This window comes from Schistocerca cancellata, chromosome 4 (assembly GCF_023864275.1).
Source record: "Schistocerca cancellata isolate TAMUIC-IGC-003103 chromosome 4, iqSchCanc2.1, whole genome shotgun sequence".
Classification (NCBI taxonomy): Eukaryota; Metazoa; Arthropoda; class Insecta; order Orthoptera; family Acrididae; genus Schistocerca; species Schistocerca cancellata.
Genome location: NC_064629.1, coordinates 345342873 through 345474718, shown reverse-complemented (window position 1 = coordinate 345474718; position 131846 = coordinate 345342873). Strand labels below are relative to the sequence as shown.

Here is a 131846-nt window from a genome sequence, read left to right as displayed (position 1 = left end):
CGAACGCTGTTGCAGAGGCAACGGAAAAAGCATGCGAAGTTCAGAAGAACGCGAAATCCCGAAGATTGGATAAAATTTACAGACGCGCGAAGTTTGGCACGGACTTCAATGCGAGGTGGCTTTAATAGGTTCCACAACGAAACATTGTCTCGAAATTTGGTAGAAAATCGGAAGAAATTATGGTCGTATGTAAAGTACACAAGCGGCAAGATGCACTCAATACCTTCGCTGTGCAGTGCCGTTGGTACTGTTACAGACGATTGTGCCGCTAAAGCGGAGTTATTGAACCCAGTTTTCCGAAATTCCCTCACCAGGGAAGACGAATGGAATATTCCAGAATTTGAAACACGAACAGCTGCTAGCATGAGTTTCTTAGAAGTAGATACCTTAGGGGTTGCGAAGCAACTCAAATCGCTTGATACGGGGAAGTCTTCAGGTCCAGATTGTATACCAATTAGGTTCCTTTCAGATTACGCTGATACAATAGCTCCCTACTTAGCAATCATATATAACCGCTCGCTCACCGATAGATCTGTACCTACAGACTGGAAAATTGTGCAGGTCGCACCAGTGTTTAAGAAGGGTAGTAGGAGTAATCCATCGAACTACAGACCTATATCATTGACGTCGGTTTGCAGTAGGGTTTTGGAGCATATGCTGTATTCAAACATAATGAATCACCTCGAGGGGAACGATCTATTGATACGTAATCAGCATGGTTTCAGGAAACATCGTTCTTGTGCAACGCAGCTAGCTCTTTATTCACACGAAGTAATGGCCGCTATCGACAGGGGATCACAAGTTGATTCCGTATTTCTAGATTTCCGGAAAGCTTTTGACACCGTTCCTCACAAGCGACTTCTAATCAAGCTGTGGGCCTATGGGGTATCGTCTCAGTTGTGCGACTGGATTCGTGATTTCCTGTCAGGAAGGTCGCAGTTCGTAGTAATAGATGGCAAATCATCGAGTAAAACTGAAGTGATATCAGGTGTTCCCCAGGGAAGCGTCCTGGGACCTCTGCTGTTCCTGATCTATATAAATGACCTGGGTGACAATCTCAGCAGTTCTCTTAGGTTGTTGGCAGATGATGCTGTAATTTACCGTCTAGTAAGGTCATCCGAAGACCAGTATCAGTTGCAAAGCGATTTAGAAAAGATTGCTGTATGGTGTGGCAGGTGGCAGTTGACGCTAAATAACGATAAGTGTGAGGTGATCCACATGAGTTCCAAAAGAAATCCGTTGGAATTCGATTATTCGATAAATAGTACAATTCTCAACGCTGTCAATTCAACTAAGTACCTGGGTGTAAAAATTACGAACAACTTCAGTTGGAAAGACCACATAGATAATATTGTGAGGAAGGCGAGCAAAAAGTTGCGTCTCATTGGCAGGACACTGAGAAGATGCAACAAGTCCACTAAAGAGACGGCTTACACTACACTCGTTCGTCCTCTGTTAGAATATTGCTGCGTGGTGTGGGATCCTTACCAGGTGGGATTGACCGAGGACATCGAAAGGGTGCAAAAAAGGGCAGCTCGTTTTGTATTATCGCGTAATAGGGGAGAGAGTGTGGCAGATATGATACGCGAGTTGGGATGGAAGTCATTAAAGCAAAGACGTTTTTCGTCGCGACGAGACCTATTTACGAAATTTCAGTCACCAACTTTCTCTTCCGAATGCGAAAATATTTTGTTGAGCACAACCTACATAGGTAGGAATGATCATCGAAATAAAATAAGAGAAATCAGAGCTCGAACAGAAAGGTTTAGGTGTTCGTTTTTCCCACGCGCTGTTTGGGAGTGGAATGGTACGGAAATAGTATGATTGTGGTTCGATGAACCCTCTGCCAAGCACTTAAATGTGAATTGCAGAGTAATCATGTAGATGTAGATGTAGATGAGTACAGAAATACCATTATTTTGGTCAAACTTGTACAACCATCACACATGTATTTAAAATAAGATACATGACTTTTCTGATACGCATAAAATAAAATAATAAATGTTTCAAATAAATTGGTTCATAAAGAAAGGGCTTCAGTCCATTTTAGCTCCCTGTTGAGAAATATAGAAAAACTATCTGCACTTTATACTATCACAAAAGAAATTTAAAAATTGTTACCATCAAATAGAGAATGTACATTAGGATTCCTCCAAACATCTTTTATGAATTTATGGTCAGTAGTTGAATTATACAGATTGTTTAAATTTAGTAGCCTGATGAACTTCCTTCGTGAATGAGTTAACAACTGCATAGCTGTAGTGATCTACCCACACAAAGTTTCTATACAGCCTTTATTTGTTAGAATATTGTAACATAACAAACCTGATAGTCACAGGGTGATGAGCAGCTACTGAAATGAGGTGAAATCTTCCGTTTCCTCCTCTAATAATCATCGTCATTCTGACCTCCTCCTGTCACGGTAGGCCAAGAAGTCAGCTCCATGAACCACTAATGATACTCATCAGGTATATACTCAACCAATTTCTTCAAATCATCAATTTTCCTCTTCTTAATAGGTACTTTTCCTGCTAGGTATGCAGGGTTTATTGGCAAACATGATGACACTTGACTAGGGCTACCTAGTATGAAAACGTTTATGGTCAAGCCATCAATGACTGTCCTAGCAATGAAAACACTCTTCAATTCAGAATTATAAGACGAATGTGAAAACGACTGAAAGTTAAAATGAATTTTGTCTTTCTTCTGGAACATTCTACCTCTAGTCTCCTTTCAAACTGCAATCTTGGAATAAAACGGAGGCCACCAGCAATTGAAATCTGGTGTGTTAGGAGTTTCAAAACACTTCACAATCAACTTGATGAATTTATTTGAGCTGTGAATAATTCTCTGCATTATAGCCCTCATTGGGTACAAATGAACTACTCTTTTCAGTGACCTCTTAATGATACTGAAATCTCGATCATATGGAATGGAGCTGTGCCCTCTCTTAGGGAAAAGTGTTCATTTTTAAAAAAATCTTTCTGTTCCTGTCAGTGCACAAAGATATTTGGAGAGGGCATGATTCTTATTTTATCCCCTGCAATTATCGGAATAAACACACAATGTTCACATAATCTATGAGAAATGAACATACTTCATTGGGACCCTTTTTTGCATCCCCTTGATGATACAGATATATTTGGCAGTAATACATTTGATGTTATGTATGGCAAAATCATTGTCATTAATTTGACACAAGTAGTTTGTCATCGGAGAGGGAATTACTGGTACAGTTAAATTTTGCATATAACCTAGGCAAATGACATACATCTTGTTTTCATTTTCATTCCTTTGAGTCGCCTGCTTTAATTTGTTATAAAATTTCTTTTCTCTCCGCTGGTGTACTATCATCTTACCAGAAGCAGTTATTTTCGCTGCATCGCTCAAATGCGAGCTCTTTACTTTGATTTTCAGAGCCTCGCATGTACAGCAGCAATCAAGTAGAGGCTGACGGAATTTCAGGTTGAATTCTATAAGGGGCGTTCAAAAAGAAACAAACTGGAGGGATAATTACAGAGTACCTGCATGTTAGAAGTATTGACCCTGGCTGTTGAGACACTTGTCCCACTGTGACACAAGGCCGTGAATGACTGTCTCATAAAATTCCCAGGACTGCAATGTTAACCAGTTCGGCATGTACAGCTGGACGTCATCGTCCGAGGTGAATCGTTTGCCCCTCAGAGATGGCGTTCTTCTTCGACCAAGATGGCCTCCTCCTGATTAACTTTTTGCTGCATGGGAGAACAGTGAATGAACACCGCTATTCGCAAACCTTGACCAAGCTTCGCCTCGCGATCAAATCATGACGATCAAGCAATCTCACCCGTGGGGTCATTCTGCTCCACGACAATGCAAAGCCTCATACTCCTGGAGAAAAATCAAATGGGAGGTTCTCGGCCACACTCCATAAAGTTTGGACCTCTCTCCCTGTGATTACGCCATTTTTGGTCCTGTTACAAAGGCTCTGAGGGGCAAACGATTCACCTCCGACGACGACGTCCAGCTGTATATGCGGAACTGGTTAACATTGCAGCCCCAGCAATTTGATGAGACAGCTATTCATGCCTTGTGTCACAGTGGGCCAAGTGTCTCAACAGCCAGGCTCAATAATTCTAACATACAGGTGGCTTCTGATATTACGACACTAGCTCGTTTCTCTTTGAACGCCTCTTATATTTTGAAGTACTGACAGTGAGATGTGAAGCCTATTTTAACATCTGGGTGTTTAAGTTCAAACATACTATGTAATTCTTTAATGTTACGCCTTTCATCAAAATATTTAATAACAGACCCAGAATAATGGATTTCGTGCACTGAGAATCTCTCAACATGTTGTTTAACAAGCAGTAACCTTTCTGGAGGTAAAGCAAACTGTTTGGGGTTCTTTCCTTGTAAGTCTTTTGGAATTCGACCAAGTAGTAGAGGTCTCCAAAGTCTTCTCACTCATTTCAGACCGACACCATACAATGAACAGAACGCTTTCAAGCTTATCTCTATTCGTTTTTCACCCACCATAACATGGTATTTGAATGTGCTGGCAACAGGATTAAAATCAACCCTTTAAGTACATTTGTCTATATTTCCAAACTAAAATTATTAATCAATTGCCCACCTATCAATGAGACTTTGTAAGAATGCGTCTTGTTGATCCTTGCTGTCTGTGTTAGAAACCCGCCAATAAATTGATAATATATCACCAGAAGGCAGTCTCTGCATACATTTATTCTTGCACCTAGGATGGAGCAGAAACAAAATAACTTCATGTAGCTAATAACTTAATGTCGCTCCCCAATCTCACTACCAAGCTGAGATGGATATACTGTATTCTAGACTGGGTAAATTACGTTTTAGTATAGTCTACCTGCAGGCTCAACAGGGTTTTTTTGGTATATTCGTCCCATTGGTCCGACGTTGTTTTCTCACATTCTGCCTACAGAGTGATGGATCAGCCTTTCGTCTTCCTTTTGATTCATGGAGTTCAGCATAATCGACATTCGTTACTGTCACATTGTAGATGTCAGACATGATAAAACACATTTTTATAGGTTCTGTACAACACAAAATAATAAAATACTCAAGTATACAATAACTATGCAGTTACGCAGTCAGTCACCTCAAAATAACGCACAAAAAACAAGAGAGTAGTGCACTGATGATCGACAAACTTCTAGTGTCCCTATGTGTGTTTCATAAAGGTGGGACTTCGGTCTGGACTGATGTCCTTCCTTTACAAAATGCTAACGTTCCAGTCACAATACCTCAATGAAGGAGAGGTTGGTCTGATCTCCTTTCTTTATAAAACGATATGGTGAACATTCAAAATGTGCAATTCAATGTTAACTCAAATTCTAAAAAATGTGACTTATAACCTTTCTTTATCAACCAATTCCAATATAGTCTCTTCATAAATAGATAAAAGATGGCTCCCTAGTTTTGGACTAGCAGATGTCAGTAGAAATTGTCTAAGATACTACTCCAGGTGGCTGTAAAATTAATATGCGCAACGGCAAATGATAAACGATAAAATAATGATTTGGCCCTGTCTGACTACCCCCTGAAGCAGATCTTAGGATCTCTTTATTCTCTTTTTATTTATGTATGATGAATGCAACTAATACTACTAAATGATAAACGTTGTTGTTCAATATATATTTATTATAGATTAAAATCAACCCTTTAAGTACAGTTGTCTATATTTCCAAACTAAAATTATTAATCAATTGCCCAACTCTGCCCTTTACTATGACTGCGCGATCTAATATCAATAGCGCGAAATGACTGACATTATCTACGTACAAAACACTAGAAGACACTACTTTCAAAGATGATCTATGGTGGTGTGGAACATCAGTGGAAATAAACTAACGCGATAACAGCTGTTTAGCTTTATAGCCCTAATAAGCAGAAGCAATTTGCGATATCACCGTATGTACTGCATCCGCTGCGTTGAAGTGATGGTTCTCGCACTCGTCTCCAACGATGGAAGAACTCCAGCCACAAATAAAATCTTTCAAACAATAGGACGGCAGAAGGCGGTCCTTTGACTAATATACTTCAATACCGTCTTCTCCTCTCTGCGTTCTACAGACGGAAAACACGAACTCCCAGCCACAAGGATGGAGCGTGAGTATAGACAGAAGAAGTGCTCTCAATTACTGGATGCTGTGTACTTAACGACGACTTCTAACCCAGAGGTGAAGTCCAGAATCGTATATGTTCGCAACACTACAGTGCCTAACTGTTCTAACTATAAATTCTCCTGAGAGCAAAGTCTGTACCAACAAAGCTGATACCGAGTGACCATCACACACGGGTGCTCAAAACAGAAGACCTCATCTCTCCACCACTGGCTTCCCAGCAAGGCTCAGCTCCCCACCCTTGTAACTCAAAAAATGCATCATATTCCCGAAACCACAGAATATTCTCCCTCTCTACAGATTCTTCCGAACGCCAACCAACCCTATTTTAGTCTTTTGTCGTCCAGTGCGTATAGTTTGCGAGGAAAAACCTATACTTGCACAACGGTACGCTTCTGAGTAAAGATCCTTGGAAATAACCCCACCTGTATGGTTTCTGAGGTGCCGTTTCTTTGTTCCTCTCACCTGTGTCCAAGATTTGCAGAGTTCCCAGTTATCCTTCCAGTCCTGCTACAATAGCAGCCGGCCGTCATCCTATTGTACTCCAGAGCTCTAGTGCCACGATGTCTGTCTAGCTACTTCCTGTTTTTAAGCAGGACCAACACCTGTGTGGGCCTTCCACCCAGAGCTTGAGTTCTGCCTGCCGTTTCATCTCCACTGGCATTCCAACCTCTACTAGTATAGGCAAGCATTCATTACGCCGTTCTGGTAATAAAGACACTATATCACCTTTCATGCAATAAGCGTTAACAATTATTTACAAGGCTTACGTGACAATGACAGTCTCCTTTATACAGTCATGTATATGATGTACAACCTATTACGTGATACCTAATTGTGTTTGTAGATCACGGCAAAGTATGTAGATGAGTGTTTGTAAGGTGCGAAATTATAGTCACCTTACAATTGATGGACCTTGGATTGCTCATGTTTTGTGTTCAGGTGAAGCCGAACTTTATGATATCTAATTCATAACACTGTATATGTAGCCACTGTGAAGTGACTGTTGTACCAAGTCATGTTGTGTCGCAAGTTAACATATCGTCTGATGAGTGATGAAGTGGTTTCTGGGCCAACACAGTGAGGTTCATCAGAGACAAGAGTAGTGTCAGGAATGCTGCAGGGAAGTACGATAGGACCACTGTTGTCTCTATATACACTATCTGATCAAAAGTATCCGGACACCTGGCTGAAAATAACTTAAAAGTTCGTGGTGCCCTCCATCGGTAATGCTGGAATTAAATACAGAGTTGGTCCACCCTTAGCCTTGATGACAGCTTCCACTCTCGCACGCATACGTTCAGTCAGGTGCTGGAAGGTTTCTTGGGGAATGGCAGCCCATCCTTCACAGAGTGCTGCACTGGGGAAAGGTATCGATGTCGGTCGGTGGTGCCTGGCACGAAGTCGGCGTTCCAAAACATCCCAAAGGTGTTCTATAGGATTCAGGTCAGGTCTGTGTGCAGGCCAGTCCATTACAGGGATGTTATTGTCGTCTACCCACTCCGCTACAGGCCTTGCATTATGAACAGGAGCTCGATCGTGTTGAAAGACGCAATCGTCATCCCCAAATTGCCCTTCAACATTGGGAAGTAAGAAGGTGCTTGAAACATCAATGTAGAGGTGTGCTGTGGTAGTGCCACGAGAAACAACAACTGGTGCCAGCCCCCTCCATGAAAAACACGACCACACCAGAACATCACCGCTTCCGAAATTTACTATTGGCACTTCACACGCTGGCAGATGCTGTTCGCCAGGCATTCGCCATACCCACACCCTCCCATCGAATCGCCGCAAATTTTCGTCACCCCACACAACGTTTTTCCACTGTTCAGTAGTCCTATGTTTACGCACCTTACACCAAGCAAGGCGTCGTTTGGCATTTTCCGGCGGGATGTATAGCTTACGAGCAGCCGCTCATAATAAACGTCTGCCTATTACACATTACGATCCTCTTCAACTGTCGGCAGTCTCTATCAGTCAACACACAAGGTCAGCCTATACGCTTTTGTGCTGTATGTGTCCCTTCACGTTACCACTTCGCTATCACAACCAGCCGGAGTGGCCGTGCGGTTCTAGGCGCCACAGTCTGGAACCGAGCGACCGTTACGGTCGCAGGTTCGAATCCTGCCTCGGGCATGGAAGTGTGTGATGTCCTTAGGTTAGTTAGGTTTAATTAGTTCTAAGTTCTAGGCGACTGATGACCTCAGAAGTTAAGTCGCATAGTACTCAGAGCCATTTGAACCAAGCCATTCACTATCACATTGGAAACAGTGGAGCTAGGGATGTTTAGTAGTGTGGAAATTTCGCGCACAGACGTATGACAAAAGTGACACCTGACTACGTTCGAAGTCCGTGTGTTCTGGGGAGGGCCTCATCCTGATCCCTCACGATGTGTAATGACTATTGAGGTCGCTGATATGGAGTACCTGGCAGTAGGTGGCCGCACAATGCACCTAATACGAAAAACGTATTTTTTTGGGATGTCTGGATGTTTTTGATCACATAGTGTACCTCAGGGAAGGGCAAGGGGTCATTTCTGTTCAAAAGTTTCAGTTAAACCGTGCTTTGAAACTGACTTCCACTTTATCTGAATTACTTTAAAATAGTCATTTTTTTTTGTAAAACCACTATTATTTATTTCAGGAAAATCTGGTACTGCCTCCACTACAAGGAAAGGCCCCGAAAACCATCTAAGCTAGGATCCCAGGTATAATATCACATCCTTCAAAGCAACATCTCATGATCTTGAACAGTTTGCATCTCCAAGCTGGGTTTATTTGGAACTTAAGCCTCACCATGCAGTCCTGTTTTCCTGACATCTTTCTGTGTTCATTTTGATCTAGTCCTGACCTCTTTTTTCAACACACTCCTCCACACATTTCGGCCATCTAATCCTGGTCTTCCTCTTGTTCATTCTGTTCACATCTCCATTTCATGTATCTTCTTGGGAATCTGTTGTTTTCCATTCTCTTAAATGTCCATACCACCTTAGTGTTGATGTTTATATTCTACTCTGCAAGGTTTCCTGTCTCATTGTTCCCCTTACCCTTTAATTTTTCATCCTATCTTTCCTTCTTACTCCTATTCTATTTTTGATGAACTTTATTTCACATGTTTGTTTACATCACATTTCTTCATTCCCCTTGTTTCAGATGCATAGGTGAGTTTGGGATGTAGTAGCTTATAGATATTACTTCTTTAGCTTCTTATGGGATATATTTGTTCCAACCCATACTCCTAGCACTTTGCAGGAATGTTTCTGCCTTTTTGCCACATTCACTGATCTCAAGTGATTCAGGGAAATCATGGAAGTTTTAAATTTAGTTTGCCAGATGGAGATTTAAACCACTGTTCAGGTGTATGAATAGCATCACATATCAATTTTTATGTGTATTTATACAAATGACAGTCATAATCATTTTTGTTAAATTAATGGTGATTGTGTGGTGTGATACCTGGCACCATAACCTATATAAGTGTGTAGGATGTTTCTGAAAGTCGATCCCATGCCTGAGGACCACCTTTTGTTAGTTGTAACTATACAGTCTACATAGAATGTAATCTACTTTGCGCCTTTTTTTTCAATTATCTTTCACGTAGGCCAAGATCTACTAGGAGAATCCAGTTGGATAACTTCGAAGGGACGTCGTGAAACTACCAATGAAAGTGCAGAAGATTGCTAGTAGTCTGCAGATTTTTCTCCCAATAGTAGAGAAAAGGATCAAGGAGACTTGGGCTATTAAATCTCTGAATAATATTCTGTAGTCCACTGGATTCACACGGTAAAATATGCAGAACAAGAGGTCTTTGTTGTTGGAGTGTGGAGACAGTATTGATAGGTAGTCGCTTTCACTATAGACATGAAACCTTAGGGTATCAGCTACAGAAATATTCTATTTCTCTGAAACTTGAATAGATAGTAATATGATTGTTGGGAAATGTTGATGGAAGGAGGATGTTGTCAGTGTTATGGAATAGTGAAACTACTCTACACATGTTATTGGTAGTGTTGAATCAAGGAAGGGGCTTGTCAGGGAGGCCCGGCTGAAATTCTGGGCTGAATCTACAAAAGGCGACTAATACAGTTAGACACATTAAAGAAATTGAAAATTGATTTGTGATTATGATTCTCTAGATAGTCCTCAAAAAACAGTTATTGTGATCTACAACAATCCATGCCAAAATGGATAGGTGGAGAAAGCAATCACACAATATTTTACCAAAGAGAGGGTGTTACAGTGGCTGCAAAAGAGGTGTGCGACCTGTAATGAGAGCATGAGGAAGCAAGCTATATTCCTTTCATTCAAGAACATAGACCTGCTAAAAAATCATCCATGCTCAACGAAATGGCTAAAGAGAAATGCAACACGTTTGTTTGTCTGCTGTCCTTTAGCTAAGATTTAAGTGAGGTGGAGCAGGCATGGGCAAAAATGAAAAGATTCTTTACCGAATGTAGCTTTTCAGGGGACATATCCAATGACAGTCTCTTTAAGATTGCCAGTGAATCCCTACTGTTTGCAATTGCTGATGACTGGGAACAGTACTGCAGGGAGGTCCACTACCTAGAAGAAGATTATTCGAGGCATGATGGTGTTGTCAAAGGAACATTGTTAATTAATGTTCAAAATGTTACTCATCATTCTTATTGCCACACTAAGGTTTGCTACTGGCTCTTCTTATTTTCTACTCATGTGTGAGAACTGATATTTAGCAGTTGACCATTGGTACAGGGGCCAGTAGATGGGAGTATTAACGCTGCTTGGAAAAAACTGATATATGAATGTAGGTGCAGTGCCAGTAGTTCGTGACATAGTGACAAGCATTATCATTCAACATGAAACTGTCAGTTTCAATCTCAGTAATCCTGTAAGCTTCTGTTATCACCTGTCTCAGTTTTTAGTTTCACAGCCGGGTAATATGTGACAGTAGATGGCTGATATATACATATATATATTACTGGTACATAACTTCGAGAAATCAGTTTTTTGGCTGTCAGATGGACATGGATATGCATCTTCTTATAAGATTTTAACAGTTTGTTGTGTTTTTTTTCGTGCGCGAGGCGAATGCTTCTTTTTTTAGCTTTTGAATATGTAAAGCACCATCAGGAACAATTTGCTCCATTCCGTACACAAATTCAAGCAAGGCTTCAAATATTTTGAAATTTCTGCCTTGGTAGTACTCTTTTTTGTGCCTCCACAAACGAAATTACTCCTCATACGGTTCGATAAAGTATACTATTGTTGTTAACGATAATTGTTTTTGACACTGAATGAGACACACTGGGCGAAATAGCAACACGAAAGCCAATATGCCATGATTGTTCTTCCAAATTCAGTGACGACATGGCAGTCGATTGACGCTAATCGGCTATGGGAAAAGAAAAGTTGTGTAACAAAGTTGAAACTACTTTAATTTCTGGGGCTTTGTTGAAAGTAGCGTTACTCCAGCGCCACCACACGAATTAGGCTGCTTCCACAAGTAGCGTCGGTGACGCCACTCGAAAGGCGACCAAGTGGCGTTAATTTTCTTGCGCGTGGAACCTGGTTTTACATGTGCAAGTTCCTAATTCATATGGAGGCTAGACAAAAATAATATCTTTGTGGGTATGATCTTTGTGTGGGTTTGAAAAGTGTGGTGTTTGAACTTGTGATTGTTGGCGGTTGGTGACGTTACAGAAATACGGAAAAATGGGTTTGTGGAAGAGTATAATAAATCGCATGTGGAATGTGTATTCTGTGTGGTTTGTGTTTAGCGTGTTCACAGTGTTCATATTTGAGAGATTGCACAAAGTGCATCCTATCCCACTTGTTGATGAGGTGTTTCACATACCCCAAGCTCGTAATTACTGTGATGGCAATTTCCTGCAGGTATTAGACAATTTTTATCATATATTTTCTAATAATTGTTCTTGACATAATGTATTTTATTTAAGTGACGCTCTAGTTAAACGCTCATTCTTGTTGTTGCCGGTTACTAACGGCTCCACGAATCAAATACGTTTCGCTTTACTGCTGATAAACAGTCTAATGTAGATCATAGGTACATTCACGAGGCCAAATTATACTGTAAACTTTGTTCAAATGACTTTCATATTTAGGTTCCGGCGGTTTATAAACCTTATCAAAATCTTCGAAGATCGTGGTCTTCATATTTTTTAATTTCCTCCACGAATGTGGGAAAGCAATATGACATGCAATATTTTTAATCAGAATCCACTTCTTTGATAGGACATCAGCGAATATGTATCGTAAGACTTTAAACCTTCATATCCATCGTATTGTTTGTCGGTATCTTGAGTTAATAATGGGGTTTACATAAGTATACCGCCTTAAGACTGGTCATATTTTACTTTTGGTGTGGCGTCAAAAAGTGTTTGGATGCCAGTTGGCATTATTTGATAAGCTAGTCAACTTCCTATTCTCTGCTAGTGTAATCTAACCATGTAGCTGACAAGGCATTATACTTAACCTTCCAACATCACGATTAATTGAATTTTGAAGGATAACTAGTACAAGTGTAAGGTCTGCGATTACATTGTTTCCCTGTATGTGTTGGAGCACATATATAACAGGCTGCACAAGACAGGTCCAAACACATACTCATCAATTAGTCCCAGGAAGTGTGTTGGGGGGGGGGGGGGGATTCATGTCCTCATGGAACTATATTGTAGTGTGAGAGTACAGATCAGTGTCACAGATCATCATATTGCCTATGACCTGATTGCCAGTTTCCAAATTGGTGTCCATAGACTGCACAACACCATTACTCTATGGGGGGGGGGGGTAAATTTGATAGTTATTGTTATTTGTTGCTTAGAAATGATTACATGTGTTTAGCATTTTTAAGGAACTTCCTAATTTCGTATTTTAAGTAGTCTCCTTTAGAGGCAAGTTGTTCATTGTGTGAAGGTCTTTATGACAAATGGTGGTATTACTTCACATAGTTGTTGCTCAGTTATTCCAAATATTACATTTGACATTTTTGTAGTGTGTTCATATTGTCATTAAGTGGACTCCTGTGCTTCATTTATGTTGGCTTAGAATTTTAATTATTGCATTATTTTATTTTTGTGGCATAAGTTTTAGTTGTGGAATGTGTTGTTAGGGTCAAATGAACCTACTTATGTCAGCTTTGTCTCGTAACACAATGATAATGTTGCATGTGCCATTGTAGATGTGTAAAGAGAGAATAGAACCCTAAGAATATTTTTTTTTTGTCTGTATCAGTTTTTGGACTATAAGTTAGGTTATTGTCAAGGACTGATCTGCTGTGTAACCTGAGATTGGTTGGAAGGTGACAGCTTTGGTGAGAGTTGTCTAACCAGAATTGAATGTTCCATTAATCCAGTCTTGCTCCGTAATATGTGTGGTTGTAGTTTTTATTATTAAATGCATAACTGATTGTAAGTGGAGGAGATGCAACAGATGAGGTAAGTGTGAAGCATATTCAAAAGCAACACACAAGCTGGCTGGTGTGAAATGTGTGGAGGTGGTTCTGCTGGGAATTACTGAATGTGTAGATGTATGTTAGTCCGGGATTTAGTTTGGAGATTTTCTGATTCCTTCCATCAAATGACTGTATAGTGTAGGTTACACAGATAGTGGTTTGTGAAATCATTTCCATAACTTATTGCATCTTTCTTGGAGCCAGGCATTGTTTCTAATCCAAATGCTTATAGGACTGCTATGATTTGCGTTTGTAGATTCATTATACCATCAGAAGTGGTGCTCAGTGTCATGATTGCACTAATAGGTCTGATAGAAAAATATCTGTGGGGTGTGCATGGGGTCCCGGGTTCGATTCCCGGTGGGGTCAGGGATTTTCACCTGCCTCGAGATGACTGGGTGTTTGTGTTGTCCTCATCCTTTCATCGTCATCCAGGAAAGTGGCGAAATTGGACTGAGCAAAGGTTGGGTAATTGTACGGGCGCTGATAACCTCGCAGTTGAGCGCCCCACAAACCAATCATCATCATCATCTGTGGGGTGCACAAGTGCTGTTCTTACATCTATTACTTGGCAGAGACATGTGTAGCACAACTATATTAATTGCAGAGGAATAAGCACCCTTTCTAGTCAGGAGAGAAACTGTAAACATGGTTGTGGTGAATGGATTGACATTCAGGCTAGGCCCCAAAATTACTCTTATCAATGGTAGCAATATCCTCAAACTCAGTCAAAAATAAGTTTCAGCAAGAGTTTTAAGCCTTCATCATTGTAATGATTATTGGGAGGTACACAAATTCTAGAGTATTATAGGACTCAATTTATGTAAGTATGTGATGTGCAAGATAGATGTGAAGGACTCATAAAGTTCACTAGCAAACTTAAGAGGCATGCTGCTAGATCTGGTACCAGTAGGTTTGATTAACATTTGAGTATTAAGGAAATGCTGTATGTGAACTCATGTGGGAAATCTTGGAACAGAAACGTTATATTCTCAGAACAGTTCTGAGTATGTTTAGAGAACTGCATTTGTGGCACACTGCAGAATGAACCCACTGCCTCCAACATGCATCTTGCCTTAGGACTGTGAAGACAGTATAGAAATCAAGGCTTGCATGGAAGCATCTGGGCAGTTTTCCCTCTCTCTACCTATTAGTGGAACATGAAATGGAACATCTAGCAATAATACAGGACATCCTCTATCATGCACTGTATTGTGGCTTGCGAAGTACGCGTGTAGATGTAGAATTAGGAGTACGTGGTTTGAGATGTTGGAATTTAATTATTTTATATTTTGTTTAGGGTGGAGTGTACAGTTTGCATGTAATGAAGTCTGTGGTCACTTGGTTTTTTTCTGGTTGGGAGGTTTGTAGTTCTGTAGGCCTAATTAGTAATGGAGGCAGAATTGAGAGGACTGTTTTTCAATAGTGTTGTGGAAACCTCTGTTCGGTAAGGTCAAATGGGATAGGAGTAGTATTAATTGTGATGGGTAGGCCACTTCCAGGTGGTTGGAGAGTTTAAATTAACATTTTGTTAATCATTGAGCGGAGTTTAAGAATTTTTAAAACTTGGGCATGCACAAATACTATAGATGGTTATTGGTCTGCTATTACGAGATATGTTAAGAGGGTATGCGTTGCAGACTACTTCACAAATGTATTTGGATTGGTATGTGTCGCACAAGTTGGTCTGTGAGTGACTGCGTTCTCAAATCATTTCTGAATGCTGACTGGAAGGTCTATAATTTTTTTGCTGCCTTGTTTCTTCTAAAGCCAGTCATCATGCCCATTTGAACATCAGATAAGTTGCTTTGTTTGTACATTACAATGACGACTGCAGTGTTCCCCCTCTCTCCTCCTCCTCCAGACATGCTTTGTATAACCCCCCCCCCCCCCCTCCCCACTGCTAGTGCTGGCACCGGTGAGTGGCTATTGTACGTTGACGTCGAATGTAAGTGGTGCTCATATTAATGCGACTGGACAGTGTGTGTTGTCTGTGTAAATACAGTAAATGTTGCAGAGACTTCTTTACATTTGTGCTCAAAACAATGGGTGGAGATTACTGCAGAAAATTATGTTAGGAATAGTGTTGTAAATCAGTACCCAGACAGGTATGTAGTCAGGTGTCATCCTACTTGAAGGACATCTATAGACAATGAGGAAATAAGTTTTGTTGATTCTTAACTTCCTGCTAGACATGTTCAAAGTGATGGAGAGATAGACAGAAATCCACCACGAAGTTTTGTAAGAATGGTCAAACACTAAAAACAAACTTGTAATTATTCTATGAAATGTTAATCATTGTAAAGTTATTTGTAATTAAAGTGTGTACCCATTCCTCCAGAAAAGAAATTGTAACCATGGTAGAAAGTGTGAAATATAATAACATAAATGTTTTTCTCTTCCAGGAAATGTTTTGTTCATTGTTATAAAATATAATTGTGTAATTCTTTTCTTTCTCATTGTAAAGTATTTGTATATGTCTTTTGAGTATTATTGTAAATCGATGTATATTTTTCCAATTAACTGAATAAGACTGGTGAAAAACTTGGGTAAAAATTTGTAGTTACTAAGGGGTCATTCTGTGTCAAATCACCCAGGTCATGTCATCATCCATTTCAGATTTTAATGAAATTTTGTACATTTGGTTGGACTTACAACATAAGAACTTTAGCAATTTTCCCCCCTCAAGCTAAATACATTTTCAATGTAGTGGTGTTCAGACAATTTGGCTATGTGGGTGTGTTGAGACAAAGAGGTATGTACCTACAGAAATACTCATAACTCTGGTTTTTATGAAACTTTAGGTTTGGATTTTTTTTCCAGTAGTTAAGAGGCATATAGTAAACAAATGCAGCCATTTAAGTGGTAAATTTACAAAGAAAATTACAAAATAATATTAATGAATTTCACATTCCAGTTTCTGGAAAAATTACAAGGGCATTGGAAATGCTTGTAACACATTTTCCAACATGCTGGAAATCTGGTTTTAGTATTAAATAGGTCCCATGATTGTAGGCTTTGTAAGAAAATAAAAATATTAATGGGTTTTCTACAACTGGACATACAGTTAAATCTGAAATAAAAAAAAATTTGTCTCTAATAAGAAGTCATTCCAAGTAAGTTCATTCAGCCTGACACCCACTGACTCAGATTTTCATGAAACTTTCTTTGCTTGTTACTTTTGCCATGGTAAAAGCAAGTGTAAAAATTCTTCCACATGTTTTGTATAGTTTTTGGGAGAAAATGGTAAAGTTTCCAAAAGCATACATAAATGCCTTGGCTGGAGCTTGCACTTGAATGCAGTACTTTAGGGATTTCATGGGAAAAGGGTATTTAATAACTCTGCTTGACTTAAGAATATAGAAAACCAGCTTGAATTGTTATGACCCAAGCAATGATTTATTAAATATGTGAAATGATTTCAGGCAGTTATCACACCACTCAGTTTTCAGATACTCAGATATGATTGAAAACAAAAAACAGCATTGATTTTGACAGGCATGGGATTTTCGCTTATACTCCAATAACACCAAAGAAATGTAATTAACAAGCAGATACAGTGACAGAACCACTGATGTCACACGGATGTCAAGACCACCAGATGTAACCAGATGGTGGCAATTCAGCCTACATAGGCCTACTCTAAAAATAAATGCAATCAAATGTAGCAGCATACTTGGAATTATAATTACACAATGCCCTTAAGACATTGAATACAGCATGCCCAGAAGAACATAAATTATTTAAAAATAATTATGCTAGGCAGACAAATGTTTTGAATTTAAAATGTATATGTTCAGCAGTGAAGATTCATGGAGTTCCCAATGAAAGTTTTTCATAGAGACTCTGTTTTTAAGTCACTGTAACATATTAGATTCTGATAACTTCATATAATTTTTATGAAAGTAATACATGCTTGCTAATGTGTTTGATTCAGGTACATCAACAGTACATAATGTTTTCCAAAGGCACAAAATGAGTGTCTTCTCTCCCATACCAAAGGAATGACACTGCTGGTTAGGTGGGTCGAATACACAGCTTCATCACATACATTCTTCAGAAAGGCAAAGTAGCACCTTCATCACCTACAGCTGCCACAAAAAGATTTTTGTCAAGGATGGGTATGTGTCCATTGCAGGGCATTTTCAATTGAATGAGATAATCAAGAAAACTTTTCAAAACAACTTACCCTTCTAATTTCTGATGCATCACAGGGAAGCGGTTTGTAATTGTGGTTTGTAATACCTGGTACCAGGTATTGTGCAGGTTGTCAGAAATCTCTTCCAGAGGTTCTCGCATAGGAAATCCTTCACTTTGGTCTAAGAAGTGAATGGGGAAAAATTGTCAGTATTAGCCTTGCAGAAATTGTACACATCAAATGCAGTTATTTTTACACCATGCTCTAGTTGAAGACTAGCTTTTCTCAATAAATGTTTTACCAGTACTCCCAGTCTGTCACAATTTACTTTCGTAGTAGCAAAAAAGGAATGTTTAGTGTCAATAGAAAAACCATTTTTGTATTCACACAAGTTTTTCAAGCTTAGTCTCTTTTTATATTGAGCAGTACATCCATCAGTGAAATAATGCAGTTTCATGATTTGTGGTTAGTGATCAGCCAGCTGCTTGACCATTTCTTTCTGAGCAGCATTTACAAATCTTACATTGTGCTCCATATCAGCACTTATAAAGCAGTGATTTACTACACTCAATTTATTTTCATTTTCACATAAACCCAAATAAGATAGATTGTACAGCTGCTGCTTGTCCAGTGCTAACTCTAGATTTCATTCTGAATTACAAAAATGTATTTTCAGCTAAGCCCATTAACAGAATTTCTTTCCTGGGGGTTAGATTTCCTTTCATATTCTCCAGGAAGCTTGCCTGACTGTTAGATATAAATAGTGCAGTTTAAGTGCCTGTAATTTTGTTACCAATAAGTCAGTGTATTTGTCAACAGCTTTACCATTTCTGTCCAACGATCTCTGTTAATCCACTGGCTGTACTCAGTTTTGTCATCAGCATCTTTGTAAGCTAATTTGTCTTTCAATAATTCTGACAATTGGTCATCATCAGGACAGTTATGACACTCATCAACCATGCAGTCAGACTACTGAACCACATAGAAGAAATTTTATAAGTTCTTTAGTGTGTTCTGCATCCAAAAGCAGTTTTACATTTTGATGGTTACTGCAGACCCACACCAAATGAGTGCCTACTGTGCCAGCTAAAATACATCACTTTGGTGTTAGTGAACAATATTTTAGAGAACCAATGTTAATGTTTGGGTTCTGCCATTTAAAACAAGAATCTAGTTCCTTTAGGTTGCAGAGCATGTCGTGGTTTTTTTTCCGTTGTATTCTAAATGATTTTCTCACAATACATAAATTCATACTTTCCATTTTATTTAACTGAGCACTATTTCATTTAAAAACCAGCTTTATTACAAATGGAATGGTCAATGACTGCACAGCAAACAAATATGACCTGTCTCACAGAAAGACAAAGAGCAACCGAGGCCAAATGGACTGATTGTTGGATATCAGTGGCTCCGAATATTGGATGTCATTGAGTGTTGCATGACTGTGGAGGTTCAAAGCATGCTATTGCATGAACACAGAACACTTTCCTACCAATGTGAGCAGGTGATTAGTTGCAAAGATACTAAGATACATTGTAGACTATCAAAAATTTCTGAGTTAATAACATAAAATAAATTTTCACACTTAATTTTCGGTCCAGAATAATTTACATTTAAATATGCTACATTGATATCCCCATATGTGAGGCAATTGCTGTCAGGCATGAATGAATTTACTTGGAATTTTGCTTTTTTCATCATAACAAAAAATATTTTTACTTTAGATTTGTGTGTCCATTCACAGAAAACTCATTAATACTTTTATTTCATTATAAAGCCTACAGTGTTGGGAATTATTTAAGACCAAAACTAGATTCACAGCAGGTTGGAGAAATGTGTTAAATGCATTTTTAAATGCCCTTATAATTTTTCCAGAGATTGGAAAGTGATGTATATTAAGATTTTTGTAATTTTCTTTTTAACTTTGATGCTTTAATGCATTTCTGTTAGCTATATGGCTCTCTTAACTTCTAAAAAAATATTGCAAATCAAAAGCTTAATGAAGACCAGAGTCACGAGTATTTCTGGAGATAAGTACTATTTTTCATGGATTTTCTCAGAGCACACTCTCACTCACTCACTCACTCACTCACTCACTCACTCACTCACTCACTTCCTGTCTCGAGATACAGGCCTCCAAAGATGACACTGCGAACACTATTTTGAAGATACGAATATTGGAAAAATTTTTAAAATGCTGTATCTGTGTAACAGTTATAGATACTTCGGTAGTTTTTTTATTTGAAAGATAATTGCCTCATGATTAAAAGAAATCCTCCGTATGGACATATCTGTTCAAGTTCTTTAACTGTCTCCTTTTGAATTTTTTTATAATTTACAGAAAAAAAACTCTTTTCAGAAGTGCCAAGCCAGAAAAGTTAATTTTTTTTCTGTTGATTAGTACCATTTACTACTACATTCTTTGTAAAGGGGAACTTCCACTTTTAAGTTGGACAGGTTTTATTTTAAAATACCTTTTTTTTTAACTTTCAAGGCTATTGTGCTTTCACTGGAGTTGTTTCTTACTAATTTCTTTGTTACAATGTTTATTTCTATTTGATGCAGTTATTTCTTAAACTTTGTTGTAGTTTCTTGTCAGTTTCTTTGTCGTGGTTGTTCATTGCAGGTTTCTGTATTGTAGTTGTTCAGTGCTAATTTGTTTACTGAAGAGGCTTCTATGAAATCTGAGACCATCCAATGAGTTCTGTGTTTTTGTGTGAAATTTGCCAGTTGACACAGTTGCAGTGTGTTTTGTGAAAAGGATGGTTTGAAATGTCTTCTGACTTGGGCCACAGGAGAGTGAAGTGTGCTGACTATTTGCATATCCATAAAAGAGTGGTATATAAGACAAACAAAGAAACAGACTTAGTTCAGATTGGGAATAAGTGTTCTCATTTGAAGACTGTGTTTCAAAGTAAAGATGTTTGTAGTGACGACTTTTTGTGTTCTAAATGTTTTGACATAATAACAACAATGATATTATCTGAAAGAGGTGAAGCCTCCCATGGTGCAGATGATGCGATTTGGCATCAGTAGAGGAAGAATTAAATACCCTGAATCAGTCAACTACGGCGGTAGGTGTTACTCCTGTTGAGAAACTGTAGCCAGTGAAGTCAAGTCATAAGCTCTATGCATCAAGAAAGCACAGAGAAATTACTAAAGTCATGGATGAATACACTACAGCAAAAATGACCATACTCTTCATAGTAGAAATTCCATCTTCCGAAGAGAATGAACCAAAGCACTCTTGCACCTCTTGTCTGGGATTTTTCACAAATATCAATTCAGCTGTTGAATATTGTAAATCCTACAGTGAAAAGGTGCAAGTTTTAACTATTATTCCAGAGACATTTTCATTTTCAAAAAACTATTTTGAACCACATTCCATCAGTATCAAAGTACATAGTAGACAAATCAAGAAATGTGAGGTCTGTAAAAAGAGTCTTTGGAAGACCAGATCCCTATTATGGCCATCCTGTGGAAGCAGCTCAAGTTCAAATAGTGCAGTCATTGTCTGGAAGATAAATGGTACTGTTCTCGACAGAGTGCAACAAAGACACTACAACTGTAGCAGTTGAAGGTCAAAAAGTTGTGAAAGTGAAGAGGTACATGACTCGTAGTGTTAAAGAAATTTTTGCAATTTATAAGAGCAACTATACAACCTCACATATTGGAAGATCAAAATTTTATGCACTACGACCTAAGTGGATAGTTTCACATCCATTTAGAGACGTCTGTTTATGTGTGTACTGTGTGAATTTTTAACTTCGTGTGGTAACTTTGAGAAAATTACTGGAGCACATGACATACGACACTTTGTTTGGGCGTGTGAAGTCATTGGTAGTCTATGACGTAAAGTGAGAGACTTGTTTGTTATAAGAATGTGAAGACTGCCCTGGAAAGGGAGGACTGTCTTCAGACACCTGGCCTTGACGATGTAGCAGATAACTCTGCAGAAATTTCGTATGCTACATGGGAGGAAAATAAACGAATCGAGAAAACTGTTGCCTTTGACAGTTTCGTTGATGAACTTGGTAAATGATCAGTGAAAGCAGTAACACAAGAGCATCAGAAGGAATTGCAACAACACATTGCAGAAGTGAAAGGTTGTGTACAGGCTGAAGAACTATGTTTAGTGCTGAATTGTGATTTTGCTGAGAACTGGGCTGTAATTCTCCCACAAGAAGTACAAGGGTATCATTGGAGTAATGACCAGGTTTCAATTTTGATATAGTGATTAACAGGGTGTTACAAAAAGGTACGGTCAAATTTTCAGGAAACATACCTCCCCCACAAATAAAGAAAAGATGTTATGTGGACATGTGTCCGGAAATGCTTAATTTCGATGTTAGAGCTCATTTTAGTTCCGTCAGTATGTACTGTACTTCCTCGATTCAGCGCCATGATTTCATACGGGATACTCTATCTGTGCTGCTAGAACATGTGCCTTTACAAGTACGACACAACATGTGGTTCATGCACGATGGAGCTCATGCACATTTCAGTCGAAGTGTTCGTACATTTCTCAACAAAAGATTCGGTGACCAATGGATTGGTAGAGGCGGACCAATTCCATGGCCTCCGCGCTCTCCTGACTTCAACCCTCTTGACTTTCATTTATGGGGGCATTTGAAAGCTCTTGTCTGTGTAACCCCGGTACCAAATGTAGAGACTCTTCGTGCTCGTATTGTGGACAGCTGTGATACAATACGCCATTCTCCAGGGCTGCATCAGCGCATCAGGGATTCCATGCGACGGAGGGCGGATGCATGTATCCTCGCTAACAGAGGACATTTTGAACATTTCCTGTAACAAAGTGTTTGAAGTCACGCTGGTACGTTCTGTTGCTGTGTGTTTCCATTACATGATTAATATGATTTGAAGAGAAGTAATAAAATCAGCTCTAACATGGAAAGTAAGCGTTTCCGGACACATGTCCACATAACATATTTTCTTTCTTTGTGTGTGAGGAATGTTTCCTGAGTGTTTGGCCATACCTTTTTGTAACACTCTGTATTTTCAAAAGAAGACCACCAGTGTTGCAGTGACGACACAGGACATGACTCGGCACACTCTTTGCTAGCAATGCGCAAAATTCTTCAACTGCAAACAGGGACAGAGAAGATCATTATTATTTCTGATGGTGCTCCTGGTCATTTTAAAGATAGTTATCAACTGTTTGAATTAAGTCGCTTGTGCCAACTGACTGGGTATACAGTGCTACTGGTGACAGGAAGGAGCCTTGTGATGGTGTAGGAGGCCTGCTGAAGTACCATGCTACAAAACATAATTATTACAGACCAAATACAGCTGCAATTTAGAATGCTGGGGATTTTACTAGAGTGTGAAATCTTACACATCCACAGCTCTCACCCTTTTGTCCAAAGAGAAAATCTAAGAATTCCATGAACAGAGAAAAGAATGGTCCATACAAACTACTCCTATGAAAGGAATTCAGAAGACACATTTCTGGACTGAAAGTGATGGGCAAACTCATATCCCATACACTTTAAAGAGCAAGAAAGATGAAATTTCATTTGTTCAGCCAACACCTCAAAAACAGCAGGATAATATTCAGATTCACAACTTGAGAAGAGTGTGTATGAGTTAAATGAAATTGTAGAGAACTTTCTGCTACCACATGGACTAGCTGCTGGATATAGGTTTCCAGCTGAAGGACAGCAACAACACCATCAGTGCTCACTTCCTGTTCACAATGTTTTGATGAATGTAAGTGCTCCAGATCCTATTGGATGAAAAGGAAGGCATCACTCTATATCAAAGGAAGATAGGCCCTACTGAAGAAGTGGAATACATTTTTTCATTGACTGGCCAATTTCAGTACAAAACAGAGTGCACAGGAGTTGTATAAATTGAAACCCTTAAGTCTTTGGACCATTCACATATCTTTTGGAACCATTTAAAATGCTTGAAAAATGAGTCTCTTACTCATCTTCCAAAACTAAAATTGTTACATAAGGCTAGGTTTTGATTTTTATGAGCCTGCTATATGATAATGTTAGGTAACTAATGAAGTGAAGTGGCAGTGAATTGAAATTAATGCACAACTTGACTGGTATCAACTTACAGGATACACCTTGAGGTATCAAGGAATCATAAGTTTGGTAATGGAAGGTAGTGCGAGGAGTACAAATTGTAGAGGGAGACCAAGGCTTGACTGAGCTAGTTCAAATGTATTCGAGTTTTAATATACTTACCACCACCACCACCACCACCACCACCACCAACAGAATTACTACATAAACCATTGTTGTTGTGGTGGTCTTCAGTTAAGACTAGTGCGATGGAACTATCTGTGCTAGTGTATTCTATGGAAGTTTGTTGATCTCTGTACAACTACTGCAACCTACATCAATTTGAACCCTACAGAAACCTTATGGCTCTGTGACACACTTCAGACTTATCTCATAACAAAATAATTTAATACATTCTGAGTAAAGAGATTTTTTCATGTAATATGTGATAACACAAGACATTATTATTATTATTATTATTATTATTATTATTAATAATATTATTATTATTATCTGCAACTTATATGAAGGCTTGGGCTGTGTTAAAGTAGTCAGCTTGCAATAGAACTCAAACATCAGCTAATTGGATCTATAGATTGAAAGGGACTAGACTTAAGCAAATGTTGTGCCCTAGGTAATGACTGAGTGTCCATCATGAGTCACAAAGACAGTAGTGTGCAGACAAAACAAAAATAGCACTTCTTGTACATCCATCCATTGTGCGTGTTGCAATTTAAATGTAGCCCATAATGGTGTTGCAGAACCTAATTAAAAATGTGACATGTTTCTTGACAAATTTCAGAAGATCTAAAAAAATTTTGGCCATAGAAAGCCACGGGGGTAGGATTTAAAAACTTACTTGGTGAATACTTCCAACGCAAAACTAAAACCACTTAACCTTGTATGTTAGGCTGGGAGGTACAATGCCATATATGGAGTTTAAGAAATATGTTGATTATCAGAAAAGTCTGACAAACACAATTCTTACAAATTATTCATGTAATGAGCAGAGGCTACCAATAGTTCTCTAAAAAGAGAATGGGAACTTTGTTACTCATTTAGTAATTTAGTGCAAAGTACCATAAAAGGTCAGTATGGGATCTCAAATGTTGCAATCTAAGAGTATGGATGTTGCAGTTGCTCATGATGTCTTATAAATGACATTACAAGTAGTTAGCACCAAACGATCACTCGACAAACTTCTTGATGAAGCTCTCAGCATCTTTGAAAGATTGGGTGTCAACTGTAAACTTGGTAACAAAAGAAGAAAGGCAATAAAGAAGCAGTTCACTGAGACATAAATGGCTAATGGAGCTAATAATGAAATTTAAATAATTTTTTATCCAATGACTGACACTATTTATCTGCTACTAAATCAGTAGTTTAAAAGACTAAAGATAGCTATAAATGTGTACAGAGAAATGCAACCTTTGCCCATGTCTGTTGCCTGTAACAAAGATCTTAAAAATGAAGCACCTAAATTTACTACAATGTTTCTCAATTTCGATCATTTATTTTTCTAAAATAATATACCACTTTCAGAAGAAAAATAGAGAGCAAAATTATTTAAGCAAGACAAAACTTTAGGTTACTGACAACATAAGTTCAGTTACCAGTATTTATTTTGACATGGATTTTCATTGACACATACTTCTTTCATATTGATGTTTAGTTTCTTTTTGTCTTGCAGTGTTGCTTTATTTTATGAAGAAAAGTGTGTGGACCATATTTTATTTAACTAAGTCCTTTTGCCTGAATTAGGCAGTCATCAGATTTAAAACTAAAGCTGTTTTAAACCTGAAAGACTGCCCAATTCAACTGAAACTGGTTATAACATTTTATTTAACTGTGATCAAGACTGTTTTGTTCACAGAACAATAAAACATCACTATCTTCACTTGCAATATGATGCTGCCTTTCTGTAGCACTGTATTTAAAAAAAATGTTTATTTTCGTCATTCGTCTGTGATGTGTGTGCAGGTTTTTCATAAATGGTATTTTTAAATTTTATTTAAATTTTCTTCAGGTAATAAGGAAAGTTGAGGTTTAATGTCCCATAGACAATGAGGACATTAAAGGTTAGCAGGAAGTCAGGTGAGGTAAGAGTGTGGAAGGAAATCCTCACCAAAGGAACCTTACTGATATTTGCCTTAAGTTATTTAGTGAAACTGTGGAAACTTCAATCTAGAGTGCTGAGCCAAGTTGTCCCGAATAAAAGTCCTGTGTCTCACTCAGTGGTGCATCACTGTTACTTTCGTTTGGTGTGTAGTATTTCTTATGCGAAATGTTGTAGGGACAAAAATTGTTTCAGGTGTTGAAATATCAGAATAAATATCATTAAAATGATTCGGTTTACTCAAGTATTAAAAATAACACATTTTGAAAAAGTTTAACCTTTTTTAATTTAGGTACTTGCTTTGGGTCCCTAATGATTGTGGTTTCAACCCTACTTGGACTGCTATTGTTAATAATACCACAAGATTATGGTTTGTGGTTTACCCATTTCAGACTTGCTTTGGCTTCCAATGTTTTCATTGTTCGGTTGTCATTTCAAAGATTGTTTAGGCATTCCAACAACTCTCTTGAAAGTCTGTCTTGATATTGTTCTTTCTTAGTTACTTAAATTGAGACTTTTGTTTTACCCCTGTTTTAGTCAAGATGGGCCCCCAAATTGGTCGTATGTCCACTTCACAGGGTGCCTCTGCCTTCGCCTCTCTCTCTCTCTCTCTCTCTCTCTCTCTCTCTCTCTCTCAGGTTCTTTCCTTGCTTCCTGTGCCGAGACCCCCCCCCCCCCCCTGCCCCCAAGCCGCACTGTATGATGTCTGCCATGTACCGTAGTGAATGTATTCACTAACCTACTACAAGCTAATGTCACATGTAATTAGTTTTCTACCAACTTAAACTACTGTTGATATTCGCAAGCAGTTTGCACTTTGTACCATCACAGTGTTCGTGAAGTTTAATAATTTGGAGGTATCGCCAGCCATATGTGCGTTATGATTTGAAGATGCGGTTTCTGCAGTTTCCACCGACACTAATATGTGTTAATTATTTTGTTGTGTTCTGTACTTTTGTTTAAATTACATTAAAATTTTTACTCTTGGATTGTTTTATACAAGAGAAATGACAATTGATTATGTCTTTCCATTTCAGTGGGATCCTAAAATAACAACACTCCCAGGACTGTACGTGTTTTCTGTCATTTACCTCAAGATTGCTGGATTGTTTATGGGGCAAGATTTTTGTGACGTACATGGTCTTCGCGTCTTTAATGTTTTCCTCTGTCTTGCTAACTTTATCCTGATTTACAGACTACAACGACAGATAAGCACCTTGGTAAGCTACATGACAGCAAAGTTTATCGTAAAATGTATTTATGTTAATGATTTGTGAGAAATGTTTAATTACTGTTAACTGGAAAGTTCTGTAAGGTGTAACTGCTTGTTCCAGTTACATGTCCACATACAGAAACTAGTCACTCATAGGGAGAATCCTTTTTTTACAAATCACAGGTGACTGTCAGAGAAAATTAAAATCTTCAATATATAAATGTGGTTAGTTACCAAAGTGTCAGTTACAAAGAAATGTGTAAATGATAATATTTTTTTATATAAGCTATGTAATTTCATTGTTGCTGTTTGAGCTTCTAACAAGGGAACCTCCCCATCGCACCCCCCCTCAGATTTAGTTATAAGTTGGCACAGTGGATAGGCCTTGAAAAACTGAACACAGGTCAGTTGAGAAAACAGGAAGTAGTTGTGTGGAACTACGAAAAAAATAAGCAAAATATACAAACTGAGTAGTCCATGCGCAAGATGGGCAACATCAGGGATAGTGTGAGCTCAGGAGCGCCGTGGTCCCATGGTTAGCGTGAGCAGCTGCGGAACGAGAGGTCTTTGGTTCAAGTCTTCCCTCGAGTGAAAAGTTTAATTTTTTATTTTCAGGCAATTATTATCTGTACGTCCGATCCGAGGTAACTGCGTCGTAGTATGGGGACGCTACACCTAAACAAACATCGAAACACACAATGTCAGTTGACTATAGTGCACGGAAGAGAGGGTATTTCTGCTAATGAGGCTCCCTGGCTGGCAGTTGACTGTTAGCTACTTTGGATGAGAGTGGATTAAATACACGAGATGTATTCCGTGGGCAATGTGAATCCAGCAAATATAGCTCGCGACTTCAATAACAAAGTCAATGAATATTTTCCGAACTGTAAGAAATCGGAAAGTTCCTTAAGGGATCGAATGATCGTCGAACATTTGTATGATTATTTCCTACATTTGTTGATTAAAAGTATGTGTGGTGATGACGACGATACATTGCTGATTGCTGCGGGGTTGTATGTACTAGATGATGGGATTGTTGATGATCCGTACGAAGAACACGAAGAGGAAATACTGTGACTTCAATCTGATGGTATTTCTTTGGGTTACATGAAGGAAATGCTCCAATACAGGTTACTGTCCAAACCAATTAAGACGCAAATACACATTATGGCGTGAAGTAACAAATTTAAGAAATTTAAAGAGATGGAGGAAAAAAGCACAATTAAATATTGCAAAGAAGTCGTGGAACGAGGTGGAACCCGAAGACAGAAGTTCAGTGAACTAGAAAACCATGTATACTGACAATTTATTAAAGCCAGAAATGAATTAAGTGCAGTGCATGTTACAGACCTACAGATTTGGGGATTGCATTACGCTAAACAAATTGGCCTGGACTTCAAGGCTTCATCGCATTGGCTTGTCACGTTCAAAAGAAACTACAAAAGTACGAGCAGGAAGATTATGAAATATGTAAGCAAGAACTACATGAATAAACTGGAAGAACTTTGTGTTCCAAGACGTTTGCTACAGAAACTAAAGTCAGATTCCAACAGTATGAAGATGCATATATTATCAACACAGATCAGTCTGGTTTCAACTATGAAATGAAATCGACCCACACATTATCGTTAGTTGGAGAAGGCGACACGGAATGTACTGTAGACCAGCTGCATGCCACTTCACATAGTTACACCATACAATATGCTCTGAGCAAAGCAGGATTTCTTTTACCTACATTTTATTTATGTTTGCAGGGAAAAATGGTGTATTTGGATCGCAAGTTCAGCAACAGGTGAATAGGGTACTTGCGCAAATGCCGAATGTTATTGTGAATTGCAGTGCATCAGGAAAAGTGGAGAAAAGACTAGTGAAAGACTTTAATGAACGTGTGGTTTCTCCTTACGCGGACAAAGATTTTGCCTTACTCCTTGACAGCTATACAGGACAGAAGGATCAGGATTTGTACAATTTTAGTGTGGGAATAGGCGTGATTACCATTCCTCCAGGTTGTACACCTCTTGTGAAACCGTTAGATGTGTTTGGTTTTTGGCAAGTGAATTACTTTGTGAAAAGATTCTATGATTTTGCAAAGCTGCACAGGTACACAGAGCAGTATTGTTTATGTGATCGTGTGTCAATTATCGAAGTTCAGGCACCCACACATAATCAACTTCCCTCTCCAAAATTCCAGGACATGTTCAGATTTGCTTGGAAGCATGCAGGATTTGATGGTCTACACACGGAAAATTTTGAAAACATTAAAAACATATGTTTTGACAGAGCACAGGGAAAACTGTGCGACTGTGGAACTGTTGCATTCATTTGTTGCAGTTTATATGACACTCTTATGTTTTCATCACTTTTTTGGGAGTGATTATCACATCCACAAGAAAACCTAAATCGGGCAAGGTAGAAGAATCTTTTTACCCATTCGCCAAGTGTACTAGTTAGGTGGGTCGACAACGTCACCAGTGTCGTATAGAATATATCAGACATGTTTTCCTGTGGAGGAATCGGTTGACCTATGACCTTGCGATCAGATGTTTTCGGTTCCCATTGGAAAGGCACATACTTTCGTCTACTAATTGCACGGTTTTTCGGCGCGGTCGCGAAACACAGACACTAAACTTATTACAGTGAACAGAGACGTCAATGAACGAATGGACAGATTGGCAGATCATAACTTTGCGAAAATAAAGAAAGTAAACTTTTCACTCGAGGGAAGACTTCAAGCAAGGACCTCTCGTTCCGCAGCTGCTCATGCTAACCACGGGACCAGGGTGCTCCTCAGCTCACACTGTCCTTGATGTTGCCTATCTTGCGCATGGACTACTCAGTTTGTATATTTTGCTTATTTTTTTTCATAGTTCCACACAACTTCTTCCTGTTTTCTCGATTGATCTGTGTTCAGTTTTTCAAGGCCTATCCACTGTGCCAACTTATGACTAAACCTGAAGGGGGTGCGATGGGGAGGTTCCCTTGTAAGAAGCAACATCTTTTACACCACTGGAACTGAAATTATGGCTTCCAAAAAGTGACTGCTGAATTGCCTGCTTCGTGTCTCTCCATATGAACAATGGTTGGTATTCCAGCAACCCTGGTACTGTCCTTCCATCACTTTGATATTGTGATGCACTGTGTGCTTCAAAGAGATAAGAGAGGAAATACAAGTCAATGGGCACTTAATTGCTTTGTAATACGGAGGTGTTTTCCTTTTTAGATTTCAGTAAAAACTGTTAGTACTGAAAAATGAAAACACTTTTCATTCTAACGACATGTTTTTCAGTTTCTCTAGTTTATAATGAAGTAGCACTCTGAATAAGTTTGACATAATAGCGGATTTGTATTCAGTGCCCTAACAAAAAGGAATGAAAGGTATTTTTGTGGACCTATGTAATCGTTTATAATGTAGTCATTTTATTGTTTTGCGCTTTTAAATGAAATGCAAATGTTTGGCTTGCTATCACATCACAGATGATCCTCTTAATCTAAATTGAATAGTATGCTTGGGATAAACACTTGTTTGTTTGTTTGTTAACTGTTTTTGAGGGGAGATGGCGTGATAGCAGGAAATGTTTGGCAGATGAGTGCAAATGAGAAGGGATCTTGCCACAGCTTTGAGTATCTCATTGTTTCCTGTTCTACACCACTTTGCATTTTTTTTTAAACTACACTGAAGAGTTATTAAGCATCTAAGCTTCAGTTTGGCTGTTGTAGTTGAAGCCAACTGAAAGACTTCGTTTTGTGATTCATGGAGAGTAAAACAATAATACAAAAGTTTAACCCTCCTCCATCCAGATGCATGACTGCTTTCAAAACTAAGATTTCTATTTATAATTGTAAATGTGAATTCTCTCTTCTGTTGTCTCATGCCTATTAATAAGCTACATGTAACTAATAACCATGGTCTTTGTGAACATTATAAGTTAAAAAAAAATTGATGTTATATAGAAGCAGCTAATGGCACAATTGTCTGTTCAAATGTGGAAAAACAATAATATGGAAAAGATACACTGCTACTCACCATGTAGAGGAGGCATTGACTTGCAGACAGGCACAATGGAAGGGGTGCTAGAAATATATAAGCTTTCGAAGTCCTTTCTCTGAAGTAGAAATCTCACTCATTCATTCAACAACTCTCACTCACATGGCTACTGTCTGTGCTTGCTAGGGCCTGACTGCATCTAATGCTAGCAGATTGCTCTATTATTTTTGTTTTTAGCCTTCCATAAAATGTGTTAGTTTTGAAAAATGAAAGCACTTTTCGTTACAGTCACATGTTTTTCAGTTCTCTAGTTTATTTTTAGTCACACTAGGAATAAACTTGTTGTAATAGCAGGCAAGGTCAGATATGAATTCAGTGGCCTAACAAAAAGAATAATGAAAAATATTATTGTGGACCTATGTAATCTTTTGTAATGTAGTTATTTCATTGTTTTGCACCTGAATAAAATGTACATCTAAGGCTTAATATCACATCTCAGGTGGCCCTCCTGATCTAATGTGAATAGTATGCTTGTAGTAAATGCTTGTGGTAGTTTATTTGTTAATTTTTTTCAGGGGAGGTGGTGTGATGGCAGGAAATGTTTGGCAGATGAGTGCAAATGGAGGGATCTGGCCACAGCTTTGAATATGTCCCTGTTTCCTGTTCTCTACTACTTTGCATTCTTTTACTACACTGAGCAGTTATCAACTTTTACTGTGTTACTGACATATTCATTGTCTCTTACTGAATATACCAAAGAATCTGCCATAATGGGTAAGTTTATTTCTGAATAATGGCTTTTTGTACATGTCTGTCAAATGCCTTACCAATGTTGATTGTTGTTGTTGTCACCTACCTGCTAGTAATGTCAGTCTGTATCAGAAAATCTTTCTGTAAATAGTGTATTATGAAAGCAAGTAAGCAGCCTATGTGAGCTCCAGTTAATCATCGGATGCTTTACAGCCCTCCCCCCCCCACCCTCCCCCAATACCACCATAGTATTTTTAGAGTCATTCAAAGAAAGTTGACACTCAGTAGCACAAAAATACCCAGATTGTGCAGTATTAGTTGGAGTTGTGATTAAGATACAGAGTAGAGACTGGGTCACCTATGGATGCATTGCAGATGCTACAGTCTTGTGAAGTAGTTCTGAACCCATTTTCTCAAAATTGTCATAAGCGGCTAGTTTGACAAGCCAAACACAATAAACATATTGTAGACCTTGTAGCTGCAAACAAGCTTGACCTTCTTGACAGTGTCAGACCAGTATTTGTAATGTCATTGTAGTGACAGTGGTTACGAAAGTTTAAAAAATCCATCAAGAATGCTAGTAGAGTATTTTTACTGGAAAAAGGTTAGGTAAGCAGTTGTTGGATCCTACTTAGACAATGAACGGACATCATTTAGTTAAAATATAATGGACATAGAGCATTTATGGGCAAAGTTTAACTAACTGTAAATTGTGCTGTGGAAAAGTATGTACCAAGTATGTGGGTTAAGGACAGAAAAAGTCCCACTGTGGTTGAATAACAAAATGCTAAGGATGCGGATATGGTTGCACCCTTGGAGGGGGGGGGGGGGGGGGGGAGATAGAACAGAGAGAACAGACGTGTTGACAGGCAAAAGTTATTAGATAGAATGGTCTTGCTGAGAACCTGAGAAAATAATTGTCCTACATAAAATCATGAAGCTGGTCAAAGGCTTCTGTACAGTCAGTCATCAGCCAATCTGGCGTGATATGCAGTGACTCCCTGAGTGGATTGCAAGCATTCGACCAGTGTTCTTCTCGGGACCCTTTGGTGCGCGGTATTCAAGATGCTGTTTTTGCTCTTGCCGAGTGTGGTCGTTCAGCGATGTTTGTGTGGACTCCGGGCCACATCGGCATTCCAGGAAACGAACATGTCGATCGGTGCGCCAAGCAGGCCACCCCTGGAGCTTGGTCTTGTGGAAAGAGACCTCCGGTCAGCCCTACATTGCAAGGTCCGCGATGCCTGGAGCTCTGAATGGTCTGTCTTGAACGCACCAAATAAGCTCCTCATGGTCTAGTCGTCCATGGCTGTATGGAACTCATCCTTGAGGGGCAAGTGTAGGGACTCAGTTGTTCTCTGCCGTCTCCGAATTGGACATACACGGTTCACCCACAGCTATCTCCTTTGTGGTGAGAACCCGCCCAAGTGTCGCTGTGATGCAGGGCTGACAGTGGTCCGTCTTCTGATGGACTGCCCCCTTTTAGCCCCCTTGCGGCAGTCCTTTAATTTACCAGCTGCACTTCCTTTAATTTTAGGTGACGATGCCTCTATAGCTGACTCAGTTTTATGTTTTATCTGTGCAGCTGGGTTTTATCACTCGCTCTAGTGTGGGCGCTCTCGCATGATTTCTCAGGCTACACCCACTCCAGAGACTTTTAATTGTGATGTGGATACCAAAATAGTGTCTTTTATGGTAACAAGTTGTGTTGGTACCTCTATCAATGCTTTCCAGCTGGAGGCTCCTCGTTTGTAGTTGACCCTTTACCTGATCCATCAACCACTGTAGTGTTTTACTCTAGTGAACTATTTGCAGTGCTCCTTTTAAGTATCCTCTATTTTGTGTTGTGTTGTTGTGTTGTGTGTGATAGGAAAGATTAGGGCTCGTACAGAGGCATATAGGCAGTCATTTTTCCCTTGAACAGGGGACTGATGACCTCGATGTTTAGCCCCATCAAACCCCAAAACCAACCAACCAATCTGGCATGGCAATAGAAGGCAGCAAAAAGAGAGCTGAAATTTCAAATTTCACATTTATAAATTCACACAGGAGAATTGTAAAGAGATACTATTAGTCGACTGCCACACACTCCTGTATAGAGGACAAGGAAATAGGCTTCCCTGGCATTGAGAAGCAAGTAAATGAGTTAAAAGCAAATAAGTTGCCATGTCCAGATAGAATCCCAATTTGGTTTTACAAAGATTTCTCTTTGGCAGTGGCCCCCTACTTGTTTTTATCCTGAACTAGCTGTAGTGCCTGGCATTTCCTGGGATGTTTAATATCTGCAACACAAAGTGATTGGCCCTGTGCCTTGTTGATATAGCGAATGCAAGCCACATGGGAAACTGCAGTTGCATTGTCAGCAGTCATAATTGAATCACTGGGTGTCAATTGAATGCAATGAATGAATACATCTTCACCTGCACATTCATAAAAATCAGGTTGTAGGCTTCCGGTTCTGACTTCTGCAAATATTCATCAATTTAAAAACCAAAAGTTTTGTAATAATAATTACATCACAAATTATGCTTTGATTTCTTTTTAAATTACAAATTAAAGTAGTATATCTGGCAAATTAAAGTAGTATATCTGTCATGCATAATGTGCTTGTCAGAATGGTTCGTGACACTGTTTCTTCCCAAATGTTCATTATGGGATCACATAGAAATTTGAGGTAAATTGGCCAAGAACTTTCATAGATTTTTTCCTAACAACCTTTCCACTTTGTTTCAAGTTAGATAACAAAATCTTATGTAGATAGTGATCTTCCTCTTGTCTTGAAGGTAAAGTGTGCAATATTTAATCAGGATTGGAGTGGAATTCTAGATTTGTATGAATTACTAGCAAACAAACAGGCACCCTTCTTTATATATAGATCACTTGCCCAGTGCAATGTTCCAAGCAAATAAGAAAAAAACACTAGTAACTCTCATATACGAGAAAGGTAAAAGAAATGGCCCATCAAACTACATAACAGTATCCTTAACATTGGTTTACATCAGAAGTCTTGAGTAAGTTCTAGGTTTGAATATAATAAATCTCTTTGACAGAGCAGCAAGAATTAGAAAGCATTGTTTGTGCGAAACTCCACTTGGCCTTTTCTCACACAATATCCTGTGAACCATGGATGAAGGGCAACAGGCAGATACCATATTTCTAGATTTCTGGAAATCATTTGTCACAGTGCTCCACTGCAGACTGTTAACGAAGGTCCAAGCATATGGAATTGATTCCCAGATACGTGAGTGGCTCGAAGACTTCTTAAGTAATAGAACCCAGTATGTTGTCCTTAAGGGTGAGTGTTCATCACAGAAGGATATCATCATGAGTGCCCCATAGGACCACTGTTTCTTTTTGTGTAGATAAATGATCTAACAGGTAGGTTGAGTGGCAGTTGGTAACTGTTTGCTGATGTTGCTGTAGTGTAGAGGGAAGTGTCGTCATTGAGTGACAATAGGAGGATACTGGATGGAATTTCTGCTCGATTTGATGAATGACAGCTATCCCTAAATGTAGAAAGATGTAAGTTAATGTTGATAAGTAGGATAAACAATCCTCTTATGTTCAAATGCAGTACGAGGTATGGTCAAAAAGTTACAGGAATTTTTGTTTCTCAAAGTATCTTAATTTGTTCATCAACAACAGCATTGTCCCCTTCAAAGTAATTTCCCTTATATATAGTACACTTATGCCAGTGCTTTTTCCAATCTTGAAAGCTCTTCTAGAACTCGCTTTTCGTTATGGTGTTTAGCTCCTTCAGTGATTCTGTTCAGTGGTGGCAAAACAACGTTCTTTATGGTTCTCTTCAACACCCGGAACAGAGAGAAGTCCAGGGGGGCATGCCTGGTGAATACAGTGGCTGAGACAACATATTGGTTTTGTTTATTGCCAAAAAATAAAAAAGAAGCATTGAAATGTGAGCGGGAGCATTATCTTGATGCAATTTCCATGAGTGGTTTTTCCGCAGTGCTGGTCGTTTTCTTCGGATTGCTTTACTCAAATAGTGCATAACTTCCAGATAGTATTCCTTAATGACCGTATGAGTGAAAGGCAGGAACTCATGATTCACTATGCCATTGTATTGAAGAAAACGAGAAGAACCTTCACATAAGATCAAACTTTTTTCATGTCTCTGCAGGCAGTTTCCATAGGAACGATTGCAGCTTGTTGAGACATCATGCCCATATATACGTGTTTCATCACCTGTTATAATCTTCTTTAGAAGTTCTGGATCGCTATCTACTTCATTTAGCAATTGCTGAGTGATGTCTACAATAGTGGCAGAGTAAGCCAATCAGAGGCCTGAGGTGGTGAAACTAAATGAAGCCCTCAGTCTGCTTGGAAACTGATATACACTGCTTGACAGTTGCAAAGGAACAGAGGCATTGTGGGACAGAAATAATACCGGGAAGTAGTAAATGACTTGAAACGCAGTGCGTACATAATAGAGGTGGAGTGATATATTTATAATGAAAAATGATACAGATTTCGCCACGTAAGAAAGCAGGTTAACAGACATAAATAATGTTCATGTTTGACACAGATCAGAATCCCAACATAAAGGTTGATATCGGACTCTCAGTAAGGAATATGCCCTCCTCACACAGTAATGAACATTGTGCACCTGTTGTTCATGCTGGCTACCATATTGCCGAGGAGTCCTTGGTGGATATTGCCAGACACCTCTCTGAAGGTGGGTTTCAGTTGCACGATTCAGGGATAGAGTGTTCATTGACAAACATACCTGCCAAGAGCATCTCAGGTATATCCTATAGGGTTTAGGTCTGGGGAACATGCAGGCTGTTCCATAAGTTCAGTATCTTCACTTTCCAACATCTCAGTGGTCGTTTGTGGATGGGCATTGTCACTCATAAACAGGAAGTCAGGACCAGCTTTATCCCTAAACAGATGGACATGATCCAGAATAATCTTGTTGCAGCACCACTGTGCTTTAACAGTACCTTACCCATAGATATGCAGCAGTATTCAGACATTCTGCAGAATTCCTGCCCACACCATAATGGCTAGGCCATACCGATGATGTTTAAGAAGATTCTATGGTGAGTAATGTGTTACCCTCTCTCCACACAACTGCTAGTCAGAATCACTTGCCGCAGTGAAGTGGGATTCGGCAGACCGCTGTTGCTGACCCCCAACCAGCATGCTCCCTCCACCAACACTCTTTCTTGACAATGGCTTGGTTGAAGTGGGCTGCATTTAACTGGCTTCTGAGCTTACAAACCAGCCTGATTTAATTGCCACGAAATAGTTTTGGCAGAGACATGTACAGGTAGTGGTTGCAAGGTGTGCAGCAATCTGCCGAGGAGTGAGATGTCTGTTCCTTTTTGCCACTAGGACTATGTATCAGTTCCTTGTTGTGTGGTGGTCCGTCCACATCCACAGACGTGCTTTCTCGTAGCATTTCCATGTTCAATGGCCTTCTTTAAATGCAAGATGGTACTTCTGAACACCCTGTGGCCACAGCAGTGACACTTTGACCGACTTCAAGCCATCCAGCTGTTCATCTGTGATTGTAAGTACTCAGATAATGTCTTCCAGACATGTTGCTGTACCACACAGAATGGCACACTACTTGGCACCACAGCACCTTTGTAAAACGCCATACTGCATGAACTGTCGAATGCATATAGAGCATTGTGCACAGGTTTTGCTGCAGTTAACACATCCTGTCCTCTACATTTCCTTTTATTATCATTGCTCAGGTGTTTCATAGCATTTGGCAGCTTTTCTGTAGCAATTGGCATGTTTTTAAGCAAGTGTCAGTTGTTCTTTAGCAGTTGTCAAGTGGTGTATTTGTATTTACATTTTGTAAAAATTAAATAGTGTAGATGTAACAGCTGAAAAAACTATCAAGTATTTATAATGTGTGTACTCTACACTGTAGTAATTGTAACATAACTACTGGAAAAAATGCTACACCCTCAAGTGCTGTTCAGTTGAATCAGGGTGTAATACGTGCATACTGCACGATTGTAGTGTTAGTGATCCATTTGTCAGTCATCAGAAATCAGATGGTGTGCATGTGGCCTCTCTCTGCATCCTCTGCTTTTGCTCTGCAGGTGGTAAGTATGCTGAGTTTGGAGGTGAACAGTTTTTGCATCATTTATTCTAGGCTGCTACAATGCCTCACCAATGGCTATTTACTCATTCTGAACAGTTTCAGCTATTTGAAGGGGATTGCATTGTGGGACCTGCGGGAAGCTGGATGAACCTATCAACAGACTGCGCTACATATTGGGCACAATGTATTGGTGATGTGCCAGTGCTGTCAACATTGTTCTGTGGAACCTTCCCATAACTAGACAAGGTTTTGAACATTGGTGTAGTACAGATGCATGTCAAGATTGATGCATTGTGCTAGCAATGGTGACTGACTGCCATGGTCCATCATCAAACAGGAAATATGTTGCACCAGTTGTGTCATCAGGGACCATTGGAAATTGTCTGCTTGAAGCAGGATTAAGGTCAGGTGTGCCTGCCTATAGGCAGGCTACCAATGACACCATGGCACAGCCAAGCATGGCTACTCTGGTGTTGTAAAATAGTTGACAGGAGAGTGGAATGGTGCTGTGTTGTCTTCAGTGATGAGTAGGTTCTGCCTGTATGCAAGTGATGGATGTGCACATTTGTGGTGTAGACATGGTGAGCTGCCTATTCCAGAGTGCATGCGCTCAAGAGACGTGTCCCATTACTGGTTGTATGATGTGGGAGGCCCTCAGTTACAACCTGTGATCACATTTAGTGTTTCTGCAGAGTAAAGTAACCAATGCCCACTACATTGCACAGGCTGTTATCATGGTGCAGGACAATGCTGCTGTGATAAAGTGTGCTCTTTGTGTTGTAAACAACTGCCCTGCCCAGCAGGATCATGAGTGGTCCACCAATTGAATATGTATGGGAAGGAGCAGGTACGTGATCACTTTCCAGAGCCTGCAAGAACCATTGCCAAATTGCACCAAAAGGCACAAGATGCATGGGACAACATATCGCAGGTTGCCGTTCGGCATCTTTAACATTGTTTACATGTGAGAATACACACTTGTGTTGCTGCCACAGGAGAATACCAGAATATTGATGCTACTGTCTGGGCACCCTTTGCTGTGACGTGTGTTTCATTTGGCCTGAATTCATCATCATATTGATGAGCTACGTGTCACCTCGCATGTCAATAAAGTGAACTTGTGGGTGTTGCATTTTTTTGGGACAGGGTTTGCATACTTCAGTATATAGGTGAAGAACTTGGAATAGGAACCAGCATTGAGCATAGCAACCATCAGGTAGAGTGCAAAGAATTAATAAAGAATAGACTAAGAAAATTACATTTTACCATTATTGCATTGAAATTTTTAATAATATCGTTGAAATCTGTGTCATTAGGAATTTTTCTTTCAGTTGATAAAATAGACTGATTGGCTTTTTCTTCCTGATCCATTGTAAAAGTGAAGATTATTTTTATTAGTTTCACGTTAGAAAAACTTGTCTTACATGATTTGATTGGGATACAATTGGTCAAGAAGTATTAGGTTGTAAGTGATGTATAGGATGATGTCTCACTGAAGTCCCATTTAATTATAAATTGAAGAATTTCTTAGCATGTCCATCTAGCAACAACATTCACACTCATAGTGGTTGCACACGGATGCCTGTGATACCATTTCATTTCTTGCAGCACCAGCTCCTTTTCAAATTGATTGTAAAATTCTACCAGATTCTCCAGTGCTACTAACAGAGCACCATCAGAAGCTTCAAGCATAAATTTTGTTTCAACAATTTGGAAAATTTTGGTGATTTTACTCATGGCTGTGTACCATGATGATTCTTGTATACTTTGATCTGTGAATTCAAACATTTATTAATGAACTACTTCTTGAATCAATAAACCAGCATCGTGAGCTAATTCACCTGGTGGTGTTTTATTTAGCCTCCTCCTTCCTTGTTGGTCAATGTTAATGTCCATATCACATCATTTTTTTAGTGCCAAAAGTAACAATGTGTAGAACTGTTGTTCTTTCCAGCTCTGAAACCTCATTCAGGGTTTTTGATTTGGCGAGTTCTTTATCCAAAGTCATTTTTAGAGACTGTAGATACTGTTGGACTGGACTAATTTTACTTCCTCCAGTATCGTGTCAAAAGTTGATGTAGGCTGAAGAGGTAAAAATCGCATACAACTGGAAGGAGCAAGCTTGCTGCAGATACAGCATCAAGGTTTGCCTTTGATGGATCTTGCATATCTTTCAAAGTGCCCATAATTGTTTTCATGTTTGCTTGTAGACTTTAGCAGAATTGTAATCAGCATTCTAGTGAGTATCATACAAATGTTTCAGATTTTCCTCCTTTTTTTTCCTTAAAGTAATTCACCATCTTTAGGGAGACGACAAAAATGAATAAATATAACTTCTCTACAGTTCCAAAACACATGACACTAGAGGGAACACAATTATTCAACTCCACAAAGATTTAAGGAATGATTAGCTCAGGGACTGAACAGAGGTTTTGGACTGACTTCTTGATTTTTCTTTGTACTCCTCCATGTATAGCTTACATTGATGCAGCATTGTCATAACTTTGAGGCCTGCACAACATAATGTCCAGCCTATTGTTTTCTAACTACTGTTGAATATTATTTGACATATCCTCTGCAGTGTTTCCCATTTATTTTGCATATGTATGGGTCCTGGAACTTTAAATTGCCTCTTATTTACTGTACATGTTACAACATTGTTTGGGATTTAATTAAAAATTGTCTGGTTCTGGGGGCCTCCAAATTTCAAGGTCCATGAAGTTTTGGAGGCCTTCCAGGACCAGAGGCCTGACAGGCCACTCCCACTTAGTCTACCACTGGTCTGCGAGACATCGTTTTTGGTTGAAATTCAACAGTTTTGGAAGACACTGCTGCTACGTGTTTCATTCCTAAAACATAGAAAAAAAATTGTTTAGCATGAGCCAAACAATATGCTAACATCATCAGCAACGTCTCTGATGATGATCAGTGTTTTTCCAGAACCATTTTCTTTCCTTCATGCTCATTGTCATCCGTAATTGATGTGGTAGGGCATCCAAGGCAGTCGTAGTCTTGAAGATCTTCTCAACCCTCTTTGAAAAGTTCATATCACTGGTAAACTCTAGCTAGCCTTACTCATAATAGAAACGACAAAAGCCACAGTAAACATTTCAAATGCAATGTTGCACTTTATTCCATTTAAATATCCAATACGGCTGGAAATGCAAACATACATGAACATGTTTGCCAAGAAGAGAAAAAGAATTTTGAAAATCAGATCTATAAAGCTCGTGAAATTAGAAACTTTTTGTTAATTGTTGATCACACCTGGTAATAGCGGGGTGCTGCTTGACACGGTCACTGGTGATTAAATATTTAGGTATAACATTGCAAAACGATATGAAACAAAATGAGCACGGAAAGTCGGTTGTAGAAGACAAATTGTCGACTTTGGCTTATTGGGTAGGAAATGTAGCTCATCTGTAAAGGAGACTGCTTATAGAACACTATTGAAACCCATTCTGGAGTACTTCTCAGGTGTCTGAGGTCCCCACCAGTCCAAGTTATAGCAAGACATCAAGGAAATTCACAGGCATGCTGCTAAACTTGTTACTGGTAGGTTCAATCAGCACACAAGTATTATGTAAATGGTCTGGGAGTGCAAACGGGAATCCTTGGAGGGATGACAACGATCTTATTGTGAAATACTATTGAGAAAATTTTGAGAATAGGCATTTGCAGCTGACTGCAGAATGATTCTACTGCCACCAATGTAGGTTTTGCATAATGGGTGTGAAGAGAAGATGAGGGAATTTCAGTCTTGTGTGTTCAGAGTGGATTTATCTGTGTGTCAGTATTTAACCCATCTGTACAGTTCCCTCTTAAAATTTTAGCATTTTATAAATTCTTTCATACTTTTAATGCAGCAGTAAATTGTTAAAAAATTTTCAGTTATGTATAGTGACAATGTTTAACAACAGAGCTAAATTTTCACTGTACCTACTATTCTCAGTAAAGAAGCCTTATTGAATTACCACATCAGGAAACTATTTTTGAGTTATCATATCAATGGAAGATTGTGTCAGAGTTCCATATGGCTTATTTGTGTAATTCTAGAGAAGCTTTGTCAAGCAAGTACAAGATAAATAGGCTGGTAGTTGGAAGAGAGAACCACTTGAGGGTAAGCGATTCACAAGCATTTTTGAAGCCTCTTGAAAGCAAAGTCACTCTGTGAGAAGATATCAGACTTACAGCATGAAAAAAAGTAAAAAGAACCAGTGGTATTGTTGCAAAACATTGTGAGTGCAGGCTTCTTGTGTCCTGTGATTGCAGAGCCAGAAGAATTTCCAGGTAGTAGTACAGTATAAATGCTATAGGAAAGTTCTGGTGGAATGTAAATAATTTTGGATTAAAGGAGACCACTTACTGAAAAGCAGAAGCATTGTCAACAGGCACACACAAAACAAAGAAAACTTGTTGTCATTCAGTCATATTCTTCTTCAAGCTGGAGTAAACCACAGGCGCATGCATCTGCCCCCTACAGGGTACTTGCTGGACGATCAGTGCCACTGCCGCATTTCAGCCATTGAGCTAGGTGGTGATGGAGGTGATGTCGAGAGGGGTGCGTAGAGGTAGGGAGAATGGGACTGGATGCAGGGGGTGGGATTGGTGTGGGTGGGTGGCAGTTCAGAGGGAGGCAGCTGGGAATTTGGGAGTAAAGGGTGTCAGTTACATGGGCTAGGCTTTTCACCTTCGTAACCCTCTACCCGCCCCATGCAGCACTATCCCCACTACAACCTAGTCTACATGCCAAAATGCAGCACTGACAGTACTTGTCCAGCTGGCACCATTTGGGGTGTAGGCATTTATAGGCATGTGTGTGTGGATGCATGTGCATGGTTTTGTAATTAACCTTGAAAAATGTAGTGCAGTATAATAGTTGAAATCAGAAAAGTAATATTTATTGATTATGTCTTTTGACTTGATTGTACTCTGCTCAGAAATGGTCACTGCAAAATGCTGTATGTTCCAGAGGATTGTACTGTAAAGGCTGGTTCATACTAGGCTTGTAATTTAGTAGCTCTTCTAAATGAGGAAATGGTATGTGGGCAGCTGTGTGCTGATATATCTTTAAATTGGTGGGAAACTATCAATTGCTGCAGAGTAAGCACTGCAGGGAGATTCTGACAGTCATGGAGAATCAACCAATACATATTGTGGCAAAGATTATCGTGGAGGAGGCCAATATAGAGATTAAACATCTATAGAAGCAAAAATAGCCACAAAAGTGGAATGTTTGAAGATATTTCTGTGGGGTGTCCAATGTGCTGCTTAAAGAACCTACAGCTGAAAACTCAGAACAAAACTTTTCCAGCTTCAGTGGTTCACAGGTGTCTCATCACATAATGTTATGGAAGCTGCACAATATTTTAATGAGACATCTGCTCATCGTCTTCAGGTGCTTACTAAGGGTTGCTGCACTGGCTTGCCAGCATAAATGCTGACTTGCTAGAAAATTGCAGGCACCAAGGAGTGAGGCTATAAAGTCATCGTAGGCGAATATAGAGCACTAAGACATCGAGTGACCCCAGCTGGAGAAACAGGGCACACAGTTGAAATCCCGTGTCTCTATTAATCAGGTCATTACCTATATGTATTTTGACTGCTTTTTAATCATGGAGTCCCAGTATGTGGAAGTGGTCAAAAGGCTCTTTGTCTCTCCGTAATTCATTTGTGTCCCATGTCAAGACAGTGTTCAGCCACAGCAGACTTTCGTGGCTGACCCAATCTGGTGTGACATTTATGTTCAATGCATCTATCCTCAACAATGTGACGTGTGGCCAATGTAAGTTTCCCACACTGGCACAGTATTTTATATATCCCCAGTCTCCTTAGACCTCGATTGTCTTTGACAGAACCCAGCATATATTGCACTAATCACAAAGTTTATTTGCCAGTCCTTATTTCCCAATCTTGCTGGTCCATGTGCCAATCTTGAGACATGTCACCAACATCAGTAGGAAAACCATCAGAGCAAAGATGGCTAAGCTCTGCTGATAAGCTCTCTGCACCTGAGATCTCTAGCTCTATGATAGATATGATAGAGAGCCTGTAATATGCCACAGCATTGAGATGGATGATGGCAGCTCATAACTTATACACATAGGTCAGTGTGTGTTGCGTTATGGAACTCACTATGATCCAAGAAACCGTTGTCTTTTCTGTTTACCAAGACATCTAAGAATGGGAGATCTCCATTTTTCTCCACTTCCGTGATGAAGCAAATGCCCGGGTGGGGTTTGTTATGGTGTTCCAGAAATGTAGGAAGTGTTGTTGCTCCATTCAGCACAACTACAAAGGTGTTGTCCACATATCTCCAGAAACATTTACGTTTCAACACTGCTGACTAAAGTGCTTTTTCTCTGAAGTCTTTCATAAGAAAGGTTAGCTATTATGGGATGGAGAGCTTTCCTTTCTTCATTGGTGATGCTCTGCGTGGGTACGGGCATCCTCCTTAAGAGAAGACACAGAAATAGAGATTTTACTTGCTGATATTCTACTGATCTTTTGCCTGCAACATCTTACTTTGCAAAATGACGGTTTACTGCAGGACTGCTTATCGTCTCCAGAAGGATCAAACTGACGCACTGCAGTGGAAGATGTCTGCTCAGCTCAAAGCTAGACGGTTTCCTGAACATCTTGAAAAAAGCATAACAACACAAGTGCCAGTCTCACCACAACTTCATGGGTTGCCTAGATGTGTAAGGAAGAGGTTCCACTTCACCCCATTGTGAGCAATATAGGAGCCCCAACATATTACCTAGCAAAACATCTGGCTTCACTTCTGAGCCCTTTGGTAGGAAAATGTGAACATCACATTCGAAACTCAGAGGATTTTATACAGCAACTGAGCACATTGTCTTGAATGAGCTGCTGTTTTAGTGAATTTCAATGTCTCTTTGTTCATACGAGTACCTCTCATGGAGTCATTACAACTTACAGAAATTAAGTTGTAAGAGGACATCTTTCATCTATTCAAAAACGTGCTTACCTTGACTTTTTATTTAATGAATAACATTTGGACCAAACTGGCAGTATTATGGGTAGCCCTTTGTCTATCATAATAGCTAACCTTTGTGTGGAAGACTTTGAGGAAAAAGCACTTCAGTCAGTGGTGTTGAAACCTAAATATTTGTGGAGACATGTGGACGACACCTTTGTAGTTTGGCCACATGGAGCAGCAACATTTCCTGCATTTCTGGAACACCTTAACTCACTCCCATCTGAGCATTTGCTTCATCATGGAAGTGGACAAAAATGGAGCTTTCCATGTTTAGATGTTTTGGTCCACAGAAGAGACGATAGTTCCTTGAGTTGCTGTGTGTTGGGTAAACCAACTTACTGACCTATATCTAAGAGCTATGAGCTGCCATCACCCATCTATATGCTGTGGCATAGTTGGTTGGTTGGGTGATTAATATGGTGGCGGGGACCAAACAGCGAGGTCATCGGTTCCATCAGGTGAGGGCAGGATGGAGAAGGAAATCGCTCGTGCCTTTTCAAAGGAACCATCCTGGGATTTGCGTGAAGCGGTTTACAGAATTCACTGAAAACCTAAAGCAGGATGGCCAGACATGGGTTTCAATTGTTGTCCATCCGAATGCGAGTCCAGTGTGCTAACCACTGCTCCACCTCACTCGGTGTGGCATAGTAAAGACTCGCAATCGTAGAGCTAGGTTTCTCAGATGCAGGGAGCTTATCGGCAGAGCTTAGTGATCTTCTCTCTGTATGTGTATGAAACAGGTGCTCTCTGATAAACGGAACCATAATGCATTTCAACTTGCACACACAAAAGTTCACAAACATTCAGAAGAAATGTAAAACTCCACAAGGATGGTTTTTATAAACTGTGTTGGTGGCATGTTCTTTAAATTAGCAGGACGTTCAAGAAACATCGTCTTCCTCCCTCCAGCACGAGTGCAAACTATCTTGGGTTCTGTTAAAGACAACCTAGGTCTAAGGAGACCAGGGATATATAAAATCCCATGCCGTGTGGGAAAACATACATTGACCATGTGTGTCGCTCTGGTAAGGATTGAAGTGCTGAACATAGACGCCACACCAGATTGGGTCAGCCAGAAAAGGCTGCTGTGGCTGAACAGTCTTTACATGGGGGTACAGGTGACCTACGGAGAGAGAAACAGCCTTTCGTTTGCTTCCATGTACTGGGACTCCATCATTGCAGAAGCAGTAGAAAAATGTATAAGTAATGACCTGATCAGTTGAGACTCAGTATTTCAGCTCAGCAATGCATTGCCACCAGAATAGACGGTATTACGGCATCGTCCGCCACAGACGAGTCTGAGTCAACTCAGATGGGGAATCAGAGTCTGCACAATTAAACTGGGTGCCAACACTGCCTGCGTGCATGCTCAGCCGTGATTTGTGCTTTCCCTTGTTGTACATGTGAAGACGGTGGCCCGTTTCTCTGGCAGGGGGCTCTGGACATCACTGTGCTCTGTGTTTCGTTTACAGTGATGTTGTAACCCCACCCCTTGGCACCTGCGCTTTTCCTAGTGAGTTGGCATATATATTGACGAGCCAGTTCAGCAACACCTCAGTAAGCACCTGAAGATGACTGGCAGCTGTCTCACTGAAATACTGTGAAGCTCGCACATTATCATCCGATGCGACACCCGTGATCCACTGAAACAGTTATTATCTCAGGAAATTCTGAAACAGCAATACTTTTCTTTGTGAGAATGACTGAAAGTTGTGTTTAATGTTGTATTAGAAATAACATGATTTAAATCCACTGTACTGATGCTCATTTAAGAGACTCCACACCTGCAACATCAAAATTTCACGGATTGTTCTATCTTCTTGCTACTGGGTGTCTCTTTTGACTAAGCGAGTCCACTGTTACTGTGTTCAGGACTTGATGCTGCTAAAATTTGTGTTTTTATTTATTTATCTGTTTTATTTTTTACTGAAATCCCTGGTATTCACAGGTTTTCTGTCATTTCCCTAAATCGTTACAGGCAAATGCCAGGATAGTTCCTTTGAAAGGGCACGGCCAACTTCCTTCCCCGTCCTTCCCTAATCCAATGAGACCGATGACCTCACAGTTTGGTCTCTTCCCCCAAAACAATCCAATCCTAGTGTTGACAATACCTTTCCCAACTTAGTGGTTATAGCTGCTAATTTAGTACAGTGGACATTTGAAACCCTTCCATCTATGTAAACCTTAAAAACTTGAATGTTGTGTTGTCACTAATCGGTGTTCCCGAATCACAAGAAATGGGTGACTGAAAAGAAATGAAACATAGATGGGTTTACTTATGGTTCAACTACAGACTGTTGGCAAGGGGAAAGCCACTTAGCCAGTTGCAGTCTATTTAAAATTACCTTAGGATTGACAGCTACAAAGGAACTAGTGAGAGATGAGGCCCAGGAGGAAGGCATAGCACAAAGCCAGTCAATTCCATGAGACATGTAGTGACAACTGCTACCCTAGTTGCCTTACCTTTACCCCCACTGCAACACTTGTTCACTATGCTTTAGCTTCAGGCATCTTGTGGCGGTTATCTATTCATTGTGTGATGCTGAACAATGTTTGAAACAAGTTTGTCATCATGGAATAAGCATAGCAAAAGGAAGCTATTTTGAAAAAGTTTCAGAAATGATCTCAGCATTAAATAACAGCGCTGACAGTGTCACTTACAGCATTTGTGATAGCAATGAGAATAATGTCAATAGAGATTTTTCATTGTCATCACAAAAAAGATGCATAGGCAGATTTAGATGAAGGATTGGCATGTGCAGTTTAAGTATTTCCATAGGAAACTTATATTTTTAGAAGTTTTGACTGTTAATAAGATGGCTGTTACCAGAAACTGAGTCTGAATGAAGTTCATCTCAGGAAGGGAGTTTTATTGACCAAAAGTAATCCCCCTCACTTTCTGTAATATAGCGGTCGCAATACTGTTCTACAGTATTGTTCTTTATTCCAAACCAATGTTTCCTCATGTCGATTAACAGGCATATTCTTTTTTGTTATGTTACAAGTAAACAGTTTGTTCACAAAATGTATCAACAGGTTAATTACAAATGTAGTGCTTCTTTTCTCGCAGTGAAACAAAAACGGCAACAGCTAAGTGTAGTACATGCAGCTGTAGCATCATGTGTCACAGTAAACGCAAACTACCTTGTGTTGAATATCTCTGAAAGAGTTCAGATTTGGAACAAATGACAGTCTCGTGTTACTTTAAAGTTTTGTTTGCGTTAGGTGTTCATCTAAATTCTGTAAGAAAAAAGTTTCCTGCATGTCAAAAATTCAGTAATGTCATAAGGAAATCATTTTTTAAATCCCGGAATTCCTAAACTGGAGTGTGTGCTGATATGAAACTTTCTGCAGATTAAAACTATGTGCCAGACTGAGACTTGAACTCGGGACCTTTGCTTTCGCAGGAGAACTTCTGTGACGTTTGGAAGGTAGGAGTTGAGGTACTGGCAGAAGTAAATCTGTGAGGATGGGTTGTGAGTTATGCTTGAGTAATTCAGTTGGTAGAGCAGTTATCCACGAAAGGCAAAGGTCCAGAGTTTGAGTATCAGTCCAGTGCGTAGTTTTAATCTGCCGGGAAGTTTAATATTTTCAATTTTCTGTATGTCAACTTAAATTTTGTTGCCGCAGATATAACTGATGAAAAAATGGTGCAGCAGTTCCAGAAGTCACTGATGTTAGTTTCATATTCGTTCATCTACCAGATATAAGATTTACTGTGTGTTGTGTGCAAGTCGTGACAACTCTGCTTAGTACCTCCATGTGTTCCTTTTGAAGTGTCAATCCTAAAGTAATTTTGACAGACTATACCATAAATTTCCTTGATCAGACATATTTAAAATATGGTATATACTGTAGAGGAATGTTTGACCAGGATGGGCTGTCAGGATGCACCCTATTAAAACTCGTCAGTTTCCCAAGTGATTTATTATTTCCAGCTACAGTGCCCCCATTCCATTCGGTCTGCATCACTGGGTCCCGCAATGCTGAGGACTCCACTTCGCTGTGTGCAAAACAGCTTGGCACGGAATGGCTGCCTCAGCGACCCGTGCAGCGCACTGCTGTGTGTCGGCCTTGCACGGCTGCGGAATTGTGACGACGTCAGGATGCGCCGGTAGTCTAAGTCTTCGCCCCTGCCGCCTCAGCGCCGCCCACTGGGAGCTGCAAGGCAGCCCGTGGCGTGCTTCCTCGCCAGTGTGGCTAAGATCGCGGCGACAACAAGTGCCCGTGATCCAGTGTCTGAATCTGCTCCCCTCGCCTCGGGATGCCTCCGGCGTGTATTTGGGGCCAACAAGACTGCACGTAGTAGCGAACTGTGGTGTGGCACCCCGCTGGCTGGCTGCGGACACTGCGTTTGCCTCGGAGGGTCGAACCAGTGACCTGCCGAGGACTGGAACACTAGTGCCCCATCTGCTGCTGCATGTAGCTGGTGGTGTGACACGCCCCACAATCCAGGAGAGTTGTCAAACTTGAATACCTTGTTAGTGAACCCCATTTATATGTGGCTGTGCGCCTCTGTTTTGCTAACGCGCCACTCTGACGAGTCATGTACGCATAACACCTGGGTTGGGCCAGTGGGCCCCTTCTGCCTGTAACTTGTGCCATCCAAACCGCTGCATTTACTCTTTTCAGCAGGTCTATGACCCTATGGCCTCCATTCTACTTCGCAACCGCCTGGTAACATAACTTACTGTCAACAGGCCCGCGCCTGGCTGTAATTTGTGCGCTCCAAAATATTGCACTGAAACTAAGATTTTCCCATCTTAAACAGTGGGGCTGCTACATTATTCCCCCCTTCAGAAAGACCTGGTCCCAGGGTTGACCTCTACATCTACATCCATACTCCGCAAGCCACCTGACGGTGTGTGGCGGAGGGTACCTTCAGTACCTCTATCGGTTCTCCCTTCTATTCCAGTCTCGTCTTGTTCGTGGAAAGAAGGATTGTCGGTATGCCTCTGTGTGGGCTCTAATTTCTCTGATTTTATCCTCATGGTCTCTTCGCGAGATATACGTAGGAGGGAGCAATATACTGCTTGACTCTTCGGTGAAGGTATGTTCTCGAAACTTCAATAAAAGCCCGTACCGAGCTACTGAGCGTCTCTCCTGCAGAGTCTTCCACTGGAGTTTATCTATCATCTCCGTAACGCTTTCGCGATTACTAAATGATCCTGTAACGAAGCCCGCTGCTCTCCGTTGGATCTTCTCTATCTCTTCTATCAACCCTATCTGGTACGGATCCCACACTGCTGAGCAGTATTCAAGCAGTGGGCGAACAAGCGTACTGTAACCTACTTCCTTTGTTTTCGGATTGCATTTCCTTAGGATTCTTCCAATGAATCTCAGTCTGGCATCTGCTTTACCGACAATCAACATTATATGATCATTCCATTTTAAATCACTCCTAATGCGTACTCCCAGATAATTTATGGTATTAACTGCTTCCAGTTGCTGACCTGCTATTTTGTAGCTAAATGATAAAGGATCTATCTTTCTGTATATTCGCAGCACATTACACTTGTCTACATTGAGATTCAATTGCCATTCCCTGCACCATGCGTCAATTCGCTGCAGATCCTCCTGCATTTCAGTACAATTTTCCATTGTTACAACCTCTCGGTACACCACAGCATCATCTGCAAAAAGCCTCAGTGAACTTCCGATGTCATCCACCAGGTCATTTATGTAAATTGTGAATAGCAACGGTCCTATGACACTCCCCTGCGGCACACCTGAAATCACTCTTACTTCGGAAGACTTCTCTCCATTGAGAATAACATGCTGCGTCCTGTTATCTAGGAACTCCTCAATCCAATCACACAATTGGTCTGATAGTCCATATGCTCTTACTTTGTTCATTAAACGACTGTGGGGAACTGTATCGAACGCCTTGCGGAAGTCAAGAAACACGGCATCTACCTGTGAACCCGTGTCTATGGCCCTCTGAGTCTCGTGGACGAATAGCGCGAGCTGGGTTTCACATGACCGTCTTTTTCGAAACCCATGCTGATTCCTACAGAGTAGATTTCTAGTCTCCAGAAAAGACATTATACTCGAACACAATACGTGTTCCAAAATTCTACAACTGATCGACGTTAGAGATATAGGTCTATAGTTCTGCACATCTGTTCGACGTCCCTTCTTGAAAACGGGGATGACCTGTGCCCCTTTCCAATCCTTTGGAACGCTACGCTCTTCTAGAGACCTACGGTACACCGCTGCAAGAAGGGGGGCAAGTTCCTTCGCGTACTCTGTGTAAAATTGAACTGGTATCCCATCAGGTCCAGAGGCCTTTCCTCTTTCGAGCGATTTTAATTGTTTCTCTATCCCTCTGTCGTCTATTTCGATATCTACCATTTTGTCATCTGTGCGACAATCTAGAGAAGGAACTACAGTGCAATCTTCCTCTGTGAAACAACTTTGGAAAAAGACATTTAGTATTTCGGCCTTTAGTCTGTCATCCTCTGTTTCAGTACCATTTTGGTCACCGAGTGTCTGGACATTTTGTTTTGATCCACCTACCGCTTTGACATAAGACCAAAATTTCTTAGGATTTTCTGCCAAGTCAGTACATAGAACTTTACTTTCGAATTCATTGAACACCTCTCGCATAGCCCTCCTCACACTACATTTCGCTTCGCGTAATTTTTGTTTGTCTGCAAGGCTTTGGCTATATTTATGTTTGCTGTGAAGTTCCCTTTGCTTCCGCAGCAGTTTTCTAACTCGGTTGTTGTACCACTGTGGCTCTTTTCCATCTCTTACGATCTTGCTTGGCACATACTCATCTAACGCATAATGTACGACGGTTTTGAACTTCGTCCACTGATCCTCAACACTATCTGTACTTGAGACAAAACTTTTGTGTTGAGCCAACAGGTACTCTGAAATCTGCTTTTTGTCACTTTTTCTAAACAGAAAAATCTTCCTACCCTCTTTAATATTCCTATTTACGGCTGAAATCATCGATGCCGTAACCGCTTTATGATCGCTGATTCCCTGTTCTGCGTTAACTTTTTCAAATAGTTCGGGTCTCTCTCGGGACCTCTAACTACTCTTAAACTTGCTTGGGTCGGCACGTACTAATGACATATTTACTACTACTATTAGAAAACTTAGATGTGGTCTAGTCCTCTTAAAACATATGACATGGAACAAAAAGTAAAAATTCCTTACTGGATGACCACTCCACTTAACGCTCAATCAACACGCAACAAAGTTAAGGCTGCGATGGCACTTGGCACAGAGGTGCTCAAGATGATCATTACTTGTTGTTGCCTTTCCCTATATTGAGTGATATGCTGCACAAGTTGTTCAGCTGATATGCGCCCCTCTTGATCTGAAATGAACTGGTTTATGGATCTCAACAGATCTGACTCCAGTGTTTGATTTGACAAGGTCAGGGTCTGCCTTGGCAAAAACTTTTGAAGTTGCTTCTAGCCACTACAGCTGTGGCTGTGTAACATTCAGTTGCGTGCTCCTGAAATTGACGCTGGCAGACGGAAGGTTGGTCCTATTATGTTACATGCAGTTCCATTGATTAAAATTCTGCTCCCCTCGAGCTCTATACGTTTTGCTTCTGCAAATACTCCCTGCTCAAAACAACTTGCTACTACTATCAAATTTCGTAGGTGGAGAAGATCCATTGCATCCTGACCTGTTGCAAGCTCAATTTTGGCTCCACAATGTCCCTTTGATAATCTCTTTCTTTCCTCCTGGCTGAAAATAACTGCACTGTGCACATGTCCAGATTGGTGCTTATCACCCTGGCTGGACATACCGTTACCTTCCCTCTGTGGCAGCTCTGTAATTCCTCCCTTGTCATCCTGGCGTACCGACTGTTAACTGCCGAGTTCAGCTTGGTCAACGCTCACCTTTTCGGTGACCTGAGGACAGTGAGCACCATCACCCTGCCTCCCTCTTCAAAAAGACTGATGTCCCCAGCAGGCTCACAGTACACAAAACGCATACAACATATGAAAATACCATGCCTAATTAATCTATGCAAACCTAATGATACAAAACAAGAAAACAAAAAAATTACAAATACTCCACTGCTTTCTGGATCGCAAAGCATACGGTACATCGTGCTGTACTCTATCTTCCTGGTTTTCTCTGCCCTGAACACCTCTCTTCACTCTCTTTCTTCCCCTTCCCTTCCTGTGACATGCCTGGAATCATATAGCAACAACCCTTAAATAGCCGTAACCGCCCAATGTATACTATCGTTGTTCTAGTTGGCAGCTGAAGCTTAACATTAATGGGGGATGTGGTTTCAACTACTTGGTATGGTCCTTGATACCACGTGACGAACTTCTTTGTTTTCCATTTCTACATCTACATTTATACTCCGCAAGCCACCCAACGGTGTGTGGCGGAGGGCACTTTACGTGCCACTGTCATTACCTCCCTTTGCTGTTCCAGTCGCGTATGGTTCACGGGAAGAACGACTGCTGGAAAGCGTCCGTGCGAGCTCGAATCTCTCTAATTTTACATTTGTGATCTCCTCGGGAGGTATAAGTAGGGGGAAGCAATATATTTGATACCTCATCCAGAAATGCTCCCTCTCGAAACCTGGACAGCAAGCTACACCGTGATGCAGAGCGCCTCTCTCGCAAAGTCTGACTTGAGTTTGCTAAACATCTCCGTAATGCTATCACGCTTACCAAATAACCCTATGACGAAATGCGCCGCTCTTCTTTTGATCTTCTCTATCTCCTCTGTCAACCCGACCTGGTACGGATACCACACTGATGAGCAATACTCGAGTATAGGCCAAACGGTGTTTTGTAAGCCACCTCCTTTGTTGATGGACTACATTTTCTAAGGACTCTCCCAATGAATCTCAACCTGGTATCCGCCTTACCAACAATTAATTTTATATGATCATTCCACTTCAAATCGTTCCGTACGCATACTCCCAGATATTTTACAGAAGTAACTGCTACCAGTGTTTGTACCGCTATCATATAATCATACAATAAGGGATCCTTTTTGCTATGTATTCGCAGTACATTATATTTGTCTATGTTAAGGGTCAGTTGCCACTCCCTGCACCAAGTGCCTATCCGTTGCAGATCTTCCTGCATTTTGTTGCAGTTTTCTACTCTGTATACTACAGCATCATCCGCGAAAAGCTGCATGGAACTTCCGACACTATCTACTAGGTCATTTATATATATTGTGAAAAGCAATGGTCCCATAACGCTCCCCTGTGGTACTCCAGAGGTTACTTTGTCTGTAGACGTCTCTACATTGAGAACAACATGCTGTGTTCTGTTTGCTAAAAACTCTTCAATCCAGCCAGACAGCTGGTCTGATATTCCGTAGGCTCTTACAGGGTTATTACAAATGATTGAAGCGATTTCACAGCTCTACAATAACTTTATTATTTGAGATATTTTCAAAATGCTTTGCACACACATACAAAAACTCAAAAAGTTTTTTTAGGCATTCACAAATGTTCGATATGTGCCCCTTTAGTGATTCGGCATACATCAAGCCGATAATCAAGTTCCTCCCACACTCGGCGCAGCATGTCCCCATCAATGAGTTCGAAAGCATCGTTGATGCGAGCTCGCAGTTCTGGCACGTTTCTTGGTAGAGGAGGTTTAAACACTGAATCTTTCACATAACCCCACAGAAAGAAATCGCATGGGGTTAAGTCGGGAGAGCGTGGAGGCCATGACATGAATTTCTGATCATGATCTCCACCACGACCGATCCAGCTTTAAACTGCGCATACCATCGCTGAATGGAGTTAGCAGTTGGTGGATCTTTGTTGAACTTCGTCCTGAAGTGTCGTTGCACTGTTATTACTGACTGATGTGAGTGCATTTCAAGCACGACATACGCTTTCTCGGCTCCTGTCGCCATTGTGTCTCACTGCGCTCTCGAGCGCTCTGGCGGCAGAAACCTGAAGTGTGGCTTCAGCCGAACAAAACTTTGAGTTTTCCTACGTATCTGTAGTGTGTCGTGACCATATGTCAATGAATGGAACTACAGTGAATTTATGAAATCGCTTCAATCTTTTGTAATAGCCCTGTACTTTATTGGGCGACAGTGCGGAACTGTATTGAACGCCTTCTGGAAGTCAAGGAAAATGGCATCTACCTGGGAGCCTGTATCTAATATTTTCTGGGTCTCATGAACAAATAAAGCGAGTTGGGTCTCACACGATCGCTGTTTTCGGAATCCATGTTGAATCCTTCAGGGTAGATTCGGGGTTTCCAGAAACGACATGATATGCGAGCAAAAAACATGTTCTAAAATTCTATAACAGGTGGACGTCAGAGATATAGGTCTATAGTTTTGCGCATCTGCTCGACGACCCCTCTTGAAGACTGATACTACCTGTGCTCTTTTCCAATCATTTGGAACCTTCTGTTCCTCTAGAGACTTGCGGTACACGGCTGTAAGAAGGGGGCAAGTTCTTTCGCGTACTCTGTGTAGAATCGAATTGGTATCCCGTCTGGTCCAGTGGGCTTTCCTTTGTTGAGTGATTTCAGTTGCTTTTCTATTCCTTGGACACTTATTTCGATGTCAGCCATTTTTTCGTTCATGTGAGGATTTAGAGAAGGAACTGCAGTGCGGTCTTTCTCTGTGAAACAGCTTTGGAAAAAGGTGTTCAGTATTTCAGCTTTACGCGTGTCATCCTCTGTTTCAATGCCATCATCATCCCGGAGTATCTGGATATGCTGTTTCGAGCCACTTACTGATTTAACGTAAGACCAGAACTTCCTAGGATTTTCTGTCAAGTCGGTACACAGAATTTTACGTTCGAATTCACTGAATGCTTCATGCATAGCCCTCCTTACGCTAACTTTGACATCGTTTAGCTTCTGCTTGTCCGAGAGGTTTTGGCTTCATTTAAACAGAGCTCTCTTTGCTTTCGCAGTAGTTTCCTAACTTTGTTGTTGAACCACGGTGGGTTTTTCCCGTCCCTCACAGTTTTACTCAAGTCGAAAACGCATTTTACGATTGCCTTGAACTTTTTCCATAAACACTCAACATTGTCAGTGTCGGATCACAAATTTTCGTTTTGATCTGTTAGGTAGTCTGAAATCTGCCTTCTATTACTCTTGCTAAACAGATAAACCTTCCTCCCTTTTTTTTTATATTCCTATTTATTTCTATATTCAGGGATGCTGCAACGGCCTTATGATTACTGATTCCCTGTTCTGTGCGTACAGAGTCAAAAAGTTCGGATCTGTTTGTTACCAATAGGTCAAGATGTTATCTCCATGAGTCGGTTCTCTATTTAATTGCTCGAGGTAATTTTTGGATAGTGCACTCAGTATGTCACTTGATGCTCTGTCCCTACCACCCGTCCTAAACATCTGAGTGTCCCAGTCTATAACTGGTAAATTGAAATCTCCACCTAAGTCTATAACATGCTGAGGAAATTTATGTGAAATGTATTCCAGATTTTCTCTCAGTTTTTGTGTCACTAATGCTGCTGAGTTGGGAGGTCGGTAAAAGGAGCCAATTATTAACCTAGCTCGGTTGTTGGGTGTAACCTCCACCCATAATAATTCACAGGAACTATCCACTTCTACTTCACTACAGGTTAAACTACTACTAACAGCATATACGGGCTGGATAGTATTACCCGTTTCCCTACTCTATACTGTGGTAAACTTCCTTTCCGCTTCACTGCATCTTCCTGCCTTTCCAAAGCCTTCGTATTTGCCTTTTGTACCCGTTTCCAGACATCCCGAATTGTTCTCGCGAATTGACGTACAGATTCACCGGTCCTTCCTTTCTGTTGCGGTGGTGGTGGTGGTGGTGGTGGTGGTGGTGGTGGTGGTCTTCGTCAGTCCTGAGACTTTCTGTAGCTTCACTAAATCAAACGGTGACAGCATTTTTCACCCATACACTACCTCAATACTAGGCCACAGTGTTGGCAGAGTAATCTCATTAACAGTGCTACTTTTCATAACAAACCTCTGTGTACTAGCCACAAAACATTAATGTTGTAAGCTCATTAGACGTTGCTACTGCAGGTGTACACACATTCATAAATTATATAATTGTATGATATGGAATAAAAAGAGTAATTAAATAGGTAAAGCCTGCCGTGGGCTTATCAGATGTATGTTATTACAGTAATAAAATGCAATAAATTAGGAACACAACTAAAGTTAGATTGTTAAAAAGGAAATAGTTAAGTGACAGTAATTCTGATATTCCCTTGTATCTAATTTTAGATAAAAATATAATGTAATTCATAAGAACAAGTTAATGGAACTAACGGAATAATATAAAATGATAAAATAAATACATGAAGAAACCAAAGGGAATGAAATGAGAGACTGTAGTAAGTAACCAGAGCACTCTGTCGTCGTGGCCGCCCGAGTAACACATACACGAGAAGTGGTCAGAGGAACTTAACTGCCAGCGAATCTTACCCTGAAACGTATCATTGCAAGAATGATAAAACAACGTACCAGTCTATTAATAAGATTATCTAGTAATGAAATATATAAACAAAGAAGGGACAAGAAACCGTGAGTAATACACACAATGTAAGAACGAAACAAACATATAAAGCACTGGATACTAGGTAAAGACAAAATCAAGATATGTATGAGAGGTTTTCAATGGTTACAGTAGGACACTGTCAAACAAAGCTAATTAGACGTTGGGTACAAAATTGCTCTGCCCATTGAGCACTTTCGCTGGCTTTTGTTTAAAATACGAGGTGCATTCAAGTTCTAAGGCCTCCGATATTTTTTCTCCGGACTGGAAAGAGATAGAAACATGCGCATGGTTATAAAATGAGGCCGTGTTCATTGTCAATACGTCCCAGAGATGGCAGCACCGTACGGCAGATGGAATTTTACCGCCAGCGGCGAGAATGAGAACTGTTGTAAATACTTAAAATGGCCACGTTTTCCTTACATGAACAGCGTGCAATCATTCGTTTTCTGAATTTGCGTGGTGTGAAACCAATTGAAATTAATCGACAGTTGAAGGAGACATGTGGTGATGGAGTTATGGATGAGTCGAAGGTGCGTACGTGGGTGCGACAGTTTAATGAAGGCAGAACATTGTGTGACAACAAACCGAAACAACCTCGGGAAGCACAAGCCGGTCTGATGACATGATCGAGAAAGTGGAGAGAATTGTTTTGGGGATCGCCGAATGACTGTTGAACAGATCGCCTCCAGAGTTGGCATTTCTGTGGGTTCTGTGCACACAATCCTGCATGACGACCTGAAAATGCGAAAAGTGTCATCCAGGTGGGTGCCACGAATGCTGACGGACGACCACATGGCTGCCCGTGTGGCATGTTGCCAAGCAATGTTGACGCGCAACGACAGCATGAATGGGATTTTCTTTTCGTCGGTTGTGACAATGGATGAGACGTGGATGCCATTTTTCAATTGAGAAACAAAGCACCAGTCAGCTCAATGGAAGCACACAGATTCACCGCCACCAAAAAAATTTCGGGTAACCGCCAGTGCTGAAAAAACGATGGTGTCCATGTTCTGGGACAGCGAGGGCGCAATCCTTAACCATTGCGTTCCAAAGGGCATTATGGTAACAGGTGCATCCTACGAAAATGTTTTGAAGAACAAATTCCTTCCTGCACTGCAACAAAAACGTCCAGGAAGGGCTGCACGTGTGCTGTTTCACCAAGACAACGCTCCCGCACATGGAGCTAACGTTACGCAACAGTTTCTTCGTGATAACAACTTTGAAGTGATTCCTCATGCTCCCTACTCACCTGACCTGGCTCCTAGTGACTTTTGGCTTTATCCAACAATGAAAGACACTCTCCGTGGCCGCACATTCAACAGCCGTGCTGCTATTGCCTCAGCGATTTTCCAGTGGTCAAAACAGACTCCTAAAGAAGCCTTCGCCACTGCCATGGAATCATGGCGTCAGCATTGTGAAAAATGTGTACGTCTGCAGGGCGATTACATCGAGAAGTAACGCCAGTTTCATCGATTTCGGGTGAGTAGTTAATTAGAAAAAAAATCGGAGGCCTTAGAACTTGAATGCACCTCGTAACAAGTTGAGAGCATGCCATTTTTGCACCGTGTGGAACAGAATACCTTATTCTCAGTGCTCCCTAAAGTATGACCAGTTTGATGAATGCAATCTCAAAGCAGTGTTGTTACATGGCTGGGAATAGTCCCTAAACCTTACGTCAAAAGAGCAGGTGGTTTGGTTGATATGATATGTATCACAGTTGTTACAGTCAATCCTGTATACTCCAGAGCCAGCAAATTTGGCATATGCCCTTTTCGGTTTATGTTTTATGAGCAGTTTTAGGGTGGTGTTTCACTATTTGCTGGGACATTTTGCTGTGAAATTTCCTTGGAATGGTTTTCATTTTTATTGGTTCTATTTTATGGGTGAGTGTCCATTTGCCTGCTGTTTATTCTGTTAGTTCCATAAGCTTCATTCTCACACATGTCATTCTATTTTTACCTAAAATTTGCTACAAGAGCATATCAGAATTATTTTCACTTAATTATTTTCTTCTTAAGAATTGAACTTTTTTCATATTCTTAATTTATTGCATTTTGTTACTGTGATAAATTATACACCTGGTAAGCCTGCTATAGACTTCACCTGTTAAATTATTCTTTTTATTCCATATCATACAATTATATAATTGATGGATATGTGTACATCTACAGCAGTGACACCTAACGAGCTTATGACACAAACATTTTGAGGCTACTGCGCAGCAGTTTTCTATGGACAGCAGTGCTGTTAACAAGATGACTCCACCAACACTGACCCATTATATACCATATTTTAAATATGTGTACGATGCTAAGCAGATTTTGTGTTTGTCTTTTGACAATACCTCTATGACTCCATAAAATTGGGCCATATTTAAAACAAGTATATCTCCACCTATTTAATGTGTATGTTTTCCACATGTATGTTAGTAATAGTTTGGTCTGTTTTATTATTTAAAGATGTAGACAACCCACTACTTGTATTTGTATTTTTTCCCATGTTTGCTACTGATACAAAGATTGTAATTGCTGACTGAAACAGATAGTCAAGGACCTAATGGTTTTGTGGTCAGAGATGGAAATAAAGAACTTTATAATACTCGTAAAGTTTAATGTTCGTCAAAGCAATACTGACTGAGATATAGTTAGTTGTTTGACTCCTTGCTTGACTTCGATGCAGAGCAAGTGTGAATTATAATGACTTTGAACTGTTATACCTCGGACAATATTTTGTTGACTGAAACGAAATTTGGCCATCTTGTACAACATTAAGAATATTAATGAAGTCAAACAATGGGAAATCCAGGATGGAGAATGTAATGGTATTATGGAAATGATACTTCCTACTCATCATATAGCGGAGATGCTGAGTCGTAGAAAGGCACAGCAAAAAGACTGTCAGAAAGTGAGCTAGTGTCCAACAAGGGTTTTGTTGAAAACACACACACACACACACACACACAACACACAGGCTTCAGCTGCCGGAGACTGAGGTCCTGTGGACGGTGGGTGTGAGCTGCTTTTGTGTGTGTGTGTGTGTGTGTGTGTGTGTGTGGTGTTGTGTGTGTGTGTGTGTGTGGGTGGGTGGGTGGGTGGTCTATTTTCAGCACACACCTTGTTGGCCGAAAGCTCACTTTGTGGCAATCTTTTTGTTGTACCTACGTGCGACTCAGCATCTCCATTGTATGCTGAGTAGCATCTATCCTTTTCATAATATTGTTGAGTAATAATGAAAAAAATTACATGCCTTATTCAGCCAGAAAATTTTACACAAAATCACCCCAAAAAATTGGTGATTATCTAATGGGGGCTAACAATGCTAGATAATTCGAATGGAAGATGGGCATGAAAATCAGAGTACGAAAAAAATTAAAACTTTGGATTCTTATATCTCATAGAGTAAGTGCATGCTGAATATGAAACATAATATGCAATAGCTTGGTAGCTTAGTGATATGGAACACACAATTTCCTTCACGTTCCCTTGTCCAGTGGTATACAAATGTGTTGATAAAATGACAGTTTTATGATAAATGTGAAAGCGGGGTGTATTAGAATCTTTTTACAAATACTGTTGTCTCTTAAAGCTTCAAAACCAGTTTCATTCAAAACAATGTGTTTAAAGCCCCCTAGAACAGTGGGTTTAATTTTCAATATAGGCTAACAATTCTACATAAGTGGAGGTAGAACAGCTAGAAGAATTGTGCTGCATATAAATTTTGATTATGGCTTCTTATATCTCATTTATTAAAAGCATTATAGCGCGACTGCTACGGTCGCAGGTTCGAATCCTGCCTCGGGCATGGATGTGTGTGATGTCCTTAGGTTAGTTAGGTTTAAGTAGTTCTAAGTTCTAGGGGACTGATGACCACAGATGTATAGTCCCATAGTGTTCAGAGCCATTTGAACCATTAAAAGCATTATAAACGTGAAACTTTGGCCACAACTACTTAGCAACATAAGTTTTTCTAAAATAAAATGTCATTCACATCCTGATTTACAGATTTCTACAAAATCAGTTCAGACTTGATTTTTTAAAAGATTACAAAAATAGATCACATTCAGTTTGCTTTAAGAAAATCTCTTTTCCAAAGTTGATTTGAAACTAATCACAGTTGGAAAGACCGTTTTGAGGCATACAGATAATCACGTTTCATGTGCACTAGCAATACTTGAAAATGATGGACAAATTTGAGGAAATGTACCGCAGCAACAGGCTACATTTCAAGAATCTGTTGACTAGGTTTTGTTACATGTATTTTTTTTATTTGTGTTATGATGAAGTAATACCTTAGTATATTAACTTGGTCCACACTGACATTGTTTACAGTTTGTCGTCATATATTGCATCCCACCTACTATGGAGTCTTTCAGCAATGAACATTGACCCAACTGCAGAACCGAGCTCCTGCTGCCTTACGCTGACTTTTCCTTTGTCCAACCTACACCCAGTTGAACTGACTGGCTTGCAGGTGTGCACCTCCATTCCATTACACAAGTCTGCAAGGTTTTGAAATGTAAATTAAGAAACCAATAGCTGGTATTGTCCAGCTGTCAGGCGTGGCCCCTGTAGTGATGGGGCCACCGATTGATGATCTTGAGCCGGTAATGTCAGTGTCACCATGGACCTACGTGATGTATTACTTGTCAATATAAAAATTAAAAATAAATGCAACAAAACATGGACAACAGGTTGCTGGAGTGTACAGCTTGCTGCCGTGGTACAGTCCCTCAAATTTTTCCCTCTTTTTTCAGGTATTGTTGGTGCACATTGGGAAATCGAACGAAAGTTACTGAATGTTGGAAAATGTGCTCTTTCCAATTGCTATTGGTTTGAAATCAGTTATGGAAAACAACTTTTCTAAAAGCAAGTTGAATGTGATATATTTATGTAACTTTTACAAAAATAAAGTTTGAACTGATTTTGTAGAAATTTGGAGAGCAGTACGTGAATGATATTTTATATTGGAAAACTATATGTTCTGGAATTATGTCCAAAGTTCAGTGTGCCATGCCTCTAATCAACAAGATATTAGAAGCCATTTAAAACTTTGTTTGCAGCAATGCACAATTTTTCCGGCTACTTTGCCTCAATTTCTGTAGTATCGTTAGCTCATTGAAAATTAAGCCTAATGTTTGGGTGGGGGGTTGTTTCGAATGACGTTGATTTTGAAGCTTCAGTATAAAATAATTGTTGTAAAATAAGTGTAGTAGAGTATACCCTTCTTTCGCATTTTCACAAAAATCATCATCTTTTTGACAAATTTATAGGTTATTGGAAAATAAGAAAATACTGTATTACACATTCTTATGTTACCGAACTGTTGCTTGTGAAGGTTCATGTTCAGCATGCCTTTACTCTACAAGCTATAAGAATCTGAAGTTTACATCTTTTTTGTGCTGCAATTTTCACTCACAACTTTACCCCCTGCGGGTCCGGGGATTAGAATAGGCCCGAGGTATTCCTGCCTGTCGTAAGAGGCGACTAAAAGGAGTCCATCCCCCTCACGGGGGTAGTTAGCGCCTGCGTCCGGAGACGGACGGTTCCACGACCTCTATTTGCAGTCATTTTGCTTTTTCACTTCTCGTTTCTTCCTACTTTTGGTTGGTTCCTTTCTTTGCTGTTCTCCACCTCACTGTCTTCCTTACTCTTTCCCCTGCACAATCTCCTTGCCTTCTTATTGCCTTCTTCTCGTTGCCTTCTTATTGCCTTCTTCTCGTTGCCTTCTCATTGCCTTCTTCTCGTTGCCTTCTCATTGCCTTCTTCTCGTTGCCTTCTCATTGCCTTCTTCTCCTTGCCTTCTTCTCCTTGCCTTCTCTGGTCTCCGCCTTGGCGTTTGAGACAGTCTCTCTCTCTCTCTCTCTCTCTCTCTCTCTCTCTCTCTCTCTCTCTCTCTCTCTCTCCCCCCCCCCCCCCCCTCTCTCTCCTTTTTCCTCTTCTTCCTTCCTCCCTGTGCGTGCCTGATGGCCGACCCACGCGTTCGCACGCGTAGCCGGTGACTGGGTAACGCGTAATTCCCCGCCCTGGGTAGACATGTAAGGCACGCGCGTACCCCCTGGTAAAGGCCAGGCCCGGGGAGGGGTGATTGCCTGAGCTGATGCCTTCTGCCCATGCCGATTGGTCCCTCCGTCTGTTTCTCGGGAGGTGTGACCTGAGGTGTAAACATTCACCTAAGGCGGGAGTGCCCTCTGAGAGGGTCCCCACATGGAAGGAGCGCGCCATCGGAGACTCTGGCAATCATGGGGGATTCCTCCGCAATGGATTTCACTCCATCTCTCTCGACTTCTGCCCAAAAACGGAAACGTGACCAGCCACCAGTGACAAAAGTACTACCGCCTGCCCCACAGTTCCTCGTCGTTTCTCGATCTGAGGACGGAAAGGATTTTTCCTCTGTCAACCCTTTCGTTATCCAGAAGGGTGTAGATGCCATAGCCGGATCTGTCAAATCTTGTACCAGGTTGCGTAACGGTACCTTACTACTAGAAAGTGAGAGCGCCTTTCAGGCACAAAAACTGCTTCAGGCCACACTCCTGTACACGTTCCCTGTCCGGGTGGAGGCCCACCGAACTTTGAATTCATCTCGTGGTGTAGTCTATACTAGCTCCCTCGACGGATTGACTGACGAGGAGATTAAATCTTTCCTCGCTGAGCAGGGCGTGACGGCTGTCCATAGGGTCATGAAAAAGGTCAACAATGACCTTGTACCGACCCGGACACTTTTCTTGACCTTCGATAGTGTTAAGCTGCCATCGCGCATCAAGGCGGGCTACGAGGTTATTTCTGTTCGTCCCTATGTCCCGGCACCTACGCGCTGCTACCAGTGTCAGCGTTTCAATCACACTCGACAGTCTTGTTCCAATGCGGCTAAATGTGTCACTTGTGGCAGGGATGCCCATGAGGGTGACTGTCCACCTCCGTCTCCTCGTTGTGTGAACTGTCAGGGTGACCATGCCGCATCCTCCCGCGACTGTCCTGTCTATAAGGAAGAACGCTGTATCCAAGAAATTCGTGTCAAAGAGAAAGTGTCCACCTCGGCTGCTCACAAGCTATTGGCTAGTAGGAAGCCCACGCTGCTCCCAGCGGGGAAATACAGTACTGTCCTCGCCTCTCCTCGGACTACCCGGGAGGTGGCAACCCAGACATGCGATCTGACCTTCAGCACCACGGTCGTCCGTTCGGCCAGTGCTAAGATCGCGCGGTCGACGTCTCCTCTTCCTCCCATCACCCCACAGACACCAGCCCCTTCATCAGCTTCTGCTAAGACGAAGACCCAGAAGTCTGATGCACGGGCCTTCAAGAAGGAACCATCCCGTGCAGGCTTCCTACGTATCTCGACCTCCCAGCCTTCGACCGGTACTTCCACCAAACGTCCTTCCAAGAAGGCTCATAGGAAGCACAGTTCTCCTTCTCCGCCACGGCGCATTTCTTCTCCTGCGCCACCCAGCGGTTGCCGCCCCAGGCCGTCATCCGTTTCGCCTGGCCGCACCGCTGGTAGCCGAACATCTGGCCGTTCACCGGCGGAGGAAGCTCCCCCTCCCGGCCATCCTCCCAAGATGGCCGATGAACCTATAGACCCAATGGACGATGACTGTCCGCCTACTGATAGCGGCGGCAGTGCTCGCTCGAAGCCAGGCCCTCAGCGGCCTTCGAGGTGACCTCTTCTTTCATCTTCCTTTTCTTACGATGGCACTTACTCACTGGAATATTCGCAGCATTCGCTCCAACCGAGAGGACTTGAAGTTGCTGCTCCGCTTGCACCGTCCGCTCGTCGTCGCCCTCCAGGAAACGAAGCTACGCCCATGCGATCAAATTGCCTTGGCACACTACACCTCTGTGCATTTTGACCTACCCCCTGTGGTAGGTATCCCAGCTCATGGAGGGGTTATGTTGCTGGTCCGGGATGATATTTACTATGATCCCATCACGTTGCACACCGGCCTGCAGGCAGTTGCCATCCGCATTACTCTCCCCATTTTTACATTTTCCATTTGTACCGTTTACACTCCATCGTCATCTGTCGTTACCAGGGCAGACATGATGCAACTTATTGCTCAGCTACCTGCACCATTTTTGTTAACTGGAGACTTCAATGCCCACCATCCCCTCTGGTGCTCTCCAGCATCCTGCCCGAGGGGCTCCCTGTTAGCAGACCTTTTCAACCAGCTCAATCTTGTCTGCCTCAATACTGGCGCCCCTACTTTTCTTTCGGACACATCTCACACCTATTCCCATTTAGACCTCTCTATATGTACTCCCCAACTTGCACGCCGGTTTGAGTGGTATGCCCTTTCTGATACACATTCGAGCGACCACTTCCCGTGTGTTATCCATCTCCTGCAGCATACCCCCTCTCCGTGCTCCTCTAGTTGGACCATCTCCAAGGCAGACTGGGGGCTCTTCTCTTCCAGTGCGACCTTTCAGGATCAAACCTTCACAAGCTGCGATCGTCAGGTCGCACACCTCACGGAAGTCATTCTCGCTGCCGCTGAATATTCCATCCCTCACCCTACTTCTTCTCCACGTCGCGTACCGGTCCCCTGGTGGACCGCAGCATGTAGAGACGCTTTACGTGCTCGTCGACGTGCTTTACGCACCTTTAAACGCCACCCTACAGTGGCGAATTGTATCAATTATAAACGATTACGTGCACAGTGTCGTCGTATTATTAAAGAAAGCAAGAAAGCCAGCTGGGCTGCTTTCACAAGCACCTTCAACAGTTTTACTCCTTCTTCTGTTGTCTGGGGTAGCCTGCGCCGGCTATCTGGCACTAAGGTCCACTCACCAGTTTCTGGCTTGACGGTCGCGAATGACGTCCTTGTGGCCCCTGAGGATGTCTCCAATGCCTTCGGCCGCTTTTTCGCAGAGGTTTCGAGCTCCGCTCATTACCACCCTGCCTTCCTCCCCCGCAAACAGGCAGAGGAGGCTAGGCCACCTAACTTCCGCTCCTCGAATCGTGAAAGTTATAATGCCCCATTCACCATGCGGGAACTCGAAAACGCACTTGGCCGATCACGGTCCTCCGCTCCAGGGCCTGATTCTATTCATATTCAGATGCTGAAGAACCTTTCTCCTGCGGGTAAAGGTTTTCTTCTTCGTACATACAATCGCATCTGGATTGAGGGACTTGTTCCCGCATGCTGGAGCGAGTCTATTGTTGTCCCGATTCCTAAGCCGGGGAAGGACAAGCACTTGCCTTCCAGTTATCGACCTATCTCGCTTACCAGCTGTGTCTGTAAAGTGATGGAGCGAATGGTTAACTCGCGATTGGTTTGGCTGCTCGAGTCTCGACGCCTACTTACCAATGTACAATGTGGATTTCGTAGGCGCCGCTCTGCTGTTGACCATCTGGTTACCTTGTCGACCTTCATTATGAATAACTTCTTGCGGAAGCGCCCGACCGCGGCTGTGTTCTTTGATTTGGAGAAGGCTTACGACACCTGTTGGAGGGCGGGCATTCTCCGCACCATGTATACATGGGGCCTTCGCGGTCGCCTCCCTCTTTTTATTCGTTCCTTTTTAATGGATCGACAGTTCAGGGTACATGTGGGTTCTGTCCTGTCAGACACCTTTCGCCAGGAGAATGGGGTGCCACAGGGCTCAGTTTTGAGCGTCGCTCTCTTCGCCATCGCAATCAATCCAATAATGGATTGCCTCCCAGCTGATGTATCAGGCTCCCTTTTCGTGGACGATTTTACCATCTATTGCAGTGCGCAGTGTACACGTGTCGTGGAGCGCTGTCTTCAGCGTTGTCTTGACCGTCTTTACTCCTGGAGTGTCGCCAATGGCTTCCGTTTTTCTGCAGAGAAGACGGTCTGTATTAACTTCTGGCGCTACAAAGAGTTTCTCCCACCGTCCTTACGACTCGGTCCCGTTGCTCTCCCAATCGTGGAGACAACCAAATTTTTAGGCCTTACATTTGACAGGAAACTTAGCTGGTCTCCACATGTGTCATATTTGGCTGCCCGTTGTACCCGTTCTTTAAATGTCCTCCGTGTTCTCAGTGGTATGTTGTGGGGAGCGGATCGAACCGTCCTACTTTGTCTATATCGGTCGATCGTCCGCTCCAAGCTGGATTATGGGAGCTTCGTATACTCCTCTGCACGGCCATCCATCTTACGCCGCCTCAACTCCATACAACATCGGGGGTTACGACTTGCGATCGGAGCATTTTATACTAGTCCCGTAGAGAGTCTTCATGCTGACGCTGGCGAATTGCCACTCACCTACCGGCGCGATATACTGCTTTGTCGGTATGCCTGTCGGCTACTGTCAATGCCCGACCATCCGTCTTATCGTTCCTTTTTTGACGACTCTCTCGACCGTCAATACGGGTTGTATGTCTCTGCCCTGCTACCCCCTGGAGTTCGCTTTCGTTGCCTCCTTCAACACCTTAATTTTTCACTCCCTGCAACCTTTCGAGTGGGCGAGAGCCACACGCCACCTTGGCTCCAGGCTCAGGTCCGCGTTCACCTTGACCTCAGCTCGCTCCCAAAAGAGGTTACCCCCGGTTCGGTCTACCACTCCCGTTTTGTGGAACTTTGTTCGAAGTTCATCAATATGACTTTCATTTATACAGACGGGGTCGGGTGTTCTTTTATTGTCGGGGCACAAAGTTTCAAATACCGGCTCCATGGCCATTGTTCGGTCTTCACAGCTGAGCTCTTTGCACTCTACCAGGCTGTTCTTTACATCTGCCGCCACCGACATTCTGCTTATGTCATCTGCTCCGATTCCCTGAGCGCCATCCAGAGCCTCAGTGATCCGTATCCGGTTCACCCTTTCGTGCACCGGATCCAACGCTCTCTTCGGCAGCTGGAGGACGTCGGTTCTCCGGTTAGCTTTATGTGGGTCCCTGGCCATGTCGGTATCCCTGGGAACGAAGCTGCAGATGCTGCGGCCAAGGCTGCGGTCCTCCAGCCTCGGACAGCTTCTTGTTGTGTCCCTTCGTCAGATTTTAGCAGGGTTATTTGTCGGCGCATTTTATCGCTGTGGCATGCCGATTGGGCTGCCCTTACAGCCAACAAGCTTCGGGCCTTGAAACCTCTTCCCGTGGCTTGGACGTCCTCCTCACGCCCTTCTCGGCGGGAGGAGGTGGTTTTGGCCCGATTAAGAATTGGACACTGCCGGTTCAGCCATCGCCATCTGCTGATGGCTGCGCCGGCGCCGTTCTGCCCATGTGGGCAATTGCTGACGGTCCGCCACATTTTAATGTCCTGTCCGGATTTTAACGCACTGCGTCTCGATCTTAACCTGCCATGTACTTTAGATGCCGTTTTAGCGGATGACCCATGAGCAGCTGCTCGTGTTCTTCGTTTTATCAATTTGACAAACCCCACTAAGGACATTTGATGATGCTGTTTTTTAATCCTATGCCTGTCAGTCTGTCTTTTATCGTGTTTTCCCTTTTAGTTGTTGTTTTAAACTTCTGCCTCGTGGTGCGTTCTTAACGTCGTCGGGGCGCTAATGACCATTGAAGTTGTGCGCCCTCAAACCTCACAACTTTGATTCAAATTACATAGCATTGTAGTCCGTGTTGCATAATCAAATACACCACTTTTGCAGTTAAAACCATTGTCTTTCTGATGAACCCAGTCTGCAATGTTCTATAGAACATAGTTTCTTGCAAAATCAGGTTGAAGAAACATTTTTTATCTTTTTGCAAAATCTTCAGATTTATTCAGTATTGGGAAGTGGTATATAAATGAAACGTCATATTTGAGGACCTTGTGTTGTTAGATTACTACATGCCAAGTTTTATGTTTGTCGTAGTTTTAGTCCGTGAGATATTAAAGCCAACTTCTGGAGCCAGTTTTTTTGGTCAATTTTGTCTAAAATTTTCTGGCTGGATATGGCTTATAAAAAGTTTTTTATTATTTCTCTTAAGATAAAGCATAAAGTTGAACAAGATGGCCAAATTTCATTTCTTTTGAGAAAGTACTGCCAGAGATGTAAAAGTTCAAAGTTGTCAGAAATTCATGCTTGCTCTGTGCAGTCGCTCAAGGAGTCATAGAAGTGACAATATCTTGGCCAGTATTGCTTCACAGAATGTTAAAGGCTACCAATGTTGATTGTTACATGTGCAAATGTTCACATAAAATTTCAATGAAATCCGTGATGGTCAAGCTGGGAGGCCTCGGCGAGTTGACTTGGAATGACCCTCTGTTGTAGTGTGAACCAGCTTTTTGACGGATGCACAGATGTGAGCATAGCAGAGTGAAGTGTATTGGCTACAGTTCAGATTAGCAGATATACAAGAGACTAGCTAAATCACAAACATCTGTAGTTTTTTGTGTGCTCATGGCGGTACTATAGGTACACGAAGCATTATATTTGAAACCATAAAACTGTATTGCACTAGAAAACTATCCAGACTATTGCAGCCCAAAGAAGCTTTGATCATACCCTCTAAATATATAGTAGTATGTCTCATGAGGTTTGATGAGATGAAGAAAGAAGGGGACAAAATCTTGTTTTTAAGTGTAGTTGCACAAGTAGGAATAAAACGATAATGTGTTCATTTGTTCATTAATGTTAACGCTAATCATGTATACATATCCTGTAAACAGATTCGTTCCACATCATTTTGATAAAAGAATTTTTCAAATGATCTATGTAACAACTAACACAAAGTAAGTGTTTTGTGTTCCATAAAGCTGTTCCAAGATTCAATTTTCATAATAGCAGAGTACCTAATGTCTGTAACTTTCCTGATCCCTGTATTTGAATAATTTATTGTTGATATTGCTGGTTTTATGGAAATTTTTTGAACTCATTCCTGCATTGTCTTGTAAATACATCACTGGTGGGTAGACAGTCTTGGACAGTGTTTGGCTCAGTTGCAGAAACTTTTTAAAAACACAAAACAGCTGAAGATTAATTGTAAGATATTTGAGAGTTGTTCCTTTTAGGAAGTTAAGTCCCAGTAGAATAAGTCAAGTAGTAAGTTTTTGAATATTATTTGGATTATTTAAGTATTTAGAGGTCACTGGTAATGAGAAACATGTTCCTTAGTACAACAAACATTGGTATTAACTACTATGCCTTTTATGATTTTAACAGATTCATTTATATATTAAATGATATGTAATTTTTTGTTTGTGTTATAAAAGATATATAAATTTTATTATTATGTAGAAGGCTATGTAATACATGATTTGTTTGTGATTGTTGTTTCTTGGCCTAGGTGTTATATCCATCTTTGTGCGTCAGACCAATGTGATATGGATAGGATTCATACTCCTCATTAAACTCTTCAGTTTACTCCAGCGTGATATGGTAGCTGTTGGACAGTACGTGAATGTGTTAAAAGATGAAGAGTTCTTTCAAATGGTGACGGTAAGATCATATTACATATCTTTCTGAAATAAAGGTGATGTACATGTTGTTAATGTAAACTGCACTTTCTTTTTCTTTGAAGATGTGTTTTTCTCATGGAGGATATTTTTCTTTGACAGTGAACTAAACCAGTTCTAACGGAAAACAGTTATTTGAAAAATACAACAAAGTACTGGTACATTGAATGAGACTTTCGCTCTGCAGCAGAGTGTGCGCAGATACGAAACTTCCTAGCAGATTAAAACTGTGTGCTGGACCGAGACTCGAACTCTGGTCGTGAGTTAGTCTCAGTCCGGCACACAGTTTTAATCTGCTAGGAAGTTTCATACTGGTACATTGATATAAGCAGAAGTTGGAAGACAACAGAAGTGCATTAGTAACTAATATGATCCCTGTGGAAGTAATTTAATTTGAGAATGGAGGAGCAATGAGGGAAATTGAGAGACCTGACTACAAAATATATCACATTGGGGAATAGCCAGAAGGTTTCAGGTTTTGGGTGGGTGGGTGGGTGGGCGGGGGGGTGCCTGCATGTTTGCGTGTGAGGGTGTGATTTTAAAGACTTCAAGGGAGCTATTTGGCTTACAAAACTGGAAAAAGGTTGTGAATAGATAAAATTAAGTTGACTGGAGATGTTGCTTATAAAATCACTATATTTGATCAGAAGGTTTCAGCAATACTGAAGGGAAAGAATACCAATGGAATAAAATTTGGGAAAGGTGTAAGACAAGGTTATCACCTAAACTCTTCAGCAGATATTTGAAAGATACGATTGGTCATTTTTTATTAGTGGATAGGGTGTCAAAACTGGTGTGTGAAACTGAGTTTTGAAATTTGTAATCGGTGTGCTTAGCCAGATATGGAAAAGAACTCCAAGGACAGAAGTGATCAAAGCTACGAGAAAAGATTATGGAATGAAAATAAACATAAAGTAAATGAAAAAGACAGGAGGAGGATACAAAAGTTTAAAAATAGTGCCGAATGGAAACAAACTAGAATATGTGGAAAATTATTAGTGCCTAAAAAGGAGTAGAAAAAATTGGAGGTGAGACACTGACATTAAATGAAAAATAGCAGTGGCTAAATTTTCATACTATAGTAACAGGAAGATTTTCTGTAACAGAATGTAAACTGGATTAAGGGAAAAGTTTATTGAATGTTTTGTTGGGAGTGCCCTATTGCAGGGGTGAGCAATTGTTCTGGCTTGGGATTAGTGGAGGACCGCATCTTTTAAAATGATTGAATTCATTAGTTAATTTTGCATGTCAGTAAAGGTATAAATTGCACCACAAAAGTCAATAAATAAAATACTGACAGTTTTATTCAATTTATCATGCTAATTTCATATCATTGGTAGCTCCAAGCACATTTAATGTTAGAATCAATTCAGTGAAACAAATATATCCTGTCACCCTTGTCTACTTGCAGGTAAATCTCATTATACGGGATAGTAAATTCTGCAGAATTGTCTCGCATACCAAATTTGTGTTAATTGATAGTAATTATATATGTAAAAATGAGGTCAGGTTCTCATTTATTCACGTATTAAGCTTAAAATTAGAGTTTCTGAGTATTTTTACGAAAAATAATCATCATCTTTCTGAAATGCATTTTAATGCACAATTTATACACTTAAATTTTTAACACTGAAACACACAATAATGCACCAAAGTATTTTTCATCAGGTCTACATCCTAAATAGCTTCCGGATAATCTACATTGCAAGAATTTGCTGGTGCTACAATCAGTTTAGTTTCCATGATGGATTTACTCAAATGGAAATCCTTTGTGGCTGAAGTGTTCTTGCTAGGTGCTTCACATTTGTTTGCAGTGCCACACTATTTTGCAAAAAAATGTTTGTTTGCTTTGCAGTCTTCATTGCCTGTTGATTATACAACTCTGTAACATTTAAGATAACATTCATCTTCTCTCTTCAATTTTGCACTCCTTGCTCCTGAAGGATCATGGTCTTCAAAAATCGTCATTGTGGTGGCAATCTCTCTGAAGAACTCTGCCAGTTTATTCATTGTCAGTTTTCTAAGAGGCTGAATTTCCTAGATTTCTGTTTCTTCTGTATTAATTATTACTATTCTGATTGAAACTGTCAAATCTTCGTTGCTCAGTTTCTTGAAATGGGAGTTTGGGAGGGCACATTCGGCATAGGTATCGGTGAATCCAATCTGATATGCAAGGTCTGCAGTTTCTAACATCAGTAGCTATCCTAATATTGAACTGTCACCAAAAAAGTTGGTGGTTAAGTTTGTCACTCGAATCACATTCTTTTAAGCGATTAAAGAAAATTTTATGTGGATAGCATGCCTTGATTGTAGAAATAACTACCTGCTTCAATTTTTTCTTTCTCACAAAAGGTTTTCAGTTCTGTTTAGTTCATTAAAAAATAGTTGTTGAAAACATCAGAAGTCATCATTTTTATTCCACCGCCAATGAACTCCCAGCTTGCTCTTGTCGCAACCCTTTTTATAGTGCTCTAGGATTTTGAGAGTAGAAGATATAAGGGGCTTTAATTTGCAATCCCCTGCAATACTAACATTGAAAAGAAGTGTGCACCAGTTCTTGGCAGCCTTAAATCCTGGTACTGTTTTTTCTTCAATAGAAGTCAGCGTGTGGCTAGGCATTTATTTCAAAAATAAGATCGTTTCATCAATGTTAAAAACCTGCTATGCAGTATACTCTTTTTTTTTTTCCTGTCACAACTTCTCCAAATGTATCTTTAAATTCCTCAGCTCCAACTTCATCGGCCACAGCTGCCTCTCCTGTCATTTTTAATGTTGTGATAGCCAAAATGATGCTTGAAGTGATCAGACCAACTTCAGCTGGCTGAGAAAGTCACTGAATCATACTCATCGTTTGTTAAATCTACATACAAGGTCTTGGACTGTAGCTTCGGTAGCAGCTGCAGAGAGAGGCATTTGCTGTTGGTTGTGGTGCTGAATCCAGTGGCTTAGCATTTTTTCTGTTTTTCCCATCATCTCTGAGCAAGATTTGGTCACTCTAGTCACACTTAAAGTAGTTGGAGATTGAGCAGTTTTCAAATCGACTGCATTGTCACAAATAGTTCTCACAATGGATTCACTAAGTAACAAAGCACACTGAATGTCTAACGATCCAAAACACCTTTATTTCTACTGAATACAACTTCTCTCCATACTTTTTTCCATCGATGAGAACATTTTCTTTCCTTTTATCCGACATTTTAGTAGAGACCCTGTCAAATACAACTTCACAGAAAGGAAAACCATGGATACAAGACCCTGGACTGACTGACTGACCTACACTGAGGCTAAGAGGAAATTTGAATGCCTACATCCTGTACGCATGACATCGTCTTACACTGCCGCTACAATAGTTCTAACCCCATCAACTCCGCCAACCCCAGTCACCTCTCAGAGCCAGAAGACTACACCTGCCCCCTTGATGGTGGGCGAGCACTTCCCTCCCTGTTGCTCCTGCACCACATATTTCAGGAGCAACACCCTCACCCCGCAACCATCAGGGACGTCCATCACCACTTCTAAGCTGGAGTAGCATACAACTTGTTTGGCTGCTCTCGCTAGGAAGGGGTCCCTTGGATCACTCCCTACCTAGGTTTCTGCTAGTGGGGGAGATGACACCTGCCCAAAAGCAGCTGGTCACAGGGCTTAACGCTCATTGTCAGTCCCGGAGACTGAATCAGTGAAGTCCTCCCGGCCAGGGAAACCCAAGGAACAGCAAGAGAAATCGAAAAAGAAGCACCCAAAGACCAAGGGAAATGTGGTGGCACCCACACCACTGCTACCTCCAAGCTCTGTGTCTGCTGATGAGGTGGAGATTCTGGTGTCCGCTGTGGACCTAGATCTCATCGGACCCTCAGACAAAATGGATATAGACTGCTCAGGCAAAAAGGCGGTGGCAGCAGGTGACCCTGAGATGTAAACTGCCTCATTGAGTGTTCCATGCCTTCCCAATCTCACAATGTCATCCTCCAGTGGATTTGCAGCGGTTTTTTCCACTGCCTGGCTGAGCTACGACAACTGTTAAGCTTTACACCTGCTTACTGCATTGCTCTCCAGGAAACCTGGTTCCCGGCAATGCGAACCTGTGCCCTCCTCGGCTCTTAGGGATACTACAGGAACCGTAGTGATTGTAATCAAGTGTCAGGTAGAGTTCGCGTTAATGTCCTAAACTCAGTCTGTAGTGAACTTGTGTCCCTTCAAATAAGGACGACGCAGGAAATAACGCTCTGCAATGTATATCTTCCTCCAGACGGTGCTCAAACCCGGTAAAAACCCACTCGATGTGGACAGCTATTGGTCTGTCAGCCTCACCAATGTTCTTTGTAAGCTGCTGGAATGTATATTGTGTCGGCAGTTGAGATGGGTCCTGGAGTCACGTGGCCTACTGGCTCCATGTCAGGGCAGCTTCCGCCAGGGTCTCTCTACCACTGGTAATACTCCAACTCCTTGTTGCTGTCTTTGTTGATTTACGAAAAGCGTATGACACGACCTGGCGACGTCATATTCTTGCCGCATGATAAGAGTGGGGACTCGGAGGCAGACTCTTGATTTTTATCCAGAATTTCCTGTCGCTTTGTACTTTCCGTGCTCAAGTTGGTGCCACCCATAGTTCGCCCCATATCCAGGAGAATGGGGTCCCGCAGGGCTCTGTATTGAGTGTGTGTATATTTTTAATGGCCATTAATGGTCTAGCAGCAGCTATATGGCCGTCCGTCTCACCTTCTTTGTATGCAGACGACTTCTGCATTTCATAATGCTCCACCAGTACTGGTGTTGGTGAGCTGCGCCTACAGGAAGCCATCCACAAGGCGCAGTCATGGGCTCTAGCCCACGGTTTCCAGTTTTCGTCCGCAAAGTCGTGTGCTATGCCCTTCTGTCGGCGTCATACCGTTTATCCAGAACCAGAAATTCACGTTAATGACGATCCATTCACTGTAGTGGAGACATATCAATTCTTAGGAATGGTTTTCGATGCCCGATTGACTTGGCTTCCTCACCATTGTCAGCTTAAGCGCAAGTGCTGGCAGCACCTCAATACCCTCCGCTACCTGAGCAACACCAACTGGGGTGCAGATCGCTCTACACTGTTGCAGCTCTACAGAGCCCTTGTTCAATGCTGCCTTGACTATGGGAGTCTGGTTTATGTTTCAGCGGCACCGTCAGTGTTGCATGTACTTGACACAGTGCACCGCTGTGGTGGTCACCTAGTGACAGGAGCTTTTAGAATGAGTCCGCTGACCAGCATCCTTGTGGAAGCCGGAGTGCCTCCATTGCAGGTTAGGCGTGCACAAGTGCTGGCCAGTTACATAGCACACGTTCGTGGCTCTCCTGCGCATCCGAATCTCTGAATCACTGTCTCCTTTTCCCACCCACGGTGGTTCATATCCTGCATCTGTGACCCAGGTCAGGGCTTCCAAATGCAGTTTCTGTCCAATCTCTTCTTTCTGAACTGGAGTCCTTGCCTTTACCACCTATAATTGAGGTCCATTCACATACACCTCCATGGTGTATGCCTAGACCGCAGCTTCGCCTGGACCTTTCACATGGCCCTAAGGACTCCATTAACCCCGCGGCTCTCTGCTGCCATTTCCTCTCAATTCTTGACAAGTACCGAGGCTGCAAAGTGGTTTATACCAATGGCTCGATGGCTGATGCTCACGTCGGCATCGCGTATGTCCATGGAGGACATATTGAAGAGCATTCCTTGCCCAATGTCTGCAGTGTTCTCACTGGCGAGCTGGTGGCTATATCTCGTACTCTTGAGCACATCTGTTCATGAACCTGGGGAGGCGTTTCTTCTGTGTATTGACTCAACAAAGCATATTGTGTGGATAAGCAGATAAAAATAGATTAATTTGCTGAGGTTCCAATTCATTGTCACGTTTATGATTATCACCACAGAAAGGAACACAAAATAATCTGCAAGTTATTGGTCAACTTAAATGAATGAGGTCTTTTTCAAGGCAGTCATACATTGTTATTCACAGTTTAGCACAGGCTAGGATTTCACAACTGACATTTCTGTGGCTTACCGTATTTACTCGAATCTAAGCCGCAATTTTTTTCCTGTTTTTGTAATCCAAAAAACTGCCTGCGGCTTAGAATCAACTGCAAAGTAAGTGGAAGTTCAGAAAAATGTTGGTAAGTGCTGCTACAACTAACTTCTGCCATCGAATATATGTAGCGCTACACAGGCATGCTTTGCAGGCACAAAGATAAATACTGGCGCCAAACCCTCTGCATCAGTAAATAAATTAAAAGAAAAGGTAGAAGAATGTAAACATTGTGCCATGTATTCTTTCTTGTCTGCTGCTATCTCATTTAAATCCTGTCTGCCTAATAAACTACGAAACTAGAGTGAGACAAAGCAAATGCGGAAGAATATACATATCATGTCATGTTTATATTCATATTATTCTTATGTTGAATAGTGATGCAGTCAGGAATGAAGCACGGCAACTGACTAGATTTTTAAATCTAAGATGAATCTAATTTCTGTGCAAAATGTAATCTACTAAAGAGGCATCTGCAAAGATTTTCAAACAGAGAAAATTTTTCGCTAAACTCTCGTTCAGAACATCATCTATCATATGCAGTCTGTTATTTGGTTCGTGTTGATCCTTACCAAAGAAAGCTGCAGTGTAAGTAATAACAAATAGCAGTCTCTTGCCATTGTTTCGCTTACGAGACAATCTCTCTCTCTCTCTCTCTCTCTCTCTCTCTCTCTCTCTCTCTCTCTCTCTTTAAAGAATTGTAAGCCGCGGTGTGCGCACAGAAGTAAGCCATGCCGCGAGCAATGACAGGTCGTAAACACTCATTATCAGAAAGCAACAAACAATGCATGACACAGTACAATAATACATTTTCAGCTTAGAGTGACGTAAAAGAACACAGATAATGGCACTTCTCAGATCAAAGCAAAATAAGCAATCAATTCAAACCAGACGAAGCACGTGAAAAAGGAAGGGTACCCGTATAAATACGGACGGAGCACTTGACACAAAACAATGGCTACTTGGTAAAGCTTAACTATTAAGCTTACAACTCACACCAAACTACTGTAGCAGTATCTTCATTCATTCGACCCCAATTGTGTCTCATGTTACAATGAACCAACTTTGTTTCGATTTGGAGGTGCAGCCTAAAACTTCTCTCTCCCCTTGAATTTCGAGTCTCAAATTTCAGGTGCGGCTTAGATTCAAGTGCAGCTTAGATTTGAGTAAATACGGTAAGCTGTTGCTGGAGAGGGAGGTTATAGCTGCATGTTGATGCAGATGTGTAAGACAGAACCGTGTCAAGAATATCGACAAAGTAGTGTGGCTCATAACGAAACCTGTGGGATACCACTTAGTACTAGACACACAAGTTGTCCATTTTGCGCCACATTTAGTTGAAATTATCTTCTTCTAATAAATCTCTGATAGAATTCAGGAATAGATAAAAATGTGATGTATTCGTAGTATTTTGTTTGTATAATGTGCTGACCAACTTCAATAACAAAAAAGCAGTAACATAAGTAGTGAAACAGTGATGTAATTGATAGTGGACTACCGTGTCGCCAGAAAATGCATTTGTGTATTGGAGTAAAAATTTGTTGCTGCGAATAGAACTAAAATGAAAACATAGTGCTGCTCTTCCTGAACACATTGATCCAACATCGATATATGTACACTGTATATTTTGTCTGAGTGTATTGAAAGAAATGTAAGATTGTGTGTGTCTTCCGTGTGGGAAGTGACAACTCATGTGCTCCTTCCTATCTGTGAATCTTAAAGTAATTTTGAGAGGGTATAGTCCTGAGAATCCTTCATAAACAAGTGGTCTACCAGTGAAGATAGTGACACAAAATTACATCAGTTTATTGTTAAAATTTCTTATTTAATAAAATGCACATTGAGGAGACCATGTACTTCGTCAGCATATTTGGTAGTTGGGGACAGTAGCAGTTGTGGGATAGTTGCAAGTGTGAACTGTTGAATTTGCGAGCTCTTGGTCTGTTGGTAAATTCAGTTGTGAATTTGATGTGTGAGGTTAACTGTGGAGTGATTAAGCCTAACTGTACTAAGTATACTATAATTTTCTTTTGCAGTCTCTATTGTTACTTGAATTCTTGCTTAATGCTTTGCCAATACACTTAAAGGTGCTAACACACTTTCAGTTAAAAAAAATATTAAGTCTGCATCTAATTTTCAGTTACAATATGTAAGAAATTGTAATTCCTTCCTTCAATGTATCCTGATATCTGCAACCCCTACAGGAACAGTCCATTCTCCGCATCTCTTATGTGATGCTTCCTCAACTTTGGTACATCAGTACCTAAAATTACCTTTCCAGACAGTTTTAACAGTCGTGTACAGTAAATTGTTAAATCAGTTATCTTCTTGACGTCTGCAAGGAGAGGGAGGACAGAGAAACTCTGTTCATCCACATCCTTCACATATCAGCAGATTGCTATTAAACATGGAAATTGTTTAATAAAAACTATTTCTTAAGCTTTTGTTCAGTTTTGTTTGCTGTATTTAATTTACTTGGCTATAACTACTTTTTAGAACAGCCTTATGGTTCTCATTCCCTGTTCTGTTCCTGTTACCTACTTAATAGTACGTGTTACCTATGTAATGGTTCCTGTTCCCTCTTCGTTCTCCATACAATATCCTCTGATTTCCTCATCTTGTACTGCTGTCTCTCTCTGTGATAGTTCCGCATGTGATGACACTGTTCAGCATATTGTGCAATATTCTGTCCCCAACTGTATCATGTTTAGTCTAATCCTTCGACATGCTCCAGTCTTTCTCTGGCATGTATCCATGCTTTGCTCACTCAGAGATTATATAGTCTGGTGAGCAAACTTTCCATTGTCAGTTACATCACTGTTTCACTGTCAATCATTTCCAAATATGTGGGATATGGTCATAGACCAGATAAAAGTTTGATCAGTCCCCAAAATGGGTAGGTGTTCCCCGTAAAGGATCGTTCCTTGTAGTTGGAAAATACAGGGGCTTGAAAAAATCGGGAACACCCAAGATACAACACATTATCGTGCCTAATGCAGTGAAGGAAACCTGCAGGCATTCAAAATTGCATTCAGTTGTCTCTGAATAGATAAATACAGACCCTGTATAGTTTTCAATGTCTTGCTTTTCTTGCAGAATAGTGGAAAGCTGAGTTTTAACGGTAATGAAGGTGCATAGTGGCAGCTGCTCTTCTCTCCAAAGTAGTCCACAGAGGCTCACAATATTGAGATCTGATTACTGTGGTGGCCAGGGGAGATGCAACAATCAATTCTTTCTCACAAAACCAGTCCTTATTATGAGAGTTGTGTGAACAGGAGCCCTGACTTGGAACACAGTATCACCAATAGAAACCAAGAGTAACCCATGGGATAGACCCAATCAAACAAAACGGCGACATAATCCTTAGCAGTAATGTAACTTTGCAGAGTAACCATGGGGCCCATGACCCTGATATGGCTGCCCAGACCTCCAAATGCCCAACATGTCTCACTCTTGGGATGTAAAGTCAGCCAGAAGTGGGGTAAAAGTGTGAAGAAGAAAAAAATGTTCACTCGACCAAATGATTTTTTTTCCCATTAGACTATAGTTTAGGTTTTGTAGCTTCTGCACTACATTTTCCTGGTACTGGCATTTGCATCACTATTGAATGATTTAGGAATTCTAGCTTACCCTCCAGTTTCCTGCTTATGGAGCTGCCGTCATGTTTTGGTGCTTGACAGGTTTTGTGAATGCAACATTCAATTATGCAGTGCCATTAGCAGCTGTGATCCTCATTGTTTGTCACAATCCTATTCAATGATAGTCTGTAACAGTTACTCAACATACATTTTTGTCCATGTTGTGACTTACTGGATTCTATTTTCCCTGTATGTGGTACAAATTTTAAATGTGGTCCCTCTTGAAACACCAAGCACTTCAGCCCCCTTGGTTATGGAAGCACTCACAATGTGAACAGCCAACAATTTGCCCACATTCACATTCACTTAGCTCTGACACAATGCACTCGCAACTACACAGTACACTGTTCTTGCCGTGTTTGACATTTGCAAAGTATTTAGGACTTTGCACAGGTGCCGTTCCAGCTCAAATACAACAGCGAAGCCTGCAGGCTTGGCTAGCATTTTCCTTTATGTTCAAGTATGCCTTTCTCAGTGTTTCCATATTCTTGTTCAACCCCTGTATTTCTTTAATACAACTTAATGTCACTGTTATCCCATTCTTTCTACTATTCACAGGAACATATTTTTTATTTTTCGTTTTCCATCATTATTATCGCTTACAGTGTCAGACTTTCTCTCTGTGCAGTAGCCAAAACCAGTTCACAGTTGTTCCATATCTTAAGATACAGTCTGTGATCCATACCCTAATATCACTACGAGGTGCATTCAAGTTCTAAGGCCTCGGATTTTTTTTCTCCGGACTGGAAAGAGATAGAAACATGCGCATTGTTTTAAAATGAGGCCGCGTTCATTGTCAATACGTCCCAGAGATGGCAGCACCGTACGGCAGATGGAATTTTACCACCAGCGGCGAGAATGAGAACTGTTTTAAATACTTAAAATGGCGACGTTTTCCTTACTTGAACAGCGTGCAATCATTCGTTTTCTGAATTTGCATGGTGTGAAACCAATTGAAATTCATCGACAGTTGAAGGAGACATGTGGTGATGGAGTTATGGAGTTATGGATGTGTGAAAAGTGCGTTCTTGGGTGCGACAGTTTAATGAAGGCAGAACATCGTGTGACAACAAACCGAAACAACCTCGGGCTCGCACAAGCCGGTCTGCCGACGTGATCGAGAAAGTGGAGAGAATTGTTTTGGGGGATCGCCGAATGACTGTTGAACAGATCGCCTCCAGAGTTGGCATTTCTGTGGGTTCTGTGCACACAATCCTGCATGACGACCTGAAAATGCGAAAAGTGTCATCCAGGTGGGTGCCACGAATGCTGACGGACAACCACACGACTGCCCGTGTGGCATGTTGCCAAGCAATGTTGACGCGCAACGACAGCATGAGTGGGACTTTCTTTTTGTCGGTTGTGACAATGGATGAGACGTGTATGCCATTTTTCAATCAAGAAACAAAGCACCAGTCAGCTCAATGGAAGCACACAGATTCACCGCCACCAAAAAAATTTCGGGTAACCGCCAGTGCTGAAAAAATGATGGTGTCCATGTTCTGGGACAGCGAGGGTGTAATCCTTACCCATTGCGTTCCAAAGGGCACTACGGTAACAGGTGCATCCTACGAAAATGTTTTGAAGAACAAATTCCTTCCTGCACTGCAACAAAAATGTCAGGGAAGGGCTGCGCGTGTGCTGTTTCACCAAGACAACGCACCCGCACATCGAGCTAACGTTACGCAACGGTTTCTTCGTGATAACAACTTCGAAGTGATTCCTCATGCTCCCTACTCTCCTAGTGACTTTTGGCTTTTTCCAACAATGAAAGACACTCTCCATGGCCGCACATTCACCAGCCGTGCTGCTATTGCCTCAGCGATTTTCCAGTGGTCAAAACAGACTCCTAAAGAAGCCTTCGCCGCTGCCATGGTATCATGGCGTCAGCGTTGTGAAAAATGTGTACGTCTGCAGGGCGATTATGTCGAGAAGTAACGCCAGTTTCATCGATTTCGGGTGAGTAGTTAATTAGAAAAAAAATCGAAGGCTTTAGAACTTAAATGTACCTCGTATAATGGCGTTTCCAAGTGTCACACAATAAGCCCAAGTAAGTTGTAGCAAGACTCTTTTGTGTGTGCAGTGTAGTACCTTTACCAACTTCACATAATCTCAAAGATTGGTTTTTCATCTAACATCATGTCTGGAGTCTACTAGTGTTGTTACCTTTTTAAATGGTCTCTTGATAACTCCTGGTCATAGAACTTACAATTGATGGTCCTTTTCATAGTGTATGGGTCATTTTTTGAACAACAGTAAATACAGTTTGTTCTATACCACTTGTGAAATATTTCCATTGAAATGTTTGCACTTTTTGCTGTCTGTGTCACAGGTGTGTGTGTGTGTGTGTGTGTGTGTGTGTGTGTGTGTGTGTGTGTTTGTTCCCTTTTGCATCTCCCAATTATTGTGTACTTCAATGTCCTTTTCTCCCTTGGTATTGCTGTCATTATTCTGAAAATCATTTGCCCCTCCCCAGTCTCTCTCTCTCTCTCTCTCTCTCTCTCTCTCTCTCTCTCTCTCTCTCTCTCTCTCATTCTCAACAATACCTGGAAACATCCCGTATGATTCTAATGTTCATATTCCTCCATTGCACTTGTGTGTTTCTGAAAATCGTAACATCCCAGGCCTGTTTTATTAAATTTTTCAACCTACACAGTATATGGCCAGCACTAAGATACACTAGACTCTTGCTAATCTGGCCATTCCTGGCACATATGGGTACCGGATTAGTGGAAGTGGCAGATTATTGAGTGTCTGAAATTTATTTTATTCTTTTATTTTGTTTTTTATTTATTTTGAAAACATAGGGGATATAGTGTACTGTACTTTGTTAAACCAAAGGATACAATTTTATAACCTAGAGGATGAACTTTATTAAATCCAAAAATACATTAATTTTCAAAGAAAACCTAGTCCTGTACATAATTATACAATTGTATCACTCGCTATGAAACATGTCCCTAATTTTTAACTGTTGCAATGATGTTGAGCAACAGCGGCATACTTCACCATGCAACCGCATTACAAGCATTACATTGGCACTGCATCTATCTGGTTGTTGCGAAATGTACTCCAGGAAGACCTCGGCAGCTTCAGTGCCAGCAGTGTCAGAAATCTTCATGCTCTCTTTTCTTGTGTCCTCTTCTTCACCACTTTAATCATTACTTTCTTGCGCATTTTTTATTATTTCTTCATCTGTTAAAGTTTGGTCCATATCAGAGTTTTCTTCTTTCATCCACTCAGTAACATCTTCATCATCAATTTCTTCTTTTCCTTGTGGAGCATGTCAGTGTACAAATGTCGGTGATAAATCCGAATCGACTGGCTCATTGCTGTCACTCGCTACTGGATCCAACTCGGCATCAATGGATGGCCACAATTTTCTCAAGCTCTTCACTGTGGTAGCATCCAGTTCTTCATTCTCACTCTTTCGCGTAACCTTCAGTTTTTCCAACTCTCTATCCATTTGTGTTAAGTACTGTCAAGTAACATCTTTTTTCTTTTTGATGTCATAAGTAGTTGCTCATTCAACACTGAACTCAGCAGCAATGGCTTTCTGCGAAGAACCTCGATTTAACTTGTCTAAAATTTCTAGTTTCTGCTTGAGGCCTAGAGTAACGTGTTTCCTGTTAGAAGACATGATTCCAAACTGTAAAGAAAGCTAAAATTTCAAATACAATATATAAAGCTTTGTTTAACTAAGCATTGTTGCGCACGATAATTTATGTTTTTGGATGTGCGCAGGATTACTGAGAGGCCGGACTGCTGAGAGCCGGATTAGCAAAAGTCTAGTGTAATCTTCTTGCTATTCTAGAAGATGGAAATCTTGTCTTGCAAGTGATCAGTTTTTTTGGATAATGTAGTGGCAAATCATACCATGTGTCCTCACACACTGTTTATGCTTTACAGATACGTATATTGTGTTGTGTTGTGAAGTTAACTCTTCGCCAATCCACCTACAGCTCAGTTATGCTGCCAGAGGCTCCTCTTGTGGCAAGTGCTATATTAATGTTTGAAGTAGCTTTGCCTCTGTTTTGATATGTTGGTGGATTATTAAGACATTTAACAACAGTTAAAGTAATTTAATCATTTGTAGAGTGGCTTGCTGGTAGTGAGGTGTCAGTCAAGCGTTTTCTGCAAAGACAAGAATACACCAAGACATTGCAGTCAGCCCTGTATGTGCTGTCATTTCCACACTAGGCGGACATATGGGCGAGTGTATACATCCATACAGCCATATTGTTGACCTATGAAACGTGGACCTTGCTGTGTTGAGGTGTCTTGTGTGCCTCGGTAATACAGGTAGCTGTACCATAGGTGCATCGGTAATGGGGGGGGGGATCTGTTGAGACACCAGACAAACCTTTGGGTCCTGAAGAGGGGCAGCAGTCCTTTCAGTAATAGCAAGGTGTACAATCTGAATGAGTGACTGATCTGGCTATGTAACATTAGTGACATGACTGTGCTGTGTTGGTACTGCGCCGGCCAGGGTGGTCAAGCGGTTCTAGGCGCTACAGTATGGAACCATGCGACCGCTACGGTCGCAGGTTCGAATCCTGCCTCGGGCATGGATGTGTGTGATGTTCTTAGGTTAGTTAGGTTTGAGTAGTTCTGACCTCAGAAGTTAAGTCCCATAGTGCTCAGAGCCATTTGAACCATTTTTTTGTTGGTACTGCAAACAGCTGAAAGCAAGGGGCCACTACAGTTGTTAATTTTCGTGATGGCATGCAGCTGCACTGTATTGCCTAATAATGAGTGTATTCTCTTGGGCAAAATAGGGTCAATCCATATGAAGTGAAGTGGTCCACTGATGGTTGCTTGACCATTTTTAAATATTTTAATTTTTTTATGTGTGATTGCCCTATATTTGAGAAGTTCAAAACAGTTTTTTAAAATAATTTATCTTGCACCTTTACTGGATGGCAGCCATTTTCATTTGTAGGCACATGACGATTTTTCAGTCTGGAAACATGAGCAAAAATTTGAATATCTGTGCACTGGGTTATGTTACAACATTGCAATTGACATGATTGCTTTTAGAAAAATGTCCTCTACAACATTGTCCAGTACACAAAATACCCTAAATTCAAAAATAACCAGTCAGAATGACCTCCAATGTTTGGTATCCAAATTTTCAGAAATCCACTTCTTAGGCCAAAAAATAACAAACAAGGAGTGATTTATGAGTCTATTTTTTCCTATAGTTTGATATCATACATTACTACCCTCATATAGAGCAAGAACACTTACAAATGTTTCCCAAATTTTTTATGAACTTTTGAAATCTGAATATTTTCCTTTTTTTTTAAAGTTTGGGGTTAGTTATCTCCGGTGGGACTGAGCATAAAAATATGATTTTTGCACAGTTTGTACACCTATATGATAGCAACATACTGTAAAAATTTTAACATTGATATCTGACTGTGAACAAAGATATGAATTTTTGAAAATGAGGAAATAATTTACATTACTCTAAAACTGATCTTATGGCTATTGCCTATTTAAATTGTTTATTGTTTCATTGTAATAAAATGTAATTGTGACATATTTAGTTAATACTATCACCCAATATGCATTTGGTTTATTTTTAATAATGCAGTATTAAACAATAGGAACTTTTGCTTTCGTTCTATGGTAATAAAAATTCCCATTTACGTTTAGTTTTATTGTCAATAAAGCAGTGCGCTATTGCTGAGTGTGGCATTGTAGAAGTACACTATTGCTGGGTGTGGCATTGTTGTAGTCAGTCTGTTCTGAAACCTGTGTTAGAGTGGATGTAAATACTTCATTGGGAGTGTAGAATGTGTTATGTGCTTCGTTTTGTGTGCAATTTGTAATTAATTTTGAGAGATTAACTGGAATCCAATAACATAGATGAACCGTGCTCTGTTGGACAGATAGCAAGTGAAGTGTGTCACAAAACAGTTTACGGTTCAGTTTCAAAAAACTCGAAAAATGTCAATGACTTTGATGAAGTTAGACAAACTTTGTTTAAATTTCGAGTAAGTTCTTCTGTAACATCAGTCTGGGAGTATCATGAGAAGATACATATTCTGAAGTACAACCACATTTTTGGAAGAAAGTGCTGTGATCCACTTAAAGTTCATAGAAAGCCTATTACTAAGATTCTTGGAAATTCCCTGTACCCAAATTGTTACTAAAAAATATTTGTTGTGGATGCAGAACCAGAATCATGTAACTTTGTTAATGACATTTATATTCCTAATGAGGAAGCTGTTAGCATATTGGATTTTGCTTGTTCTTAGTTAGATGTATCTCCTGCTTCGAAAATAATAAAATTAAGTTCCAGAAAAAGAAAAGCAGCTATTTATTATAATGGTACAATGGATTTCAGACAAAATTAGAAAAGACTTGGAATTGTGCTTTAATAATACAGATACCAGCATTATTTCTAAAGAAGAAGAAAACCTACCACCAGCATCATCTGAAACTGAATATTTGAGCTTAATAGAGAAATTAAAAATTAAATGTTCAGGGACATCTAAAGAGGAAAAAGTTAAAATTTTAAGTTTGCTCCCTGACTCATGGTCAAGAGAAAAAATAGTTCATGAATTCAAGGTTTCTCATTGTTTGGTTAAACTAACCCAAAAATTGGTGAAAGGGTAAGACATTCTTCCAGTATTAGGAAAGGAGTGGGTATAAGTGAAGAAATAATTTAAAAAATCCAGCAGTTTTTTGAAGATGATGAAAACAGTAGAATGTGCCCAGGTAGCAAAGATAGTAAAAGAGTTGTTATAAATGGAGTTAAAGTAACAAAGCAGAAACAACTAGTGCTGTCAAATTTAAATGAACTTTATGTAGCTTTCAAAAATTCTCATCCTGAATCAAAATTGGAAAGTCAAAATTTTGTGATCTCCACCCTAAGTTGTGTATTTTGGCTGGATCCTCAGGGACACACTCCGTATATGTTTGTTTATATCATCAAAATGTCAAACTGATGATTGCGGATGCAAAACTCAGTGATCTTATCTTCAAAGAGTCACTAGATTTAATGGTCTGTGACACTAACAGTTATGGCTGCATGACAAGTTCGTGTAATAAATGCCCTGGTAAGGAAACCTTTATTGAATTGTTTCACAAATATGATGAGGAAATAACAGGCAGTATTACCTTCAAATAGTGAGTCACAACTGACAGGGAAGAAATGATAAGTGGTTAAATCTCAGGAAGAGTACTTGCAATCTTTAATTGATAATTTACAAAAATTCAAAATTCACCCCTATGTTTCTAAAATCCAAAGTAAGTTATTGAAGGACAAAAAAGCACAACTTCATGAAACTGAATACGTAGTGCTAGCTGATTTTGCAGAAAATTTTACATTTGTGATTCAGGATGCAATACAAGGGTACATCTGGGTCAATGACCAGGCAACAGTGCATCCATTTATTCTCTACTTTAAAAATGAGAAAGAAGTAGTTTGCAGTTCTCCAATTTGCATTCTAAGTGACTACTAGGAGCACAACACTTTGGCTGTACATGTGTTTAAAAAGTATGTAATAAATTACATAAAAGAAAATTTTCCCAAGGTTGAGAAGCTGATACACTTTTCAGATGGAGGTGGTAGTCAGTATAAGAACAAAAAGAATTTTTCAAATCTGTGCAACCACAAAGTAGACTTCAGGTTGGAGGCTGAATGGCACTTTTTTGCATCTTGCCGTGGTAAAAATGCATGTGATGGAGTAGGTGCTACAACAAAACATGAAGTACGTAAAGCCAGCCTACAAAGACCAACCACAGACCAAATTCTCACAGTACAGGACATGATTGTCTTTCGCAAGGATAATATTAAAGGCATTACCTATTTTCTGATCAAGAAAGAAGTGGTTCTGCTTATGAAAACAACACTTCAAACCCGATTTGAAAACTGTATAGCAATAAAAGGAACAAAGCATTTCCACAAATTCCTTGGTATTGCAGAAAACTTAGTTCGATGCTATGTAACATCAGAAACCAAAATGAGGATAATTATGTCAGTAAAATTACATCTCTGTCTTTAACATTGGATGAGATAGTGGCATGTGTGTATGATGGACAGTGGTGGCTTGCAGAGGTTGAAAGAATAAGTTTGGAAAACAATGATGTTTTTGTGCATTTTTACCACCCTGCTGGCCCAAGAACATCATTCAAGAAATCTACTAGTGACAAAGTTTGGATACCAATAAAAAATGTTTTAAGGAAACATTCAGTGCTTGAACTTACCACAGCAACTGGGAGGTCTTATTATATATCACAGAAGCTGTCTGAAGAAATAAGTGTCCTTAACATTCACCACCGGGTTTAGGAACAGTCGCATCTTGAGGATGTTAAATGTAAATATCTATTTTTAAGTATGTCACAATAATATAACTGTTAATTTCAGTGTTGATTCCACTTTTTGTATATAATTCTGTACCTTACTTCAATAATAATTGATCATATCGCACCAATATCGCACTTGAATAGACAACAGCCATAAGATGAGATGTAATGTGAATTATCTCCTCATTTTCAAAAATTCATATTTTTGTTCAGTCAGATATCAGTTTTGAAATTTTTTACAATATGTTGCTATCATATAGGTGTACAAACTGTGCAAAAATCATATTTTTATATTCAGTCCCACCTAAGATAACTAACCCCAAACTTTACAAAAAATGAAAATTTTCAAATTTCAAAAAGTCAAAAAATTAAGGAAACAATTGTAAGTGTTCTTGCTCTATATGAGGCTAGTAATGTATGATATCAAACTACAGGAAAAAATAGACTCATAAATCACTCCTTGTTTGTTATTTTTTGGCCTAAGAAGTGGATTTCTGAAAATTTGGATACCAAACTTTAGAGGTCATTTTGACTGGTTATTTTTGAATTTAGGGTATTTTGTATAATAGGCAATGTTGTAGAGGACATTTTTCTAAAAGCAATCATGTCAATTGCAATGTTGTAACTTAACCCAGTGCAGAGATATTCAAATTTTTGCTAATGTCTCCAGACTGAAAAATCGTCGTGCACCTACAAATAAAAATGACTGCCATCCAGTAAAGGTGCAAGATAAATTATTTTGAAAAACTGTTTTGAGCTTCTCAAATACATGGCAATCACATATAAAAAATTTAAAATATTAAAAATGGTCAAGCAACCAACTTAATTTTTATTGGACCACTTCATTTGGATTGACCCAATAGTCCTCTATTTGGCTCTTTGAGTGGGGACTACTGATGAGGATTTTGTTATGAGGGAAAACAAAACTAGCATTACATAGGTCAGAACGTGAGACACCTTAATGTGGTAGGTAAGCTCAACCATTTAAAAAGGGATAAAATTACATATAGTGATTGTTCGTCAGGTGAGTACAGGGATGTGAATGCAAAATCAAATAGTGGTAATACAGGAGTAGGTGTAATAATGAATAATAATAAGATAGGAATGCAGATAAACTACTGTGAACAGCATAGTTAACACATTATAATAGCTAAGATACATAAAGCCAAGAAACCATAACAGTAAATGTTTATATACCTACTAAGTCTGCAGATGAAGAGACTGAAACAATGTGTGATAAGATATAGGCCTAAGGAATTATTCAGATAGTTAAAGGAACTAAAATTTGTTATGCAGGACTGGAATTTTATGGGAAGAGGAGCAGCAAATAGTATAACCAGAACTGGGGAAAGGAATAGAAGAATTTTGTACAGAGCATAATTTAGTCATTGCGAGCTCTTTGTTTAAGAATGAGGAAGAGGCATGGAGCACTGTACGGTTTCAGATAGATCTTGTTAACGTAAGGCCTTTTCAAAAGCAGTTTTTAAACTGTAAGATATTTTCAGGGAGAAATGTGGATTCGGACAATAATTTATTGGTTATGTACTGCAGATTAAAACAGAAGTTGCAGAAAGGTAGGAAATTAAGGAAGTGGGATCTGGATAAATTTGAAAGACCCAGAGGTCGTCAGGAGTATCAAAGGGAGCATTAGGCAAAGATTATCTGAAACGGGGGAAGGAAATACAATAGAAAACAAATGAGGTGTGAAAATACAATTGTGCACCAAATGAAGCAGCAAAAGGGGAATACAGATCTCTAAAAAGTGAGATAAGCAAAAAGTGCAAAATAGCTAAGCAGGTATAGCTAGACAACAAATGCAATACTGTAGAAGCATGTGTGACGTTTCAAAAGATAGGTGCTGTCAATAGGAAAATAGGGCCTTTTGAGAAAAGAGAAGCACCTGTATGATCTCAGATGGCTGGCCAGTACTAAGTAAAGAAGGGAAAGCAGAGAGGTGGATGGCATATATAGGACTACAAGGGAAGTGGTTTTGAAGATACAGAAGGGAAGACAAAGTTAATGAAGATGTGCTGGTAGGTATGGTACTGTGAGAGAAATTTTACAGCACTGAAAGATGCAAGTCAGAACAAGACTCCTGGAGTAGACGACAATCCCTCAGAATTATTGACAGCCTTGGGAGAGCCAGCCATCTTCCATCTCTTATTCTATCTCATGTATTTATCGTACTCTTCATGCATCTTATTACTCCAATGCATTCTTGAATGTTTAACCCTGTTGTTGCTCCACTATTCACTCAGCTATTCTAGAAAGTCATACAAATCGATTGTATAATAGATATATAATTGTTAATTCATACTAATTGATTGTATAACAGAGATACAATTGTCTTATACTTTTTATGCATCTTTTTGTACATGTTTGGACCTCCATCACCTAAGGACTTCAACTGTGGAGGGGTTTTTTAGTTTTCATAGTGGCTCCAGTTAATGAGACATTTGAAAAGTTTTTCCCTTGTTTTGTTTGTGTTTTAGATTTTCCGTATCTACGGTAGATTTTGATGTCTCAGTTAACTGACAATATTGTTTCTGAATTAGAAAATATCTGCTCATATAATGTGACTTGGCATATTTTCATTTGTCTGTTGCCATTAGACTAAGCACTAATAATATTTCACAGTTGTAATTTCCTTTTACTTCTTCAGTTGTCAGTGTATGCTTTGGATCCAGCTAATACGAGATACATATACTTTGTTCAACCTTGTCTTATTTTGTATTTCATGTTTTTATGATGTCGCATGTCTCAGTGTATGACCATAAGGGACTATGTTGTTCCATAATTGTAAACCGACACTTATCCATATAATAGACATGACAGCCTTTATATACTATTATTATTATTATTATTAAAACGCGCGCGCGCGCGCACACACACACACACACACACACACACACACACACGCACGCACGCACGTCTCTGTTGGTCTGTATTTTTGTGGGAAAAGAAAATTAAATCGTGAATTTGCTTTAGTCGTAATGACGACTGCCATGGGACTTTCTTTGGTCTGGTACTGGATATACTACCTGTGGTTGCACCCATAGTCATCACATTCATTTTGTTTTTCCCCATGGAGTGGACCGCATCATCAATTTGTGAAGCTTTGTTATTCCGTTGTGCACAATAATCGTGACTGTGGATTCCAACAACCTGTGTCTACTACTGACCTGATTGACAAAAAGAATATGATAGAAGAATGCAGTGTAACATACTTCCATTACCCATGTGGGATTCCCAGGGTTGTCTGACAATTTTTATTTTGAATTTTTCATCACACAGACAGCTTCGGGTACGAGGTGACATGACCCTTACCACAAACTATGTCCAGGAGGACAGAGACCCACAGGGACAAGTACTGGATGCTACCGAGAGGCATGCATCGTGTGCTGCTAGCCTGCCACAGCTGGACTGGCTCGTGTAGTGCAAGTCGCTGGCCCATTGCAGTGTCAGCAGCACACATACTGTGGCACAAGCTGAGCTCACAGAGTGATTCTATAACTGCTTGACACTCGAGATGGGGTGTGTACACTGACTGATAGTGTCACTGAGTTCCATGGAATTAAGAAGAAATACAAATTATTGACAGCTGAAAATTTTTTTTGTAGTGAACTGTTGTCACACACTCTTCAGCAGTTGCTTATCAGAAAGAAGTTGTGGTGATCGAATGAGTAATTTATTTTATTTCTCATCTCTAAGTGAAACATTTGCATGTAGATAAGTACATGATTGTCTGGCAAATATAATTGTTAAGGTTGTCCAAATTAACTGTTTGAAGAAGAAACTAATAACTGTTTGCCACAAGTTTTGCTTGGCGTGAAACGGTATGATTTTTGAGTAGCAGAAACAAGGAGAACAACTTGGACCTGTGAGATGAAACTGCTGCATGGTCCAGCATGGTGACAAAGTCCTCCAATGATTAGCCCAGGAAGTTGGAAGAGGTATGCTGTGAGCAACTGAACAGCATGTGCACAAAGTTTTTGTCCATCTCAGATGATGAAGAAGCTGTTTGATAAGCAAAAGGAGAGCTACTATTACAGTTGTCTATGTAATACCATTGATTGAAGGGAATCAACATTCATTGTGTTCTTTTAATTGGTATTGTTTAATGTGGATGTAATCTAATGAGAGCTAGTGCAATTGCTAAGTGATAATGTGTGAATGCTGTGAGCACCCTTCTGTCCCAAATAAAATAATGGAGACCTACTGTGTCAATCTTAATGAGTCAATGTGTGAACTTGTAGATTGTAGGAAGGAAAAAGTATTCAGAGTTAGATGAGGAGGGAGAGGTTCATTTTGATGAATATTCTTGGTCAACTTTTGGTGTCAAAATAAAATCTGAAACTTTGACTTTCAGTTTTTACAAAAGCTAAGTGACAGTGATTTATTGTAGATATAGTTACCTGGTTCTTTTTGTAAATGTAAAAAATTGAAGTATGTCAGAGAATAAAAGCCTGTCATACAAGAATAGCAGATATAGAGAATGAGCTTATGAGAATGACACACTTGAGGATGTTCGTATGTCTTTCGAAAATGAGATGACTGCTGGAAATTGCCCCAAACATTTGAGAAATTAGTTCATTAGCCCACCTGAAGTATAAATTATTGTGATAACATATTAGCCCCCTTATTGATGAACTATGCTGAGAAAATATTGTGGAATACAGGAATTAGTGACTATAAGGTGGTTGTAGCAAGACTAAAGACTGCACCATCCAAATTGGCCAAAAATAAATGCAAGATATATCTATTCAAAACAGCAGACAAAAATTCTATTGACAACTTAAGAGACAGTGTCCATTCCTCTCATATTAATTGTGTGTTGACCTGTTGTGGCTTAAATTCAAAGAAATAGTATTGGCATTTTATACGAAGCACAGTAATAAAAGACAGGGCAAGTCCCCCATGAAAAACAACAGTCAGGACACTATTGGGAAAAAAAGGAAAAAAAACTATAACCCAGTGTAAAAGAAGTTAAAATCTTAAAGTTTGGCTTTTCAAGAAGGGACGTCGAACAGATGTGCAGAACTATAGACCTATATCTCTAACGTCGATCAGTTGTAGAATTTTGGAACACGTATTGTGTTCGAGTATAATGACTTTTCTGGAGACTAGAAATCTACTCTGTAGGAATCAGCATGGGTTTCGAAAAAGACGGTCATGTGAAACCCAGCTCGCGCTATTCGTCCACGAGACTCAGAGGGCCATAGACACGGGTTCACAGGTAGATGCCGTGTTTCTTGACTTCCGCAAGGCGTTCGATACAGTTCCCCACAGTCGTTTATTGAACAAAGTAAGAGCATATGGACTATCAGACCAATTGTGTGATTGGATTGAGGAGTTCCTAGATAACAGGACGCAGCATGTTATTCTCAATGGAGAGAAGTCTTCCGAAGTAAGAGTAATTTCAGGTGTGCCGCAGGGGAGTGTCATAGGACCGTTGCTATTCACAATATACATAAATGACCTGGTGGATGACATCGGAAGTTCACTGAGGCTTTTTGCAGATGATGCTGTGGTGTATCGAGAGGTTGTAACAATGGAAAATTGTACTGAAATGCAGGAGGATCTGCAGCGAATTGACGCATGGTGCAGGGAATGGCAACTGAATCTCAATGTAGACAAGTGTAATGTGCTGCGAATACACAGAAAGATAGATCCTTTATCATTTAGCTACAAAATAGCAGGTCAGCAACTGGAAGCAGTTAATACCATAAATTATCTGGGAGTACGCATTAGGAGTGATTTAAAATGGAATGATCATATAATGTTGATTGTCGGTAAAGCAGATGCCAGACTGAGATTCATTGGAAGAATCCTAAGGAAATGCAATCCGAAAACAAAGGAAGTAGGTTACAGTACGCTTGTTCGCCCACTGCTTGAATACTGCTCAGCAGTGTGGGATCCGTACCAGATAGGGTTGATACAAGAAATAGAGAAGATCCAACGGAGAGCAGCGCGCTTCGTTACAGGATCATTTAGTAATCGCGAAAGCGTTACAGAGATGATAGATAAACTCCAGTGGAAGACTCTGCAGGAGAGACGCTCAGTAGCTCGGTACGGGCTTTTGTCAAAGTTTCGAGAACATACCTTCACCGAAGAGTCAAGCAGTATATTGCTCCCTCCTACGTATATCTCGCGAAGAGACCATGAGAATAAAATCAGAGAGATTAGAGCCCACACAGAGGCATACCGACAATCCTTCTTTCCACGAACAATACGAGACTGGAATAGAAGGGAGAACCGATAGAGGTACTGAAGGTACCCTCCGCCACACACCGTCAGGTGGCTTGCGGAGTATGGATGTAGATGTAGATGTAGAAACTTGGCCTGGACTTCAATGCGAGAAGTTTTTAATAGTTTCCAGAGCAAAACTGCTTTGAAATCTGAGAGAAAATCTGAGAGATTTTAAACATATATAAAATATCTCAGCATTGAGACACATGAAGTACCTTCATTGCATGATAGCAGTGGCATTGTTACCGATGACAGTGCAAATAAAGTGTAGTTAACTAAACAGTCTTCCAAAATTTCTTGATAAAAGAATATGCACTAAGTACCCAAAATTCGAATCAAGAACATCTGCTAATGAGACTTTCGGTGTAGCAAAGCAACATAGGTCATTTAATGAAAGCAAGTTGTTTGGTCCAGATTACACTGAGGTGACAAAAGTTATGGGATACCTCCTAATATCATGTTGTACCTCCTTTTGCCTGGTGTAGTGCAGCAACTCGATGTGGCATGGAGTCGAGAAGTCGTTGTAAGTCCCTTGCAGAAATATTGTCATGCTGCCTCTAAAGCTGTTCATAAATACGAAAGTGTTGCTGGTGCAGGATTTTGTGCATGAACTGATTTGATGGGCGGCCAAATCATTCGCTCAAATTGTCCAGAATGTTCTTCAAACCAATTGACAATAATTATGGCCCATTGACATGTCACATTGCATCTATATAAAGTCCATCATTGTTTGGGACCATGAATGGCTGCAAATGGTCTCTAAGTAGCTGAACATAGCCATTTCTAGTCAATGATTGGTTCAGTTGGACCAGAGGATCCTGTCCATTCCATGTAAACATAGCCCACATCATTATAGAGCCACCATCAGTTTGCACAGTGCCTTGTGGACAACTGATGTCCATGGTTTCATGGGATCTGTGCCACACTCGAATCCTACCATCAGCTCTTACCAACTGAAATTGGGACTCATCTGACCAGGTCATGGGTTTCATCTGCGGTCCACCTGATATGGTCAAGAGCCCAGGAGAGGCACTGCAGGCAATGTTGTGCTGTTAGCAAAGGCACTCACATCAGTCATCTGCTGCTATAGCCTGTTAATGCCAAATTTCACCACACTGTTCCAATGGATCTGTCAATTATACATCCCACATTTATTTCTGCAGTTAGTTCACACAGCATAGCTTGTCTGTTATCCTTGACAAATCTAACCAAATTTCACTGCTCTCTGTCATTGTAATACTCTTGGCCACTGTGTTGTCCATGGTGAGAGGTAATGCCTGAAATTTGGTACTCTTGGCACGCTTTTAACGCTGTGGATGTTGGAATATTGAATTCCCTAAAAAATTCCGAAATGTCCCATTTGTGTAGCTCCAACTGTTATTTTGCGTTGAAAGTTTAATTCCCAAGATACAGCCATAATCACGTCTTAAACCTTTTCACATGAATCACCCGAGTACAAATGACAGCTCCCAAAGTGCACTGCCCTTTTATACCTTGTGTATGCAATACTATGTGCATGTCGCTATTTCATTACCTTTGTCACCACAGTGTATATGCTAGTGAGGTTCTTTTCGTAGTATGCTGATGAAATAACTCTATTTTTAACAATCATATACAGCCGCTTGCTCAATGGAAAATAGATACCTAAGAACTGGAAAGTTGCATAGATCAAACCAGTACACAAGAAAGGAAATAGAAGTAATCTGATGAATTATAGGCCCATATCATTGATTTGATTTGTAGCAAGATTTTGGAACCTGTACTGTGTTCCAGGATAATGAAACACATTGAGGAAAACAGTGTGTCGACATACAACCAGCACATATTCAGGAAATGTCATTCTTGTGAAAACTGGCCCTTTACTCACATGAAGTAATGATCCTATCGACTGGGGACCTAAAATTGATTCCATATTTCTACATTTCCAGAAGGCTTTTGACACTGTTCCTCACAAGCGGCTTCAATCAAATGGCATGTCTATAAGTCATTGTCTCAACTGTCTGCTGAGATTCATGACTTCCTGTCACAATTCGCAGTTCGTGGTAAATGACAGATTGTAAATTGAACTAAGGACCAAGAGATTACAGTTACAAACACCTTAAACTGGAGCTATTACATAGGAAATGTTGTTAGGAAGGCAAATCAAAGCCTGCATTTTGTTGGCATAACACTTAGAAGACGGAAGAAATCTGTAAAACAGACTGCCTGCATTACATTTGTCCAACATCTTCTGGAGTGTTGCTGCACAGTGAGCACCCTTATGTGATTGGAGATTTGAGTATCATAATAAGGTAAGAGAAATTGGAGCTCTCATGGAAAGATATGTGTGGCTGTGCTCCCATTTGCTGTTAGCGTGGAATGGTGGAGAAATAATCTGAATGTATGTCTGTGAATCCTCTGCCAGACACTCACATGTGAGGTGGCGCAGTGTTTAACACACAGGACTCGTATTCAGGAGGACAACAGTTCAAACCCGCGTACAGCTATCCTGATTTAGGTTTTCCATGATTTCCCTAAATCGTTTCAGGCAAATGCCGGGGTGGTTCCATTGAAAGGGCATGGCCGCCTTCCTCGCCCATCCTTTTCTAATCCGATGAGACCGACATCCTCGCTGTTTGGTCCAATTCCCCGAACCAACCAACCAACCAACCAACCACTCACATGTGAATTGCGGATTAGTGATGTAGACTTACATGTAGTGCCTCATCTGTTGTGAAAGACCTGTTATTTCAAAGAAAGAGTGCAATTAAGTGCCCAATATTGAATGACAATATGCATTTCATAGTTATCAGTTAGTAAGGTTCGTATCAGAATTGTTCACTTAAAATTTTGTAGTATTTTTTTCATGGAACTACAGAATGAATATTTTTTTACTTTTATTTCTTTTTATTTTCAAGGTGAATCTAATGCAGAGAGCTTAAAAGAAACAAAAAATTTTCTTCTTCTTGCTCCTTGAGACTGTTACCTAGAAGAGAGTTCATGGTAGCTATGTAATGTGTGTGCGTATTAATTATATTTCGTTCAATCTCCTGTATGGAAATGTAAACTTAAATATGCAACTGCTTATGCTGTAGCGAAATGGCTCACGCAGGCTTAATGTATCTTACACGCTTAAGTGGGTTACATGAAACTTTGATCTATCAAGATCTTGATGAGATGAGTGTTGCAACTGTAGCTGATGGCATGAGTTAGTGGCCTGGGCCTGGCTGCAGCTTAAGTGCTATGGGCTGGCTGGGCCCATGATGGGCTGACTGAGACTCAGGCGGGCCAGCCCACCCAAGATGGGCCAATCTTGAGTCGTACGGTTTCATCTGCATTATACACACATAAAAAAAAGTTTTGCATCACTTCGGTTCCCAGAACTCTTGAAGATAGAGTTGACTGTGAATATTGTATCACAGACACAGTCCCTTTGACTGTTCAGAGACGTCACTAAACCTGCCCAAAGATGTAAACAAGCATGCATGAGCAGCACCTATTTGACTGAGGGGGTCTGACAGCTGATCAGTTCCAGTCATTCCACCAGGAAGGAGGTACACTGATCGTGTTGTCTGTAGTTCAACCATGCCTAGACGGTCAGTACTGTGGTTCGATCATGTCCACATTGTTACTTCGTGCCAGCAAGGGCTCTCAACAAGGGCAGTGTCCAGGTGTCTCAGAGTGAACTAAAGTGATGTTGTTCGGACATGGATGGTATATAGACAGGAACTGTTGATGACATGCCTTGCTCAGGCCGTCCAAGGGCTACTACTGCAGTGGATGACCGGTACCTACGGACTATGGCTAGGAGGAACCCTAACAGCAATGCCAACATGTTGAATAATGCTTTTCGTGCAGCCACAGGACGTTGTGTTGCGACTCAGACTGTGCATAATAGGCTGCATGATGCACAGCTTCGCTCGAGACATCCATGGCGAGGTCTATGGAGACATGTTTGGAGGCAACCCTGTCAGGCTGAATGCCTCAGACACACTGTCCAGTGAGTGCAGCAAGGTGGAGGTTCCCTGCTGTTTTGGGGTAGCATAATGGGGGCTGATGTACACCGCCGTGGTCATGGAAGGCGCCGTAATGGCTGTACGATACGTGAATGCCATCCTCCGACTGAAAGTGCATCCATATTGGCGAATGTCTTCATGGACGACAGTTCGTGCCCCCATCGTGCACATCTTGTGAATGACTTCCTTCGGGATAACATCGCTCGACTAGAGTAGCCAGCATGTTCTCCAGACATGAACCCTATCTAACATGCTTGGAATAGATTGAAAAAGGCTGTTTATGGGTGGGGTGACCCATCAACCACTCAGAGGGATCTGTGCTGAATCGCTGTTGAGGATTGGGACAATCTGGACCAACAGTGCCTTAATGAACTTGTGGTAGCATGCCACGACAAATACAGGCATGCATCAATGCAAGAGGACATGCTACTGGGTATTAGAGGTACTGGTGTGTACAGCAGTCTGGACCACCACCTCTGGAGGTCTTGCTGTATGGTGATACAACATGCAATGTGTGGTTTTCATGAGCAGTAAAAAGGATGGAAATGATTTTTATGTTGATCTTTATTCCAATTTCAGTACATGTTCCGGAACTCTCGGAATGTGATGGAATTTTTTTTTAATGCATGTATGTAGATGATTTCTGTATGCAGGGTGAGTCATGAGAGACATAACACAACTTCTATTTTGGGAATGGTTCCAATTTCAAAACGAGGTTTTCAACAAATGATAGTACACTAAAGGGTACACTAATCTTCGATCTCATATCGATCGAAGTATTGAAGCAAGTATGATTTTTTAATTAGAATTATATACTTTTATTTATTTATTTTTTAACGGCATCCAGAGGCACTTGCTAAGATGAGCACAGTGATACAGTGCTTGTTGGAAGCTGAAATTCTTCTGAAAAGAATCTGAGAAATATTCAAAAATTGAAAGGCAAGTGAGCCAGTATCGGCTATTTTGTTATTAACGTTCTTACGCCTTTAAACTGTGTCCTTATCTGCACAGCCGAACTAGCAGGAACAGTGTCGTCTATCGGCAGGTCATTTTTTTCTCCTACATTCCTTGCATGCAGACATTTACACTAATGAGGAGAAGTTAGACATGTTAATTTCATGTAACAAATGGTGGCAATAGACTTATTCCCAAGGAATGTGGTATCAGCCCAACAAATGTCATTCACATCTTGCATCGACATAAATTCCACCCTTATCATTGGTCGCATCATCAGACACACTGTGGGTGTGATTTCAAAAGTTGTATCGAATTTTATTGGTTTGCTCTCCATCACTTTGGAGACGACACTGCATTTTTCCAACGTGTGCTTTTTGCTGACTAAGCAATGCTTACGAACCACAATAATGGAAATTTACACATCATGCCATACTGGGCATCTGAGAATCCTTGTCAGGTACGACGGCAAAGGTGAAGCGTAAACCTATGGTGTGGCATCATAAGAAATTCCATTGTGGGACCTTACTTCATCCCAGGGATATTGAGTGAAATTACTAATCCACACTTCCTTACGAACTTTCTAACTGTCCTAGTAAAAGAGGTAGCAGTGGATGAGAGACAGCGTACATAGTTCCAACATGACTGCTGCCCAGCTCACTGTTCCCATGTTGCAACGCAACTATTGAATGAAAAGTTTTCTGACCATGGGATGTAAATGCATATGTAGGTAGGACGGAATGCTGCAGTACAGTAGCTGGTCAGGTGTCTTGATGGGACTGTCTTGATTTCTTTCTGTGGGGAGCACTGAATGCTACAGTCTGTCACAAAGCCCCAATGGGCGACGATATGTGCAGTGGAATCACCACACCACGCAACACCATATCATCCAATGTACTTTCTTCTGTTCATATATCTCTCAAATGGCAATTGCAGTTGTGCCTTGCAGTTCATGACAAACAATTTGAGCACATATGTACTTAAGTGTAAAACTACATGTCATTAATTAAAGTATTTATTTTGTGGATGACGTTTCAGTCATTCTGAATAAACTGTTTAGCTCATTTGAAGCATATTTTATCTGATTACAGTTTTGCATTGTGTTTATACACGCATTTGTCCGATTTCAGGTGGTTTACTGTAAGAAGCATTCAGGTGTTTCTGGGCAAAGACAGGTCAGGTGTGTGTGTGTGTGTGTGTGTGTGTGTGTGTGTGTGTGTGTGTGTGTGTGTGTGTGTGTGTGTGTCTTGAACAGGGATGTTTATTATTATGAAGTATAAATGACCGTTTCTGCGTCTGCTTTGACAAGTAAACAGCAATGGGGAGGATTTAGATGGAAAACTGCCTGACAAAACTTCAGTTGTTTCCACAGAAACCTGAAAATGTGCAGACATTTGAAATAGCTCTAAACCACATCTGATATGCCAGAAGCTGGCCTATCCCATAGTTCCATATACAAAAATCATAGCTGACCATGTACCTGTCGTATGGAAATGAAGTTTTATCTTAGTAGTGTAGGGCTGTTTTGCTGCATATGACAGAGCCTCGCATGAAAGCTCTGCGTGGCAGTCTTTGCACCACAAGAACTGAACCTGGCCACATTGCTTTCCAATTTTAGTATATTTCTTGGATGCCTTTACAAAGAGTTTCAACCTCAACATTAATGAGCATTATGTTACTGAACTCGTCTATTCAAGTGGTTTTGGATGCCACCAAAAAAGTATATTATTCTATTAAAAAATCATACTTGCTTCAGTATCTCCTCCTGAGTAAGACCCTATCACATACCAAAGTATGTGCCCCCTTGGCGTACTGTCATTTACTGAAAATCTCATTTTGATACTTGGAACTGTTCTTGAAATAATAGGGGTGTTAACTCTCACGTGATTTGCCCTGCATATTACATTTGAAGATCACTGCAGAACAGCATTTCAGAATGCTATTCAAAGGGCACAGGGTTGGCCCTAGAAACACAGGTACTGTGTTTCATCAATTAAATCTTGTGACATGCATTTTTGCAGACTTTGGTCTGTATATACACTCCCAGAGCATTACTTAGGAGACCAGCTACTAGAAATAGTTGACCAATTCAGCATTTTGGGAGTATTATTTGGTAGTAACCTAACATGGACACCACACATAAGACAACTAAAGGATAAATGCATGAAGAAACATAACACTATTTCCTCAGCAACACCTCTTGAGGAATGGATGGAGTGGGTTTATTAAAGTTTTGTAAAATGATAATTTTGTCTTGACTGTAGATGTATTGCTTATGTTCAGCAACACCATCTGTACTAGGTCGACACTCTGCCTTCTTTCAGCCGGTTGGCAATGACAGAGTTGAGGCACATGCCCTGCAATCTTTTGCAAACAGTTTTACAGAAACTATCTGATAAAAAATTTCATTTTTCCTTTACTTGTAGCTTTATATATCAGGTTCATTATGTTCCCACCATTTTGTTAATGGTAATAGTTATTGTGATATTTACATGGAAATAAGACACTGCATGAAATTCAGTAAAGTTTGCAGTGAAAAATAGAGGTCACTATAATTTTGCATTTGATGCATATAATATCTTGGTGCGTATGAAATTTAGCTAACATATTGAATTCTTCTTTAGACTTGGAGTGTAGGTCTCTGTCACCAATCTAGAGAAAATTGATCTGATGTAGCACACACATTTGCGATTGTGTGACAGCAATGAAGCCAGAGGGAAATACTCACAACATTCCTCCTATTTTATAAACCGTTTGAGATATCAAAATTAGATTTTGGCAAATTATACCGAACAAAGAGGAGAGTATTTCACCGTATGGTTATTATGCATAACTTCATTATCCACCACATTATTCCTCTAACTACAGACTTTTTGATGGAAGAATGTAGTTTTTAAGGGCCATCGATAGCTGGAGAAATGAGAAATGCTGTTTGTTTTGGAAAACATAAGTGAAGACATTACAGTTTATTTTGTGCCAAGGAAGTGTTTTTTCATAAGATACTGATCTTACTTTTCCTCAGTTCCTTACTTAAATAACCACTGTTTCAGAATTCTCTCCCAGTGGCGTCTTCAGAACATGTTAGTGAGGCGAGACTGTGTAAACTCCACTGTGTTTTGACAAAAGAATGAAATTTTAACAGGGCAACCAGAGAAATGTGTAGTTTTTACTCAAAATTCGCCACTTGTGACACTTCTCTACAAGTAACAAATTGTTAACAAGCCACGCGAAAATAAATTGCTGCATTTTTGACAGAATTCTTTTTAGATACTAACCAATGCAGAGGTGACAGATCTTTTTGAATGGTCACCAAGCAAGTGTGGACATGGAACAGGCCCCACTTAATATTTACAAAAAATGAGAGTGCAGGCTGCAGTTCAGAATGACACTTCCCCTCCAGCACTCAGCATTTCCCTTACAGCACTTGCCTGCAGCCCCCACCACTACCTCTCCCCCCATGTGTGCCCTGCTGTCTGTGCATCTACCAGCCACAGTATTCTGTGCAAACTCTAAAGAACTCCAACACCCAATACTACCCCACTACCACCACCACCACCACTTGTTGTATACAAATTCCCCTGGGGTTTGTCCCCAGGCCAGTAATTTGGATGGGTATGCACTGTGGCACCAAGGGAACTACAGATCCCAGGTCTTCCTGGCAGATGTTTAACTCTGTATATCATCATTATCCATGTCATGAAATCATACATATACATGACTGTAAGGTCAGTGGCTATCTAGATTACACCTATCTTTATACATGAGGTTATTGTTAGCACTCTCTACTAAATATGTGCAGTGCATTTACTGCCATCTTTTGAGCCCTCCATCGTATACTGGAACTTGTCCAAACCAGAACTTCATTGTGCATAGTGACTCGTTTAATGGGTTGTAAGCAGTAGACCAATGCTGCTCACGAAATTTGCTGGCCTCCAACATTCATGATTGTTTTTATATGCCAGCAGTGGCCTTACTGACACTCGCCAAGGACGCAACCACAACAGAAACATTACAACTGAGAACCCAAGCATTGATGGTCGGTCACATCTCAGACACATCATCTTGAGAGCATCTAACACAGAATGGCAAAATACTGCACATACCAACACTCTCTCAACAATCAAAGAGTGGCAAACTTCACTTCAGACCTCTTCGCAAAGCAGCGGTTATATTGCCAGCTACATATTCGTCACACGAAACTTGCACATGAATCTCTCTTGCAACTAGAGGACACCCATCCCCTCCCACCACAGTGCACGTGGGGAGTACCATTGACAGTAATTCATGTTCTCAAAGAATGAACGATCCTAGACACAAACTGAAATTGAACATGCCTCTATGAAATACTAGCTGGCAATGCAACTACTACTGACCACATTTTACATTGTGCCGGATTCCGTAGGTGCCTCCAAAGTTCACTGTCATCATTTTTTTTATCTGTTTTCTGTCTTTCCCTTAGTTGCTCTAAATTTGTGGAGGTATGTACTGTCTATGCAACTAAATGAAGGCAGTTTGTTTATTGCCATACGTGTTTCGCTTCTTTTATTTTGGAAGCATCCTCAGTGGCCTGAAATACATGTTACTTTTTATACATACAATAAACATATTATTTGATAGACATGCTATGCTGCTATATTGTGAATGTATCGTTCAGTGTTACTTAAGATTTCCAGCGCTGTTAACATGTGTGTGGTCCTGGAGATGTATTTGTTAGTCCTCATACTCCAGCTAGCCAATATCTTGCATTCTTCCATCCACATTCGTCACGTCTCATGTTTCACTTTCATTCCAATTGGTGACCAACATGTGTGTGGTTTTTGTGTGTAGTGGTTGCCAACTGTTGTTCTTGTGTGTGTGTGTGTGTGTGTGTGTGTGTGTGTGTGTGTGTGTGTGTGTGTGTGTTTATTTTTTTATTTTTATTTTATTTTTTATTTTTTATTTATCCTGGTTACATTTCGGTTTGTTGTTATTTTGGTGTCTAGCATGATCAGAGTGTTACTGTTTATATGGATTTGGTCGTTGAGTACCTTCTTTTCCATTGCAATGGCTCATTGTATGTGAAAGTTTTCTTGCAATGTCAGGAGCTTTTTGTTGTGATTATTCACTGTGATGACTGTCATGTCACATTCCACGTTGGATGGTTCATGTCCATGTTTTATCAGGTGTTCGGCAAAGGTAGAATTGCTATTTTCATATTTCCAATTTCTTATATGTTCTTTATATCTAGTTTTAAACTTCCTGCTTGTCATCCACAGATATACTGATTTACATTCTTGGCACTCTAGCTGGTATATACCTGCTCCTTGGTATTTATCTGGTTTTTCTGTCGTTTGTAAATGTGATTGGAATGTGTTTCTTGTTCTGTAAGCTATTTGTAATCCCTGTTTCTTTAGTATATTTGCTATCTTGTATGTTGCTTTGTTTGTATGTAGGAATGTACCATTTTTTGCTGTTATGTCATGAGTGTTACTGTTTTGTGTGTGCTGTGGGGTTCTGTGCTCTCCGCTTGTTTTGATTTTTCTTTAGTTGTGTTTTAATTTTTTGATTGAGTTTTTGTACTATATGGGTGCTATTGTTTGTAGCTATGAATTGTACTGTTTGTAATTCTTTTTCATAGTTTTCTTTGCTGAGTGGATTGTTATTTAGTCTGTGTAACGTGTGCCATGCCCACTAAATTTCTCATCTGTTCAGATTCCCTGAGTGCCATTCGGCCTCTGCAACATATGTATCCAGCTGAAAAAATACTCCAGGAGATCTAGAACTACCTTCTCCACTTACAAAGGCTAGGGAAGGAGGTGTGTTTTGGCTGGGTGCCAGAGCACATATTTATTGCTGGGAATGGAAGGAAGGATGCAGCAGCCAAGGAGGTGTCATGAGCCATGATTCACAGTTCAGTGTGTCCTCATTCTGCATGCTATCATTATGCTTTTGAGGTACAGAGTTGTGCACTGATGTGAAGATAAGTGTCTGGAAGTGACAGACAATAAGCTCCATCTAGTAAAGCCCACAACACAGCCATGGTATGGTGTACCTCCTTCCAGCCAGGTATACAGCACAGAGTTCTCCCTACTTGTCTTTGCATAGGCCACAGCCCTATGACACATGGCTACTTACTCTGGTGAGAGGACCCTCCACTGTTTATTGGACTGTGTTTTATTTTCAGACTAGAGGGCAGCGGCAGATTTGTAAACAGATCTGCCATCTATTTGAAGTAACATTCATATGAATGTGGTGAGAGTTTTATTGTTTTGTGATTTGTCCAACTTTTAGGACATGTTCTTCATGTGTTACCAGGGTGACTGGATCACCCATGTTTTCTCTAAGTGCTCAGCCAGTCACATTTCCTGTACCATTATTTTAGCTCCCCTTTCCTTTTACTTATGTTTTAATCACATTTCTAGCACCTTTCGCCCTTTCTGCATTGTCTTAAGGCTTGTGAGATAGAGTAAGTGTGGGAGTCAACATGAGTGAGATGGGTGTGAATGACTTGAGTGTTTTTTTTTATAGGTTTCCTCCTCACTGGGAGACAACTAATTTACTCATTTTATCCATATTTGTGTCTAATTGTCTAATATAAAACCTGTTTGTCAGTGAAGCTATTGAGCAGTTCTGATGACTGACGACACATTGCAGGCTAATAACATCCAATGAGATAGATTCCTCCAAAGCCTTGTTACCATTAAGATACTGATATCTTGTTAGCCTTCTTGAAAACTTTTGCATTTTGCTTTGTGTCTTTGGACTTCAGTCTTTTCTGTTGCTTTCCTTTTCCAGTTTTACCTTTTGATCACTTGTTTCTGCTCCCCCTTGTCCTCTTGGTTTCAGTAAGTTTGATCATGATTCTTGTATTGTCATGCTGTGTCACAATATTTTACTCAGTGTTTCGTTAAAGGTCACTAACTTATTATATTTTCTGTTTCAGGCATTGATCTACCATCCACTTTACTCCTGGTGGAAGAGGCGGCAAGTTTTTATCACGTTAATTTCAAACTATGTTGTAAAAATGCGCCATTATTTGATAGTGTGTGTCATTTTTATGATATTTGTCATGATTAATGGAGGTATAGTTGTAGGTGACAAATTGGCCCATGTTCCGGTCTTACATTTATCCCAGATGCTGTACTTTATTCTGTTTGCATCATCTTTTTGTATGCCTTATTTTATAATTTTGGGAGCCTCATTCAAGAGCTGGCTGAGACAACATTATATAATTGCAGCAATATTTTTAGTTTTGTGTGCAGTAGTGGTACGCTATTACACATTTGTGCATCCTTACCTCCTGGCTGATAATAGACATTATGTTTTCTACATTTGGAAGTTATTGTATGAACGCAATCCAATGATAAAGTATTTTTTAATTCCAATTTATTTGTATGGAGGATATTGTATAACATACTTCCTTGATACACATTCATTTGCATATAAGCTGTCATACTTAATTTGTGTATTCTTAATTTTGGTACCACAAAAGCTTCTAGAATTTCGTTATTTTATTTTACCATTCTTAATATTTCGATTGAATGTTTATCCAAAGTATCGGTGGCAGTTGTGGTTAGAGTTTTTTATGTATGCTATTATCAACTTGTCAACATTTTATTTATTTCTGACTCGTGAGATTCGTTGGGACGACATTGCTGAAGTTCAAAGACTTATGTGGTAAATGTGACATCTTCAAGTGAAGAAAGACTGAACTGCATTTGATTTCACCAGTTCTGTATTGTATGGTTCAAATGTACAACAGCAGCTGTTTAGAACTAGAAAATTTAATATGTTTATACTTTCAGATATTATTGCCAAACATATTTGATACATTGTAAGAAAAAAGGAAGAAATGTACTATGTGGTATGCTCCTGCGGTGTAGCTATAGACGTTAAGTGTGTTGCCACTCTAGGCATTAAATGTATACTGCCTAGTCACCTGGCTGTGTTTGTGATCTCATTCTGTTTTAAGATTTTTCTTTGTAGGTATATATAGGTACTTTAAGGTTAGGTAGTATCAGGCAGTAACTAGTGATTTTTAAACCAATGATATTTGAGAATTATATGTGATATCTCTGTGAGAATTGGTAAGTGATACTGAATTACACAATTTTGGGACCAATTTCTTTGATAGATCCTAGTGTGGTTGAGAGGACAGTGTGTGTGAAGTATTCTCACATTAATAGAAGTAGTTCAACTGTGGTCTGTTAAAAATTCTGAGGTTTTCTTGACGGTTGTATGCTCCACTTTTTGTGGCCTAAACTTCTCTCTCAAACTTTATATAAAGGTGTCTTTGTGTTTAAATTCATCTCTATGAGAAATAAAAGCTTGAGAATGTGCAAAGGCCATCAGAGTGCATAGGGTGCAGGAAACGTGAACTACATCATCATAAATATTGATCATTATTGATGTAAAAGTTCTCAGCTGCACTTGTTTGGAAAGCAGTCACTACTGGTCTTGGTATGCAAAGAGTTGCATGCAGTTATAAGTTTTTTCAAATACTTATAATTTTAATGATGTATCAGATGGTACATCACAACCGAAGCAATAAATTTAATTTAGTGGATGTTAGCATTATTGAATTCATTCCAAATGAATGTAGATAATGAGGTGTCAGTGGTGTATATTTGGCAAGAAAAATTTGATTACTTATAGTTATCTTTCAGTTAGTGTTTCTACTTTTCTGTTTTTATCAGTCTATTGCCAGTTGTCATGGAGTTGTTCTGTACACTATATTACTTCATTACATGACATAAGCCGAGTTACATAATACCTGCTCTGTATTATGGAGTTAGTCTCACTGTTTCTTTTTGTGTATTGTTTCTGAATTGTGCAATGACGTATACAGTGTACGCTGATTTTGGGGAAAGCATTTTTCGTCAAATATTTCCTTATATTTTGTACTTATTTCAGCAACCATAATTGTTTTTGTTCATTTTATTGGTAACCATTGTATTCTCTCTCTCAATTTCACTGTAGTTACTGCCATATTTATTATTATTATTATTATTATTATTATTATTATTATTAATTCACCCACCACAATTTCTGTAAAATCCTTAAATATTACACCTAACTATTGATCCATCTATTACATAGGCATTTGTCGTTGTTGCTGTTGGCAGTGTGTGGCTTGCTTTTATAGTTCCTTCCTTGTAACACTTCAGTGTTCATATTTGTTACATGTTGTGGAAGTTGCTCTGCTGTAGCAATTAGTGTTGCATTAAGATTATGCCAAGCAAATATTGTGAATTTTTTAGTTCTGTAAAAGACACGTGTATTTTATCATTCTTTGTAAAACTAGCGGTTTTCTACCCAACTGCCTTACCAAAGGTTTCGAGGAAAGAAATTTTTAGTGTTACAAAATTTGTTCGAAAACATTCTTGTTTGAGTTAATAAAGTGTTTCCTCTTTTTTATTGCATTGTATTTGTGTGGTGTTATGTAAAAAAAAATAGGCTCAGAAATTTGGATACTTTTGGCTGTGTTGGTTTGCGATATAACAAGTGATTCTACCTGTTAAATGTTTTAGACAATTAACTGGAACTTTTGGTGCTTTTCCTTTTCTTTCCTTCTTCTTCTTCTTCTTCTTTTTTTTTTTTTTATTTTTTTTTTTTATTTTTTTTATTTTATTTTTTTTTTTTTTTTGCAGAATATGACCTGCAATGTGATCAACATTCATTCCATCTAGTTATTAGTGATTTTAAAAGTATTTGTCATTATAGGTCTCTTATTACTTTGAGACAAAATTTATGTACTGCGTGTTATAATAATATTGAACAGACACTCTGAAAATCATTTATAACATGGAAATGTGTATAATTGTAGTAAAATATTTGGAAAGAGTGATTTTATAATTTTTTGTGGTTTTTTTGTAGTAGTAAAGTGTTTCTGGTGTTCTGTGGAGCGATGCTCTTCATAGAGTTTTGGCGAAAAACTGTGGAAATGAAAACTTATGTTGTTGTCCTTGGTAGTTCTTAATGAAACTCACCGTTCTTCAACCAGTTATCCATAAACATTGTTCATCAAAAGTTAGCAGGGACCAATACCATATGTCAGTTCCTGGCACTGGATGTTCTATGTCTGCTTCTTACATTTTAAGTGACGCTTCAGGTACCTTTTAATCATTCCTGCCACACATGATGATGCCAGGCTTGGTTATGATTCTTGATAAGTGATGATACACTGTTTTCAACATGATACATGTGTTTATAGAAATCTCTCTCTCTCTCTCTCTCTCTCTCTCTCTCTCTCTCTCTCTCTCTCTCTCTCTCTCTCGCTGTGTGTGTGTGTGTGTGTGTGTGTGTGTGTGTGTGTGTGTGTGTGTGTGTGGGTGGGGACATCTTACTTTAATGATACATGTGGTTGTGATTACTAGTGTTACTCATTGTTATTATAGTAATAACTCAAAGCAGTGCATATTTATGAAGATAATTCATAATTGAACTTTCCGGCTGAAGTGAATTAATATTTGCAGTTATTTGTCTTAATTTATGAGGCTACCACAGATTGTATTGAAAAATTCTGAAAATTCATTGTATATAAATTCACTTGGAGTTACTTTCATATTTATTTCTGTAATTATTTCATAATCTAGTGTTAATTTGTGATGTTATGTGTGCAATATTGTATTGTTGTATCTCTTGAACCCTCATGAAAAAGTAACTAAATTTCTTGTGCAATGTACTGGACATTCCTTGACAGTAATTAAAAAGTACTGAAAGACATATTTCAGTTGTACTGTAAATTTTTTTATCCCCTTCCTCATGCTCTTTCTGTAGTTTGCAATAGTGGAGTGGAACTCTGGTCTTCAATGCATTGTCGTCATTAATAGTATATTAATTTATGTTTTCTGATATAATATTGTGGTAAAAAATTTTAACTGCAGTATGTACAAGTGTGTTGCCATTCAAGTGATTGATTTCACTGGAATTATTTAGATCTGTTCATATCAATTTCAATATATCAGTATTCTGCATTTCATTAATGAAGTGAAATAACATATATGAAGTAAGGCTCTACATGTACTACTTTAATGCTTATTTTTGTGTGTTTTGGCACAAGTACATATAGTGTTGTATTTTATACTATGCAGAAAAACTTATTAGGGTCCTGTTTTTTAGTAATCAGTCTTCTGACTGGTTTGATGTGACCCACCATGAATTCCACTACTGTGTCAACCTTTTCCATGTCAGATTAGCACTTGCCTCAATTATTTGCTGGATGTATCTCAGAATTTTGAACATCTTGCTCCATTTTACAGTGTCAAACACTTTTTCCAGGTCAACAAATTCTATAAATGTGTCTCGATTTTTTTCAGTCGTGCTTTGAGTATCCAATAAAACTTCCGCACTGTCTGTCTGGTGCCTTTATCTTTCTTAAGGCCAAACTGATCATCATCTAACAGATCCTCAATTTCCTTTTTCATTCTTCTATATATTATTCTTGTCTCAGTAACATTGATGCTTGGGCTGTTAAGTTGATTCTATGACTTGTATGATGATTCTTGCACTTGTCTACTCTTGCTATTTTCGGTGTTATGTGGAAGACATTTTTCTGAAAGTCTGATGGTCTACTGCCAGTCTCATAAATTATGCACAACATGAATAATTTGTTGTTACTTACCCCAATGATTTTCTAATTTCTGATGGAATGTTTTCTACCTCTTCTGCCTTATTTGATTTTGTCTTCCAAAGCTCTTCTAAATTCTTATTCTAATACTGGATCCCTTATCTCTTCCCCTTTGACTCCTGTTTCTTCTTCTATCACATCATCAGATAAGTTCTCTCCCTTGATAGAGGCTGCAATTGTACTTTTTCCACCCATCAGCTCTCTCCTCTGCATTTAACAGTGGAATTCCCATTGCACTCTTAATGTTACCACTCTTACTTTTAATTTCACTGAGGTTGTTTTTGAGTTTTCTATATGCTGAGTCTATGCTTCAGACAACTACTTACTTTTCACTCTCTTCATATATCTTCATGAAGTCATTTCATCTTAGCTTCCTTGCACTTCCTATTTATTTCTGCATCCCTGAATTTCCCTGACCATTTTTTTTATTTCCTTTTGTCAATTGGCTGAAGCATTTCTTCTGTTGCCTGTGGTTTCTTCAGTTACCTTCATTGTACCTACATTTTTCTCTCCAACTTCTGTGATTGCCCTTTTTTAGAGACGTCCATTCCTCTTAAACTGAACTGAGCTATTCATTATCACAGTATCTATAGCCTCACAGAACTTCAAGTGTCTCTCTTTTTTCCGTGATAATTCCTTACCCCACTTCTTTTCATGTTGATTATTCCTGACTAGTCTCACACCTCAGCCTACTCTTCATCATTAACAAAATGTGATCTGAGTCTCTCTGCCCCTGGATACACCTTACAATCCAATATCTGATTTTAGAATCTCTGCCTGACTCTGACGTAATATAATTGAAATCTTCCTGTATCTTCAGGCTCCATATTTAATCATAACCATGGTTTCCAACCTTGGGCCAGGTATGCTGGAAACACAAGACTCTCCAGCATCATCTTTCTCCCATTTTGTTCATTTTTCCCCATGACATTCTAGTTCCTTTCCTGCCCATCGACTCTGTCTTGGACAGCTTTGTTATCTGTACCTCAGTGTTCATCTTTATCTCTTTCCTTGAAACATGATGTTTCACTACAGCCTTGATGTTTATATTTTGTTTTGCAGGAGGTCCTCCTCTAAGAGGTCTTTCATTTCTACTTCTAGAACTTCCATTTTATAGGCCTGTATTCTTTTTTCATATATTTCCAGTACTGCTCATGAAATGATTAACTGAATACATAGTAGGTCTTGGATATGGGAGTTTCACACTTTTGACACACTTCTTGTTTCATAATTATCCTTATGCTTTTGACACTTCTCCCACATTTCTATCACTTTCATTTACCTTTATTATTTTTCTCCCTCATTCCTCAGTCAAACTACTTAAGTACTTTAAATATTCTATCTTTTGCAGCTTCCCTTCTTCACATAAACTTTAGCATCAAGTCTATCTTTGTCTTGTGTTATTACCACTTCGCTCTTTGCTGAGAATCGCCTGCTATAATGTATAGCTGTTTCTTGCCGTTCACGTATATTTTGTTATAAATTCAGCTACAAAGTATGTAGCAAGGCAAGACTGAGAGGTTGTGTGGCACAGCATGACAGGCACGCATAATGCTAGTCTCATGAGACCTATAGCTTGTCTTAACATATGGACTACCACTAAACAACCCATGAACACAGCAGAGGTTTACACCTGACATGTGGCATTTATCTGTATTTCTTGATTGAGTTGATGCCAGTGTACAGGAAATTGGGTGCAATATCTTGTTCGATGCTTTGAACTTAGTTTTTTGGAACTTTACACTCATCAAAAGTTACACCGTACTATAGTTGGCGTAATGTTGGAATGCGGGCCTATTTTTAGCCATTGTGCGCATTCCCCACCATTAACTGCTAGCAGCCAATAAGATTCAATCTCATTCTGAGCTGCTAACCCAAGTTACAAACTAGACTGCGAGAACCTCTCTCCCACATGCTGCACTGTTGCTATATTTTGCGACAATGCAGTTTCATTCACAGAGCAACCAAATTATTCATATGTCGATGTTACTTTCTTGTAGCAGTATAGCTGTAAATGTGTATCCGTAAATGTTTTAGTGTGATTTCGAAATGAAGATGTTACATAATGGCAATAAATGTGAAGTTCCTCAGAAGCAACTTTAATTAAATTGTGTGCATATGGAGTGTCATCTTAGTTGTGACTGGATTCGTGACTTCCTGTCAGAAATATCACTGTATGTAGTAATCAACGGAAAATCGTAGAGTAAAACAGAAGTGATATCTGGCGTTTACAAGGAAGTGTTATAGGTGTTCCTCTGTTCCTGATCTAATAAATGAATTAGGAGACAATCTGAGCAGCCCTCTTAGACTGTTTGCAGCTGGTGCTGTTATATACAGTCTTATAAAGTCATCTGAGATTAAAACAAGTTAGAACATGACTTAGACAAAATATATGTATGACGAGGAAAGTGGCAATTGACTCTAAATAATGAAAAGTCTGAAGTCATCCACATGAGTACTGGAAGGAATCCGCTGAACTCGGTTTACTGGATAAAGCACAGAATTCTAAATGCTGTAAATTCAACTAATACTTAGGGATTACAATTATGAATATCTTAAAATGAAGCTGTCACGTGGATAATGTTTTGTGGAAAGCAAAACAAAGACTGTGATTTATTGGTAGAACACTTAGAAAATGCTACAGGTCTACTAAATAGACTATTTACACCACACTTTTCAGCCATCTTCTGGCGTATTGCTGTCAGGTGTGGAATCCACGGCAAATAGGATTGATTGAAAAAGTTCAAAGAAGGGCAGCTCATTTTGTATTTACGCGAAATAGGGGAGAGGCTGCCATGGATATGATACACGAATTGGGGTGGCAATCATCAAAAAAAGGCGCTTTTTGTTGTGGCAGGATTTTCTCGTGAAATTTCAGTTGCCAACTTTCTCTTCAGAGTGTGAAAATACTTTGTTGGCACCCATCTACAGAGAGAGGAATGATCATCATAATAAAATAAGAGTAATTAGAGATCACACGGAAAGATTAAAGCGTTTGTGTTTCTTCCACGCTGTTAGAGATGGGAATGTTAGAGGTTGTTCTATAAAGGCTCTGCCAGGAATTTAATTGTGAATTGCAGAGTAATCAGGTACCTGTAGATGTAGATGCTTCACAAGAAGTTGAGGTGGTTTATGTCCCACTTTTATAACTCCAAATGTAAATCTGAAACTGATACTTATATTTTTGACATTTTGAAGACTTGAACGAACCACAGAAGCTTGTGTCAGCAAGTTAACTATATAGAGAATAGTAAACAAAGGTGTTGGAGCTGTAGAAACCTCAGGAAAATTGGTTTTTGTGTTGCCTCAAAATCACAAGAAACCTGTAACACAAATAGATGGTTTTGACAACGATGTTTTAAAGTGTTTGAAATGCATATAAGAAGGGAATACCCAACAACAGCAAATTGGCTTCAAAGGTAGCACTTTGTCAATGCAAAGAATTTTAAAATACATTGGTTTCAAATATGTTAAGAAGAGTTGTTAATTGAAAGAAGTGACACAGAAGCAGCATGAACCACATCCGTTATAAAGATGCACGATAGAAGAGGAGGAGGTAGTTCTAAGGTGTATTACCTTGATGAAACATGGGTGAATCAGAATCATTCCATGAATATCTGCTGGAAAGTGAGTGACGGTACTGGCAGTTTTAAACTTCCCTTAGGAAAAGTTTCTCGGATACTAATTCTGCATGCTGGCTCTTCTGCTTTGGTTCCTGAGAGTAAGCTTGTATTTAGGTGCAAGAAAAACAGTAGCGAGTACCATTCAGACATGAATGCTGTCACTTTCAAGAAGTGATTCACTGAAAAATTCTTGCCATACCTAACTCCGAAGTCAGTCATTGTAGTTACAGTGCCAGTTATCATTTAGCTGTTATGGAGAAATGACCAAGTATGAGCACCAGGAAAAGGGGATATTGTGCTCTGGCTGAAAAATAAAAATACTCCGAACAATATAATCCACACTCGTGATGATCTCCTGCAGCTCGTTAATTAGTTAAAGTCAAGTGACAGAATGTACAAATTTGACTTTCTTGCTTGTAGAATGTGATCACACAGCTTTGTGCTTACCCACATATTACTGTCAGTATAATCCAATAGAATTAATTTGCACATAGGTTACAAGCTATGTGGGGAAAAAAAAAGAAAACCTTCAAGATAACAGATACTGAAAGGCTTGTGCATGAAGCAATAGACAGCATTCCTCTTCAGTGTGGGCACACTGTGTCATGCTGAAAAGCTTAAGAAATAATACTTTCACAGGGAGGTGAAGATTGATAAAAGCCTTGAACGAATCATGCTAAATTTACAATCAGATGGTTCAGACATGGACTCGGGTAGCAGGTGGTATTATGATGAAGACTTTGAAACAAAGTAACGATCTTTCTTCGTTTTAAAAACCCATGCTTTAAAAACGTTTTTGTCAACATATCAATTGCATGCTCTATACATGTGAACTTCCTAGCTTTTATTGAGTAGGAATATGTAGCCTGAGAGATATTGAGACTATAACGTTCAACACATTGCCCAAGGAGAAGTTTAGCTATTCCCAGCCTGTTGTAGTACTTGCGAGAATGTGGCTGGATAAATTTGTCAAAAACTCCAGTATTTAGACACACAAACCCCTGTCATTTTCGTGGCATGGATTCGAAAATGCCTCGAAATGAAAGGGAGGGTTACCTGTCGAGATGTCATTGGTTAACAATGTAACCAGTCAGCATTCTGTCTAGTTATTCACAGAAGATGGTTAATTGTTAGCTTCTTCAATGCCTGTTGACACCGAAAAATATAACAAATGCTGACAGTTTTTATGATAGTCTTGTGCACTAGTGTTTGCTACCAGTAATTGTTTTTTTGCGCATATTGGTTGACATTGAACTGCAGTAAAATGCACCTACACATACGCATTATACACATTTAAAAAATTATGTGGAGTAGAGTCAGTTGTCAAAGAAATTTAATGATTTCAGTTTTCGTTTGAAGTTTACTTTGATATGTATTACATTTTTACTTATAATGTAGTCCAAATCGCAATACATGGCAATTATTGGAACTATTTTCAATGATCTTGTCATTAGACAGTTGTCGTTTTGAGAAAAATTGTACGTAACATCTTCACAAAGCTGAATCAGCTGTTCTCACCTTCCGACTTCACACACACAATTGCTATGGAGCAGTGGACACAACCTCAAGACTCACAAGTAAGACTTCTCTCATGTTCATGAATGATCAAAATCGGTTTTAAAATATCTTATTCCGTCATAGATTTGAATGTATAATATGATGTACCAAAGGCAAATGAAGCTGATTGTTGTCCACAGCAACACAGTTTGGCAACATGGACTTCGTCTGCCCGCTCTCTGCCACCACACCATGCACAAACCCCACCCCTTCCACGCTTCTGTGCGAAAGCGCTGTTCTGCTTCAAATGGGTTATAAACAGAGTAGAACATTTGGCCACCAGCAGGTACACGATGTCGTGCATGAACTTCTGTTCATGTTGGCGGCCTTGTGGCAGTCACTGTGATAGAATAATTGTTGACTTCTTCTTTTCCATGTACTGGGTGTTTTGGCCCAATATGACATGCTTTCCTTATTTCAGCAAAGTGACCTTATGTGACCACATGTGGTGTTCAGCATTTTGGTGAAGTGATGCAACATGAACATTCATTTGCGATCACTATCATTGCCTTCCAGTGCATCAGCTTTTGAGTGTTTTTGTCAGTATCACTTTTTTAACCAGTTACTTTGATTCTTTCCATGATGCATAGTGATAGAAAGATTGATAAAGATACAGGCTCTCAGAAAAAGACAACAGTTATAACTTTTTCAACCCTGCTGAAGATGGAGTTGATAGTTGTGGTCAGTTATGTATTTGCAGCATTGACAGAACAAGACGTGTCCTGAGTTCATATATCCTTTACAAAATGAGTGCTGGTAATAAAGCTACAAGTATGGAATTTTTGAAAAATGTAGCTAAGGATTTGCTAACTGACAATGTTCAAAGAATGAACTGTCATTGCATATATCCAAATCTAAGAGTAAAAAATAAAGCTTTATTTAGCAGGGAAGGGAACTGATGACAGCAAGCGAGGGTGTGAAGAACAGAACCAGCCACCACTGCCAAGTAAAAGATGTCCCATATGCCTAACTACAAATGACAAAAAGCATTCCACAGTGTGAGATTTTTTTCCAGAGGTATGTAAAAAACATAATGTGATCTGCATGTTCTATGAAGATGACAACAAAGGGTGAACATTTACACTATGTGTAGCATGCCAGGCCCATCACTCGTGCTACACTGCCCGCTGCAACTAGAAAAAGTCCACACATGCTTCTGCGTAAGCAGCCAGCCACAGCTCGGGTGGCTGCACGCAGTTGAGCATTAACATTGTCCACCATGCACCTATATGGGGAGGGGCTCTATGGCAACCTATCAGCAATCATGGAATCCATTCAGAAAACTCTCTGGTCAGTGCTACAGATCTACACACAGTGACAATCTCTAACTTAGTTCATTGCTAGCTACTGTTGTGTACGTGTGTGTGTGGATGTGCCACCATCTTGCAAAAATGTGTAGATCAATGGTATTTTTGGTCTCCATTATTCTATGTGGAGCATGCAGGATGTATATGAAATACTGTTGTGTTGCCAGAGTTCTATCAGTCACTACCAGCTGTGACTTGAAGTCATTCCCAATCACTGTCCACACCACAATGCCAGGAGTAACATCTTTGTGCCTCTCCAAAACATTGTAAGAATGAGACCTGTCCCAGGTCACCAGCAGTCTTGCCAACAATGGTTATTTGGGCTAGTGCAGAGCTGAATACAATGTAACATGACTCAAAATGCAGTTGCTTATGTTGTCTTGTTAATAACAATAATTTGCTAGATGGACTGCTGCTAGACTCTGACCAATGGTCTGAGATGCCAAATGTTGCAGGTAGACCATACTTGTCCTTGAATGGCACACACAGAGTTACTATGTGCTTGGTGCACAATTTTGCGATCATCTGTTGTGTGGATTATACGTTGTCCGCCTGAACCTTCATGATGAGTATTCCTTCCATCATGTTCTCCTGCATTACATCATCAGGTCACACTCACAGCTGAATGCCCCACAAATCTGGTTGTGGCATTATCCCACTAGTTGAGCAAATGGAGACTGAGTATACAGCAGCTCCATGTCCTTCACAGTGATCACTCATCATCTGAATGTGTTGACACCTCCTATATTCCCCACCAGGCCCAATAACAACACTATACATGAACAACAGTTAGGCACTGTGGTGGCTGTTCTTCCTGTTACAGAGAATTGCAATTGCAATCCACCAATGGTGTGTATGGTACGAAATTACATTGACATCTGACCATGTCTTCTGCATGCTTCACTTTCTTTGTAGCGAGTGTATTTTAAACACTTGTTTCTATGAAGTTCACTGCCACTCTGTCACTTTAATATTCACAATTTCTTTTCATTGTGCTCCCAACTGCAAAATTTCATCTGTTGGGGCCACAAATGTATCTTTACTGACTTGGAGCTGCGCCACTGGTATCTCATAAGAGGTCTTCTTTGGTCACCTTCCCAGTATAACGGACATGATGAACAGTTGTTAAATAAAGTACACAACAGTGCTGCGATTGACTTTTGACATCTTCATATTTATTTACACTCAATTTTCCCTTTTTTGTGATCAGCTTTTATAATGTGCAGCAGCTTCAGTATTTGATACAGATCAGTAAGCTATTCCAATTACCAAAATATCACATAATTCACTAGAGGCAGACAATCATACTAGTTTACAGGACTCTGGTAGACATAGTGGCTTCACATGTTAACAGTTCAGCTCTAATGATCTGAGTAGTTATCACTTCAGTTGTCACACACAGACTAGTAACTTTATATTATGTTAGCTAACCACAGATTACCACAAGAACTGTGCGCTGCAACTGTTTATAGACATGTGGAATACAGAACATTACAATTTATTAAAATACAGAACTATTACATTCAGATATCAATACAAAAATTAGTAAATTAAAAGGAACAAAGAAACAAAAGGAAATGATGTAAGTATGTTTAACTGAAAGCAGTATAACTAGAAAATTGCAGAATTGTTGGTACTATGTTATGAGTGTGATTTAAATGTAAATGGGGATTCCCAAAGATTGTCAAAAAGTTTCTATCTAGTGAACTTTTGTAATTTCTAACCAACAAGTATTTTTAATGAAAATTTGCACTTTTGATGCCAAAAAGATCAAGGCTGTAAATTTGCAGTACTTCACTCCCGAAATAATTACTTTTTAAGACTGGAACATTGTTGAATAGTAAAATATTGAATACAAACAGCTTTGGACATATAAAAGTTTTCAGAAAACATGAAGTGTTTGTTGGAAAGAGGAAAATGAGGGCTTTCTAATGAGCTATACTAATTTAGAAACAAACTTTTTTCTCATCAAAAGTTTCACCTCCTGATGGTTTGTGTATATACTAAATCATGAATATTTCTTTTAATTAAACATTTTCATGTGAACTTACTATACTATTGCCACCAGTAACAGAGAGATTACACAGAGAATAATTAAATTTTGGAAAGGCTTACTTGAAAAAGAATTTTGAAATTTTTAGTAACTATTATTATGTATTATAACAACATGAGATTTGACAAGGAAAAAGATAATATTGATTTTAAAAGATTTCTCTTCTTCAAAAACTCTTTCCTTTCCCATTTTCAGTCTACATTTTATATTCCCTCCACTTTGGCCATCATTAGTTATTTTGCTGCCCAAATAGCGGAACTCATCTAATACTTTAAGTATTCATTTTCTGATCTAATTCCCTCAGAATTATCTGATTTAATTCAGCTACCTTCCACTGCTCTTGTTTTGCTTTTGTTGATGTTTGTCTGATATCCTCCTTTCAAGACACTGTCCATGCTGCTCAACTGCCCTTACAAGTTATTTGGTGTCTCTGATAAAATTACAATGTCATCATCAGCAAACCTCAAAGATTTTATTTATTCTTCCTGAACATTAATTCCTTCTTCAAATTTTTCATTAGTTTCCTTTACTGCTTGCTCAATGGATGGACTGAATAATATCAGGAACAGGTTACAACTCTGTCTCAACTCATTTCTCAACCACTGCTTCCCTTTCATGCCTCACAGTTTCTGTAAGTGCTATCTGGTTTCTGTACAAATTGTATATAACCTTTCACTCCCCGTATTTTACACCTGCTACCTTCAGAATTTCAATGAGTTTTTTCAACATTCTCAAAAGCTTTCTCCAAATCCACAGAAGCTATAAATTTATGTTTGTCTTTCCGTAACCTATCTTCTAAGGTCAGCCATAGGGTCAATGTTGCCTTGCTTGTTTCTACATTTTCCCAGAATCCAAATTGATCTTCCGTGAGATCATCGTCTACCAGTTTTGCCATTCTCCTGTATGTAATTCATGTCAGTATTTTGCAACTATCACTTATTAAACTGACAGTTTGGTAATATCATACCTATCTGTGTTAACTCACTTTGCTACCACACAGATGTCAGACACCATCAGACATCTACAATATCGGCAGTCATCGCACAACTGGCATCCAGGTGTGACAGTCACTCCTTGTCCATTATTGTGAAACTTGGTCACCAGTGGAAGACACCATGGGCGAGAGACCACGCACAGTGGCTCTGCAGGCACTTCCCAGTACTGCCTGAGATGCTATATACGAGGGTGAGTCAAGTGAAAACCTTAAATATTATTTATTGTGCAGAAGTGGTACAAAGCTGTATCACTTTTCAACATAATCTCCCCTACGCTCAATGCAAGTCCTCCACTGCTTACAAAGTGCATAAATTCCTTTAGAAAAAAATTCTTTTGGTAGTCTGCACAACCACTCATGCACCGCGTGGAATACCAATTCATCAGAACGGAACTTCTTTCCTCCCATTGTGTCTGTAATAGGGTGACCAGAGCGGGTGACATGGTTGGGGTTGTAGGGTAAGGCTGGGTAGATGAAGGTGGCTGTTTTTAGCAATCTTCTTTACTGTTGATTCTTCCAGTACATTTTCTGGTAGCTCAGCCCCACCGCTCGTATCGTGGTGGAGATGTGCTGATGCGCGCAGCCAGGGGAATACGACGCCGTGCTCGGTTAGTGGCTGCACAGGTGGTAGGATGTTAGCAGCACAAGGCACGGTCTGGCTCACCTCCTGTGGAGGCTGTGGCTCGTGACGACGCTGGGAGTCACCGGTGCAGCAGCATACAACGCCCTCCGCCGGCCGGTCCTCGTGGACAGCGTCACTGATGACGACAACATAACAGCGACCGAATGCCCAATCAGTCGAACTGATGCCGACGCCCACCTCTGATGCCCTGAAATAGTGCAGAATGCTGCTGAATCTGCTGGTTACACGGCGCGGTGTTTGTTAGAATGTTCTCGATGAGTTGGCTAACGCAACCGCGCCACATGCGGCCTGCGCCTGTATAATTCTGCTAATGCTGTGTTCTGGCTATTGATGGCTGCTGCACACATAAACACATACCAACGCTTGTTGCAAATATGTGTCACCTGCATAACGCGCTGGCCAGCCTTCGTCCGCCATCTGCCGTGAGGCTGGCGCATCACACACTGAAACACACTAAATCACAATTTCGCACCATATTTCCTAAAAATAACCCCTTGTCCTCTACAATTCCTTCTTCATACAAAAAGAATTCGTCCCCAAATTCAACCAAAAAGTCAAAACAACTACAGTTCACTTCACAAACACCACAAAATGCGGTTGATTTACTATTTACACTGTGTTCATTCACTTCTATCCTCAGTCTAATCTTTGTTCATAAACATTACTCAGTGTTCTGCTGTAGTGCCTCACAACTGTTCAGTGATTTTGTCTGGACCCTTAGGTTAAAGGTTCGAAGGGGTGGGATTTGGGCTACCTTCCTCTTGAGCTGATAGTACGTACACTAATCCTACGACAAAGATAAAAATACAGGTGGCGGTGGTCTTACGTTAAATCAGTAAGTGGATCAAAACAGCATATCCAGACACTCTGGGATGATGATGGCATTGAACAAAGCTGAAATACTAAACACCTTTTTCCAAAGCTGAAATACTAAACACCTTTTTCCAAAGCTGTTTCACAGAGGAAGACCGCACTGCAGTTCCTTCTCTAAATCCTCACACGAACGAAAAAATGGCTGACATTGAAATAAGTGTCCAAGGAATAGAAAAGCAACTGAAATCACTCAACAGAGGAAAGTCCACTGGACCTGACGGGATACCAATTCGATTCTACACAGAGTACGCGAAAGAACTTGCCCCCCTTCTAACAGCCATGTACTGCAAGTCTCTAGAGGAACGGAAGGTTCCAAATGATTGGAAAAGAGCACAGGTGGTTCCAGTCTTCAAGAGGGGTCATCGAGCAGATGCGCAAAACTATAGGCTTATATCTCTGACATCGATCTGTTGTAGAATTTTAGAACATGTTTTTTCCTCATGTGTCATATAATTTCTGGAAACTCAGAATCTACTCTGTAGGAATAAACATGGATTCCGGAAACAGAAAACGTGTGAGACCCAACTCGCTTTATTTGTTCATGAGACCCATAAAATACTAGATACAGGCTCCCAGGTAGATGCCATTTTCCTTGACTTCCGGAAGGCGTTCGATACAGTTCTGCACTGTCGCCTGATAAACAGAGTAAGGGCCTACGGAATATCAGACCAGCTGTGTGGCTGGATTGAAGAGTTTTTAGCAAACAGAACACAGCATGTTGTTCTCAATGGAGAGACGTCTACAGACGTTAAAGTAACTTCTGGCGTACCACAGGGGAGTGTTATGGGACCATTGATTTTCACAATATATACAAATGACCTAGTAGATAGTGTCGGAAGTTCCATGCAACTTTTCGTGGATGATGCTGTAGTATACAGAGAAATTGTAGCATTAGAAAATTGCAGCGAAATGCAGGAAGATCTGCAGCTGATAGGCACTTGGTGTAGGGGGTGGCAACTGACCCTTAACATAGACAAATCTAATGTATTGCGAATACATAGAAAGGAGGATCCCTTATTGTATGATTATATGATAGCGGAACAAACACTGGTAGCAGTTACTTCTGTAAAATATCTGGGAGTATGCGTGCGGAACGATTTGAAGTGGAATGATCATATAAAATTAATTGTTGGTAAGGTGGGTACCAGGTTGAGATTCGTTGGGAGAGTCCTTAGAAAATGTAGTCCATCAACAAAGGAGGTGGCTTACAAAACACCGTTCGGCCTATACTTGAGTATTGCTCATCAGTGTGGGATCCGTACCAGGTTGGGTTGACAGAGGAGATAGAGAAGATCCAAAGAAGAGTGGCGCATTTCGTCACAGGGTTATTTGGTAAGCGTGATAGCATTACGGAGATATTTAGCAAACTCAAGTGGCAGACTCTGCAAGAGAGACGCTCTGCATCACGGTGTAGCTTGCTGTCCAGGTTTCGAGAGGGTGCATTTCTGGATGAGGTATCGAATATATTGCTTCCCCCTACTTATACCTCCCGAGGAGATCACGAATGTAAAATTAGAGAGATTCGAGCTTGCACGGAGGCTTTCCGGCAGTCGTTCTTCCCGCTAACCATACGCGAGTGGGACAGGAAAGGGAGGTAATGATAGTGGCACGTAACGTGCCCTCCGCCACACACCGTTGGGTGGCTTGCGGAGTATAAATGTAGATGTAGATGTAGAACTAGTAAGTGTTGCTTATGCTCATCACAGTTCTCATGCACTCATTGAAAAAGATGTTCCATAGTTATATGTCCATCCTGAGCTGCTAGCATCCGGTCCAAAGAGGCGAGCAAAATCGGTCGAATGTGCTATTCAAAAGAGTGAGATGTTCTGTTGTGACGAATTGCACCGGTTGGTCGGGTACATAGATCAATGTGCGTGTTATATTCATGATTGTAGCTCCAGTAATCATGGCTGGTAAATGGAAAGTTGGCCCTGAAATGTCACACTGTGTGCCGTTAATTAACAGTCCCTGGCCCTGCAATTCTATTCTTTGTGTACTACCTTGCTTACCCTGCTTGTATCAAACGCAAATATTGACTGTGTTTTCCATTACTGAAAATACCCAATGTGGACCCACTTGCTGAAAGAACTGCACCGTGCCTGCTATAATTTCCTTAGGGCACTCCGCGACTGGTTCTTGAGAGCGGAATAGAGAATACTCACAAGATTTGGGAACAGTGTGTAACAATTCCACGGGGCAGATGGTAACTGGACCAGTTTGACAATGCAGCAAGTCTTGTGCAGTGAGGAACGCATGAGCTTGTCTGTTACGTGCCACTAACAGTATTTCCCGTACGGTTAATTGTACGAATTTCTGCAAAATTTCCCACTTCACTGGATACGTATGCAAGGCGTAACATTCAAATTTACAATCCTTACATGTTAAGGGTATTATGATATGAATTCTCAGCAGGCTACCCGTCCGCATACTGGTAACAGTGGCCATTTTGTAGTACATAGATAAGTGTTCATCTGTTAATGTCGTCAGTAGCTCCAGGGAGGCGGGCAATTCCGAATGAACTTCCCGTAATCCTTCCCAAAGTTGTTCCGAAGGTAACAGTAACGGGGTTAGGTGCCCGCACATTGCATGCAACAAAGCCTCCTGTAATTCCATGTCTTCTATGCGAGCCTCAGTAATACTATCAGCAAGAAAACTGAGCAGCTTAGCTATTATCAACTGTGAATTGATGTTATCCAACCAGTACTTGATTATACCCAAGTTGTGATTGGTTGTGTTGGCTGTGGCCTTAATGTTGGACATCAAGGTCGCGGCCAAAGCTCACAATTGGTGCCTATTATTAACTACATCTTTCTCCAAACTCTCTAATTGGGTTGTGTGAAGATTTAGCATTCCCTGGTTGCTATTCACATTATCCTGTACCTGCCATAGCGTTTCATTAATACTTTTAATGTCTTTCGTGTCAGCGGTCCCAAAAACAGTTTTTAGGATACGGCCACCTGCATCTAACCATCCTCTTTTCGTACGGATGTGCGGGATTAACCCTGCAGTTTGCCTCAACTGAGCTTGTAAGCATGCAAAAGCTGATCGTAGTAGCTGATATTACCCCTGTGTGTCATTAAACCTTGACTGATTAGCCACCATGGAATGAAGTTCATTAAATGTATCCTCTAATTTACAGAATTTCTTCTTCTACCGACCAAATATTACAGTCAATCCTTAAGGTCCATTGATGTCCGGACATAATTACGTCTGCTTGTCGCGAGAACAAAACACCACTTGATATAGGACGTACCTTCAAGGCTTCAGCGAAGTTGCAACAGCAGAACAGAATAACTACGCTGAGAGATAGTGCACACTTTCCCTCTTCCCTCTTCAGCGCAACCCATGATGCTAGAGCTGCTGGTCTTACCAGAACGTCACGCCTCCTGAGGAACAAAAGAAAAACAACTCACATTAGCTCTTCCTTTTTACGCGTGGCCTAAGAGCATAATAGCATGTCTGATTGCTTCCACAATTAACTTGGTTCTCTTGTTTAGCTACTCCTTTCTTACTCTTTTTCCTTAGATTCATCTTTCTCTCCACAAGAAGTTACTGCAGACAGTGAAGGAAGTGCCTCAAAATTCCCCTTGAAAGGCCTAATTCGGCTCACATGCACAATAGTAGGGCAAGTTGGAAGCTGTAATTTTACATTCACCGGCAATGTCATCTCGATCACCTGGAAAGGACCTTGATAACGGGATACAAATTTTTTCGTTTTGTCTTTTGGCACATACGGATTAGTCATCATCACCCATTGTCCTACATGATATTTGGGTAAACCCGCCTTTCTATTGTGAACTTTGTCCTGTGTCTCTAACACTTTAGTGTTCATTTTTTTTCACCTTCCGCCAGATTGTTTTCAACTTTGTGGATAAATCCTTTACAGCCGAAATATCGGTTCCTGGTGGGGTCTTGAGCAATTCAAACGGAGATTGCACAATCCTGTACTTTCATGCACTTTTGAGTTATATGCCGCAGTTACAAACGCCAATAGGGTATCCCAATTGTTGTGTTGTGAATTTACATAATAACTTAACATCTTAGCTATTGTACAATGAACTCTCTCAGTCCGACCATTAGCCTGCGGGTGTAATGCGCTCGTTTTCAATTTCCTTACATGCAACAACTTGCATAACTGTTTCATCAAATTGGACACAAAGTTTGTCCCTTGATCTGTAATGATAGTTTCAGGTGTTCCGAATTTCAATATCCATTGATGTACCATGGCGTGAGCCACTGTTTCGGCTCACTGGTCTGGAATAGCTGTCATAGACACATAGTGTGAAAAATGATCTATTATTGTCAAAACATAGCGATTACTCGCTGGTGTTTGCACAAACGGTCCCAAGACATCTAAACCAAGTAATTGAAAAGGTCTATCCACTTCCGGTAGTTGTTGCAACACAATTTTCTGATGACTCAATTCTGCCTGTTGAGCACACGGAATGCAATTCTTTACATACTGATCGACATCTTGCCTACGCGTTGACCACCAATATCTCTGTGCTACCCTCCTTTCCGTTGCTCTTTGACCCGAATGACCAGAAAACATTGAATCATGTGCTTGCCTTAAAATTTTGCTTCGCAATTTTTCTGGTGCGACTATGCGTGGACCATTCCTAGTTTTACGGTACAATATCCCGTCTTCCACTGCGAACTGTCACTGTGAGGTAAATCATTGACAATCTGTGTCGGCGGTTTGTGCCTCCTCCCATTCGTTCTCATTTATTCCTGTGCATTCCATAGCGCATACTTTACGACTCAGACCATCCGTGTTTCCGTGCAATTTACCTGGTCGATCAATCACTTCAAAATTGTACTCACTAAGACACAAAGCCCACTTAGTTAATCTACTCGTTGGATCTTTAAGCCCTAACAACCACTTAAGTGCTGCATGGTCAGTAATCACCTTGAAACATCGTCCATACAAATAACACCAGAAATAGGTTATTCCGAAAATTAATGCCAATAACTCCTTCTCGGTTGTTGAGTAATTTTTTTCTGCATTGGTTAGCTGTCTGGAAGCATATGCCATCAGGTGTTCCTGCCCATCTATTTCCTGAGATAATACAGTACCCAAAGCAAAATTGCTAGTGTCACAAGATAATATAAACTGTTTACTAAAATCCAGTGGCGTAGCTGTTTACTAAAATCCCAGGTTGGGAAGACTCTGCAGTGATTCTTGGGAGACAAAATGGTGCAAAAACAATAATTTAAAGAAATGAAACAAAATGCATCAAATAAAACAACAACAACTACTACTGCTACCTCTACCACTGACACTAATAATAATAATAACTTGTTCAAGAAACGATGACAAATTTGTAGAACTCCAGCAGCAAGAGAAGCACTTATATTTCCTTGTACACAAGTGCAATGCGCCTGTCTTTTCTTTCCACAAATAAGTCTATAACTCGGTCTACAAAGATCTGATCACTGGATAGCTCTCCAAATAGGTCTTTTCTATTACTAACGTGCTCAAACACGACAGCCGGATGTTGGACATTGAATTCCTTAAATAATTCTTCACTCGTTTAAGAGTACTCATGCTTCGTTCACTGCTCGCTGTAGTTGCGATAGGGTCAAAACCAAATGCACGAACTTCGTTGTTACTTCATAAACGGAGTCTAAATCATTGTTGACAATGTACTTTAACAGGATTCTTGGAGATAGTGTTTTTTCTCATCAGCGTATATGTTCCACAGTTCGTTTTCAAGTTGTTCTTGTTTGAAAAAAGGGTACTGTTCTAATAATTGAAGCAGTTTCAACTTTAGGAATTCTTTTTGATAGTTCAGGAAACACTTTTCGTTCAAAAGTTCGACAAACTGAATTTGGGGAAAGTCTTGAAACCTTCTTTCCAACTGAACAATTTGCAAATCCAGTATCTCGTAAGTTAGTGTCCTGAGAGATGTCTTTCGACTGTCACAGAATGATAAGTTGCCATTAAAACAAGCTGCATTTAATGCATTCATTAACGAATGTTTCTATTCTTAATTGTCGTAAGTTTCTCAAAACAATTCTTATATCGTCTTGGCAAGCAGTTATACTGACAGATTTTGACTGAAAAACATTAAAGAGATGATCAATATAAACAAAGCACCCTCGGTAGAAGCAAAGCAAGTAGACAAACGTAGGATCATCCATCCGTCGTTTCATTCCCACAGCACAGCTCAAAGATTCTGGGTGCCACTGAGAGTCTGTATCATCAAATATATCATTAAAAACACTATATAGCCCTGATAAATGACTAGATGTTGTTGAAACTGCCCTGGAACGAAAGTTCCAGCGAGTGTTGCTCGCATGTGGCAGTTTAAATCCTTTCTCAGTTAGCAATACAGTTCGTTTTGATGATTTGCTGAAAACCGAATGGAATGCAGTAAGATCACTTACAAACATGCGTACTTTTCGTATGATTTTGGAAGAATGTAACAGTACCAAATTCAGTTGGTGTGTGTGACAATGAATAAACAGCACATAGGGACAGAACTGCTTCACCAATAGTTGTAGTCCTCTTTCTCTGCCCGCCATTACTGAAGCGCCATCATATGTTTGAATAACCACTTTTCCTTCCACATTCCATTCGTTCAATACTGCATGAATAATGTTTAAAAAACCTTCAGCAGTTTTATCTCCCGAAACGTCGTAAAATCCAACGAATCTTTCCTCAATTTTTGTCTGCAATACAGTACCTGAATATTATACTCATTTGATTCTTGCATGACACGTCTAATCTTTCATCAACCTGAATAGAAATGAAACTGCAGTTCTGAATTTGAGATTTTATTTTCTCATTAACTGCCAGAGTTATCATTTCTATTACATCATTCTGTACATCTGGAGAAGTTCCAAGGTTGAAGATGATGATAGATGGTCTCGGATTAACTGCTCTCCTTGAGCTGGTAAATCCAACAATTCCAGATAGTTACCTTTGTTGCTGGAGGATTCGTCTTCTCGATGGCCGCAAAAGGCTAGTTCTTCTTTACAAAGAAATACAATTGCCTGAATAAGACGAGCCAATACTTGCCTGCTGGAAGCTACTTGTTTGATGTATTTTATTGCTGTCAGACGAGCGGCTTCAGAAAGGGCGTGCTCAATTCTACTTTTCCCAATAACAGAAATGATTCTTTGTTCTGCAGGTGACGTTTTGATATCTGATGAATTTGTGCTTTCCTGTCAAAGTTCTTTATTGTACAAATGCCCTCATTGCATCATTCCTTTTCACCACCAAACAGGAGGCATATATGACAATATAATATGTTATTGACTGCATTCGCAGTCAGCCAAGCATACTTTTCGTACCAGGCTGTCTGAAAAGTGCGTTTTTGTTTGGCTTCACTTAAAACTACACTGAGTATAGGAGTAGGTCGTTTGTCTTTCAATTCTCACTTTTTTTCGTACGTTAATGTAGAAAAAGGCGTTTTTAATGAAAATTATGTAAGGTGTATGTTGGCGACACAACGAAAATGTGCACTAAAATCACACAATAATGATTATGAACACAAACCGCGCGACTTCACTTCCGCGTTAAAAGCCAGCTTAGAAGCGGCAGAGACTAGTCTTGATACCTGCTAACAAGTGCAGCGCATCGGCCTTCATGGAAGATTGAAGAGGGGAAGTGGAGGGGGCGCAGGCGCACACAGCCAGGTAAGGGAAGGGAGGCAGAGACTGAGAGCAGTTGAGTCTCAAGCAGGCAGATACATCAATATTATCTGTTTTATTCATACGACCCATTGGCTCTTACCGCCAACCAATGAGATATCGGTGCCAGTTGAAATAGCTACGTATAATGCCTCGTCTCAAAATCCACGACTGGCTTGTCGATACAATTCATGTGAACTCTGATCGGGTCGTAACCGCTTATTTTTTTGCAGACGAGTAAGTGTTTTAGGTGAAATTTATGGACTCCCTTCACGTTGAAAGATTATTGTCGCGATACGGTTCTCAAACACCGTTCAAGCGTTCGATGATTCCGGTAGTACGGTGTCACTCGCAGTCGCTGAAATCGAATATAACAATGTTAGTGTGTTCAACCCCCGCCGGAAGTTAACACCTTTCTAAAGGACATATTGACTCCTTATTGTAACGTGAAAAACGTCCGTCGTGAACGCTGGTCTACTCAACACAGATTACAGTGTTAAGGTCGATTCACACTTAACGGAACGTCTCCGTCACATCCGTCACGTCAAAACATTCTTCCCTGCGTTTCTAAAGGCGCTGTCCACACTCGACGTCACCGGCCCGGAACGTCTGCGTAACGTCACCGTCACGCATTCTTTTGGAGAATGTTTCCCGTTCATGTCGGCGAGTCGACGTGATGTACATCTCTGGCTCTTAAGAAGGACCGCCTCCATGTTTGCTCGAGCCATCTAAATAGTTGGAAAGAAGGGAGGAGTACGAACGATTTGATTATACAAGTATCAATATTTTATTGCTCAAAGTTTCGCTTTGTTATTTATTGTAATAACATGTATCTTCCTGTGCTTGTTGTTTTATTATATTTCGTTTCTAGTTTAGACAATACACTTCGACGAATATTTAACAGAATTAGTTCGTTCACACTCAGAGCTGTACAACATGAGCGATCGTAGATACAGTGATTCCATTAGGAAAGAATCACTGTGGAAGGAAATTGGATTAGAAATGGGGTGTCCAGGTAAATGAAACACTTTGTAGTAAGGAATTGTGAATGGTACTTATATGTATGTGTGAAAGTTTTCAGTACAACGATAAATATCTACGAGTGGACTGCCACATGCAATGTGCCTCGGTATAAGCTCTACAAACGCCAGCAGCATAAATACACAGTTTTAATTAACCGAATTTTTGTTGTATTGACATGAACCTAGCTTTTCAGGACCTGTTAAATTCTATACTGCACGTGGATCTTGTTTAGAACAGCAGATAGTTTCAGATTTTTCGTCCTGAATATTTCCAGCATTTTTCTGAGTGTAGTATTCGATAATTTAGCAGAAATTTTTATGCTGTAGAGTGTACAAATCCGAAAAGTAAAAGACATGCTTCATAATATGCAACACTGTTCCTGTGATTTCGAAACATTCTACTCTGTTAATATTTCTGTAAAGAACACGCCGTTTGGAAAAGCTGGCAATTTCCAGTGAAGGAAAATGGACATAGGGCCGCATCTATGCGCATGTTTTAAATTACAAAAGTGTTATTGCTGTTTTCAACAGAAGGAAGCAAGACTTTTAATGTATAAAAGACAAATTTGTGGAGCATTAATTGTAAT

The 131846-nt window shown here is 40.2% G+C and overlaps 1 protein-coding gene across 1 annotated transcript; it reads left to right on the top strand.

Moving 5' to 3' along the window:
* The first annotated feature begins 11773 nt into the window (after positions 1-11773).
* On the top strand, positions 11774-109503 carry LOC126184860 (putative Dol-P-Glc:Glc(2)Man(9)GlcNAc(2)-PP-Dol alpha-1,2-glucosyltransferase). The gene is made up of 5 exons (XM_049927475.1): positions 11774-12010; positions 26916-27098; positions 31652-31850; positions 70568-70719; positions 106864-109503. The coding sequence occupies exons 1-5, from the start codon at positions 11831-11833 to the stop codon at positions 107599-107601; spliced, it is 1452 nt and encodes a 483-aa protein (XP_049783432.1). The 5' UTR covers positions 11774-11830; the 3' UTR covers positions 107602-109503.
* Positions 109504-131846: the final 22343 nt, after the last annotated feature.

What these genes read in the sequence shown, in the direction of transcription:
- LOC126184860 (XM_049927475.1), top strand. Translation starts at nt 11,831, where the DNA reads ATGGGTTTGTGGAAGAGTATAATAAATCGCATGTGGAATGTGTATTCT. An exon ending in GTGATGGCAATTTCCTGCAG is followed by an intron (nt 12,011 to 26,915) that starts GTATTAGACAAT and finishes TTTCCATTTCAG; the next exon opens with TGGGATCCTAAAATAACAAC. An exon ending in AGTTCTTTCAAATGGTGACG is followed by an intron (nt 70,720 to 106,863) that starts GTAAGATCATAT and finishes TTTCTGTTTCAG; the next exon opens with GCATTGATCTACCATCCACT.